Raw genomic sequence first — 144,179 nt, 5'->3', positions numbered from 1 at the left:
GAGCTGGGCCTCTGTGCCCGTCCCACGCGGCTCAGGGGTTGAAAACTGGCTGTCTCGGGGCTGTTTCTAGCTGCGCGTGCCCAGAGAGGAACCCAGGCCCTTGGGGGCGGGCTGTACCTGTTGGAATTGGAGCCGTTCAGCTTTGTTGCCCAGAGCTGGGCCTCTGTGCCCGTCCCACGCGGCTCAGGGGTTGAAAACCGGCTGTCTCGGGGCTGTTTCTAGCTGCGCGTAGAACTACTCTTAACAATTAACATAATGAGGTGCAGGGGGTTGGGGACACATATGGCTATGAGTAGGCATTGCTCGTCTTCTGTATTTAGAGATTACTCCTGGTCCTTGGGGGACCATATATGTTTCTGAGGATTGAAATGGATTAGCTGTACACAAGGCTGGTGTCTTACTACTTGGATCTAACCTGAAAATTGCATGCGTGTGTATAGTATATACATATCCATATGTATGCATACATATATATACATTTGTATACATATATTTGGAATAATTTTGCATATTTATTTTCTAAGAATAAGCTTAATTTTTTATCTTCCAACAGGCTAGCCTTTAAGTTATTTGTCTCTCATACATATCATCTAAATAACTATCTATCCATTATATTTCTATTTAAACACACTTGAAACTGAAAAAATGCCTCCTTCATTTCTGTGTCTTACCCTCTCATTCGGAGATATTAGCCCTTTTCTAGCTACTGGAATGAATTATTTTCTATCTTGTTCTGCTTCATTATCTCCAGCTATAGGCTATTTTTTCCCTATAAAGCCTTATATTATGCTTAGTCTCACACTTCATAATATGCTCCAAAGTGAAAGTGTGGTTTTACTGAGATATAATTTGGAAATTCTGAGGAGAATGATCTAATTAATTGTCCAACTCCTACTAGAGTTCTTGTCATGAACAGACAATAAAACACAGTAGATATGTTGAGTAAATAAAATAATAGTGTTTAATTTAAAATGCTGGAGTGATAGCACAGTGGTAGGGTGTTTGCCTTGCATGCAGCCAGCCAGCCAGGCTGGCTAAGCCGGGTTCAATTCCTCTGCCCCTCTTGGAGAGCCCGGCAAGCCCCTGAGAGTATCTTGCCCTCACGGCAAAGCCTGGCAAGCTACCCGTGACGTATTCAAAATGCCAAATACAGTAACAACAAGTCTCAAAATGGAGATGTTATTGGGCCTGCTCAAGCAAATCAATAAACAACAGGAGGACAGTGGTTTTTTTTTTTTAATTAAAAATGCATGCTTACCGATGCTGACACGGATGTGGTGAGGAAGGGACACTCCTTCACTGTTGGTGGGAATGCCCACTGGTTCAGCCCTTTTGGAAAACAGTATGGACGTTTCTCAAAAAATTAGAAATTGAGCTCCCATTTGACCCAGCAATACCACTCCTGGGAATATATCCCAGAGAGGCAAAAATGTGTAGTCAAAGTGACATCTGCACTTGTTTGTTCATTGCAGCACTCTTTACAATAGCCAGAAACTGGAAGAAACCTGAGTGCCCAAGAACAGATGACTGGTTAAAGAAACTTTGTTACATCTACACAATGGAGTACTATGTAGCTCTTAGAAAAGATGAAGTCATGAAATTTACATACAAGTGGTACAATATGGAAAGTATCATGCTAAGCGAAATGAGTCAGAAAGAGAGGGATAGACATAGAAAGATTGCATTCATCCGGGGGATATAAAGTAACAAAATAGGAGATTAATACCCAAGAATAGCTGAGATCAACACCAGGAGGATTACTCCATAGCTTAGAGGCCAGCCGGGTATTCTAGGGGAAAGGGCAGTTCAGATAGAGAAGGGAGCACCAAATAAAGGGTGTTAGGAGGATCCTCCCAGGAGGGGAGATGCATGTTGAAAGTAGACTATGGACTGAACATGATTGCCACTCAATGCCTCTTTTTCAGACCACAACACCCAAAAGGAGAGAGAGAACAAAAGGGAATGCCCTGCCACAGAGGCAGGGTGGGAGGGGGGGTTGGGGGGATATTATCCATGGTGGTGGAAAATGGGCACAGGTGGAGGGATGGGTATTTGATCATTGTATGACCGAAACCCAAGCACAAAGATTTGTAAATCTACAACTGTACCTCATGGTGCTTCACTAATAAAAAAAATGCATGCTTATATATTTCATCATTCTATCAAAGTACAATTTACATTCAATAAAAGCTAAATGATAAATTCTTCTGATTTTTTAATATATGTGCTCTTAGCAACTCAAAAATTTTTTTGTGTTTTATGCTTTGTTCTTTTCTCAACCCTGGTTCCAGGAAACTGCTAATTATCTATCACAATAGATTAATCTTCTCAACATTTTCATATAGATTTATATTTTTGTTATTTAAATCAGTATGTCCAATATGTTTTTTAAATATTTCTTGCTTATTACACCTTAATCTATTCATTAACTTTTGATGATTCTTTGGGTTCTTTTGGATTCTTTGAGGTTTGCCACTATGATGTGAAAATTACAATAAATATTTATATACGCATCTTTGTGCATATAAGTTGTTTTTGTGGGAGACTTCCAAGCATTTCTTGGGACATATGGTGGTACCACAACAACAGCAAAAACCAAGACAGGTGTTCAGTAACAGGGCCTGAGGATGTGGTGCTGCTCTTGCTCTGTGTTCCTGTGGAGAACCTGGGTTACCCTTGTAGTATTTGAGGGCCTTCAGTGATTTACTGGAAGTAATCTGGGAACTATGCGTAACTAGTCTTCAATCCCAGGGCACATTCATACACACAGACTGCTGTTTCCTACTCCCAATCAGAATCTTTTGCTTAAGAATATTTAACAACAGGCCATCTCAAGTGCATCAACGGCCTTGATCATCAGCAGTGAATCCTGGAAGACAGCAGCTCGCTGGAGATCTCTCCAGACCCCAGACCGAGTCAATTCCACTGGAACACCTCAGATGGAGCGGATTTACTCTCTCTGTTCACTCCAGATGAAATCCCGGTGGTCACATCCTTTGAAAAAATCCAGGTACACAGATTCAGGGATTAAGACTCCAGACCACATGACAGCAACAGAGACAGGCTGTCCCTTCCTGCCCCCACTCCACCCTTTTCCCCTCTCCCCTACCAGCACCACCTTATTCCCCTCTCTCCCCCAACCACCACCCACCTGGGGTCCTGGTTTACAGGCCCATGATCTGACTCTAAGATCCATCTCAGATCATCAACAGCCTTGATCCAGAGACTTCCAAATAATTTCAAAATGGATTAGGTCCCTAAAGAGATATTTCTGGACCCCAATCATTTATAATTTAAGAATTCTAGAAGTGCATAGCCACTTTTACGGCCATGTGACCTCTGATGATATTTATAATAAGCAGTAGAAAATAAATAATCTAGCATCTGCTCCTGCCAGGCAGGCTTGAATTGTGGTGGGAAAAATCGAAGTAATGGTGGTGGGAAGGTATAATGATGGTGGAACTGGTGTTGAAATATTTAACGTAATTAATTAATGTGAAGAACCTCATGAAAATAAAATTTTAAAAAATAATAAAAGGAGTTTGTAATTTAAAAAAAAAGAATCGTTAACAAAATTGTAATTCACTGCACAGTTGTAGGTGCTCTTTTGCTCAATGGCTATCAGTGGCTGAGTTCTCTCTCTTCTAAATGAATTTTTTGACCATTCACTAGTTCTTCCCCATTTCATCTTTTTCTCAGTCCTTGCAACCCACTACTTGTGAGTCTGTAAATTTGGCTATTTTTGATTTCTCATGTAAGTGGTATTATGTAATTCGTATGTGTTCTTTGTCTTCAGGTTTATTTCATACTATAGTATGTGTTATTTTGTTAGATATTCAAAATTGCAATGCTGCTTTGGTTATATTTCTGGATTTTGTTGTTGTTGACTTGGTATTCTAAAAGGTAGAAAACATTGTTGTGGCTATTGTTTTGTTCTTGTTGGGTTTGAATGACAAATGCATACCCAATATTGCTGAGTTGGGGGGTCTATGCATGACATGATGCCTGCAGTCCTACTCCTTTTGTTTCTGGGACACCAGGCAATGTTGTGGATCAGACCCAGTGTTCTCATTTGCAAAGCATATGTTCTACTCCTTTAAACCATGTACAGGGCCTCAGCAATCTTTTATTCATCAAAACTTTAGTTTTTGAGGGGGTATGGTGCCACCAGCAGGTCAATCTGTACCTGTGAGGTGAGTGCATCAGCAGCCTGATGGCAACGTCAGACTTTCAGATACCCCAAAATTGCTTCTCTGCCTTTGGCCAGACCCCAAACACTTGAAGCAAAGTTTACCAAGAAGGTAAACGGTCAAAAGTTAGGTATGTGGGAGATACACCCACAAACCACCTCCGGCTCAGCTATTTAATTGGAGGCATGGCCTCTCTGGTTCCTGATCGAACTGCTTAACGGCCATGATCCCAGTCTCAGGAACGAATCTCGGAACCCAAAGGCTTTTGGCAGAAATGCATCCTGTTCCTGCAGTAGGTTTCTGGTGCTGGGCCGCTCCAGGTGGGAATAGGTTTTGTGCCTTGGCCTGTTCCCCCTGGTGGCCCGGTGACCACCAGCCTCCAGAGGCCACTGGACAGTCAGGTTTGGACCTGCAGTGACGAGACACACAGGGCCTCATCACATGGGGGTGGAGCCAACTCTCTCCCCATCCCAACGAGACCCCAAGTCGCCGCCTACAAACAGCCTCTCTGGCTCCTGATCAAGCTGATTAATATCCATGATACCGCAGACTCAGAAACAAATCTTGAAACTCAGTGGCTTTTAGCAGAAATGCATCTGGACTACATACAAAGTGGCCGCTGCCTCAGAGCTTATTGGAAAGCCAGGTATGAGCCAGTGGTGATGTGGCAACTGTGGTCTCATGGGAAGGGGCGTGGTACCAGCTCATCCTTCACGCCCTACGGAGGTCATGAGTTGCCCCCCACAAGTGGCTCTCTGGCATGGCCATGGCTCCAGAGGCAAAAGGACTTAATCCAGAGCCCGGAAGCTTGCGTCAGAAAAGTGAATGGACCATGCGTTAAACTACAGCGCCATGCCTCCCCAGAAGGGAAAGGGTGTTGTTCCCTTCCGCCTTTTTCTCCCCCTGGCAGCCAGGTGGCCGCCACCTCAGGGTGTATTGTAAAACCAGGTATGAGCCAGTGGTGATGGGGCAACTCCAGTCTCATGGGAAAGGGGGTGGTACCAGCACATTCTTCACGCCCTACAGAGGTCACGAGTTACCCCCCACAAGCGGCTCTCTGGCATGGCCATGGCTCCAGAAGCAAAAGGACTTAATCCAGAATCCGGCAGCTTGTGGCAGAAAAGTGAATGGACCATGCATTAAACTGTGGCACCATGCCTCTCTGGGAGGGAAAGGGTGTTGCTCCCTTCTGTCTTTTTCCCCCCTGGCTGCAAGGTAGCCACCACCTCAGAGCTTATTGGAAAGCCAGGTGTGAGTTGGCAGTGACGGGGCAACTGGGTTCTCATGGGAAGGAGGGCGGTAAAGGCTCGTTCTTCATGCCCTACTGACGTCATGAGTTGCCTCCCACAAGCGGCTCTCTGGCACGGCCATGGCTTCAGAGGCAAAAGGACTTAATCCAGAGCTCAGCAGCTTGCAGAAGAAAAGTGAATGGACCATGTGTTAAACTACGGCACCATGCCTCCCCAGGAGGAAAAGGGTGTTGCTCCCTTCCACCTTTTACCCCCCCGGCAGTAGGGTGACTGCCGCCTCAGAGCTTATAGGAAAGCCAGGTATGAGCCGGCAGTGACAGGGCAACTGCAGTCTCATGAGAAAGGGGGCGGTACCGGCATGTCCTCCATGCCCTATCAAGGCCACAAGTTACCCCCCACGAGCGGCTCTCCGGCACAGCCATAACACCAGACACACAGAAACCAATCTCATAATTTTCTGGCTCTTTGCAGAAATCCAAAATCGTGGCTGCATGACATTATATGATTCTCATAACCAGCTATAGAAAACAAAGTATTTCACAATGCCTTTTCAGCAATTCTGATTGTTTGGGGGGAAATTCTAAACAATAATGGTGCATCTTTTGTCGAAATAACGAATGTAATCAATGTAGAGAAGAGTTAAATAGAAATCATCTGCCTCACAGGCATTAGGAGGGGTGGGAGGGGGGTATCCTGGGGTTCTTGGTGGTGAAAAATGAGTACTGGTGAAGGGAAAGGTGTTTGATCATTGTATGACTGAGACTTAAACCTGAAAGCTTAGTAACTTTTCCCACAGTAATTCAATAAATAAATATAAAAATAAAAAATAAGTAAAAAATATTAAGGTGGAGCTCATGCCCAATTCAATCAGCTAATCAGTGGCTGAATAAATAGCAGTACTCCTACAAAAAAACATTTAGTTTTTGATAATTTTAGTGTTTTGAAGATCTTTACATCAGCCTTGATATTTAGGTTCTACCATAACTTTCATTAGCAGGCCTGAAGCTATAGTGCAACAGGTAGGGCATTTGCCTTGCACATGGTCGACCCAGGTTTGATTCCTCTGTCCCTCTCGGAGAGCCCAGCAAGCTACTGAGAGTATCCCGCCCACATGGCAGAGCCTAGAAAGCTCCTCGTGGTGTATTCAATATGTGAAAAATAGTAACACCAAGTCTCACAATGGAGACATTACAGGTGCCAGTCAAGCAAATTGATGAACAACTGGAGGAGAGTGCTACAGTGCTACAATGCATAACTTTCATTATATGTATAATTTTCTTTGCTCCTAAACCAAACTTTCTGCAGGGTCTGTTTCCAGTATTTCTTCCTATTTACAGATGAGAACTATTGACTCTGGTTGATGTAGGTCAGATGTATCTTCCCTCCTTATTCTAAGAATCACTGAACCTATAATTGCCAACTACCAGATTTCCCTTTTATAACCTGTATCTGTAATTTTACTCCTTGCATGTACCTAATCAGCAGGCATTTGTGGATTACCTAAGATGGTGTTGTCCTCCATTCCTTAACTGCTCCATCATTTCCAGGTATCCTTGTTTTGGGTGATAATCTCTGTTTGATTCAGTTAAACCATTGTGTTTTGTAGTTCCCTTGAATTTGGAGTTCACAGATGTAAAGAAAATGAAATATAGGACTAACAAAAATTTGTTTACCCTCTCTCAGTGTTCTCATGCCATTGCTTACCTGTAAGATGTCTTAAAGTTGTTATGAGTTTTTTTGTTACTTCATTATAACTTGCAGAGTCTCCTACCCCCATGCCTGGCTGTCCTCACCGGGGCCCCTTGGAGGAGGGTGGGTTGAGTTTCCCTCCCCGCCCCGAGCAGAGCCCCGGCAGCCAAAGACCTCCAGAATCAGCCACAGCCATGCTGAGACCACTCTCCACATGTCCGGACAAGCCTCATGCATGAAGAAACTGGCAGAGGAACCCAGGCATGCGGGTCCCAGGGCTGAAATCTCCAAGCCTGCTCGGATTGGAACTGGGCCTCCTCCACCCAGTTCCCCCATCTTCCAGAAGGTAGGCGTTACAACCACCAGCTGTTGCCAGCACCAGGTGGTCCCATCAATGCCCAAGACCCAGAGACTATATAACCCAGCTCCCAGAAGCGTGCAGCTGCAAATGTGGCCATGCGACATCTTATTATCTCGTTTTTACTTTAGAGAACCCAGCAGGCTACCGAAAGTATCCTGCCCGCACAGCAGAGTCTGGGAAACTTCCCGTGTCATACTCAATATGCCAAATATCAGTAACAATGATAGGTCTCATTCTCCTACCCTTGAAAGAGCATTGAATATGGCTCTTTTAAAATCTCAGGGCTAGGAAGAAGGAGACATTACTGGTGCCTGCTCGAGGCAATCGACAAACAACAGGATGATTGTGATCGTGATCATGATTATTATAGCTTAAATAGAATGCCAGGTATCATCATTTTTCTAAGCATTTGTACATTTGACTACAGCTCGTATTCTCCAAATGTATTTGCTCGAGCGGGCCCAGTAACGTCTCCATTGGAGACTTTGTTGTTACTGTGTCTGGCATATCGAATACTCTCGGTAGCTTGCCGGGCTCTCCGAGAGGGGCAGAGGAATCGAACTCGGGTCGGCCATGTTGGCCGCGTGTAAGGCGTACGCCCTACCCGCTGTGCTATCGCTCCAGGCCCCTCCAAATGTATGTTTATTGAAATTCAATTTGGGTTTTTTTTGCCCAATTTTTGCATTTGCATTTACTTTCATTGATGGCATACATACTATTTTGTTCCAAATTGGTTATGCATAGGATTACTTTTGTTTTTATTTGCTTTATATATTTCTAATACTTTTGATTTTTTTTGTATGCACATTTTTAAAAATCTTTATTTAGTGATGTTAAAGCTCTTTCATTTGGCCAACATGGTTGGGTCCCCAGCACCCCATATGGTGCCCTGAGCACCATGAGTGATCCCTGATGCAGAATAAGGAGTGAGTCCTTGTATGGAACCCCCCAAAATGTTTACCTGTATTCATCTTTTTTATGTTTTAATCTTTGAAATAAAACAAATTTTATTTTTAAAAATTCTTTTTTTTAGTATTAATGTGGATTAATAAAAATAATATTTATTCTAGTAAGTGAGTTTCAAAATAAGTGATTTACATGCCATTGATTTTGATGCACAGTATTTTTTGGGACAGATGGGACCAGTTCCATCAACAACCCTTGTTTCTAATCCTCTTTTCCCAACCAAGAATTCTATTCTGTGGCCATGGTATGCATCTTGGTTGAATTATATTATCACTCCTTGCCAACAGGATATGAATCAAAATTCTTTCTATCACATAAAAGGCATAGTATCTATCATGTGATTTGCCTTTGCACTATTTGTTTGATGGAATAGAACACTTCAAAGTCCTTGTACGAGGCAGTGGTTAATAAGACTAGAGCAAGGAAAAATACTGTTCTCTGATGAGGAAAAATTAAATGGACTATTACGTAGGCCATTATACTTTTATTATGTGTTTATTATAGCAGTTGGTAAAACTTATACGATTAATTTAACTAGGGTTATTATTTTATTTTTCCGAGCAGTTAATCACTTGTTTCAATACCATTTATTGATCCATCCATCCAGTTAAGTAATAAGGAGGTTATCATTTTTCCAAACAATTAGTTACTTGTCACATTACAGTTATTAAATGATCCATCTATCACTGCTTTTGAAATAGTGTGTGGAAGGAAAGTTCCAGGCACAATGTCAAGGCCTAGTGCATTATAACACCCTGTGCCATTTGTTCGTGATGAGTGAATATTTGGGGGCTTCTAGGTGTGCTTGTGAGGATGGAATCAATGAGCAGGTCTGATGATTGTCTGAGAAGTTTTCAACGTGAAGACCACAACTTCCAGTGCAATTACCCTGCTGGGGTCCAGCAGTTAAGCAGCAGGGCAGGAAATCAGGGCAGGAGGTTTTCAAACCAACTAAGCCTCAGCTCCTTCATTCTTCTGTAGGCATCTCTTGCCCTAACCTTCTAAGGATGAGGTGAGTCCCACACTTTTTATGCTCTCTGTGATAACATGAAGTGTTGATTCTATTATTATCAAACAAGCAGGATACAAGAAGTGTTGGTGAAGGAATGAAATTGTGTACCTTTGGAATCTAGGAGAAGTTTCAGGACATGGGAAGAACAGATAAGACCAATTAAACTTTGTTAAAATGATTAATTCAGACAGACTGAGGAGAATTGCTGAGTATGTGGTTAATGGGAACTTTACTTCCCAGAAAATAGGCATTGTAGGGAAAAAACCACCTTGATGGAGGTTCTTTTTACCTCTGCTACCACTCCTAGAGTAGACTCCACTGAGATAAATTCACATTCTAGACTCCTGCCCTAGCAGTCACCCCTTGATGTGTAAAATATTAGCCTGGTTAGGTTACCATAGATAAGCAAATATCTATAAATACTTGCCCCATACTTCTGATGATAGTTGGTCTAGAATAATAAATAAGGAATATGGTGGAGGGACAGGGCTCTTGTTTAATAAACCCATGCACCCCTGTTTCAGATGCCTTCACCTAAAGCTGGTCACTGTCATAAATATAAAGAGAGATAATTGTGAATATTTAGATAAAATTTGGATAATTTGAATTTGGATAAAATTTGCCTAGAATTACAGAGAATTCAAGGATAGAAAAAGATACTGATTATGTGGAATAATAAAAGAATATAAACTATAACGAAATACTAAATTAAAGGAAAGCTTTTCCCCACAAATTACTGTTAGTAAATAGAATCATGATTCTGATGAAGATTATTTTGGTAGGAGTGATAGTACAGGAGCTAGGATGCTTGCTTTGCATACAGCCAATTTAGGTTTGGCTATTACCCTATTACTCTATATGATACCTCTAATTTTGTCAGGAGTTATCTCTGAGTACAGAGTCCAGAGTAATCTCTGAGCACCATTAGGTGAAGCCCAACCTCCCCTCCACACGCACACACCCAAGAATATTTTGTTTTCCTTCTTACTAAAGAATTAGTTTTATCAATCTTATTTCTATTTAGGGTAAATAAGACCAAATTTTGGTATGGACTGTAATGATGTATGTCTTGTGAAGTAGTAGAAAGCATTCATTTCAGGATTTTTGTGCCTCCATATAATGAGACAAATATAGATTTTTTTACTAAAATAATCCAGTTATCATGATGTACTAAGTATTGCTTCACAAATAACTTAACGTGTTATCATGTATATCTCTTACAGTATCATGTGTTGCAAACCATAATGCCCAAATAGAGAGAGAGAGACAGACAGAGAGAGAGAGAGAGAGAGAGAGAGAGAGAGAGAGAGAGAGAGAAATGCCTTCCATAGAGGCAGGCTGGTGTTAGGGGCTGGAAGAAATGAAACTGGGAACATTAGTAGTGGGATATGTACATTGATGGCTGAAACCCAATAACAGACAAGTTTATAACCATTTGTCTCACAGAGATTTGTTTCAAAAATTAAAAATAAGTTGTAATCTATATTTCTTTTCTTAAATAAAATTGTACATTAGCTTTCTCAAATCAACTCTAGGTTTAAAGTATCTATCAAAAATTACCACCTGGGAATTGTCTTAAAATTCTTTCTCTCCTTCCATACTCACTGAGGACCGACTCTTTTTTTAATTTTTTTTTTTTGCTTTTTGGGTCACACCCGGGGATGCTCAGGGGTTACTGTTGGCTCTGCACTCAGGAATTACTCCTGGAGGTGCTCAGGGGACCATATGGGATGCTGGGATTTGAATCCCGGTCGGCCGCATGCAAGGCAAATGCCTACCTGCTGTGCTATCACTCCAGTCCCGAGGACCAACTCTTATTGTTGTACATTTCTGTCCCTGTGTAAATTGTCTCTATTTCTACTCACATGGTTACTATTTTAATGATGGTATTTCTGTTTACACAGAGTACATAACACATGCTAATTATGTACTAGTTTCATAATAAATATCCTTCTAGCCAATATTTACATATTTTATAATTAAGTTTCAATACTACATCTATTCTTTCTAAAGTTAGTAAATCTGATTTAATCATCACGTTACTAAAGTGCTTTAAAGTACCCTCTGTACTTTGAGTAAATTTCAAACTCCTTGGCCTAGTATCAAGGCTCTTTGTGGTATTACATATATGTTCTTCCAGACATATCTCATTTAATAACCACAGACACTTGAATAAATATCTCTACCTATGTGATTGTCATGTTCCCCAAGTTTATCCAGCTCAGCTGATCATCAGTTGGTTCATTTAATCCCATTTCTGCAGCAAATCGGAGACAGTCAGTGTAGAAAGTATCCAATGACACTTGCAGTATTAAAAGGAAGACAGCATTCCCCTTAGTGATCAAAAGCCCATTTCATGACTATTTCATCAATATCAGCATCTGATATCAGTCATAAGTTGATTTAAAGTAGTTCTGATTGATTCTATTTTGGTCACCCCCATCGCCCTGCCATCCCTATAATTTTGTTGTTTGGGGGCCACACCTGGAAGTGCTCAAAGGTTACTCCTGGTTCTGTACTCAGGAGTCACTCCTGGAATGTTTATGGGACCATATGGGTTGTCATGGATTGAACCCAAGTTGGATGCTTGCAAAGCAGGTTCTCTCCCAACTGTATTATCTCTTCTACTCCTTAAATTTTCTATTCAATAGTTTCTTTTTTTTCTATTCAATAGTTTCTTGACATAACTTCCCAATACTAGAAACCTAATGTAAGCTCCAATTACTTGAATTATTCTCCAAGATTCCATAAATTAGAACTAGCTAAAATACCAAATTCATTATGGACTTTTGGTCAATATTTATTTAGTAAATCATTCAACTAATTTCCTGGTTCTGAATCAACCTTAAATTTTCATCATATGCTTTTCTTTCGATCAGGGATTATACCTTTAATCCTGATTATACTAAATGTTCTAAATTATTGCCTGGAATTTTTAGATTAAAGTCTTCAATGAGTCTCTTCTGTTTTTTTTCCTTTCTCAAAATTATTCACCATTACTTAAATTATGGTTACAAAGGTCATTCTAATTTCCTTCTTCAAACTACAAAGACTATGAAGTTGGAGAAAGGAAAGAACTAATAAGTTTCCACAGATTTTTTTAGTTTCAAAATACTGTACAAATGGAGAAAGGAACAGTTTCAAGAGTTTAGGTGCACCTTATACAGAATTCTTTAGTAGATCAAGGGGCACTTGATCTTTGGAGCAGGGATCAAGTAGATCTATCAGAGTGATATTACTCAGGGAGCCATGAATTTCTGTCTAGATGCCTTTTAAACTCTACTGACTCTAACACATACTCTTGACACCCAGTCAAGAGTAGGCTGTGTAACTGGATGAACAGATTACAAGACATGAATCTATACATTTCATAAAACAATGCAAAGAAAGGAGAGTTCAAGGTAGTTGGGGTAGTGATTTGGATATAAACAGCGTGTTATTCCTTGTTGGCTGAGACATTTCATCTTTATCTTGACAGACGCTAATACCAAATTTTCAGTTATCCCTGGATATTAGCGCAGAACTACTAGAGTCTAATCACAGGCTCTATCCTTTCTACACCCTGGGAATTTGGCTCTATTCTTCCACATGTGCTAGTACAATTTTCCACTGTTCTCTGGATTTGACATAGTATATGTCCCAACAGTTCTTATATTGTTATGATTTTTTTTGCTGGGTATCATTTTTGGTTTTAACTTTTGACATTTATTTATCTCAGTGTTGGGCTAGTTATAGGCACTTCACTTTATACATAACCTTTTTACACATGTTTTATTTGCCCTGGGATTTATTTCCTTCCACCTCCAAATGTACCCCCTTAATATATTTTTTTTCCTTTGGCACTTCTACTAGGTACAGAGTCAATACCAATTATTGAGAGGATTAATAATGTCTACAAGCTATTATATTCAGCTCTTCTGGCTAATTTACTTCCCTGAATAGTAATTTTGAACAAATGGACTTTACTGTCTGAGACAGCTATAGAAAGAGAGGGCTTGCTAAAACATATCTTCTGTACCAATTACAGACAAATTTTGCTAGAAAGGTCTAATAAAAATAATATCAAGAAAAAATAGTATTGGCACTTATTGCAGTATCTTTAGTCAAATAAGTACCGCTGTAGCACTGTCCTCCTGTTGTTCTCGATTTGCTCGAGTGGGTACCAGTAATGTCTCCATTGTGAGACTTGTTGATCCTGTTTTTGGCATATCGAATACACGATGGGTAGCTTGCCAGGCTCTGCCCTGCAGGTGGGATACTCTTGCTAGCTTGCCGGGCTCTCTGAGAGGAGCGGAGAAATCGAACTTGGGTCAGCCATGTTGGCTGCATGCAAGGCAAACACCCTACCGCTGTGCTATCACTCCAGCCCCATAAATATATAATATATAAATATTTATAAGTACCTTCAGAAATGTTGTGGGATTTAAGTAATTGTTCTACTCGGATTGGGGCCGAGCATCCTCCACCCAGATCCTCCAAATTCCAGTAGGCAGGGGTCACACCCACCAACTGGCCCCCTGGCGCTATGTAATCCCATCAATGGCCAAGACTCAGAGACTATAAAAACCAGCTCCCGGAACGCGCAGCATCTTATTATGACATCTTATTATCTCATTCCTACTTTGGACAAACTGGCAGGCTACCGAATGTAGCCTGCCCACACGGCAGAGTCTGGCAAACTCCCCGTGGCATACCCAATATGCCAAATACCAGTAACAATGATGGGTCTCATTCTCCTAAAGAGCCTTGAATATAATCTCAGGGCTAGGATGAAGGAGACGTTACTGGGGCCTGCTCGAGGCAATCGATGAATAACAGGATGGTCAGTGATTCAGTCAGTCAGTGAAGTAATTGTTCAGGTGAAAACCAGTTTTTTCACAACAACGACATGGCAATAGTTAAAATTTTGTGTATCTTATGACACCTGTTATTCTATTCTATTCAACTTTTAACTTACTAAAGCATTGCAACAATCCTATAAAGTGTTATTTTATTAATCTAATTTACAGAGGAAAAAACTGAGTCACAAGAGCTTCCTTAAAATTACCAAAATTTCTTAATTATAAATAAGTAGAATGAAGAACTATATAAGGTCATCTGGATTTCTGGTCAGTGCAATTGACCTTGAGATAATGTAAACTTCCCCCACTACCTCTGCAGGCCTAAGCAGATCCTAATGGAAAATATGGATTAATTTGAATATTGTTTGTCCAAGTTGGATTGCAAATTACTCTTATTAAATGCCAAAGTGTACAGAATACACTCTATAATCTTAATTTCATCAGTCAATATCTTAATTGGTAAATTCAACTTTGGCATCTTATTGAATTTAAAAAACTGATCAAACATCTTATTTAATAGTATGAAACTTAAAGCTCTTCCTCTGTATTAGGAATAATGTAAGGACACTTTCTTGTAGCACTGTTATTGAATATAGTTTTATATTTCCTAGCCAGAGCAATTACATGAGAGAAGGAAATCAACAAAATCCAAATTGGGAAGAAAAAAGAAAAACTACCCCCTATTTAGAATTTACTTGATATTATATTTTGAAATATTTAAGATTTTAGTATAAACTTGTTAAAATAACTAAAAATAGAATTAAGTGGAATGCTACAAATAAATATATATGCTATGTGTTATATTTCTATGTAAAATAATTGAATTAGCAGTCAGATAAGAGGGCCATGAGAAAAAGTAAATCAGGTAAGGTACTTGCTTTACATGAAGCCATCCCTATTTCTCACCCCAGCATCCAATCTAACCTTCATGCACAAACATCTCAGGAGGGAACCTTGAGCACAAGGCCAGGAGTAATCCCTGAGCACATTTGGACATGGTTCAAAAAATAAGGGCCAGCAGGTCAGTCTGTACCTATGAGGCGAGTGCATCAGCAGCCTGATGGTGCCTTCAGACTTTCAGATACCCCCAAATTGCTGCTGTGCCTTTGGCCCGACCCCAAAAACTTGGGGCAAAGTTTACCAAGAAAGTAAATGGCCAAAAGTTAGGTACGTGGGAGACACACCCACAAACCACCTCTGGCTTAGCTATATAATTGGAGGCATGGGCCCTCTGGTTCCTGATTGAATTGCTTAACGGCCATGATACCAGAGACTCAGAAACAAATCTCAAAACCCAGCGGCTTTTGGCAGAAATGCATCCGGTCCCTGTAGTAGGTTACCGGTGCTGGACCAACCCAGGTGGGAATAGGTTTTGTGCCTTGGCTTGCCCCTGGTGGCTCAGTGGCTGCCACACTCCAGAGGCCACTGGAGAGTCAGGTTTGGGCCCACAGTGATGAGACACGCAGGGCCTCACGGGATGTGGGGGAGATGGAGCCGGTCCTCCCCCACCAACGAGACCCCAAGTCATCGCCCACAAACGGCCTCTCTGGCTCCTGATCAAGGTGCTTAACAGCCATGACCCCAGAGACTCAGAAACAAATCTCAAAACCCAGCGGCTTTTGGCAGAAATACATCCGGACCCCGCAATAGGTTACTATCGCTGGGCCACCCCAGGTGGGAAAGGGTGTTGTCCCTCTGACTTCTTTCCCCTGGCTGCTTGTTGGTCGTCATCCTCCAGAGGCCATTGGACAGTCAGGTTTGGGCCCACAGTGACAAGACATTTTGGGCCTCATGGGATGGGGGTGGAGCCGGGCCTGTCCTCCCCACCCCAACAAGACCCCAAGTCATCACCCACGAATGGCCTCTCTGGCTCCTGATCAAGATGCTTAACGGCCATGATCCCAGAGACTCAGAAACAAATCTCGAAACCCAGTGGCTTTTGACAGAAATGTGTTCGGATCCCTAAGTAGGTTACTGTCACTGGGCTACCTCAGGGGGGAAAGGGTACTGTCCCTTTGCCTGCTCCCCCTTGGTGGCTTAGTGGCCGCCATGCTCCAGAGGTCACTGGACAGTCAGGTTTGGGCGCACAGTGACGAGATATTTTGGGCCTCACGGGATGGGGGTGGAGCCAGTCCTGTCCTCCCCACCCCAAAGAGACCACAAGTCATCGCCCACGAACATCCTTTCTGGCTCCTGATCAAGCTGCTTAATGGCCATAATTCCAGAGACTCAGGAGCAAATCTTTGAACCCAGCACGTTTTGGCAGAAATTCCTCCAGATTTAAGTGTTAAAATTTTAGAATTTCAAAATCACATGGCCACTACTGCAGCCACGCAAAATCATATGTTGTTCATAACCAGCAATAGAAAACAAATTGTCTACTGTTGCCTTTTCAGCAGATCTGAGTGTTGGGGTAAAATCTCAAATAATAATGGTGGGTCTGGTGTCAAAATATTGAATGTGATCAAAGTAGAGAGAGAGTAATGTGGAAATCATCTGCCCCACAAGTAGGGGGAGGGTGTGGGATGGGGGCTATACTGGGGTTATTGGGTGTGGAGAATGGGCACTGGTGAAGGTACAGGTGTTTCATTGTATGACCGAGACTTAGACCCGAAAGCTTTGTAACTGTTCTCACGGTGATTCAATAAATAAAATTACAAAAATTGAAAAGAAAATAAGGGCAAGAGAAAAGAATCCCATTTGCAACCACATCAATAAAAATAAAGTAATTAAGAATAAATTTTATTAAGCAAATGAACATCATCATCTATACTAAGTACTTAAGAATATTAATAAAAGAAATAGAAATCTCTGAGGAGTGAGATAGTTTTTCTGGTTTAAGAGATTGAACATACTAAACGACATATATCCTAATGTAATACATAGATCATGCAATCTCTATCATTATTATAATATAATAATACACTATATAATATTATTACATGTAATATTTATATAATGTACATAACAAATTTCATTTATTTATATAAATATAATTATTTATATAAATAGAACAAAAATTATAATATTATGTAGAAATACAAAAATACAAATAACTAAAACAATGTTTAAAATATGAGCAAATTGCAGATAAGTACCATCATACGTGAAGACATTGGTGGTGGAAATTTTGCACTGGTGGAGGGATGGGTGTTTGATCATTGTATGACTGAAACTCAAACGTTCAAGCTTTGTAACTGTATCTCACAGTGATTCAATTTTTTAAAATGCTGTAAAATCATAAGAATATTATCAAAAGAACATGGTATTGTGAGAAGCACACACAGATCAATAAGACAGAATTGAGCACCTAGAAGTATAAAGATATACAGACTACTAATTCATAGCAAAGTAGATGAAAAAATGCAGTGACATATACAGTGATCATACTGGGGAAGAGATAGAAATTACGATTCATGTAGAGTTGCTTGCAAAATTCTGTCTTTATCAGAATGCAGAATATAAATATTCAATTTATAATAAAGTGTGCAAGCTGGTTTTCCGTATCTTATATTTTTAATTTTTTAATGTAACTAAAACGTAAACTAAAGTAATACATTAATCACTGCTATTAGTAAAAGCAGGGTAAAATTTTGATTGCACTATGAATTGTGGGAGCTTATCATAAAATTTTTTGTAAATGAGTCCAGCATATAAGAAAGTAGCAAGAATAAAGATAATAATACCTAGATTATGGGTGAATGATTAAAGCAAACATGAAGACTAATCAATTGCATGTGGTTGTTAGAAAATTGTTGTTGTTGATCTCTGGATTTTTGGAAATCTCCGGTTCTCAGGAATTTGAAGACAAATTATTTCCTTCTATAACAGAAAGAAGTGTGTTTTGTATTGTTTATTTGTGCTCAATTTTAGATAGCATAAATGAGGCTTTTAAATTCTGTGATGCTTATTGCTTATTAATACGTGAAATGAGAATAATTACTGAAGCAGACAAAATATCAATTAAAATAGGACATGCAAAAAATTAAGCATTAGAGTAGTTACATATGTACAGATAAGAAAAGTGGACAAATGAGGTAATCAGATCAATGGAACTAGAGAATATGATGGATAAAAAAACTAGGCAACTGTGATGTTGAACTATGGAAGCAAATGACTTGGTGTTTTAAGGAAAAGAATCAATCAATGCAGTAAATGCTGATGATACATTAAATAAGATGAGAACTAACAGATTACCACTTACTATGAAGAGAGGAAAAATTTTGCTAGGTTTTATAATATTAATGGCATGTTTATTAAGTCAATAAAATTTAAGAGAATGGACAATCAGTAATGTAGAGAAAAAAAAAACACCAAAACTGCTCTTGAGTAGTATACAAGAAATGATTTTATAAAAAAAATCCATGAGAGAGACTTTTCTATAGTCCCTCATTTATTTCAGTAGTAAAAATGAGAGAGAAAAAGTATGTAAATATAGATTCAAATTAGTATGATAAATCCATGCGGTGGATAGAATTCCTTAGTAAAACAGAAAACAAGATCACCAGCAGAGAAGGTTTTGGAATGCTTTTGAGATAATGATTACTTCAGAAGAAACAGTATTAAGTATTTATTTCAGAGAAAAGAATAGTGAGTGTATTAGTGACATAATACTGCCATCAACAAGAGGTATGTTTCAGAAGTTGAAAGTTGTGTGTGTGTGTGTGTGTGTGTGAGTGTGAATGCAATTTCTCCCAGTCATTTTCAGCTATGGGGGTAGCTGAAAATGTACAACTAATGTACAGCTAAGTGAGAGTACTGAAGTTTATAAAGATAGCCATTAATTGACTAAGGGAGAAAGACAAGCACATTTGTTAAAGGGAGATAGAAGGTATTATTTATAATGGTTGAATATGAATTTTGGTCAGGGAAAGGAGAAAAATAAAGATTAAAATATAGCCATGGGAATTATTGACAAAAGACTAACTTAATAGGCCTTTGCCTGCATGTTATTTGTGTTTTATTTAAAATTTTGTTATTTTGAATTAATTTCCAAGCCAATTAATAGCTTCATGACAAATGTGTCTAAATATATGATTTTTTCATATGAATTGTATTTGCTCGAGCGGGCCCAGTAACGTCTCCATTGGAGACTTTGTTGTTACTGTGTCTGGCATGTATAGTTTATACTTAATTGACAAATTGCATTTACTTAGAATGACTAAGCATGTGACATAAAATTAACAGAAATGGAAATAAATATAGAATATAGAACCTTTAAAAATAATATCTGGTTAGATATTTAGAATCATTTAGAATATATGGCATTTTTACAGAAAATTATAAATATCATCAGAATCAGAAATATTGCCAAGTAGACAGACGTTTTTGATACTTTTAACAAGTTCTTCTGCCTGGAATTCTTCCCAGACTCATCCTGCTCTATGCTTGGGATTCACTATGAAGGAATGGAGTCCTACACTTCAGTTACATGATAGCAACTGGATTTGAATTCAAGCTCACGGCTTTCAGGAAAAATTTGAAAATGTGTGGATTAAAGAAAGGTTTACCTATCAGTAGCATTCATTATTTCATCACCATCATTTATTACACACAAGAATAAAGAGAGAATATTACTGAAACACCAGGATTGTTCTAGGGCAATGAACAACTAAGTTGTCAGAAGTTTCCATGACCTCATTCTGGAAGTTGCTGAGATAAAAATAATCTTCATAGATATTTTTTGATGTTGTCTTTTGGTACCACAACCAGCTAAGCTCAGGGGTTACTCCTGGCTCTGCAGTCAGGAATTAATGTTGGTGGTACTCAGGGGACACTATGGGATGCTAGAAATTGAATCCAATACAGATCTGTTGCATGTTAGGCAAGTGCCCTACCCATATTCTACCCGCTCTACTGTTGCTCTGACCCCTTCTTCCAATTTTATTTTACTAAGTGCATGCAAAATCTATATGGATGTGATTGTTAAAAAATGTAGTTGTAGATGTAGGGAAAACTTAAGATAGTCACAAGTACATACTTTGTGATTTTATTTAAAATTCAATTACATTAAATTTATTTGTTATGTTACAGTTACCAGCATCACATTGCAATGACTAAGCATACAAAATTCATGTTCCAATTTTATATTGGAAGATTTGTTTTATCACTTACTGAGTGCATTTAATTCTATTACTGTGGTAACAAATTCTTGAATATTGTCTTTTACGGGAACATAAATGTAATATCTTATAGTCCAGTGTTTTGATACCTCCTTGGACTAAGTCTATATTGTGTTTATGGTCTTGCTACTTCTTGAAGGCTGTAAATAATCCGCTTTTTCCCTGTCTTTCTGTTTCTCAAGTCTCCCTTCATTCTTTGATTTGTGACCTCTTGCACTTCAAAGCCTGGCATGGTGAGTCAAGTCTTTATCACACTGAATTCTGGCTAACTTTCTCTTCTATTTGTAAGACATTCCTGTAATTTTGTTGGAGCCATGAAGACAACCTAGGATACTATTCTTATTATAATGCCATCTAATTAGCAATTTTAGTTCCTTCTCCAACCTTGATTTTTCTTTAACATTTACATTAAAATATTCAAGATTCCCAAGGATTAGGATAGTGATAGTTTTAATGAACAGGTTCAGCAGTGGACTCACAATTCTGCCAATGATACTAGTTGATCTTTGAAGTCACAAGCATAAAGCATTTGATTTGATAATATAACTTCATACATTGTCTTTTTGGTTTTTTTGGGTCTCACCCAGTGATGCTCAGGGGTTACTCCTGGCTTTTCACACAGGATTTACACCGGGCAGTGCTTAGGGGACCATATGGGATGCTGAGAATTGAATCTGGGCCGACTGAGTGCAAGGCAAATTCCCTACCCACTGTACTATCTAGCACCAGCTCCCATGCATTGCCTTTACTTTCACGTCCTCTATAAATATTCACTAGCCCTCTTCATTTGACATAGAAACCTCACATTATAAAAATCTCATTGCCTTTTCATGGTACCTTCAGCAGAGATTTAAGGAGTACCGAGAAGCTTCCCCAATTATGTAAAATATGCATTCTCACAATCATAAGATTTATAAATTGAGATTTATGTGAATTCATAAAGCACAGCTCTTATTATCTTTATGATATATTTCCTACTATATATGCCAATATAAAATATTAACTTGTTTTGTCAGTTTGTTTGTCTCAGCCCCCTTGACCATCTCCAAACTGAGTTCTAGGGTGATCTTGTTGAACTTGTATATGTACACAAAGACGCACATGGAGATATTTGTAAGATACATCTCCTCATCTAGTTTTATATAAATTTTATATGTTTTAATAGGATTTATGGATGTCATCATTACATGTTTCATGTTTAAAAGTAAAATATAAAATAAACACGGGTATGTAGCTCAGTGGTAGGACCTTTGTCTTACACCTGTGAAACTGGCTTTAATTTCCAAGACACACACACTCCCTCTCCCTCTCCCTCACTCCCTCCCTCCCTCCCTCCCTCTCTCTCTCTCACACACATCACATAAATTATATACAACTTTATTCAACTTCTGTAAATGAGAACTTCAAAATTGTTAAATTTTTTCATGTAGATATTTTGGAATGCAATTTATTAAAATTCCATGAATGCATCAAAGAATACACCTTAAACACCTTTTATTCCTTTTCTTAATTACAATGCAACTTCGACAAAGGCTTCTCCCCTTCTATGTTACGACTTTAGGGGGAAATAGGTGGACATTTCATAAGCTCATTCATTACAAAGTGCTCTAATACAAGAAACAACTTCTAAGGCTTCAGGAAAGAGAAATGTTTACCACTAAGTCACACATCTCCTGAGTCAGCCTGTTGGGGGAGATTTGCTGCCACTTTTATTGAATTCCTGAGGGTTTTATTCCTCAAGCTATTACTCTCAAAGTATGAACAAGAAAAGGCCAAAACCCTGCAATGCTTTAATATGTCTTTTCATGTAAATGTTTACTGAAACTAAGAACATTGCAGTAAGTCAAAGCAGCCAGTCTGGGGACTTTGTCTTTTCTTTTTTTTCACCTCAATATTGTCTGGAGACTTTTAGAATATTGTCTGGAGACTTTTAGAATTCATATCTTGCTTTCATGCAATTTTGATGTACTATAAGTAGATTTATATTTATGTTTTATTTTTGGACCTCACCCCATGGTGCTGAAGGTTTCTTTTTTCTGTGCAAAGTGATCACTCTTGGAGGGTTTGAGGGATCCTATCTGGTGCCAATATTGAACTCAAATAAGCCACATACAATACAAGTACCTCACTGCTATATGATCTATCTGGCCTAGTAGCTTTAGATTTCTAAAGATATTTTCTATTGCGAATGTGGGAGAATAACACTGATATGATTCTGTTGGCATGGGTAATGAAAATTACTCATCCAAATAATTGTTTAGAGTTCCTTACCATGTAAGTTTTCTTCAAGTTCTTCATCATTTCTTCAAAATGTTTTTTCCTCTCCAATTATATTTCTATTACATTTGATAGTTTGAGTACAGATTTACAGATTTATCTAAATCTTATTATATGGTATCACTCAAAAATTGGATTGTATATGCAGTATTTGACATTATTTCCCAGCATAATTTTAAAATTAAACAAATACTGCTTCAGAATGATCAATAGCAAAGATAGGAATTGATTCCAGCAGCGTTGTCCCTACTTCTTTTCAGTCTATTGACAAAAGCTTTGTCTTAGTCACACTAAAAATTCTTTGCATCAAAGCACTAGTACAGTGCTAATCTATCAACACAGATAATAAAACTTGATTTGAACTAATTTTATTCTACCATTGATATATTAAAGAATTCATTAGAGACAAGCAAATAAGTTAAACTAGCTCTTCCACACACACACAGTTCTGCAAACTATTACAGAGCTAAGAAGGCCAGAGACCATTTGATGCATATGCATGATCATTTATCATTTGTACCAGTAGGGTGGGGGAAAACATGGTTCAGGTACTAGATTTTCAATTACCAAATCGACTTCAGACCTAAGCCAAGAGAGCAGCATGCTTACATTGACGTATTGTGACATGAGATCACTAATAATGAGCTGGTCAGGACCTCATTTTTATGTCTCTGTAAAATAGCTCACTGGATAGCATTCTACTCACACAATTATGATAAGCAATAATCACAGGTTATTAAAGCATGGATAATAACAGGAATACTTGTCCTGCATTGGAAAGGGATACATAGGTGATAAGATCTATGAACAATGCTTTGTTTTATTTCTAATTTCATTGCTCACTTGCCAATGATGGAAGGTTGAAGTCTAATTTTTTTAGCTTTCCATGCCCACAGGTTAATAAAAGACATGATATTTTATAATTATCTCTCTTACCGTCAAGCCTGATACTGTTGCACAGAAAACAGGGAATGAAATCATATGACAGCTTTCATATTTATCTTAATTCTCCACACTATTGTTTTTAACAGAATGATGATTGCCAGTGTCATTTAATGTAGTTCGTCACTATCTTAAAATTTATGCCTCTCTCTCAAAAAGAAGAATTAGCTAGGTGGAATATATTTCTGGCATAGTATACAGAATGATTATTTTCCTTTTATTAATATGTCTTATTGTAGGGCCAGAGAGATAGTACAGGCATTATGGTACTTGTCTTGCACACAGTGTTTCTCAGATCTACTGCATCTCATAGTGGCTGCACAGCCTTGCTAGGAGCAATCCCTGAATGCAAAGCCAGGAGTGATTCCTGAGCACTACTTGGTATGACCCCCAAACCGAATTATAATAATAATAAAAATAAAATGTATTTCTTGTCACCCACTTAAAATTAATGTAATAATACCCGTAAAGTGATAATTTGGAAAGACAGAAATACTGTAATGGTTACTGCTTCAGTAGTTATTTTAAGAAATAACTGTTGCCATCAAGCACAGCAAACTAAATTAACCAAAATTCTGTCCTTTAACCAATAAACCTTAACAACAAATATTAATTTGTGAGATAAGGACAAACTATTTAACCAATCAAAGTTTACATTTTTCTTGTATGGTAAAATATTCAGTGCATGCAAAGAACAGGGGTATTACAACCAGAAATATTCCTTTTTCTTCGGTCTCACTGTATTTCAACAATTTCATTAGTTTTTGATAACAATGTTTCAGTACAAAAAAGACACTCAGATAACCATAATAAAACTCTCACTTCTAAGTCCTTGAACACTGATTTTAATGTGTCATCCTTGGGTCCTCCACATTCCAAATCTGTTGAAACCAAAAGATAATAATCAACGTTCATTTAAGTTTGCCTAATTAGGTAGAATGGAAAGATATGTAGTATATAAATTTCCATTTCTTGATGCTTGTATCTTGTATTTTGGAGTGAGGAGTGTTTCCATGAAGATGTGCTATTTTTCTAAGGCATGCTGAGTCTCTTTCCAGTGATATTCAATCTAGGGAATATAACCTTCAATATGGGAAGCAATTAACTCTTTATCAGACCTTTAAACCTCCCCATCAGGCTCTTCGCTCTAGGAAAGTGGGGTTTCAGTAGATTCAAATGTATGAGTCCTTTGTCTCATTGTTTCATAGTATGCTAGGAAAATGTGTGGCTTAACATTCCAATAGCAAAACCATTATCTCTGTATCCAATGATGAGGCTAACAGATACCCAGGGGTAGTAAAGGCAAATTCATGATTAAAAATATTATGCGCCTTTGGAGCATAAAGCACAGTTTTTTCTATTAAGATATCCATATTGTCAATCTGATAGGTGGTAGTAATGCAATATTTATAGTATTAAATAAGTTTCCTATCATGGAAGGGCTGGAGCGATAGCACAGCGGGTAGGGCGTTCGCCTTACAAGCGGCCAACATGGCCGCCCCGAGTTCGATTCCTCCGCCCCTCTCGGAGAGCCCGGCAAGCTACCGAGAGTATTCGATATGCCAGACACAGTAACAACAAAGTCTCCAATGGAGACGTTACTGGGCCCGCTCGAGCAAATCGACGATCAACGGGAGGGCCTTTTATTTATTTTATCATGGAAGAGGTATACTTTTTCTTTTGCTGATTTCCATCATATAAATATACACACTATTGTCAGTTACATATTATCTATATGATAGTGTTAAAAAAAGGTTGAAAAGACATGTACATAATGAACTCTTTTATGGTGGCCTCCCAGTGCTCAGGGCATCCACAGGCCACCCCAGAAGAATCTCATACAATGATCCTATGGTTGGTTGTAAGTAAATGCAAATACTACAGGGCTACTTTGGATGATCAGGGATGCTGTGCTTTCCTGGAATGAACTCAGATCTGAAGCGTGCAAGGCATGCATACTAATCTCTGTAGTATCTGCTTCTGCTGGGCCCTGCTCTTGACTTTTGGATGATCAATAAGGGCTGATATTTTGCTGTTTATTTTATTGTTTCATATGGTATAATCATAGCAAACCATAAGGAAAATACATTTGTTTTACATTTATGATCTATGTTCCTTATACACATAAACAACCATGGCTGGAATCAATGTTGATGGTGACTTTCCTCAGAGCAATGAAGAATAGAGATATAAATGATGACCTAGAAGGTACTTAGGAAATATCAGGCACAGAGAAAAAGCTTAAATGTGTCTCACAGTGAATAATTAAGGATCAAGATCTGAACAATGGGATTCTAAAGTCCATCATATAAATAATACTTCATTTATTTTAATCAAGAGTCTATTAACTAATCAGTAAGCCCATAATCCTAAAATGTATATGGATTATTAATGTATATAAATACCTATAACATAAAAGTGATAATACTTATTTGGATGTACTTATATACATGTCATAAATTTTTATGTAATTACATTTTACTTCAGACTTGGACTCAGTAACATCAGTGCATCTCTAGTTGCAAAATATTTCTGTTAGTGGGTGTGTGTGTGTATGCATGTGTGTGTATGTATGTGTGTGTATGTGTGCATTGGGGATGAAATTGAGATGGCACGCTCTTATTTGTGGCAATACTGATTTGATAGGACCTATTTACAAATATGAAACTCGAAAAGACTACAGATGAGTAGGTAATTTATAGTTGGATGAGAGAGATTAGGAAATGACAACAATATGAACATTTCTGGGCAAGAACATTGGTGATACCCAGCAGTCTATTTCCTTTCTCTGTATTTTTTTTTCTTTGCTCCACACACAGTAGTGTTCAGGAGGACAGTGCAATGCTCTGTATTCTGAGGTGATTCCTGGAGATGCTCAAGCAGTGAGTATCAGGCTAGAGAGAAAACTCAGTGTGCTGGAGCACATGTTTTATCTGCAGAAGTCCAAGGTTCGATCTCTGGTACCACAGCAGTTTAATCTATGTTAGTGACTATAGCCTGTTTGAAATATTTTGTGTCAGTAAAAATGAATCATTGCAGTGCCGGTTCATAGGACAGAGGATTGGGCACTTGACTTGCAAGCCTCTCACCTGGGATTGATTTCTGGCACCTTACAGAGTTCCATTAGCCTCACCAGGAGTGATCCTTAAGCATAGGGCCAGGAGTACGCCCCGGCAAATGCTGGATATAGACCCCAAAACAAAAGCACTCAGACTCTACCAGCAGGTTTTAATTTTGACTACCTCAGTAGATATTAACAATATAGTTTGTTTTAGGTTCTTGAACAAATACTTAGAATGTGCCTTCACTTTAGTCATCCTAGCGTTAATAAGTTAGTAAGTTCTTCACTGGGCTGGAGGGATGGCACAGCGGGTAGGGAGTTTACTTTGCACACAGCCAACTCGGCTGACCTGGGTTCAATTCCTCTGCCCCTCTCGGAGAGCGGCAAGCTACTGAGAGTATCTCGCCCACGCAGCAAATCCTGGCAAGCTACCCATGATGTATCCCATGTGCCAAAAACAGTAACAAGTCTCACAATGGAGACGTTAATGTTATTAGTTAAAGTCATTAGTCTATTTCTGGGTTCTTTTGATACTATTTAAGTGAAAAAAATATGATAGAACAAATTCCAGTTTGAAATCTAAAAAGTTCATCTTTAGGTTGGGCTTCTAAGCATGGTTCCTGAGCATAAACCCTCTTAAGATCACACCACCATGCTGTTTTGGAAACTCTATTTAACATGTTTTCTGAGATTGAAGTGAACTAACTAGAACAATGCTTTGTTTGGCTATTATTTGTATTTTGAAACCATTTATAACCAACATTTTCAAGAAGAGCTTGTATATTAAAATTTTCCTCGGTTTCAAAGCATTTTGATCCTCTCTTACTGTAATTAATCAGAGTAAGATGACAAAGACTGTTTTATCTATTTGACTTTGTACAAATGTATAACTTATCTGAATAATCATTGTACATCTCCATCAATGTTGTTCTTTGTATATAAATTAAAGAGTTCAGTCAGGTAAAAATAAGTAAATAAATAAAATAAATTTGCTGGACCTGCTCCAGCAAATCTATGAACAAAAGGAGGACAGTGCTACAGTGCTACAGTGCCTTCAGCAGTACACATTAAAGTACCGTACATCTAAATCCATAAAGGTAGTAAGAAATAATGGAGTTCTAAAACTTCAAACTCAATCTAATAGGCTAGCTAGTTTTATTTGACAACAAAATCAGCACTCAATAAGTGAGAAAGTTGCCTTCCACTGGACCTTTCTCTCTCTACTGGGAATCTCTGCTTTGCTTCATTTTGGTTTTTTGGACCCCACTCAGTAGTGCTCAGGGCTTACTGTTGGCATTATGTGTGGGGATCACTCCTGGTGCTGCTCAGGGGACCATGCAGGGGTGCGCAGGGATTGATCCTCGTTGACAACACCAGCTGCAAGGCAATCACGTTATTGGCTGTACTATATCTCTCTGGCCCTTGCCTGGAAATTTCAGTTGTGGGCCTGTCTGTCTTCAAATGTCTGCTCTGGCATGAGCTCACTCATTATGAACAAAACAGGAATGCTGGTAGCCAGTATTCGAACCTCAGCAGGCATCTGAGACAATGAAGGAATAATCTGATTTACTAATTACACCCCTGAGGCCAGAGAGCAGAACATGGAGTTGATGGCAAAAGCTTTTCCCAAATTTCCAGAACTTAATCCCAGTAAAGAAGATCTTGCCAAGGCATATAGTAATAGTTTACACCTTTAAAGATTTTACAGACATCTCTGAATTACATAGCCTAGGAAAACCCAGCCTAGGAGTTACCCTAAATAACATCAGTATGTTCGCATATATTGCTAATACTTTTTGGTTTAAGTTTTATAGTTGTGGAATTAGTACTGAAGGTCCTCAAAGAAGGTGAATAATGTAATTATTGACAAGTCTGCATGCTAGAGAGAAATGCTGACAATATGCTGAGGTACTGCTTATGTGACTAGAGAGCTGTGTACAAGATTACACATCCTGTAACCAGGAAAATAAACTAAGAAATATTGATTTCTTTATACTCTGTGATTACTTGATTAGTCTTCATGTAAGTTTATGTCACTAGATTGTGTGTGGTAATTGCAAATGTCACTTTTACAACAGGAATAATACCAACTTTATTAGCATTATTTTACTGAAAATAATGGAAATGGAGAATCAAGCAGAGCAGTGATGGAAATGAAAACAATATAATTTCAGAATCATTAGAAATTACGTTTGTAAAATAAGAAAACCACAATTTTGCACTGAATTTTTTTTAAGCAGCAGGGATCAATTATATATTTCATTTGATGAATGTTTTCAAGAAGAAAGGTTTTTCACAATAATATTTTGCATATAATTGAAATTGGGGCATATGTACATATGTAAAATGCATTTAATGAATGCATGTAATATACACAATATAATAAATGTGTGTCAAAGTATGATGTAAAAGTATACTGTGCATGTATGTATTTGCATATATTTACTTACTGCTATTATGATTTCAGTATAAACTCATAGCAAAAATGTTTGCCTAGGCAGAGTACAAATATTGCAATTTGATTGCCAAAAGAAAATAATTTGTTATGTATATATATATATATGATTCTTGTTTTAGAACTATAAGCTGTTAGGAAATGAGCACCAAATGAAACAAACCATTACTACAGTTGATTTTCATGTTAGCTGTGCTAATAAATTATTCTTTCATTCTTATTATATATTCTAATTTCTTTTTATTTCTGTGCCATCTTCATTCATGAGCATTCCTGTCCATTAATAGAGGTATGTCACTGAAAAGTTCCACAAATATTTATTGTAATTGCTTCTAATAATCTCACATCTTTTCTATATTCTCATGCAATTCTTACGTTCAAAGGTTTGTTGAATACAAGTCCCAGAAAATCTTTTTTCCCCAATGTTTAAGGCTCAGCCTTCTATTTGGTTTTATTTGGGGGCCACCTCATCAGTGCTCAGAGCTTACTTCTGGCTCCGACTTAGGGATCATTGACTCAGATTTAAGTAAAGTAAACAAATCCCTATCTAATTTTTTTTTGGTGATAGACATTAAATTTAGTATTGTACTCATTCATCCTGGGTGATTTTTGAAGCCAAAGAACTGAGACATAAAACTGGTTATGATATGAGTACTTTAGATACCATGATTCAGGATTGAAGGAATAATATGGAGGTTAAGGCACATGCCCTGCAGGCAGCAGACCTTGGTTCTAGGAGTGAACCATGAGTACTGAGAGCTGTAGCTTCCACAACACCCCTGTGGTGGGAAAATTAAAAAAAAAAAAAGACAGTCAAGACCAAGATCAAGCTATTACTTATGTGTGCTCTATACTTAGAATTATTTAACTAACTTGGGAGCTGGAGCAATAGCACAGAGGGTATGGCATTTGCCTTGCACGTGGCTGACACAGGTTCGATTCCTCCGCCCCTTTCAGAGAACCCAGCAAGCTACTGAGAGTACCCCGCCCCAGGGCAAAGCCTGGCAAGCTCCCTGTGGAATATTCAATATGCAAAAAACAGTAACAAGTCTCACAGTTGAGACGTTACTGGGTTACTGGTGCCTGCTCAAGCAAACTGATGAACAATAGGAGGACAGTGCTAACTAATTTGATGTTTGATAGGAGATAGTTTTTTTTTGTTTGTTTATTTGTCTTTTATTAGTGAAACACAATGAGGCACAATTGTTGACCTTACAAGTTTTTGTGCTTGGATTTCAGTTATACAATGATCGAGTAATCATCTTTCTACCAGTGCCCGTTCTCCACCCACAATGATCCCAGTAACCCTCCCACCCCTCCAATCCCCCTCATCCCATCCCATCTGTGGCAGGGCATTCGCATTTGTTCTTTCTCTCCTTTTGGTTGCTGAAGTTTGCAAAAGAGGCACTGAGTGGCTATCATGTTCAGCCTATAGTCTACTTTCAGCATGCATCTTCCATCCTGGGAGGATCCTCCCAAAACACTTTACTTAGTATTCCCTTCTCTGTCTGAGCTTCCCTTTCGCATAGCACGTTCGGCTCGCCTTCCAGTCATGGAGTGAACATCCTGGTACTTATCTTGACACTTCTTGGATGTTAGTCTCCTATTTTGTTACTTTATATATCCAAGATGAATGCAATCTTTCTATGTCTGTCCCTCTCCTTCTGACTCATTTCACTTAGCATGATACTTTCCATGTAGTACCACTTGAATGTAAATTTCATGACTTCGTGTTTTCTAACAGTTGCATAGTACTCCATTGTATAGATGTACCAAAGTTTCTTTAACCAGTCATCTGTTCTCGGAAGTCAGGAGTTTTCCATATTTTGGCTATTTTGCACAGTGCAGCAATAAACATAGAAGTAGAGATGTCATTTCGGCTATACTTTTTCCCACTCCAGGATATATTCCCTGGAGTGGTATTGCTGGATCAAATGAAGCTTAATTTCTAATTTTTTGAGAATCTTCTATACTGTTTTCCAAAAGGGCTGGACCAGTCGGCATTCCCACCAGCAGTGAATGAGAGTCTCTTTCTCACTACATCCACGTACCAGTTGCTTTTGTTCTTTTGGATGTGGGCCAGACTCTGTGGTGTGAGGCGATATCTCATTGTTGTTTTGATCTGCATCTCTGTGATGATTAGTGATGTAGAGCATTTTCTCATGTGCCTTTTATCCATTCAGATTTCTTCTTTGAGAAATTTTCTGTTCATTTCATTATCCTAGTTTTTGATGGGGTTGGATGTTTCTTCTTGTGGAGTTCAACCAGTGCTTTGTATATCCTTGATATCAACCCCTTATCAGATGCATATTGGGTGAATGCCCTTTCCCATTCTGTCGACTATCTTTGTATTCTGGTCACTATATCTTTTGAGGTGTGGAAGCTTCTTAATTTAAGATAGTCCCATTTTGTCGAAAGTAGACTATGGACTGAACATGTTTGCCACTCAATGCCTCTTTTGCTTGCAGACCACAACACCCAAAAGGAGAGAGATAACACAGGGGATTGCCCTGCCACAGAGACAGGGGGGATGGGGGGATGGGGGTGGGAGGGATATTATCCATGGTGGTGGAAAATGGGCACTGGTGGAGGGATGGGTATCTGATCATTGTATAATTGAAACCAAAGCACAAAAAATTGTAAATCTACAACTGTAAAAAAAAAAAATAAAATAAAGGGGAAAAATTAAAAAAAAAAAAGAATAGCCAAGATAAATACCAGGTGGTCCACTCCATGGCTTGGAGGCCAGCCGCACATGCTAGGGGAAAAGTCAGCTCAGATAGAGAAGGGAGCACCAAATAAAGGGTGCTGGGAGTATCCTCCCAGGATTGGAGATGCATGCTGAAAGTAGACTATAGACCGAATATGATTGCCACTCAATTCCTCTTTTAAAAACCACCCAAAAGGAGAGAGAGAACAGAGGCAGGGGGGATGACGGGCTGGGGGCTTGGAGGGATACTGGGATCAGTGGTGGTGGAAAATGGGCACGGGTGGAGGGATGGGTGTTCGATCATTGTATAACTGAAACCCAAGCACAAAAATTTGTATGTCTACAACTGTACCTTATGGTGTTTCACTAATAAATTTTTTTTTAAAAAGTTCAAAAAAAAATAAAAAAGATAGTCCCATTTGTTTATCTGTTTCCACTTGGATAGTTAGTGGAGTCTTGTCTTTGAAGATACTGTTAGCCTCAATATCGTGGTGGGTTTTGCTGACCTTGTCTTTGATGTGTCTTACGGATTTTGGTCTGATATTGAGATCTTTAATCAATTTTGATCTGACTTTTGTTCATGGTTATTAGGTAGAGGTCTAAGCTCATTTTTTTTGCACGTGGTTTTCCAGTTATGGCAGTACCATTTGTTGAAGAGGCTTTCCTTGTTCCACTTCACATTTCTTGCTGCTTTATCAAAGATTAGATGTTCTAACATTTGGGGTTGTGTGTATGGATATTACACCATGTTAAATTAGTTTGCAGACCTTCCTTTGTTCCAGTACAATGCTGTTTTAATTATTACTGCTTTGTAGTAAAGTTTGAGGTTGGGGAGGCTAATGCCTCACTACGTCTTTTCCCCAAGAATTTCTTTAGCTATTAGTGGGTGTTTGTTGTTCCATATGAATTTCAGGAATGCTTGATCTATTTCTTTGAAGAATTTCATGGGTATCCTTAAGGATGTGTGATCCCATCACATTGAATCTGTATAATTCTTTGGGGAGTATTGCCATTTTGACAATGTTAATTCTTCCTATCCATGAGCAGGTGATAATATCCTCGTGTCCTCTTTTATTTCATGGAGTAGCGTTTTGTAGTTCTCATTGTAAAGGTCCTTTACCTCCTTAGATAGGCTGATTCCAAGGTATTTAATTTTCTGGGGCATGATTGTGAACAGAATTGTTTTTTACTGTCACTTTCTTCTGTCTCATTATTTTTGTATAGGAAGGCCTTGGATATTTGGGCATTAATTTTATAGCCTGCAACTTTACTGTACAAGTCTATGGTTTCTAGGAATTTCTTGGTAGAGGATTTAGGATTCTCGAGATATAGTATCATATCATGTGCGAATAGTGAGGGCTCGATTTCTTCCTTTCCTATCTGGATGCCTTTAATGACTTTTTATTGCCTAATCGCTATTGCAAGTACTTCCAGTACTATATTGAACAGAAGTAGTGATAGTGGGCATCCTTGTCTTGTCCCTGACCTTAGAGGGAAGGTCTTTAGTTTTTCCCCATTGAGGGTAACTCTTGTCATGGGTTTGTCGCAGATGGTTTTGACTATCTTGAGGAAAGTTCCTTCAAAACCAATTTTGTTGATAGTTTTCATCTTAAACAGGTGCTGGATCTTGTCAAAAGCTTTCTCTGCATCTATTGATATGATCATATGTTTTTATCTTTATTCTTGTTGATATAATGGATTATGTTGATTGATTTCTGAATGTTAAACCATCCTTGCATCCCCAGGATGAATCCCACTTGGTCGTGGTGTATGATCTTTTTAATGTTTTGTTGGATTCTATTTGCTAATATTTTGTTGAGGATCTCTGCATCCGTGTTCATAGGGATATTGGCCTATAATTTTCTTTTTGGTGGTGTCTTTGTTTGCTTTTGGTATTAGAGAGATATGTGCCTCATAGAAGCTATTTGGGAGAGTTCCTGTTTTTTCAGTTTCCTGGAAAAGCTTGAGGAGAACTGGCAAAAGGTCTTCTTTAAATGTTTGGAAGAATTCACTAGTGAGTCCCTTTGGTCCTGGGCTTTTGTTTTTGTGAAGACTTTTGATTACCACTTCAATTTCCTTGCTATGATGGGTCTATTCAGGTTTCCTAAGTCTTCTTGTTTCAATCTTGGGAGATTATAGGAATTTATCCATTTCTTCTAGGTTCTTTTGTTTCATGGCATAGACTTTCAAAGTAGTCTCTGATGATCTTTTGAATTTCATTGGTTTCTGTTGTGATGTCCCCTTTTTCATTTCTGATTCGGTTTATTAGGGTTCTCTCTCTCTCTTTCTTTGTGAGACTTGCTAGTGTTTTATCAATCTTATTTATTTTCTCAAAGAACCAGCTCTTGGTTTCATTGACCTTTCAGATTGGTTTTTGGGTTTCCATGTCATTAATTTCTGCTTTGTTTTATTATTTCTTTCCTTCAGCCAATTTGGGTTCCTTTTGTTGGTCTTTTTCTAAATCTTGAGCTGCATGGTTAGGTTATCTATGTAGTCCCTTTCTTTTTTCCTTAGGAGTGCTTGCAATGCTATAAATTTTCCTGTTAATGTGGGTTTAACTGCATTCCATAGGTTCTGGTAGCTCGTGTTTTCATTCTCATTTGTTTCCATCTTTTGATTTTGTCTTTGACTTCCTTCCTCATCCACTCATTGTTCAACACTAAGTTGTTTAATTTCCAGGTGTTTGATTTGTTTCTCGATGTCTTTGTGTGATTTGCTTCTATCTTCAGCGCATCATAGTCTGAAAAGATTGTTGATACTACTTCTATCTTCCTAATCCTATTGAGGTATATTTTGTGACCTAGCACATGGTCTATTTTGTAAAATGTTTTGAAAAAATTTTGAAAAATCTTCTCCAGTGCATACGGAACATTTACACCCCAAAAAGGGTGTAAAACCCTTTATAGGTTTATTAGCCATCTCCATTTCTTCCTTCAAAGCCAATGTTTCCTTGTTGAGTTTCATTCTTGTTGATCTATCCAGAGGTTATAAGGCGATGTTGAACTCTCCAACTACTATTGTGTTGCTAGCAATGTCCTCCTTAAAATCTGTTAGTAGTTGTTTTAAGTATTTAGCTGTTCCTCATTAGGTGCATATACATTTAAGAGTGTAATTTCTTCCTGTTGTACATATCCCTTGATAAATAGAAAATATCCTTCGCTGTTCCTTCTAATCTTTTTCAACCTGAAATTTATGCTGTCAGATACTAGTATAGCCATCCCAGCTTTTTTCGAGGGAGCTATTTGCTTGCAGGATTGTTTTCCATCCTTTAACTTTGAGTCTATGTTTGCTCTGATTGTTCAGATGAGTTTCTTGTAGATAGCAGAATGTTGGTTTCAGTTTCTGGATCCATTTGCCACTCTGTGACTCTTGATTGGTGTATTTAGACCATTAACATTGAGAGAGATTATTTTCATGGGGTTTTGTGCCATCTTTCTGTAGGGGTTGGTTGTGTTTATAAGTATTTTCCTTCTTTTCTTACAGGAGTCCCTTTAATCCTTCTTTTAGATTTGGTTTTGAGTCTATAAAGTTCCTGAACTCTTGTTTATCTACAAAATGGTGTATAGTTCCATCTAGTTTCAGTGAGAGTTTAGCTAGATAAAGTATTCTTGGTGAGGCGTTCAGTTCATTGAGTTTTTTCACTATATCCCACCATTTTCTTTGGGCTTGGTGGATTTCCTCTAATAGTACTGCTGTAAATCTAACGGATGCTGACAGGAGATAGTTTTATTAAAATATACTGAGGGTCACTGAGTAGATAGCACGTGAGGGTCTTGCCTTGCATTCAGTTAACCTGTGATTTTTCTGGAGCACCACATGTGCTCCCCTGAACCCTGACAGAAATGATCTCTGAACAAAGAGCCAGGAGAAGGTCCTGAGCACGGACAAAAAGCCAAAAAAATTAGAGCAAAACCCCCACTAATTGCAAATATTTAAGTTATAAGTAGTAAACTTAATACCATGGAAACAATAATTATTTGACTGCAAAGGGAAAAAAAATAATCTTGTGACTGAAGTTTCTATGTGTACAGAGCAGCATAATGAGTAAGTTGTGTCACTATATTACTAAATTATTTATATTGAAGAATATGTGTAAATTTACAATCTGATGTCAAGCGCCACATTATGTGTCTTGTGTTTGAAATCAACAACCACATTTATGAACACCATGATTTGAGGCTAAACATTTTCTTTTATTTTTCTTTTCTATAAGCATTGAAATCAAATATACTTGGCTAGTAGACGTTATGCAAAGTCTTGTATCCAATATTTTAGAATCAGTGTGCATTGTTTTCTTAGAACAGAATTATAATTATTGAAGAGCACTGTTTGATTACAGTTGGGAGGCCCATAACTTTGTACTCATATCTGTTTAATTATATTTTGTTTTAAACATTTGCCTATTTGACGTGACAAGAACTTTGAGAAGTGAATTGTAGGTCTAATAAAAAATGACAAAATTGAATGTGTACCGTGCATATCACCAAAGAAAAGAGCATCCTTCTCTAATTGTAGAACCTTTCTTCCAAAAATCCTGCAAACTTATCCTGATCCCATGAGCCCTTTCAAAATTAAAGCTGCACTTTCCTGCAGTCATTGCAACTCCATGATCTAAGTGAAAATTTTATGCAGTATTTTGGTTCTTTTTCTGGCAGATATGAATTCTGATGAGAAGGCATTTGATCTTGTATAGCATGTGTTCCATTTTTCAAAGGAAAACTAGTATTAGGGCCCAGAATGATAGTACTGTGGGTAGGGCATTTGCCTTGCATGCGGCAGATTCAGATTTCATCCCCAATATCCTATATGTTCCTGTTTACTGCCAAGAGTAATTCCTGAGTGCAGAGCTAGAAGTAATCTTTGAGCATCGACAGATATGACCCCCAAAACAAACAAATGGAAAGGAAAACCAGACTTGTTAACTTGATAGAAATTTCTCCTGGAGTAAACTGTTAAATCAGGATATGAACACAAAAAGCCATTATTCATAATTATTAGAACTCCGAGTTTCATCAGATTGCAATTGCAATAATCAATCAAAATCAGTATTATTTTTAATTAGAACATTAACCTGTGAACTCTTTAAATGAATATTACCAATTATATAGCATACATTGTATCCCCAAATTGAATATTAGGAATAATTTCAACAAACATATCACCTAAACTTATTTATTTCATTTTAAAGATATAATTATCATTAAATAATCTTTAATTCTTATTTCTCTACCCTATAACTATATTTATTTATTTATTTATTTATATTTGGGGATCATACACAGTTGTGCTAAAGGCTTGCTTCTGACTCTGACTTCAAAGTTTATATCTGTCAGGACTCAGGGAAACTATATGTGGTGCTAGGAATCAAACCCAGATCAACTGTGTGAAAAGCAAACATCGTACAGCTGTATTATTACTCATGCCCTACAACTACATTTACAGTAGATAGTTTTGATTTTATCTTTTACTATTTCCAGACGAAATTTTGGTAACTGTCTCAAATTCAATAGGGACAAAACTGTAATTGTCACATTTATCCCAAAACAATTTTCAATATTTATTCTCTTAAATGGTAGTATCATTATTCATTCAGCTATTACAATAGAAACTTTTAAGTCTACAGATTTGTTTTTACTACATGCATACATTATTTTATCTCTGAAATTACCTATGATCTCTGCCATTTCTTTTTAGATCATAGATTGTTCTCAGTACAATTCTCTTGTATGAAATGTTTCTCAAGTTTATTATTTTAGTTTTTTATTTATCTTCTGAATTTAAACCATTCATTTAAAACTGTCATTCAGGATAATAGAATTTCTCCTTTATAATTATGCACTCATTTATCCTCAATTTTGGGGGTGGAAAATATATCTTTTCAAATAAAGTGCATCAAATGCAAATGTTGTTTATTAGAATTGATGGAAAGGTTTTCGAATTTACATAAAAGAGTCTGTAAAGTCTTTTCTACTTTTAAGAGGTGTTTTTTTGTATCTCTAATCTCTCCTACCACGTCTCTTTTTGGCTGACTTTTCTCCAAGGAGAGGGATGGGTTAGTTTAGATTGAAAAACACAGCATTGTATTCCAGTCCTTTCCTCCTATCTGAATAGAGAAAACATGTTACTATATTTCACTTCCATGCAATAAGATGTAGACTGTGCACAGGCTCATCTAGAGGAAGATTATGTATGTAGAGCTTTGTGGTATATATTGAAATAAGATGTTTGTTAGTATTTGCTTCCCTGGGGAATAGTCCTGAGGAAGGGAAGGGGTAAAATATTAGTATAAGAAATATGCTAATTATAGTTGACATTAGTATAAGAGGAATTAAAATGTGGAGAGATAATCCAGTAGGTGAGGCTCTTCCCTTGCATGTAGCTGACCCTCACTTAATCCCTAGCACCTTATATGGTATCCTGAGTATCACCAAAAGTGATCTCAGAGCGAAGAGCCAGGAGTAATCACCAGATGTGTTTCTTGATGCCTTCCTCCACCCCAAAGAACATTGAGAAAAAATGGTTAGGACATATCATTTATTTATACTCAAACATAAATATATTAATAACCATAATTTTACTTACAGTCATTAAAATAAATTTAGTAATTGCCATGGTGGACTCAAGTTACTTGTGAAAGATTTAGGTGGACATACTCAAGGTAATATTTTATGTTAGCATAAATGTCAAATCCTCATTCAGGTAGATTTGCTAAACAGGTATAGGTATATTACAGTAGAAATTTTTCTAATGTCAGTGTTTTCTAATATTAGGAAACATTTTTACAGGGGTTGTTTTCAGGGTGTGTATATAGTGTTAGGTAAAAAATTGATTCTTAGAGATTACATTTATAGGATTCTAGTCACAACAGCTATGTGGAATAAATTTAGAAAGATCTGGTTACAAGGGATTTTACCACTAACCTTGGGTAACAGGAGATTTAAATTGTAATGTGATGTGTATTAAACTTAAATTTCCAAAGCACTATACTTATAATTACTTTGGAATAAAGAATGCCTGAAGAGAAAAAAGATGTTTGCTCAGTTTTATATGAATGTGTTGTTTCCTGCTTTCAGATTTTTAGACTACCGCTATAGTATGGAATACCAATGTACGATGAGCTGTTAGTGACAGTTGACAGGCACTGAATGAGTTTTCTTCATATTTGGTCTTGGTTTGTTATTTGAACTACATTATGAGCCAAGTAAGGGAATTTTTTGACATATATGATTATGTACAAAATCTTAGTGTCATTACCCATTGACTCTGGTCTGACAAGAACCTGAGACTATTTCACTGCAAATTAAAGCTCCACGATAGCACAGCGGTAGGGCGTTTGCCTTGCACGCAGCCAACATGGCTGACCCGAGTTTGATTCCTCCGCCCCTCTCGGAGAGCCCGGCAAGCTACTGAGAGTATTCGATATGCCAGACACAGTAACAACAAAGTCTCCAATGGAGACGTTATTGGGCCCGCTCGAGTAAATCGATGGTCAACGGGAGGGCCTTTACTTTACTTACTTTATCATTAAATGATGGTGATAGTCAAAACTGACAATTATTTCTTATTTTAAAGGTATCACATAATATAAAAACAAGTATCTGAGACATTTGGCATTAAAACTTGAAGAACAGTTTGCATTTCATTTTAGAAAATGCACAAAGTTATTCAATAGACTAACCACACATTTCTTGAGATCAATTTGCAGAATCATAGGAAATCTCTATATTTAGATTATATGATGATAAAGAAGATAAAACCAGGTGAATAAATCAAATAAAGCCAATAAGCACTGCAGCCTTCCATGGTTAGGAAAAGACTTAATAAAAATACTTGGCAAAGAAGTAGTTCTTGCTAGGCTCTCTGAACTCATAATTCAAAACCCATCCTTATCCTTAATAGAGAAATCAGCTGAAATCAGTTTTGTAGGCAAACAGAATTGAAACTTGTTTGGAGTCACATATCACAGGCCAAGTTAACCTCCATATATGCAGTCTATGAAACATGGAATAGGCAATGTTCAGTAAAGCACTATAATTCTGGCAAGAGGAACCACATATGGTTGTCATGAGGAGATTTTGATTTAGAAGAGACGAAAGGAATACCTTCTTTCGTAAGGAATTATTGGACTCTTTTCTATCTGGGATTTCATTATTTTGAAAGAACTTTGGATATTTTAAGTATCTTCCACTGTAACAGAACATCCACACAGCACATTATTTCAAATTTTGTTACCAGAGAAACAAAGAAATGTTTGTCTCCACTGTTACATCATCACATAGGCTGAGTTATCTTTGAATAATTCCATTAAAAGAATAATTCCATTAAAAGACAGCAATATGTTCTGTCCAAAATCAGTGGCAAGGGAAGTGGGGGGAGGGTGGGATTCCACAACTGTTGAACTCCCGGTCCTGGTAATATCCAGTACCACAAAAATGTTCAGTAAACCAAACTGTTTTGCACTTTTTGCATTTCACCCCATCTATCATTCTATATACATTTACATTTTTTGACCTATCATTGATGTTTATAGCCTACTTCTTTTGGGAAGGGGTGAATTTACTCTGTGTATGCCGGTCTTACCTCTAGTTCTTTGCTTAAATCCATTTTAGAAGGTTCTTAGAAGGCACTATGCGGTGTATTCAAGGTAAATGCTTTATCCCTGTACAATCTCTCTGATCCTGCTTTGTGTTTGTTTGGGGGCCAGTCAAGTACTCAGGGCCTATTCCTGGATCTGAGCTCAAGTGTGCAAAGCGGTGCTCAGGGCACAATAGGTGGTGTCAGACATTCTGACAAGGAGCAGTGGAGTGCAAGGCAAGAAGCTCAACAACTCTGCTATCTCTTGGGGACCATATACTTCAATTTTTAGAAGCTGATGACTTCATGAATTATTCCCAGTTAACTTTATTTTTTGTTGTTTATCTGCCAGGGATTATTAAACCCAGGGCTTTACGCGTTCAATGCAAGTGTTTCTCCCTGTTTTAATACTCCTTTCAAATATATTTGTTTCTAAGTTATGTTAAGTTTGGACCCAATATAATTTAAACTATTAATAGGTAATTCAATAAAAAAGCACATCTCAGTTATTTGCAGTTTAGACTAAACTATTACACTATGCATGTAATTTAAATTTTTATATTTGAATTATTCCACGTATGCACAAAAACTTTAGTAATGTAAAACCATTACTCATTTTTCAACAAAGAATTCTCTTACAGATCACCAGAAATGTTAACACTAGTTTTCTACTTCTATTCAAAATGAATCTTTACTTATTTAGTAGATGTTTTTAGCCTGACTTAAGCAGTCTTAAAAGTTTAAATTCCAATTTATAATAGATATTTCTAGCAGGATATTAAAGAATCAAATAATTCCCTTGGAATTTAATGATTTGTATTTGAAAACCAGTGAAGATATGTTTCTCTATGAAACCTAATTAAATCAAGAAATTTTATGTGGAAAACGGAGTTCCAGCTGGGAAAATAGCCCTTCTAAACGCAAAGGGAATGACTGCCTGTGGTGACAAAAATATTTCTCTAATAATGATAGTTTGTCAAATAAGACTACTCCTTCTGTTGCCAAATGCATGATTGCATTGCCACTATACGTGTGCTCTAGGCTGAGTTGCATGTCAGAACTAAATCTATTACAAATTAATATAGTCACTTGAATTTTAGGTGTTCTTTTGTCTAGGGTTCGCCAAAGCAGTAATGAGGAACATTGGCCATCAATTCTCTGGTCCATAATTTAGAGGCCTCTACACATACCCATTTCTGGTTGTTATCACCAAGGACCTCTAAGGATATACTTGGTGATTTTCAAGGGACTATGTAATGCCAGGAATTGAATTGGGGCCAGTCACATGCAAGACATTTGCCTTAACCCTTGTAGTATTTTTCAGTCTCTATCAAATAATAAGTGATAATATTATATTGTAAAGATAAGATAGCTTGAAATTTCTGCCAAGTATTAATAGCTTTCCTGTGATAGCTGAGTGATTAACATCTAGACTCCTTTAGCAGTGTCTCTAGGAAAAGTATTAATTACTATAATTATTAATATTATTTTGGGTTTGAAGTAACTCCCAGATGTCTACAGATTTTTTTCATGACTCTATGCTTAGGAATCACTCCTTTGGGGCTTTGGGGAACATATCTCATGCTGGGGTTTGAACCTGAGTGATCCACATGCAAGACAAACCCCCTGTCATTATAGCGTCTCTCTCTCTCTCTCTTCACAGAAGAAGTATTAGGAAGAAATTAATATTCTGACCTATAGTTTTATCTACTTGACACACCATGTGACATTTAATTTGTATTTTATTCCCCATCTTTTAAAATAGTTTGAATATTACCTATGCTGAAATATTGCTTACTTGACCCTTAAGTAGTTTTGAATCATATTAAAATTTTTCTAACTTGAATTTAGAGTAGACAAATATATTCAAATTTTAGTTGTGAATATTGTTAAATATAAATCCACATAACTATTCTGTATATATTAAATTTTGAGTCTGAAAATATCTGGATATTTTAAACTATAATAGTAGTAAAATAGTTTTGTTGAGATAGGATTCTTCCAGAGCTACTATGCATCTCGTTCACTTGTACTTGTCTATGATTGTTGATATAAAATTTAATAGTTATGTCTGAGTGAATGGTGGGGAATTTTTAATTATAACACGTTTAATTTTTATATTTCCTTTGAAGGTTTTTTCAATTTAATGCATGCCTAAATAATGGTGCAATAACTGTACCTACAGGTAAAGTTTAACATAAATACTGATTAATAAATTTCATTCTTATATTTTGGAGCTATCAGTCCATAAATTTTATAACTATATATTCATAAATTTCTTCTTGGTACTCAAAGATTCTGCTAAACACAATATAAAATTACTATATCATAAAATTAATATAAAATTATTTCATTCTTATTAGCTGAGTAGTGTGTAATTTTGTACAAAAAATAGCAAAACTTCATATAATTTACATTCAAACATTCTTTTCTAATATGCTTTAGACTGTGGATCATTCACAGATACTGAAGTTTTCTTAGACATACTCATATATTGGGTAAATGGACTTGCATGCAGATATTTCTCTATAGAAAAATGCATTGTGGAAAGAGTGAGAAATGTACTTTACCATCTTTAATGAGTCTGCTCAAGAAAGGTGTAATAATTTTGTGGGCAGCTGAAGAAATGGGTGAAACAAAGCAATACTAGAAAGCTGTAAGTATAATTAATAACTGAACTTGGCTACAATAACATGGTGATATGTGGCTTGTGATCACTGAGAGCCTGTGGCCATACATTGACTTAACATAATAACCTAGAACTCTAGTCTGATTAATGGAATGGTGTTAAAAATAAGTAGAGTGTATTTCACATAAGCTTCCTTCTTTCATGTATGAGGGAAACTCTTGCTTAACTATTCCTCCAGGCTGTATACAGAATAAAAGATTTAGGGATACATTAATTTTTAGTTGGCTGACAGTATTGAAGCCAGGGAGCTATATATCAAGTTGATAAATATCAAAGAATTGGACAACATGTTGTTTTGTTTTGTTCTGCAAAGAAAATACTGTTTTTTACAATTGGAATTCATGACAAAAGATATTCATATACCTAAAAAAAATAATATACCAAAGCATGATTATTCAACACACAGTGATAAACAGTTGCAAAGGGGACAAAATAAAATCTTCAATTAGCAACCTTTGATGTTAAGAAAACTCTTCAGATTTAGTGTAGACATGTATATCTATATGCTTTTCCTACAACAGAAATGAACAATGTCACAGAGATTGTATCAGTTTTGTGACTTTGACAAAAGTCCTAGACCTTCACTATTCTGAGCACAGTAGCAATAAAATATTTTTTAAAAAATGGAAAATAAAATCATTGCAAATAATTTCTCAATGAAATTTCCACTGTCATTTTAGATAGTAATGATTGTTTTTTTGGCAATGAGTGTTTTACTTTGATGTTTTCTAAAGATAGTACTGATGAGTCATTCTACTGGACATTTGCCTAACAAATTTTAAACGGCATATCCACGCAGAAGCCTTCAATTGTTTTTAGTAGTTTTATTCATAATTACCCAAACATGGAAGAGAGTAACCGAGTCACAGTTAGATAGGTAAATGAAGATTCTGTTGTGTATTTATGCTAGTTCATAAGTTATCAAGTTCCTATGAAAAAGAACAAACTATCAAGCCACATGAAGATATAAATGGAAGGATGAAAAAGCATTCCCAACTTCTCTAACTTTGGAGATGAAGAGGAAAAAATAATAAGATGGCAAAAGCAACTACATATAAATATTGTGCCTTATTTGGTAAATTTCTTTTGCAGGGATTACTATTAAATAGTTGATGTATGATTATTTCAGTTAATCTTTTATTGTTATATAAAACTGTGGCAAATATATAAAAATATATCATATTGAATATTTATTATATAAATATAACTATGAAAGAGTTAAGTAAAGACTGTCTTATGGGTGCTAGTTTCTGTTGGGGCAGTTGAAGGATAAAGGTAAAGGAGAAAGTTTCTGTTCATTACTTCTCCCCATTTTCTGATGAGATTGGATGTCTTATTCTTGTAGAGTTCAATGATATCCTTGTATATACTTTATGTTAACCACTTATCAGAAGGGTACTGAGTGAATAACATTTTTCATTCTGTAGACTGTCTTTCTGCTCTGTAGACTTTCCTTGCTACACTTTATATTTCTTGCTTTCTTATCAAAGATTAGATGATCATATATTTGAGAATGTGTGTAAGGATATTCACCCTGTTCCATTGGTCTGCAGATCTGTTTTTGTTCAAATACCATGCTGTCTTAATTATTACCGCTTTGTAGTACAGTTTGAGATTGGGGAAGGTGATGCCTCCCATCTTCCCACCTCCAGCAAGAATTGCTTTAGCTATTCGTGGGGGCTTGTTGCTTTGTATGAACTTCAGGAGTGTTTTATTAATTTCTTTGAAGAACTTTCTCAAAGAAGAAATCCAAAGACACATAAAAAATGCTATTCATCACTAATCATCAAGGAGATGCAGATCAAAACAACAATGAGATATCATCTCACACCACAGAGACTGGCACACATCCAAAAGAACAGAAGCAACCAGTGTTGGCATGGATGTGGTGAGAAGGGATCTCTCCTTACTGCTGATGGGAATGCCAACTGGCCGGACCTTTTTGTAAAAAAACATGGACATTTCTCAAAAAAATAAAAACTGAACTCTGATTTTTCCCAGCAATTCCACTTCTGGGAATATACTCCAGAGATGCAAATATATACAATAGAAATGATATTTGCACTTGTATGTTTATTGCTCCACTATTTACAATAGCCAGAATCTGGAAAGAAAGCTGAGTGATCGAGAACGGATGTCTGATTAAAGAAACTTTGGTACACCTACACAATGGAATACTATGCAGCTGTTAGAAAAAATGAAATTGTGAAATTTGCATAAAAGTGAACTTACATGGAGAGCATCATTCTAAGTAAAATGAGTCAGAGAGAGAGGGACAGACTGCATTCACTTGTGGAATATAAAGTAACAGAATGGGAGACTAGCACACAAACATAGTAGAGATCAGGGCCAGGAGGATCTCTCCACGGCTCGGAGGCCAGCCTCACATGCTGGGACAAAAGGCAGCTGAGACAGAGAAAATCATTAAGTAAATCATGGTTGAAGGGTTCGCTCAGGATGGGAGATTTGTGCTGAAAATAGACTATTGACTATTTAGTCAATAGTGAATGATGATGGCCACTTACTGTCTGTATTGCAAAGCATAATACCCAAAAAGAGAAAGAAAGAGTGTAAGAGGAAATGTGCCTGCCACAGAGGCATGGGAGGATGGGATGGGGCTGGCGGGAGGGACACTAGGAACACTGGTGCCAGACAATGATGACTGGTGGAGGGATCGGTACTCTATCATTGTATGACTGAAACATAAGCATGAAAGTATGTAAGTCTGTTTTGTATCTCATGATAATTCATTTAAAAATTTAAAAATAAAAAACAAATTGAAAAAGATAAAGTAGACCTATAGAATGAACCCTGTGATATTAAAATCAATCAGAGACATGCTTTCATTAATACAGGTACATATATTTAAATGGGCATTGAAACATAATGAGCATATGCATATGTAAATAGACTAACTAAGGGGAAGTAGAATAGTGTTATAGTAATAGTTATAAATATGACTTATTATTATATATGTTTGTTAATAGCCATCATCAATAAAAGGTGCCATATGCCACATTGGGAGGAGAATATATACAGGATGAACTTGGAACATATTGTAGAGCCAGATAGTGAAGAAGTGTTCAAGAATTTACAGTGACTGTGTAGATCAAAGGGAGACAGTCTGAAACACATAAAGTCATCTACAGATGATGGAGTTCTGAAAACTACCACATCACTACTCCTTGAAATGACTAAGTTCTCAAAAACTAGGCAGTCTAAAGGAATTGTTCCACATACCAGAAGAGTCAAAGGAGCAATAACATTTATGCTGGAATTGTCTAGAAGTCCTGATTCAGAAAGTAAAAAGATACTATATGTGGATGAATGTAAGAACTTAAGATATTGTCAGCACAAATTGCCTGCTTAACCAAAGTGAAAAAGATAAGGGATTTTAAATAGGCATGTGATTATGTGTAACTTTTTGATCTGAATTTTTGTAATTTCTAAGAAGTTGATATATAGCTTTCTTTTTCTAAGTAATGCTGAAATGTCTTGTTACTCTTAAAGGTTATTATGCAGAGAAATTACAAGAATGAAATAATAGTTTGGAGATTTTAAGTGTTATACAAAGATAACTTTTGATCTATTGTCTTTTTTCAAAACGGTTGTATGTTGTTTAAATGGAAGCAGTCACTTCCCTCCTCCTGATAGCTTCCATATTTTTTTCAAGTCATGTGATTCTGAGCAAGTTTGTGGCTCCTCTTAAGATAATAGATATATTTCAAGCACCTCTAAAACTGATGACGGAGTATCCCTCAAAGGAAGCCTCATCTTTAACTGCCTTAATTACATTTTTATGAATACAATGAAGTTCCAGGTAAGGTAAATTATATTTCTTATTAACAATTTTACTTTGAAGACTTTTTTTAAGGAATTTTAGTCAATTTTTGTGACTTTTTAATAACAAAAGGTGCATTATGATCGTAACATACCAATTAGTCTGCCTAATATAATGATGCAATTATATTATTTATATCATAAATACATTCTGGACTCTTGAGAGGAGCAGAAATGAAAGAGATATTTAAGAAGTGGTTATCACTTTTTTTGTTGTTTTATTTTGGTTTGGGCCACATAGAGCACTGCTCAGGAGTTACTCCTGCCAACGTGTGCAGGAATTTCTTCTTGTGGGGATCCAGAAACATACGGGTTGATGGGAATTGAACCCAGGCCAGACATGTTTAAAGGAAGCATCTTAAAACCAGTGTTATCAATTCAGCACCAGCATATTGCAATTTTTCACTTAATTTAGCACTGTTTTTATATATTTCCAAAAAAATTTTGAATCATTTACTGAGAAATGAGTATTTAAACACCTAGATGTTCAATTTTTGTCTGTGAAGTTTCTAAGTTTTTGCCACATTTATGTTGGAACTCTGTAGTTAGGCATATGTATATGATGACTAATCATATTTGTTGATGTAGTAATGCATCTAAATAATGAAATATCTACCTTATTTAAATGTTATTTCAAGATTTCTATTGCTTTATAATATAATTCCACGTTAGAAAAAAAGTATCCTATCATTTTTCTTAGTACCGCTTTGGTTACTGCAGGGAATAAAGGGTCAGGAATTCTTACTCCAATAAGTTCAAAAGCATATAGTCTATGTAATTAAAGAATATCATGGGTGTTTTTATAGGATGGCATTTAATCCATATAGTGCTTTGGGTTTATTGTCAATTTTTTTCCTTTGTTTCTTTAATAAATCACCACAATATACAGTTACAGACTTATAAACTTTAGTGGTGATATTTCAGTCATACAGTGATATAGTACCTATCCCTCCACCAGTCCCCATTGTCTAGCACCAATGTTCCCACGTCCCTCCCGCTAACCCCAACCCATCCTCCCATGCCTCTGTGGCAGGCACATTTCCTCCTACTCTCTCTCTCTTTCCCTTTTTGGGTGTTATGGTTTTCAATACAGGTACTAAGAGGCCATCATGTTTGGTCTATAGTCTATTTTCAGCACACATCTCCCAACCATCATTTACTTAGTGTTCTCTTCTCTATCCCAGCTGTCTTCTCTCCCAGCATATAAGGCTGGCCTCCAAGGTGTGGAATGACCCTCCTGGCCCTTATTTCTATTATGCTTTAGTGTTAGTCTCCCATTCTGTTACTTTATATTTCACAAAAGAGTGCAGTCGTTCTATGTCTATCTCTCTCTCTGACTCATTTCACTTAGCATGATGTTCTCCATGTCAATCCACTTATATGCAAATTTCACGATTTCATCTTTTCTAACAGCTGCATAGTATTCCATTGTGTAGGTGTACCAAAGTTTCTTTAACCAGTCCTCCGTTCTCGAGCACTCAGCTTTTTTCCAGATTCTGGCTATTGTAAATAGTGGAGCAATCAACATACAAGTGCAAATATCATTTCTATTGTATACATTTGCATCTCTGGAGTATATTCCCAGAAGTGGAATTGCTGGGAAAAATCAGAGTTCAATTTTTAGTTTTTTTGAGAAATGTCCATATTGTTTTACAAAAAGGTTGGACCTATCGGCATTCCCATTAGCAGTGAAGGAGAGTTCCCTTCTCACCACATCCATGCCAACACTGGTTACTTTTGTTTTTTGGGATGTGTGCCAGTCTCTGTGGTGTGAGATTATATCTCACTGTTGTTTTGACTGCATCTCCCTGATGATAAGTGATGAAGAGCATCTTTTTATGTGTCTTTTGGTCATTTGGATTTTCTCTTAGAGAAAGTTTCTGTTCATTTTTTCTTCCCATTTTCTGTGGTGGATGTTTTCTTCATGTAGAGTTCAACCAGTGTCTTGTATATCCTTGATATTAACCCATTATTATAAGGGTATTTGGTGAATATACTTTCCCATTCTGTAAACTGTCTTTGTATTCTGTTTACTGTTTATTTTGCGGTGCGGAAACTTCTTAGTTTAAGATAGTCCCATTTTTTTTTATCCCTGTGTCCAGTTGCTTGGTCAGTGATGTTTCATATTTGAAGATAACTTTAGCTTCAATGTCATTAAGGATTTTACTAACCTTTTCTTCAATGTACCTTATGTATTCTGGTCTGATGATGAGGTCTTAATACATTTTTGTATTAATACATTTTGATATAACTTTTGTGCCTGGTGTTAGGTAGAGGTATGGGTCCATTTTTTGTGCCTGGTGTTAGGTAGAGGTATGGGCCCATTTTTTTTTTTTGCACTTAACTGTCCAGTTTTGCCAACACCATTTGTTAAAAATTCTTCCTTTGCTCCACTTTATATTTCTTTCTTCCCTTATAAAAGATTAGATGATCATATATTTAAGGGTGTTTAAAGGTGTGTGTAAGGATATTCAACCCTGTTCCATTCACCTGCAAATCTTTTTTTTCTGAATATCATGCTATTTTAATTATTGATGCTTTGTAGCACAGTTTAAGATTGGGGTAGGTGATGCCTCCAATATTTTTCCCCCCAAGAATTGCTTTAGCTATTCGTGGAGACTTGTAGTTCCATATGAATTTCAGGAGTGCTTGATCAATTTCTTTGAAGAATTCCATGGGCATCCTTACACTGAATCTATATAATGCTTTGGGGAGTATTGCCATTTTGACAATGTTAATACATGAGCAGAGGATGTGTTTCCTTTTCCTAGTGTCTTCTTTCCATTCTTGAAGTAGCATTTTCTAGTTTTCTTTGTGCAGGTCCTCTATCACCTTAGTTAAGTTGATTCAGTACTTGATTTTCTAAGGCATGTTATGAAGTTTTTTTCCTATCAATAACTTTTGTGTATTGATAAGTTTAATCTTCTAGGAACTTTGGTAAAGCCTTTAGGGTTCTCAAAGTACAGTATCATGTCATCTTCAAAAGTGAAAGCTTGATTTCTTCCTTTAGTATCTGGATGCCCTTAATTATATTTTTCTTGCCTAAATGCTATGGCACATATGTCCAGTCACTATCACTGTCACTATCCTCCCATTGTTCATCAATTTACTCAAGCGGGCCCAGTAACATTGTGAGAATTGTTACTGTGTTTGGCATATCGAATACATCACGGGTAGCTTGCCAGGCTTTGCCATGCAGCGCGATACTCTCAGTAGCTTGCCAGGCTCTCCGAGAGGGGTAGAGGAATCGAACTCGGGTCGGCTGTGTTGGCCGTATGCAAGGCAAAAGCCCTACCCGCTGTGCTATCGCTCCAGCCTGTATGTCCAGTATTATATTGAATAGAATTGACAAGAGTGGTCATACTTTTCTTGTCCCTGATCATAGAGGGAAGGCTCTTAGTTTTTCCCCATTGAAGATAACGCTTGCTGTGGGCTTGTGGTAGATAGCTTTGACTATATTGAGGAAATTTCCTTCATTCCAATTTTGCTGAGAGTTTTCATCATAAGTTGGTGCTGGATCTTGTCAAATGCTTTCTCTGTGTTTATTGATATGATCATATAAATTCTATATTTTCTTTGATTGATATAATGGATTATGTTGCTTGACTTGCAAGTGTTAAACCATCCTTACATCCCTAGATAAATCCCACTTGATCATGGTATATGATCTTTTTGATGAGTCATTGGATATTGGATTCTATTTGCTAATATTTTGTTGAGAATCTTTACATCTGTGTTTAATAGTAATATCAGCCTGCAATTTTCCTTTTTTTCGTAGTGTCTTTGTTTACTTTTGGTATTAGGGTGATATGTGCCTCATAGAAACGGTTAGGGAGTGTTTCTGTTTCTTCAACTTTCTGAAAATGCCTTAAAGGAATGGGCAATAGGTTCTCTTTAAATGTTTGGAAGAGTTTGCTCGTGAATCCATCAGGTCCCGAGCTTTTGATTTTGGAAAACTTTTGATTACTGTTTCAATTTTCTTGATAGTGATGGGTCTTTTCAGGTATGCCAAACCTTCGTGGCTCAGCCTTGTGAGGTTATAGGAATCCAGGAATTTATGCATTTCTTCTAGGTTCTCTTGTTTCTTGGCATAAAGGTTTTCACAGTAATCTTTGATGATTTTTGAATTTCTTTATTTTCTGTTGTGATGCCCCTCCTCTTTCTTTCTAATTCAGTTTATCAGGGTTCTCCCTCTCTTTCTTTGTGAGTCTTGCTAGTGATTTATCAACCTTGTTTATTTTCTCAAAGAACCAGCTTTTGATTTCATTGATCTTTCAGATTGGTTTTAGGGTTTCCATGTTGGTTAATTTCTGCTCTAAGTTTTATTATTTCTTTCCTTTTGCTTGGTTTGGGCTCCTTTTGTTGGTCATTTTCTAAGATCTTAAACTGTGATGTCAAGTTATTTATGTAGGCCCTTTCTTCCTTTCTGAAATATTCTTTCAGTGCTATAAATTTTCTCCTTAACATTGCTTTAGCTGTGTCCCACAAGTTTCGGTAGCTCATGTCTTCATTCTCATTTGTTTCCAGGAAACTTTTGATCTCTTTCTTGATTTCCTCTCTGACCCACTCGTTGTTCTTCATCTACTCCTCTGTGTTTGGCATATAGAATACATCACAGGTAGCTTGCCAGGCTTTGCTGTGCTGCGCGATACTCTCAGTAGCTTGCCAGGCTCTGTGAGAGGGGCAGAGGAATCGAATCCTCGTGGTGAGGATGTGTGCTGTTTCTTCAAGTTTCTGTGGTAGTATGGAGGTGGGTCCCTTCAGTTTACTACCAGTGACTCCTCTCTAGCTGCAAGGGAGGATTCTATCTCTGGAGCTGGAGCAATAGCACAGCGGGTAGGATGTTTGCCTTGCATGCAGTCGACCCGGGTTCAATTCCTAGCATCCCATATGGTCCCCTGAGCACCACTAGGATTAGTTCCTGAGTGCATGAACCAGGAGTAACCCCTGTGCTTTGCCGTGTGACCCAAAAAGAAAAAAAATACTATCTCTTTGGTGCTCCTCTGTTCCTTATGTGAGACCTCTACTGCAGCTTCAGGGGATGTGTTCTTTTACATTCGGCTTGTTCAGATTCTTGTTTTCACAGTTAATTTGGTGAGTTTGGGGAGTATTTTGATTGGCATAGGCTAGTGGATTATTGGCCTAATGTGTTAGGTATAGCCAGGCTGTCCTCTTCAGAATTAGGTAACAGAGGCTGTGAGTCCAAAGCGCTGGGAAAGGGAAAAATAACTGCTATCACCAACCCAGATGCCCAGCCCATGCCCACCACTGCTGCTTCGGTTCCTATGCAGGGCTCGGAGTTCAGTTCACTTCTGGCGCACTCCTAAGATTTGTGGGGTCCTGTTTGGCCTAGGTGCTCAGAGGTCCCCTAGGCCAAGAAATGGAGTCCTCAGGTTCCCTGGCTCTGGTCTTTGGGCATGCTGCCCTGGATGTCACACCCGGTTTATTGTTAATTTAATATCAATTTTCCAATCCAAACAAAAACACTGTCCTTGAGCGGGCCCAGTAATGTCTCCATTATGAGACTTGTTGTTACTGTGTTTGGCATATTGAGTACGTCACGGGTAGCTTGCCAAGTTTGGCGCGTGGCAAGATACTCTCAGTAGCTTGCTGGGCTCTCTGAGAGGGGCAGAGGAATTGAACCCAGCTCGGCCGGGCTGGCAGCATGCAAGGCAAATGCCCTATTATGAATAGAAAATATGTTTCTATATCATTTTGTTTAATTTTGTTTTTTCAGTAGTCACATAATTTTCTTTATAAGTCTTCGAATTTTTTCTTTATAAGTCTTAGAATGATTGCTAGAAATTTAATTTGGGGGAACTGCAATTGTGAAAAATATATATTTTTAAATGTCTTTCTCTTCTGATTGCTTGCATAAAGGAATGCCATAGGTTTTTGATGTGTTGTTTTTAATCTTTCCACACTACTATACAGATTTTTTTTTGTTTCTAGGAGTTTGTTTTTTATAGTCTTTAGGGTTTTCTTATATAGAAGCTCTGAGCAGTGGGACAGAATTGAGATCCCAGACACAAATCTGAAGATGAATAAGGGCTGCAAGTCTTTGATAAAAGAACTAAGAGTATGAAATAGAGCTAAGAAAGCTTCTTCAATAAGTGTTAGGAAAACTGGTTGGCTGCAGTTTAAAAAATAAACTGAGACGCTTTTTATATGCCATGTGCAGAAGTCAATGCAACATGAATTAAAGACCTCTTTATCAGACCTGAATCCATAATTCTATTGAGGAAAACATAGGCAGAACCATTCACATCACAAAAGGAATTATACCAAGTATAAAAGCTTCTGAACTACTGGGTTTTCTATGATGGGGAGACAGGGTTGAAGGGGAAGGATGGGATGCTTAGACAATGATAGAGGAAATGGACACTGTGGTGGTGTTGATTTATTGTGTGCACAAACCCTTCCACTGATGGTACTGTGAATCATAGTGAGTAAAACAAAGTTTAAAAATTAACGAAATTAAAGTTAAACATTATTTCTAGGACCTGAGAAATAATTCAGGGGTGAAGGTGCTTGCTTTGCATGTAGCCAACTCTGGTTCAATCCTTGGCTCAGTATATGGTCCTTTTAGTATTGACAGCATTGATCCCTGAGCACAGATCCAGGCGTAGCCCTTGAGCACCATTAAGTATTCCTCTGAACTTCCAAATTTGTAAATGGAAATAAAATGTCATTTCTTTCAATATTGTTTTGTTATCATAAAAATTATTTCTTATCACACTATGAGAACTACATTAAAATTGAAGTGTATAGTTATTTATTTCTTGCCTTGTAATGTAATTAATGTTTTATGTCATCCCCAACTAGTTGCCTTAAATATTTATCAGTATATCTCATAATAACCCACTTCTGCTGCATGATAATATATCTTATAATAACCCAATTCAAGCATCTATGTTCCATAACTGTTGCTCTATACACATATTTAGGATATCTAGTACTACATTGACACTTGCTTATTTATTGGATTTCTGTTTATTTTTTGTTTATCTATTTTTTGCTGCCTCAGTTATCAGTTAACTGAACTTTTCAAACTGTGGAATAATACTACTTTCTCTAAATTCCATAGTTATTGCTTGTGACTAATTATTATGTAAGTAAACTTAAATTGGACTCTGTTCTGCCATTTTTTATTTTAATCACTCACTAGATATGTGTTGTTTAAAAGGCAAAACTATTTAAGAAGAAAAATGCCCTGATATTTTCCCTGACTTTGTCATTATATAGTTAGGGTTATGATGTAACAATACATATAAAAATCAGTTTCCTGTGTAAAAATTAAGTGTGAGAAAGGAAAGATAACTCCACAATGCCTTCTGGGTTCTTCTTGCTTATGAACACTGTTGCATGAGACCTACACTATACATTAAACATAGACAAGCAAATCAGATCAAGAGGAATATTTATTTACACTAAATCATATTAATTAATGTCAAACTATCATGAGCATTTGGAATTATTTTTTACCCATTAGTAGTAAGTAAAAACATACGCATAGGTAGAAAATGCTTGAAATAACTAAATTCATGAGAATTCAAGAAAATCATTTTGGAAATCATTGTGTTAAAATATTTTAAAAATGTATATCACTGTATCACTGTCACCACTATCATCCATTGTTTGTAGATTTACTTGAGCGGGCAACAGTTATGTCTCTATTCCTCCCAGCCCTGAGATTTTAGCAGCCTCTCTTTACTCATCTTTCCCAATGATTGGAGTCTCTTTCAGGGTCAGGGGAATGAGACCCGTTATCATTACTGTTTTTGGCATATCAAATACGCCATGGGGAGCATGCCAGACTCTACCCGTTGGCGGGATACTGTTAGTAGCTTTTTTTTCTCAAAAATGTATATATATATATAAATATATATATATATGTATATACACTTCAGCAGTAAGTGCATTGAAAAACAGATCAGTTTTATCTTTGTAAAAACCTTGCTGTATATTTTTGAAGAGATTTGTTTTTCTTTTGATTCTGAAATTCAACATATAAAGAGATTTTGAGTTTTTAAAGGTTTTTAGAAGATTGTGTAATTTTAAAGTAACAGTCATTAGTACTAGAGATTTAAAAACCCCTTTAAAGTGGCCAGCAGACTCTCTGGAAAGAAAGATGGCAGCCGCACGGGAGCCTTGTGGACAGCAGGTTTGAGCCAGGGGTGGGGGCGGCAGGGACCTCATGGGAAGGGGGGCGTTCTGGGCCGTCCTTCACGCCCGACCGAGGTCACCAGCTGCCCCCCACGAGCGGCTCTCCGGCACGGCCACAGTCCCGGAAGCACAAGGACTTAGCACAGAAAACCACCCGCATGGAGCAGAAAAGCAAATGGACTATGTGTTAAACCGCATCAGCATGCCTGCCCGGAGGGGAAAGGGTGTTGCTCCATTCGCCCAATCCTCTCTGGAAAGAAAGATGGCAGCCGCATGGGAGCCTTGTGGACAGCAGGTTTGAGCCGGGGGTGGGGACGGCAGGGACCTCATGGGAAGGGGGGCGTTCTGGGCCATCCTTCACGCCCGACCGAGGTCACCAGCTGCCCCCCACGAGCGGCTCTCCGGCACGGCCACAGTCCCGGAAGCACAAGGACTTAGCACAGAAAGCCACCCGCATGGAGCAGAAAAGCAAATGGACTATGTGTTAAACCGCATCAGCATGCCTGCCCGGAGGGGAAAGGGTGTTGCTCCATTCGCCCAATCCTCTCTGGAAAGAAAGATGGCAGCCGCATGGGAGCCTTGTGGACAGCAGGTTTGAGCCGGGGGTGGGGACGGCAGGGACCTCATGGGAAGGGGGGGCGTTCTGGGCCGTCCTTCACGCCCGACCGAGGTCGCCAGCTGTCCCCCACGAGCGGCTCTCCGGCATGGCCATGACTCCAGAGCACAGAAACCAATCTCTTAACTATCTAACTTTTAATAGAAATTCTTCCAGGGTTAATAAGTAAAATAGCAGAAATCCAAAACCGCGTGGCCGCTATTGCGGCCGCGCGACATCATTTTATTCTTAAACCCAGCTGTAGAAAGCAAATCATTTCACAACGCTGTTTCAGCATGTCTGATTGGGGGGGGGGGGGTGGTCGTAAACTCTAAACAATAATTGTGCATCTTCTATCGAAACAATGTATCTAGTCAAAGTAGATAGAATATTAACTAGAACTCATCTGCCTCACAGGAATTGGGAGGGGTGGGAGGTGGGGTTCTATTGGGGTTCGCGGTTAAAAATAAGTATTGGTAAGGGGAAATGTGTTTGATATTTACATGACTGAGACCTAAACCCGAAAGCTCTGTAACTTTTCCCACAGTGATTGAATAAAGAAATAAATTATAAAAAAAAAAAAGTGGCCAGCAGATAGAACAGTGATTCAGTTCCCAGTGCTACATGGTTCCCTGAGCATAGTGAAGTGCACCCTATAGATACTCGAATGCTTCCTTGGAGTGATTCTGATGTCCCCAGGTACCACCACGGTGTCACAGTTATCCCTGGCACTGCAGGACCCTGAGCACCAAAATGCCCCTTAAAGTCATTCAGTTTAATTTTCTTATTCAAATATTCCATTCATGCATTTTTATTTGTCCTTTTAAACTAATTACTAATTTATTTTCACTTAAAAACAAATTAGACCTATTTCCTGTTCAACTTTATGACTTTCCTGTGGTATTCAAATATTTTTGAAGCTGAATGTCAAAATATAGCATTCATACTAGTAGTGAAAGTTTTCCTAATATTTCTCTTAATATTTCTGAATTCAGAAGTACTTTGAGTTTGAAAAGTGAGTAGCGTTGAGTTGGAATATATATATATGTATATATATATATGTATAAACCTTCTAGTAGTAACAAATGAACACTTAATAATCAATGTGAAAATTGAGAGCGGTATGGTGCAATCTAGCATGTAATTTAAGCTAATACGAGAAATTTGAACTAAACAATTTATATAATGAGAGAAGCCATTAATTCAGACAGACTACAAGTATGAATTTGTGTGTTTGAGGTCTGTTTTAGAAACGCATATTCCTACTATATCTTGGCTAGTCCCTCTTTTAGACATTAAAAGTTGTGAGGCTGTTTGGGAACAGAGAGGAAGTAGGTTTTGCTTCCCAGTTTTTTCCCCAGAGAAGAAAGAAAGCTTTTTCATTCAGTTCAAGTAAGTTTGACTTGAGGGCATCAACCCATTTGAAGTCAATATGCATTTTTATAAATCGTATTGCTGTTGATTTCCTTACCTTAAATTAAAAACATTGTTGCCTTTAAGGGAAGGTCATTTCTCCAGTTCCATTTTGCAGTTACAGCTACATAGCCCAAGATAAGTGGATTTTGTAAAGTTAACCACACTCTTCAACATATTTAAACCTCCCCATCTTCAGGGAGGTTTAAATAGCTAGTTTTGACAAAGGCTGCATATGTAACTTTGGTTGACTGAATTATTCTTTGTAAATGAAGTCACTAAAAATGTGTTTTTATATGTGCTATATAACATATATCATTAAAATATGAACAGTAGTTTGTTTGGTAGAATTTATGTTGCCATGTTTTTAAAAATAATAAGGAAGTTTAATTCAGTAATGTGAGTCTTAATCATTCTCCTGAGATATATTTCTTGGAAGTTCAATAAATGATACATTCAGCTATTGTTCACAAAGAGTAGCTATTCCAAAGTGATTGGTATCTCAATTGGTTGCAGAAATCCATGTGCATTTTTGCTTACATAAAAAGCTTTTCTTGATGATAAACTGCATATATAAAATCCATTTATATTTCTCTTTATTAACTCTTGTCCTTATGGAAAAAAGGATGACATTATATTTTGAATATAATTTTAGTTAGTATCAAATGTCTTGTCAATAATACTCCCTTCATTAAATCACTAAGAACAATGTTGATAATGAAAATACAGTATGAGCTACCCCATTTGGATATTTATACTTGTTATTATTATTTAATGCTTATAATATGACTGAATATAACTTAGAACAGAATGCTTAGTTTATTAGAATTTTACAATTTTGGATAATCCCCCAGGAATCTATAGGCTATTTGTAATCAGCCTCTTTAAGTTATTCAACAAGGCCTTTCTGAGAAATATCATTGTGGTATATGGGTTATTTCAGATGAAACAATGGCAATGCTTTAAGTTTAGAAGAAATTTTAAAGCTCTCTTTTCACTTAGAAGAATAAAATTGGGGATATTATTCAGAATGAGTTTTTTTAAATCAGCAATATCATATTATTTCTATATCTTTTTAATATACATAATTTTATTACAATACTTTTAAAAAACACAAAATACAACATTCTAAAAAACCCAATATTTACTATCATACTAATTCCTACAAATTTGCTGTGTTACTATTCAGACACAAGTCAAAACATTAAAGAAACCATTAAATATTTAGAAACATTCAACATCAGCAGCTTTAAAACCTAACTAAATTCTAGCCCTCAAAAAGCTACAACCTGCATTTTTTTTTAAAAAGTACTTTTTCTACAAAGAACTTTATCAGTGATACAAAAATCTGTACAGTTTTTTATACTGAAGCTAATATTGAGCTGCCCTTGAATTCATTCTTAACAAAACAACTGCCTGAGCACACACGCACCCTCCATACGGGGTAGCCATTTATTCTTCCTCTTCCTCTTCTCCTTCCTCTTCCTGTTCTTCCTCCTCATCCTCTTCCTCATCTTCCGGCTCATTCTTCTTCTTTGAGCCTGTTGGTCTGCCGGGACCCTTCTTTCCCACTGCACTTTTGCCCGTGGCGCGGTAGGCGGCAATAGCCTTCTCGTACTTGTCCTTGAGCTTCGCGGCTTTCTGTTGGTGCGGCTGCTTCTCCTTGGCGGGCTCTTCCGACCACGTGTCCCCCAGCTTCTTGGCCGTGTCAACAGGCCCGGGTGCTCGCTCTTTAATCGGGGCGATACTCGGAGCAAAAGAGGAGGAACGCAGACGGGGGCCTTTCCGGCGCCTTGGGGTCTTTCTTCTTGCCCTTCTTGTCCACTTTGCACGGCACGTAATTCTTCATCGCCCTGTCAGAGCGGGCCTTGACCCCCTTGGCCGTGTCTTCAAACTTGGCCTTCTCCTTGGCTGACGTGGCCTTCTGTCTCTCCGAGCACTTTTTGGAGAACTCGGCGAAGTTGACCGTCCAGTCGGGGTGCTTCTTCTTGTGCTCCTCCCCGCACGTCTGCACGAAGACGGCATACGAGGACGTCTTGGCCCTCGGCTTGTTGGGGTCGCCCTTGCCATGACGACGTGACGGCGTCTCCCTGCTTGCTGGCCTTTCCTCAGAGTGCACCGCCGAGGCTGCCTCAGCCACCGCCTTGCACAGGCTCCGGCGCCAACTGGTTTCTCCAATTTCTATATCTTTGATAGATATAATGTGATATCTGTGTTGTCAGGCAAATATCACATTACAAAGCATTTGTTCACTGGCATTAAATGCATTTCTCCTCATGATGACAGAACACTTTGAAGTTTCAGGCTCCTATGTGATTTCTTAACTCAGGAAACTTTACTCCGTTAGCTTTAGAAAACATATCCATATAGATTCCTTATATGATTACTAAATTTTATTTTTTTCCTTATCATTTATTTAAAGTTTTTGGGTCATACCCAGTGAGACTTAAGGGTTACTACTGGCTCTGGACTAAGAAATTTCTCCTGGTGCTTGGGAGACCAACAAGAAGCCAGACATCAAAGTCATATTGGGCACATGCAAAGCACACATCTTATCTGCTGTACTGATTTCCCACCCTTCTCCTATTAATCTTACATTAATTCAGTTGTTCCACCAATTTGAGAGAAATCCCATATTTCTCTTTCTTTATACAATCATTTTTGAGTCAGTCCATTCTTATGCCTAAAAGGAGATATCTTAAATGAATGCTGAGTTATTATCAAGAAAAACCTACCAAAATATTAACAATGAAATACATAAACAACAAACAAGCAAACACTGTCCTCCTGCTGTTCATCGATTTGCTCAAGTGGGCCCAGTAACGTCTCCATTTTTTTTGAGACTTGTTAACTGTGTTTGGCATATTGAATACGTCACAGGTAGCTTGCCAGGCTTTGCCGCATGGATGAGATACTCTCGGTAGCTTGCTGGGCTCTCTGAGAGGTGTGAAGGAATTGACCCCAGCTCGGCCAGGCTGGCTGCGTGCAAGGCAAACGCCCGACCGCTCTGCTATAATGAAAAAATGTCACTGTCACTGTCCTCCCATTGTTCATCGATTTGCTCCAGCAGGCCCCGTAACATCTCCATTGGAGACTTTTGTTGTTACTGTGTTTGGCATATCGAATACATCACAGGTAGCTTGCCAGGCTCTGTCGTGTGGGCGAGATACTCTAGGTAGCTTGCCGGCTCTCCGAGAGGGGCGAAGGAATCGAACTCGGGTTGGCCATGTTAGCTGCGTTCAAGGCAAACGCCCTACCACTGTGCTATCGCTCCAGCCCCAATGAAAAAATGTAATAGGAAAAAATTATAGCATATAATTTTTAATATGTTTATTAAAGTGAGTGAGAATAGGCTTCTATTATATGTTTTATTGTAGATCATATTTTCTGGACATAACATAAGCATAATATCATTAAATTGTATGTTATAATAAATAGCCACATATCACCTACAACAATTGAATACATGATAAAATAAAATGCCATCTGCATCATTTTAACAAATACATTTGTTTGTTAATACATGTATCTTCTTTACTCTTTCCCATTGTACATTTCATGATATTGGATTGATAGTCATTTCAAGTAAAATAAAAACCACTTACAGAAAAGCAAAAAATATCTATTTTTGGCAGGTACTCAACTTACCAATGTCAGTGTTTGAATATGTCAGTGTCTGATGTTGATTTGAGTCTAAAAGTAAAGTAAAGTAAAGGCCCTCCCCTTGATCATCGATTTGCTCGAGCGGGCCCAGTAACATCTCCATTGGAGACTTTGTTGTTACTGTGTCTGGTATATCGAATACTCTCGGTGGCTTGCCGGGCTCTCCGAGAGGGGCAGAGGAATCGAACTCGGGTCGGCCATGTTGGCTGCGTGCAAGGCAGATGCCCTACCCGCTGTGCTATCGCTCCAGCCCAGATTTGAGTCTACTACTTTTAATTTTCTAAAGACAAACCTTAGGAACATACCACTGCTTCCCAAATGATGACCACATGACAGATCCTCAACACGTGTTCATTTATCTTTGTTTGATCGTGTTTAACTTTATGATTTTTCATTGTAAAATTCTGTGATGAGATGAAAGATGGTTTATAGAAAAAGAGAATGATAGAGAACTGAAAAAAGCAGCCATAATCCTACAGGATCTTATAGGAAGTGCTCTGAAACATCTACTGGGTCAGAAATATGACAGGACTGCTTGGCCAATATGGATATCCCATTATTACACTCTGATATGCTAGTGTATTACTCACAAATACCTAGAAATACATTTTTATTTTATCATTCTTTAATTAGTAATACATTAGTCTTTCTGTATTTACTATTTTTGGCATATCGAATACACCCTGGATAACTTGCCAGGCTCTGTGGCAGTCGGATACTCTCAGTAGCATGCCAGACTCTCAGAGAGGGATAGAGACTTTTAGGGTGTCCTCTGATCATCCTTGCAGGTGTTCCCATGGTTCAAACCATATTTGAACCCCATCAAATATGGTACAATAATAATGAAAAATGGGTATTATGGCTGCGCGGTCTGGAAAGCAGCCTGGAGCATGGAGGCAGCTGAGTAGTGGAGGTAGTGGAGGTCAGCTGATGAGGTATTTATCTGGCTCCGGAAGGGTGAGTATTCTGGTTGTGATCTCTAGGTTGTTGGAGATTGGTGGAAGCAGACAGAGGATCTTTGTTTCTGGATCCCGCTGAGTCTGAAGGCCAAAGTCACAAAGTTCCCCTTTACGTGGTTCTGTGGGGCTTCACTTATGCGTGAGACTTGGACTGAGTGGTCCAGAAAGCGACCTGGAGCATGCCGAGGGCTGGAATTGAACTTCTGTCCATTGGGGAAGATGCCCACGTGGTGGTAGCCCTGACTCTGAAAGAGCCCCCAGTACGGCAGCATTAAGAAGGATGAGCAAGGAGAGGCTGATAAAATCTCAGGGCCGAACTAGGCTGCCAAAATGAAGAAGGATTACAATGACTCTCTGTATTTTCAATACATGTATGGGGCATTGGAAGTATCCATCCAGGACCTGATGGTGCAAGTGCAGAAGATAAGTACAACATCACTGGTCTGACCAAAATGAGAACGTATATATCACATCACGCCATTTTCAACACTGGAGAAGAACTGTACCTCGGAACATGAGACAAAAGAGGTGTCGGTGGTGTTGGTGTCCTTGTCAACACGAACTTGGCCATAAACATTGATACATTCGAATGCTTAACAACCTGAATCAGATGATTACACTTGAATAGATGTGACTCACTGCTGGCAGTTTTTATCTTCATTGTCTATGCACAATATCAAATTACAATGAAGAAGAAATTGAGAAGTTCTACATGAAGTTGGAAAAGAAGCCAACACCTTCTACAAGATCATTGTGCATGATATTAATGACAAGATATGACTGAGGAGATCGGTCTAAGAACTATACACTGGGACCTGTGGTCTATAATGGAACAGAAAGGTGAGAGACTGTCTGAGCTAATCATGTCGACCAAGACCATCCATGGTAACTCACAGTTCCAGAAGGCCAAATCTAAACATTGGACATGGGAGTCTCCTGGTGGACAGTTCCACAATGAAATTGACCACATCATATTCAATCAACAGTTTTGCCTGACTGATATTGCTGTTGTCCCTACTTCATGCAAAATTCTACTTCATGGAGAAGGGAGAAAGGGCTGCAAATATCAAGAAGAGAACTTCCAAAATGAGCACCAACTGGGAGATCTTTGACACTATTGCATCAACATGGGAAGATACCATCGTTGACGAAGAATACAATCGACTGGTTCAACACTTCCATGATTGTGCGAGGAATGCCGTGAGAGAAAGCCACAAAAAGATGCCTGTCTTCAAAACCTCTTGAGCTCATTCACGAACATGGCTGTGTGTGAGCCTCAGGCAATCACAAGCTAATGTCCAAGCTTTCAAAGCATTGCAGAGAAGCAATAAAGGAAAACCTTAAAGAGAGAAGAGCAGCAGTGCTGGCCGATGAGGCAAAAGCCAGGAAAAGCTTTCACAACGCCCACCTTTCCTTTGCCAAATACAAGACCAGGATGACTGCCCTCCAACATCCTGATGGATCTATCACATCTTCCAGAAGGGCAATGGAGAAGATTATCCATGACCTCTATAGTCATGGATCTCTTCAATAGCCATGTCCACCTGCCCACATACCAAATTCTGCAGGATGAATATGTCATTACCAACATTCTCCCTTCCAAAATCTAACACTCAGTTTTGTCAGTAAAGAAGTGAAAAGAACCTGGCCCAGACAAGGTCAGATCTGAATAACGGAAGAATCAGCCATCAGTACTGATCAATACACTGGTCTTTTTCTTCACATTCTACCTGTCGGAATGCAAGGTTCCATCCCAATGGAAAACCAGCAGGACCATTCTACTGTATAAGAAGGGAGACATCCATGACATTGGCAACTATCACCCCAACTGTCTTTTGTCTGTTGTCTACAAGCTATTCACTTGAGTCATCCTGAATAGGATTGACAGAACACTAGATGAATGACAACCATGTGAGCAAGCTGGGTTCTGAAATGGATTCAGCACGATTGACCATATCCACAAGGTAACCAGGATTATTCAGGTTTCTAGGGAGTTCAAGATGCAGCTCTGTCTAACTATCATTGATTTAAAGAAGGCCTTTGATTCTATTGAGACTGAAGCAGTCATAGAAGCCCTAGTCAAACAGGGCATTCAAATTCAATACATCAGGAAACCTCTGTGAGCTGTATCACGGATTCACCACCAGGATCTCACCATTCTATAAGAAAATGATCATTGGCATAGAAAGGGGTTTGGCAGATAGCTACCATTTCACCGAAACTCTTCAGTGCCACCATCGAGGTCATGCAAGGACTGGAATATGAAGGAATGAGGGTGAAGATTCCAACTACACCAACTACACCACCTCCGCTTCGCTGATGACATCATTCTAATAACACCAAACATTAGCCAAGCAACACAAATGCTGGCCGACTTCGACTATGATTGTGGAAAGGTCGGACTGCAGGTGAATCTCAGGAAGACAATGTTCATAAGAAAAGGACTTGTTCCTGATGTTCCATTCCCTCTCAACGGAATGAACATCTCCAAATGCAGCAGTTCTGTATACCTAGGTCGAGAATTCAACATGACAAAAGACCTGGAACCTGAAATTAATTTTTTTTCTAATATGCTAAATCCCCCTTTCCTCAAATCTCAACTAAGCATTTGCTTGGGACAGAACTGGTCTTTATTCTGTAGTCAAAAAGCACATCCTCCTTGATTCAAGTAAATGAGTTCTTAGAAAACATTAGTCTCCTCTGTATGCCACGCTTTACTGTAATATACTTTTATAATCATAGATTTCACTTGATTTACAAAAAATAATATGTAGACTAAAATGTTTGTCTAGTATTTTTGTTCCAATGAATCAACTTGAGATAATGATTAGGAGAGTTTTACATCCAATAAATATATGTTAGGGCTTGAGAGATAACACAGTGGGTAGGGCGTTTGCCTTGCACATAGCTGACTTGGGTGACCCGGGTTCGAATCCTCTCCCCTTCTCAGAGAGCTCAGCAAGCTACCGAGAGTATCTTGCCCGCACAGCAAAGCCTGAGAGGCTACTCGTGATTTATTTGATAGCCAAACACAGTCACAACAAGTCTCAGAATAGAGAAGTTACTGGGCCTGCTCGAGTAAACTGATGATCAACAGGAAAACAGTGCTACCGTGCAAATATAGATTGCAATTTCTTATTCTGACTATTTTATTTTTCATTGCATCTAATTTTTAAGAAGACAACTTTAGTCACTAAGTACTACATTATATGTGATCATTATTTATTCATGTGCTTTTTAAATTATAGTCAAACATATGTAACATGAGATAGAATGCTATTTTAAATAAATAACTGACATCCAGAATAAAATGCAAATATTGACTTTAATTTATCAGCATATTTTAACTCATTCTTGAATGTGTTTTCAGAATAGACAGTACTTTATTGTTTATAATTCCTATGGCAGGATTGTTTTTAATTTTTCTGAGTTCATTTGAGTTTATTCTCACAGGATGAACTGGAACTTCTTCCATTCCTTATAATGTAAAGGATTTTGATTTTGTAAAAGTAGTACTCCAGTCATCCAATTTTTAATGGTATGTTAGGAATATGAGTGGTGGAATGATCCATATTGAATCTGTAGCTATGTGCTACACTGCAATCCTAAACTGAAAAAGAACAGATATTTAACCTCTCAGTGTGTTAGATATCAAGGAGATTTTTGAGGTGAGAGTCAGGAAGAGCAAGTTCAATACTGGAAGAGTATTTTCATGTCATTAACTGGGTTTGTGTATCCTTTGTGAGTTAACAAAGTTCTGTGGACACAAACAGAAAATTCCACAATGATTAACAGAAAAAACCCAATACAAGAGAATGGTTAAAGATAAATTTTATCATAACATTTTATATTTAATTATATTTCTCTTTGTGTAATAGATTTTCCTAAAAAATAGAACTTATTAGTTTGCTTGCAATCTTTCATCATTTTGTAGAACTTGTTACATCATAATTCTTATCCAACAAAATTGTCATTGATGGTTAATTGAAGTTTATCTTTCATTATTTTATTAGCTCACCCTAAATATTGATGCAGTTGCTGCTGAATGTGGCTTTCTTTGTTTGCGGGTTCTATTTCAAGTATGTTAATAATATTTTATATATAAATACATAGTACTATAGCACTGTCCTCCCATTGTTCATCGATTTGCTCAAGCGGGCCCAGTAACATCTCCATTGTGAGACTTGATGTTACTGTGTTTGGCATATCGAATATGTCACGGGGAGCTTGCCAGGCTTTACCATGTGGGCGAGATAGTCTCGGTAGCTTGCCGGGCTCTCTGAGAGGGGCAGAACCTGGGTCGGTTAGGCCAGCTGCGTGCAAAGGCAAACGCCCTACGCTTTGTGCTATTGCCCATAAATGCATAGTGTAATAGAAATATATACATTTAAATCTGATATCATTTCAAAAATATTGGACCAAAATTTGCATCCAAGTGTTTCAAATTTAGATGCATTTTTATGTAAACTAAAAACAACCTTTTTGATATTCACCGAGCAGATCTTTCCTTTTTAAAATTTTCATGAAGCTGCAATTGGATATAAGTAGGTAGCATTACTTACGGAGACATTCCAAGATATAGGTGATCTGTTAGATATAATGGAAAATAGAGAATACTGTATTAGAGAGATCTTTGATAGTGCCACCTTTGGGTTTGAATCAAGGGTACTTTGAAAAGCTATTTAATAACAATGATTTGTCAGCTATAAAGAAGAGAGAGCATACTAAACAGGATAATAACGTTCTTTGGTACATATTATCATGACTAATAATTTTGTAAAAATAGAGCTGTGCATAAATAGTGATCATTCATGAGTTTTTTGGAACAAGCCTCACCTGATTTAGTATATTATTGCCTTAAAACAAAAAATTATTTTGCCTTATAGTTATTACTTTGTTTTATCTTGAACAGGATGTCTATATCATATAGTGAATGTATTATGGGGTTGAATGATATCTGTGCTATCTATAACAATTTATTTCATTTTTACAAATCTTATTTTATTAAAGAAAATAGGTTTAGGAGCTGTGTATACCAGAATTTGAAATAAGACTGTGGCCCTTACTTGTTCAGTAGTTTAAGGCAAGTCCTATAAAATTTCAGGACACAGTTTCCCGTGTCTTAGAGTAAATGAGACTTAAAAACGCACCTAGTTTTCAAATATATAAATTACAGATATTTATGTATTTTCGTTAATGCTACACATTCTTGCTCCTAGATCCTTGAAAACAGATTAGTTTCTAATTTCCCTGAACAAATGAGTCATGGAATAAAGATGTTTTATGTGTTCCATATTCCATGTCACACCAAAAATGGTTTTGTTCCTGAGTGCATGGATCCTTGAGCATTGTAAAAACTATTTGCATACAAAAGTCAAGATGCTAAAGAAGTTATAGTTACTTATTTAAATAGCATTAAGAAGAGAGTTTGGGAACTACTAGTGTTCAATGTCCTGGTCGTGATTTTTCATTGGTTCCTCACTTGTCTGCTACTGTTCATTTGTACATATCCTTCATCTGTATTGGTATCTTGCTCATTTTAACCCTCAATGTTTATCATGGTCTCTTACTGGTTTTGTCATCTGATGTTCACCAGGGTCCTCCTGCTCTGTCATGATGCTCTTTTGTTTATCACTGGGACTTAATATCCTGCTTCTCAAAACCCAGCAGCACCCCATTCCCTTGAATTGTGTTGGTCATGGCTATATTGAGTGTATGAGTATGCTGGCATTCTTGCCTTTTGTCCAGCTGTGAGCATGGAATCAAAGAGGAAGTTACCTGACTGAAATAGGTAGGAACATTTATCTCACACTATTTCCTAACCTCAGACATTCCATGTTCTAGGGATTCCATGACCAAGATTGACTGTTTTAAAAAAATGGGATTTAAAAGGACCAACTAAACTAACTAAAAAATCTCTTGTCTTTCTTTTCCTTCCACTTCACTTTCAAATTCAAATATATCCTAAGTGGCATTTTGTTTGCATATGGTTGTCTAGGTAGTTTTTATTTTTTAAATTTTTGCCATATTCTTTTTACCCCTTTATTTATTATTTTATTTATTTATATATATTTTTATTTTTTGGGTCACAGCCAGCAATGTTCAGGGGTTACTCCTGGCTCTGCACTCAGGAATTACTCCTGGTAGTACTTGGGGGACCATATGGGATGCTAGGGATCGAACCAAGGTCAGCTGCGTTCAAGGCAAACGCCCTAACTCTGGCCCTTGCTTTTATCTTCATTGAATAATGTGGCAACATTACCAAGTTTTTCATGGTTAGGTTTCAGTCGTACAATGTTCCAACATCATTCTTCCACCAGCGTACATTTCCCACCACCAATGACCCCAGTTTTCCTCCTACTACACATTCATTATCAACCTGCCTCTATGGCAGGCACTTTCCTTCTTTCTTTCTCTCTCTGTCTCGTTTTGGGCACTATGGTTTGCAATACAGATGCTGATAGGTTATCGTGTTTGTTCCTTTATCTACATTCAACATGCAGTTCTTATCCAGAGTGTTCATTTCCAACTCTGTCATGGTGATCCCTTCTCTATTTCAACTGCCTTCTCCCTCAGCAATTGAGTCAGGTTTCCAACCATGGACCAGTTTTCCTCGTTCCTGGTCCTTGTTTCTACTGTTTTTCAGTATAAGTCTCATATTTTATGTATATATATATACATATATATATATCTACATATACCAAAAATAAGTGCAATCATTCTATATCTGTCTCTCCTTCTGGAGGCTCCTTCTCCAGTACATTTCAGAACACAGTACTTTTACTGAATCATCCAAACCACAGGAATCACTATGTCCTCTACTCTAGAATCACAACATCTCAGTCCAGTCGGTGGACATTTGAGAAAAAAGGTCAGTTTTTTAAATGCGTCCTCTAATTTGGGGACAGTTCCCATTCTTTACAGGTGGTACACTTTAGTTGCTTTTGTGTCACTGGTATCACTGTCCTCCTGTTGTTCATCGATTTGCACAAGCGGGCCCAGTAACTTCTCCATCATGAGACTAGTTGTTACTGTGTTTGACATATGGAATACATCACGGGTAGCTTGCAAAGCTTTGCCATGTGGGCGAGATACTCTCGGTAGCTTGCTGGGCTCTCTGAGAGGGGCGGAGGTATCGAATCCAGGTTGACCATGTTGGCTGCATGCAAGGCAAGCACCCTACCCGCTGTGCTATCATTCCAGCTAGCTTTTGTATAACAGAATTATTATTTTAATGTTAGGAAGATGTATCAGATTCAGTTTCTGTGGAAATTACTAAGTGTACAGAGATGTATTTAACAAATTAAAACCATCATTGCAGATGTCTAGGAAAATCAAATGTTTAAATTTGCATTAATCCACATAATTTGGAGGACAAATAAATATAATTTTTAAAATATTGGAGTTGTATTTCAGTGATGACTGACTGGATTCTTCAAGGTCACTGACTCTAAGAAAGAAAAGAAAAAAAAAGAAAACAAAAAAAATGAAAAGAAAAGAAAAAAGAAAAGCAGAAAATCAAGATCTTCTCTGATGAGAGGAGCAGAACAACATTCATAGCCAGGGAGTATCTGTGAAGGTGTGTGATTGTGGGTTGGTCTCTGTTATGTTCCTGACACAGAGCTCCCTCTCTTATTATGACAATTGGGAGCATCTTTTGCTATGATATTTGTCTCTTTTGCTCAATTCCCAAAACTGCTTCAGAAAGTGAAAGTAAAATGAATGTCCCAAAGTTCAGGACCAGGTGATTTTCATCACACTTGAGTTGATGTTAATGAGGTAGTTTTGGGAAGTACCCCTGAAGATGGGGTAGGGGGCTTGTTGCCTGGACTTTTCATGTCACTTGAAACCAGGAACTTTCACACCAGACTTTCTGGAGGAACAAGATTGGATTTAGTCAGCAGGGAATATGAGCTTGTCTGCTGTGTCACCTTCTATACCCAGTAGGACAGGGTTCCAGGGCTTCCAGAAAATGAACATGTGATAATGGGGGAGGGGCTATGCTGGGAACAGGCTTAGAATCATTGTGCCTATTCTCTTGCCTTTTGTATCTCTTCCTTTTTCTTATTCCTTTTATAATAAAGTTGCAACCAGTAAAATAATGAAAATTAAATAAATAAATGGTCATTGACATTTTAAGATAGTTTAGAATATGTCCTGTTATTCTGGGTTTCCTAACAGGCATGTAACATTCTGCTATGCCAACTGATTTTTAGCAACTTTGTAAGGAGCACTCCAAGAACTTAAACTTAGGAAGAGTTAAACAAAGTAGAATATATATATAAAATGTGAACTGAATTTCTCTTTATATTCTGGAGGGTGGGAAGGGCTAAAAGTTATCTCTGGTATTGAAAGTATGCCAATGTATTAAAAGTAAATTCTAAGAACTAATGCCCAAGAACAAATTGTATTCCACATAGAAAGTAAGGATGTAAGATATGCCGACAGAGAAGCTGAGAAGCACATTATTCAAGTGTGCAAAATGACTTCTTCATGAGAATTTTGTAAGAGATGAATACTAAATTGGCCAGACTACAACAGGAAAATCATATGTTAGATTAGAAGTAGACACATTAGTTTCATGAGTCATTGGCTTGGAAAAGTGTCTTAAAGATATTAAAGAAGGGGTGGAAAAGAAGAAAAAAAACACAATAAAAATAGAATATCTATCACAAACTTTGTCAGTACAGGAGAAAAAATAGCATGATGCATAGAAACATAGAAACAGAGTCCAATTTATCAGGAAAAACTTCTCCCACCTGGCACTTTTTTGACACCAAATATTGCAATAACAACATTTTTTCCCCTTCTAAGTTAAGATCCTGGTATCTCTGAAAGATAAAACAGTGATCAAACATTAGAGAGAAGAGAGTGTTATGTTATTAAGCAAAAATATAAAAGTTATGTTATAAATTTCTCAGTCAAACTTATTTACCAATTGTGTGAGCATTTTATTTTTAAACCACAGCATATTGAAGTGAAGATTTTAACTATCAACAGTTTTATCTAGGATGGTCATATTTGTTCATTAAGATATCTATCCTATAATTTTCTGAGTGTTTTAAGTGTTCAAATTATTTCATACATATAAACACTGAGAATATGTAAATCTCTTAAGGATTATGAAAAATTTTTATATACATTGTAAATACATATAATAAAATATAGAATCAGGCTTATTTTTTATTAAATTTTATATCACAAAAAAACATAAAATTTTTAAAGCCAGGCCACAGAAGGTTCAATTTAATATCATAATGATTTCTGATCAAATCAAGCATGTTCCATTGAATTTTTGTGATGGAATGAATATAATTATGCTACAAAAATTAAAGATTCTATCAGTACAATATTTGTCAATTTGTGAAATATATAATTATAAAAGGAAAATTGTATTTTCAACAAATAAAGGTGATCAAAATAATTATACTTCTAAAATTTTAGTATTTATTCACATATAAAATTGTAGATTAGTTAACTTGTAAATGCTCCATTTTCAATAATGTTATATACTCCTTCTGGTCAGAAAAAATCTCAACTCAATAATCTGAGTTTATCTAGCAATTTCTGCATGCAACTTGGGAACTAAATAAAATCAACTTTCTAAGTTGTGGAAGTTACTCTTCATATCTTATTTGGTGCAAATTAAGATTATAGACAGCATTCAAAACTTTGAAAATTAAATTAGATGGATTATTATATCATTTATTAATAGAAGATTGTCATATAAGAATAAACTCAGCAAAAATTTTATACAGATTTTTGGAAGTAAAAATTACACAGTTAAAGGCAGAATATAAGTGTGGTGTTTAGCATTCTATCAAAACACATGAGTCTATGAAAATGAGAAAGGAGACATTTAAAACATTTTTGAAGAAAGAAAAAAAAACATGATTAATCACTGTGCTTGGAAGTGTAGTGGTACTGGCAATAATATGTAGTAAATTCATAATTAAATTTCAGTGCGATATGTGTGATAGATGTAGAAGAGACCTATAGAAGATATATTTTGTTACCATTTGGATAGCAGAAAAAATATTTTAGGAGAATATCAATGTTTGAACAATTTCTTCATTGTGACAAGTAGCAGGATGAGAAAATTGTTGGGGTCAAAAGAGTTATTGGTAGAGTAAAGGGCATGCAAAGATAGATAAAGCTATCAAATTCTTCGGGGAAACTGCAAATGACTCAATGGGTGAGAGATTGAGGGATAAATTTAAGATAGGCCAGTGGAAAGAAAGAATATGAAAATACATTTTCAGAGGCTATTTGTGACACCATTATACACTAAGCTAAAGAGATTAAGCATACTGCTCAAAAGATTCAGAAGCTCTTAAACTATTTAAGGAGATAAAATTCAGATGATGGCATTTATATTTTTAGAATACTTGGATAGAATTTAGTTTCTGCAGTGAATTATGTGAGAACATATACTGAATAGAAGAAATAAGTTATTGTTTACTTATACAAAAATAAGGAAAATGATACGTGTTTATTGCAATGTGTTGCCCATTATGATTCTCCCATGTGACTTATGTTGATTAGTTTTTTGCAATTTTTTTTTCCTTAAAAAGAGGTACTCTGGGGGCTGGAGCAATAGCACAGCGGGTAGGGCATTAGCCTTGCATGCAGCCAACCCGGGTTCGATTCCCAGCATCCCATATGGTCCCCTGAGCACCGCCAGGGATAATTCCTGAGTGCAGAGCCAGAAGTATCTCCTGAGCACCGCCGGTATGACCCAAAAAGCGAAAAAAAAAAAGAGGGAGTTGGAGAGACAAGGGAGCTGGAGAGAGAGAGAGAGGAGGGCTGCAAGGTGGATCACAGAGACTAGCAAGGGGAACATGTGCTTGAGAGAACTTAGGCCCTCCATAACATGAATTTCTTCTATGGGATAAACTTCCTTGTAATAAACTGCTACTAAGATCAACCAGCCTGGCCCTCGTCTCTTCCTTCGTCTGCCCTCGGCCAACAGCCGGACAACAGTTGTCGTGATCCAGGCCACATACAGCGGCTCAAGAGTACCAAACATGGGTGGTGAGACAGAGCCGTCCAGAGAGCCTGCGAACACACAACATTCCGCGTGTTTAGTTTTTTACAAGGAAGGAGTGAACATAGTGTACTTTGGGTAATTATAATGCATCAGTGTAGGTTTATTAAATGTAATTGCCCCACTCATGGTGAGTTTGATATCATAGAAATCTGTGCATATGTGGACGCTGTGGGTAATTGCTGAACCAGCACTCAATTCAGATATAAATCTAAAACTGCTCTGATTTTTTTTTGGGGGGGTGGGGGAGGGCTGAAAGCACTTTAACATTTGCCTAGTGCTCACAGTAGGAGTGGAGATTCACTGTAAGTCCAGGGAATGTTTGGAGGAAAGAGGAAAATATCTGAAAAGTGTATTGGGAGGTTGTTTGCACAACTCTGTAAATTTACCAAAAATAAATGAATTATACATAAAGCATGGGTAAATTTACAGTGTGGATATTATACTATGGGAAAGGAGTTCTAGGAAATAAAATAATAAATCTAAAAAAGATAGATAATCATAAAAATAGTTTATTGTTTAGAAGCATACTAATTTTATCTTTGAAGGTTAAAAACTTCAACCTGAAAGTTTCAACTTGAAAGTATGTTTAAAGTTTTCAGAGGCCAGGGATAATTTCTTTCAAATTTAGACTGTCTAAAATGTGCTAGCCATGACTATTGCTGGCAAGTAGACTCAATATCACAGTGATTTGCAAGATTTTTTTAAACAAGAAACACACCCACGTTGCTTCTGGAAGATAAAATGTCATTTTGATGTCAGTGGGCCCCACGGTGACTCATGTGAAGTGGGGAGGAGAAAGACGGGTCACTTTCTCCCCAACCACCTCTGCCACCCGGGACCCAGGGTTACTGGGTTCTTATCTCACCTCACAGAAAGGAATTTCAGGAGTAGACAGCAGTGAAACACACAGATTTTATTTGGAGGATTTTTAAGGTGTGGAGGGGGAGGGAGAGAGAGAGAAGAGAGAGAGAGAGTAAAGTACTCAAGAGAGAACACAGGCTTCTCCAAGGACGGAGAGAGAGCCCCTACACACATCCTAGCATTAGACACGAAAGCATGAAAGTACACATCTCAAGAGGGGAGATGCGGGGACACGTGCTCAGCCCACATGTGCTCGGCCTCGTGGGCAAAAGCAGCACATGAACTCAGGCAGCATATGAGCGCCCTTCCTTTGTTCAAGGTGGACTTTATTGAGTTTCTCCAGCCTGCCCCCATGTGAAGCTTCTTCCCAGGTAAAAATCCATTGCTAAGGAGATTACCAGGGAGGTTGGGAGCAGTGATGGTCTTCTTTGGGCTGAATCACTAAAGTTAATTGGATTAAAAGGGAGGTCCAAAAAGAGGAACTTCATGGAGAGGAGGCCTATATCCTCAGGGTCTGTGGATGGTCTTATCAGGTCTTTGTTTTCTGTATCCACAAGGTGGGTAGTCCTAGAATTCTTCCATGAAACTTTGTTTCATTGCAAAGGGCCTTTCCCTATCTACTTGCCTACATCAATTTTAAAATAATGGATATTGTAAGAACAACTGCGATTTCATTGAAGTGTGTTGTAACTAAGTGATAAATTAGTAAATCATTGCTCTGGGTCTTAAAAACAAAATAATGAATTTTAATAATGGAGATGTCTGCCTAAAATGTTGTGATGTAAAGAGGACCATTTCTATTGGGAGCGTCTGGAAATGTCTCAATGTTCCATGATAGGGGTGGGCCTCCTGGCTCCTGGGTCTCACAGCATTGCCACCTCATAATAGATTTGCACTTGTTAAGTCTTCAAGGAATGAATGAAGGGAATAAACATCAACAGAGTTACACATAAGAGCCAGAGACAAGATCACGGCTGATGAATCAGAGAGTAAAATTGTATGAGAGTATATGAGAGCTGAATTTAGAGGGTAAAATCACATCACTAGCTAAGGGATGAATGAGTACAAATATAGCATGAAGAAGTATGATGGGAAACAAGAATGTCTGGAAAATAAAACTACCTGAAAGTAGTAGCACTATAGCACTGTCCCTCCATTGTTCATCAATTTGCTTGAGTGGGCACCAGTAATGTCTCACAACAAATTGTGAGACTTGTTACTGTTTTTGGCACATCAAATACATAACAGGGAGCTTGCCAGGCTCTGCCGTGTGGGCGGAATACTCTCTGTAGGTAGCCGTGCTCTCTAAGAGGGAAAGAGTATTTGAACATGGGTCGGCCTCCTGCAAGGCAAATGCCCTACCCACTGTGCTATTTCTCCAGTCCATGGAATATTAAGAAAAAATAATTTTAGGGGCTGTCATGATAGTTTAAAAAAGGATTCTTTTATGATTGATGCAGGTTCTACCCCAGCATGCCATATAATTCCTACAGCATCACCAGGAATGAGTGCCAAGCCAGGACTAAGCCCTGAGCATTCTCAAATGTGCCTTAAAAATATTTTAGTAAGGACTTAATTACAATTTAAAAACTGCAGGAATCAATAACTGGAAATTGTTAGTATAAATTCCATACCACTCTACAAATAATAGATGCAAACTTTAAATTTTCTAAAGTATTACAGAAATAAGAACAGGATTGCATCCCTTAGAGTATTTAGAAATATCAGAATCAAAAACCAAATGACTAAGTCAATCAGAATACCTCTTTAATGACATTATAGCTGTTAATAATACAGCATGATAATTTTGGATTCCTGCCAGGAAGAAAGAGCAGTTGTATGATTACTTGAGTATTCTTTGATGTTTATTATTAGTAGTACTCACTTAAATTAATTAAATTTTGATTCAGCAATCATTCCATTATATGTACAGAACATTGTTATTTCTGAGCATGTAATTCATTGGTATGGAAACATAAAATTAGTTTTCCACGTAAAAATAATTGGAGAACAGACCATTTTTATTTCTTTATGTTCAATTGGCAAAAATATGGCATATTGATAATTATATAGATTACTATTATATATCATTAAGAAATTAAAAAATCATAAAATATCTCTTCATTGTAGCTGAAAGATTTTTTAAAAAGTTATATTTTATTAAGGTGGCAATTATTTAAAGATTATAAATAATTATATACTTTGGGGACTCCAATTGATGACATGTAAGACTTAACATCTAAGACCATGTTTACAATGCTGTTATGTTTATTAAAATAATTATCCAGAGCATCCAGAAACATTCATGGGCTCAGGGGTATATCCTGGATATACCTAGCCAATAAGGCTGAGTGCTTTAATCCTAAAATCTGGCCATGTGATCCTGCTCAGGCCCACCGTTATGAAACTCCCAGAACCATACCAGCAATGATCAGGGGTCCATGTAACATTTGGAATTGAACTTTATTCATTGTCTATACTTTCCATGTGTTCCTAACCACTGGCGTGCTTCCCTCACTGTTAATTTCATTTATATGTGAGAAGCAAAGCAAGGAAAGAGGCAATGTCCAAACCCTTAAACTATGTCCACAGGATTGAGTTAGAAAGTTAGCCTCACTGAAGTGAGCTGAGAGGGCCCACTGGACTGTTGTGGAGGGATATTAAAACTTTTATGGTAAATTTGGTATAATGCTTTACCTCTTGAAAAACGAGTGTTTTCTCAAATAAAGACTTAAGAAGGTTAACTAAGACCTCTTACCAGATAGAAAAAAAAAGATACAGTCCTGAAATTGTGTTGTTTTAAACGTCAGTTACTTCTGTTAGAAATTTTTATTTAGAATAATAAATATTTTTGTACATGCCAAAAGCTATGTATTTACTGAGTGTGTCAATTACACTTAACATGAATGTTAATTACTTTTATCCTTTAAATGTTCATTTAAGTTTATTTTTATGCAAATATATAATTTAATTAAATTCTCATACAAAATCTACCATGTGGCTATTTCTACTATCACTTGACAGAAAAAGGGAAGAAAACATAAAGTAAGATTACACTAAATTTCAATTATACACTCAACCGTGCACCTCTCCTCAAACTGCGCTTTTTGAAAAGACATTGCTGGGTCTGGAGCCACAGTACAGTGGGTGGGGCATTTGCCTTGCACGTGGCTGACCTGGGTTCGATTCCCAGCATCCCATATGGTCCACTGAGCACCACCAGGAGTAATTTCTGAATGCAAAGCCAAGAGTAAACCCTGAAAATTGCTGGGTGTGACCCAAAAAGAAAAAAAAAGATTAAGAAAAGACACTGCTGTGTCTGGGCATTTTGAGTTCTAATATCCAATCATTTGAAAAATTGAATACTTCGCTTTCCACCGATATGTGGATCATTTGGAAAAATAACATGCGGATTCTTAAAATATATTAATAGCCTAAGAAATTGTATTCAATGGGGATAATTTATAACATAATAATAAACTTAGATGCATTATATACTGCTTACACAAGTTCCTTTGTGATATGTAGCTTTAATCATTTTGTACATTCTCCCTCATTGTTTAAAAATCAGAGAAACATGCTATAAGTCTGCAATGGTCAATTTGTCACATTTCCATTTATTTTATATTCAATTGCAGAAAAATAGTTCTAAACCATCTGGCTGCTCAAAGAAAGTGAAAACTTGCATTCTATTTTGTGTTCTCTCATGAAGATTTGCTTCTGGTTTTATGAAGCATATTGCAGAATTTCAAGCAATGGATAATTATGAATTACCAGTAGCAGGTGCACACACTATTTATTTGCCAGTTTTATAACATAAAGCACATTAAGAAAATGGTTAATATGTTATCACTCAGTTATTTTCTCATGCAAGTATATTATCAAAATTTTTATGAACAATAAAGTCTTTATATTTAACTTGTCATTTATTTGAAATTTAAAGCATTTTATGACGAATTATCAAGAATAAAAATGAAGACATACGTAGTTTCTGTCATGAAGTGGATGAGTGAAATCTGCCATGATTGTGTCTTTTACTTAAATTTTTAAAAACAATATTGGATAATAAAAAGTAAATGCATATACTCTACTGTACTTTAAATTTTCTTTTGGAGACTTGTCATTTTCCTGCCAACAATCCAAGTGCTTTGAGAAAGAATTCTTGTATCTTTTAACATACATGAATATGAGTTGAGAAAAGAACAAAAATCAAAACAAAAGAGGTAATTTCTTATAATAGTAAGCACTAGAATAAAATATATTCACAATATTTTCCACAATGATCACAGGGAAATCCAGTAATAAAATTAACATCTTTTAAACTAAACTCATATACCCCATATTCTTTACAATATTTATCTAATATGATGTTAGCTTATTGCTTTTTTAACTTCTTATACATTTCAAACCATTATTTGCATATGATTTTAAAAAGCATCTATCCTATTCCACAATAAACATTGCTGTGTTTTATTTTTTTATTTATCATATGTTTATTAATGCTTTGTTCAGTTCCACCAAAACTTTTCAAACATTGGTAAACTGACATTGTGTTTACAGATCAATTGTTATTAATGACACCAGCTGCCATCCACTGTCATTATAGCTATTTTGACAACTTTGCCACTAATAAGTTTGTTTTTGTGATAATTCTGCATCTCCTTTGGCTTCTCATTTTGATTCAAGGTAAAATTTGTAAAATTATTTATGATGATTGCTAGACTGTTTAATGAGAATTAATTTATGACTTTATTTTTATCTTTTCTATCACATTGTTCACTCTGTTCCAGTTTTATTTGAGTTGCTTATAGATGTCAGATGTAAGACAATTTTTCCATTGACATTTCTTCTTTCTGTATTTTTTGTAGATAATAATACTGAGGTTTTGACTAACAGTTTTGTGTAAAATCTGATTCATCTATAGTGCTAATTATTCTTCCTATGGCATAGTTTAAATTCTCACATGATAAACTGCTAATAGACTATTGCCTTTGATTAGTTACAATAATCATCAAATAATTAAATTAATAGTTTTTATTTAGAATTTAAAATATTCATAAGCTTTCATTGAACAGCTTTCCAATAATTAAAGATATTAGTAAAAATATAAAACACCCAGAAATTATGGTTGAATTTGAGTTCAGTATCCTGTGACATTTTAAGAACATGAAGCATTAATAAAGGGTGTTGGGAGGTTCCTCTCAGGATGGGAAATGCGTGATGAGAGTAGACTATAGTCCGAACAAGATTGCCACTCAATGTCTCTTTTGCAAACCACAGCACTCAAAAGGAGAGAGATAACAAAAGGGAATGCCCTGCCACAGTGGTAGGGTGGGGTGGGGGCAAGGAGGGTGGGAGGGATACTGGGACTGGTGGTGGTAGAGAATGGGCACTGGTGGAGGGATGGGTAATCGATCATTGTATAACTGAAACCCAAGCACAAAAATTTGTAAGTCTACAACTGTACCTCAGGGTGTTTCACTAATAAAAATTTAAGGAAAAATAAAAGAAAAGAAAGTAGATAAAGAACCAAACATGATAACCTCTCAGCATCTATATTGCAAACCATAATGCCCAAAAGTAGAGAGTATGGAGAATATTGTCTGCCATAAATGCAGTGGGAGGGTAGAAAAGGGGGGTATACCTGGGATATTGGTGGTGGGGAATGTGCACTGGTGGAGGGATGGTGTTTGATCATTGTATGATTGTAACTAAAACATGAAAGCTTGTAACTATATCTCATGATGATTCAATAAAAAATAAATAACATTTATATAAAAAAAGAATTTTAGTAAGAAATTGATGTGTCATAAAATTTTTAAAAATATATTTCATATTATTTATTTTTCCTAAACCCATACAGTTGTCTTTTATTTTTATTTTGTCTTGTTTAATTTTTCCTCTAAATCATCATAATCTCTTTTTCTTTCCCTCAGTAGTATAGAAAGTATTTTGGTTTGTTTGTCTTTACATTGTAATAAATGTTCAAGGTGCTTGCTTATTCTTATATTTTATATTTTATATCATTCTTCCCCCCTTGAATTCTCCCTCCACCATGAACACATTTCAATTGTGTATTTTTATACCATACTCTTCTTTCACTTGTTTTTTTTTTTTAAATGGGAAGCTAAATGAGTTATCAAAGTTATGGAAGTTGTTTAGTACTTGGAAATGCATATTAAAATTTTTGGTACTGCATACTTTAATAATTTATGGTTGAATATATACTGCTATCTAAAAATACTTGAAAATATATACTCAGGTGTTTAACTGATTTCATTTAATAAATAAATATTTAAGTGATCTTTTTTATGATTGTTTCAGATAAGTTAGTAAATTCATTCTTTGGAAAATAAATTCTTTTTTTATTTTATGTAGGAGTACTGCTATTTATTCAGCCACTGATTAGCTGATTGAATTGGGCATGAACTCCACCTTACTTTTTTTTCATAATTTTATTTATTTATTTATTTATTTATTTTTCTTCTTATATTTATTTATTGAATCACTGTGGGAAAAGTTACAAAGCTTTTAGGTTTAAGTATCAGTCATACAATGATCAAACACCTTTCCCTTCACCAGTACTCATTTTTCACCACCAAGAACCCCAATATACTCCTCTCCCACCCCTCCCAATTCCTGTGAGGCAGATGATTTCTACTTAACTTTTCTCTACATTGATTAAATTTATTATTTTGACAAAAGATGCAACATTATATTTTAGAATCCTCCCCCCAAACAATCAGAATTGCTGAAAAGGCATTGTGAAATACTTTGTTTTCTAGAGCTGGTTATGAGAATCATGTAATGATTTTGAATTTCTGCAAAGAGCCAGATAATTACGAGATTGGTTACTGTGTGTCTGGTGTTATGGCTGTGCCGGAGAGTCACTCGTGGGGGGCAACTCGTGACTTTGGTAGGGCGTGAATGATGAGCTGGTACCATCCCCCTTCCCATGAGACTGCAGTTGCCTGGTCACTGCTTGCTCGTACCTGGCTTTCCTATAAGCTCTGAGGTAGCGGCCACCTTACTGCCCGGGGAGAAAAAGGCAGAAGGGAGCAACACCCTTTCCCTCCTGAGGAGGCATGGCGCCGTAGTTTAACACATGACTATTCACTCTTCTGCTGCAAGCTGCCTGGCTCTGGACTAAGTCCTTTTGCCTCTGGAGCCATAGCCGTGCCAGAGAGCCACTCGTGGGGGGCAACTCGTGACTTTGGTAGGGCATGAAGGACGAGCCAGTACCGCCCCCCTTTCCATGAGATTCAGTTGCCCAGTCACCGCTGTCTCATACCTGGCTGTCCAATAAGCTCTGAGGCAGTGGCCACTTTGCTGCTGGGGGGAAAAAGGGTAAGGGAGCAACACCCTTTCCCTCCCAGGGAGGCATGGCACTGTAGTTTAACGCATGGTCCATTCACTTTTCTGCCGCAAGCTTCTGGGCTCTGGATTAATTAAGTCCTTTTGCCTCTGGAGCATTAGCTGTGCCAGAGAACCGCTCATGGGGGCAACTTGTGACCTTGGTAGGGCGTGAAGGATGAGCCGGTACTGCTCCCTTCCCATGAGACTGCAGTTGCCCTGTCATGACCTACTCATACCTGGCTTTCCAATAAGCTCCGAGGCAGCGGCAACCTTGTATATAGTCCAGATGCATTTCTGCCAAAAGCCACTGGGTTTTGAGATTTGTTTCTGAATCTCTGGGATCATGGCCATTAATCTGCTTGATCAGGAGCTAGAGAGGCCATTTGTAGGCAGCGACTCAGGGACTCATTGGGATGGGGAGGAAAGGGCTGGATCCACACTCATCTGGTGATGCCCCGCGTGTCTCGTCACTATAGGCCCAAACCTGACTGTCCTGTGGCCTCTGGAGGATGGCAGTCACCGGGCCTCCAGGGAGACCAGGCCAAGGCACGAAACCTATTGCCACCTGGAGTGGACCAGCACCAGTAACCTATTGCAAGAACAGGTCGCATTTCTGCCAAAAGCCTTTGGGTTCCGAGATTCGTTTCTGAGTCTCTGGGATCATGGCCATTAAGCAGTTCGATCAGGAACCTGAGAGGCCATGCCTCCAATTATATAGCTGAGCTGGAGGTAGTTTGTGGGTCTGTCTCCCACATATCTAACTTTTGGCCGTTTACTTTCTTGGTAAACTTTACCAAGTTTTTGGGGTCTGGCCAAAGGCACAGCAGCAATTTTGGGGTATCTGAAAGTCTGATGGTGCCATCAGGTTGCTGATGCACTCGCCTCACAGGTACAGATTGACCTACTGGCAGCACCATACCCCCTGAAAAATAAATTCTTGCTAAATTAATCAATGGCCAAGACCCAGAGATTATAAAACCAAGCTCCCAGGCGACTTCTTATTGTCTAGTTCTCACTCTCGGAGAACTCGGCAGGCTACGAGAGTATTCTGCCTGCACAGCAGAGTCTGGCAAGCTCCCCGTAGCATATTTGATATGCCACAACCCAGTAACAATAATGGTTCTCTTCCTCTTGACCCTGAAATAGCCTCCAATTCGGCACTTGCTAAAATCTCAGGGCTATGACGAGTGGAGATGTTAATGGTGCCTGCTTGAGGAAATCAATGAACAGGGATGACAGTGATACAGTAATACAGTGAAATTAATCTGTAGCACTGTAGCAATGTTGTTTCGTTGTTCATCGAGTTGCTCGAGCAGGCACCAGTAAAGTCTCCATTTGTCCCTGTCTCATGCTATTGTAGCCCAATGGCATCAGCTCACTCTAGGAACATGAAGTTAGACTTGTTGCTATTTTTGGCATATCGAATACTCTACAGGGAGCTTGCCAGGCTCTGCCATGTGGGCGAGATACTCTTGTTAGCTTGCAGGGCTCTCCAAAAGGGGCAGAGGAATGAAACCTGGGTCAGCCATGTGCAAGGCAAATAAACTTACCCGCTGTGCTCTCGTTCCAGCTAAATTAATCTATTGAGCATAAACATGGCATTCGGCATGAGTTTACTGAAAAGATTCAAGGAAAACATTCTTTCCATAGAAGCAAGTCAATGAGAATTTCATATTAATAAAGTCCACCAAAATAGGAGCTAAAATTAGTAAATTTATTAAACAGCATTGTACAATACTACAGTTTCTTTACTGGAAATTAGTAGACTACTCTTATTAAATCTAACAGATATCAATGGGATGATAGAGTTTGGACTCATTAGAATTCTCCTGTGAATTTTTGCATATGCTGCTTATTTTCCAAAGGGCTGATTTTTTTTAACAGCAAACTGGGAATGATATCTTGAGATTGAACTGCTGATAGTACTAAACTAAACATATGCTTGTGAAGTCCATGTCATCATTTTTAAAGCATAATTCAGTGATGTGTTATTATTATTGTAGCATTAAGCATTATTATTATCTTTATAAATGAATGCTTTTAGGATATAATTTGGCCCTAAAATGACAAGAATAACCAAACTATTCATTATTTCAGTAGATTGATAAAAATATAAATAAAAAACCATTATTCATAATTCCCTTCTTTATGAAAATTTCTGTGACCCATGCCTTCTCAAATCACAATCTTTAAATCAAAATAAAGAAAGCGTATTTGGAGAGATACTGAAGAGGTTCATTCTCTTTAAAATAGTTACCTCTAGGGACTGAGGCAGTATGATAGCAGGAAGGGCTTTTGATTTGCACATGAGTTCAATACCTGGTACCAAATTTGGTAACCAAATCCCCACCAGGAGTCATACTTAAGTTTAAAGCACAGAGAAGATCTGAGTACAGTCAGTTGTGACTATTAAAAACAAAAATAATTACCTCTATTGAGGAATAAGCCCTCAGCACTGCTGAGTGTGGCCTAAACAACAGTGGAAAAAATTAGTTACCCCACAAATAAATTGTTATGACTATCAATGCCCCAATGATCCAAAAATATTGACAGCAAAAAATGTTAAAATTTTAATAGTGAAAAGTTTTTGTTATGAAAAACTTTACTGAAGTGATATTTTCAGTTGATATTGCTTGGTATACTAAATAACATGAGTAAAATCATGCAGAATTATAAATCTTGGGGTTGAAGTTTAAAGCAAAAAGAAATGTGAAAATTTAACTGATGCCTGAAAACCAAAGGATGAGTTGACATTTTTTCAAACTAGACCCATCCTTAATGCTGAAGCATCTTCATCTTTTGTAGCACATTCATCCAGAATCTCATATAAAGGCATTCAATTTAATTTAAATTGGCTGAAACAATCAGAAAATCCTTTTCTCTTCTAAACGACTTGCTTTTGCAATGAATGTAAAAGCTATTAGCTTAAAAAAATAAAGTAGGTATGAGGTATGAGGATTTGTCCTTAGAGATACACACTCATTATTAATAAAGAGGTTGTGAAAATTGAACATGACTTTCAGCCAACAAACTGAACTCAGACTTTGTTAAGTGACAAACGACATTAAGAGCTCTTGAGAGTCACATCTCTGGATGAGGAAGGAGAGCCATGTCAGTGCAAAGGGAATCAAACACTATCATTAGAGAGAAGTTTAATTTCATTTCTTGTCCGGGATTATAGTAAACCAAAAAGAATTGTTCAGAAGAGTGTTATGACATCTGATTTTGTTAAGTTAATGTCTGACTTTTCAATGATATAGAGAATTTAGTTCACGATTTCCTTTTTTTTTTAATTCTTCTAAGCTTCTTATTGGATTTCTGTCTTATTGGGGGGACATAACACTTTCTAATTTGATGGCTTAAGCAATGATGCACTGGCTAGGGCCATTGCCTTGCATGTAGCCAAAATGTGTTCAGTCCACATATGGTCCCTGAATCCTGCCAGGAATGATCATTGAGCACAGAGTGTGGAGTTAGCCCTGAGCATTGCTGGGTATGACAAATACTCCACCCCTCCAAAATTATTGACTTCTATCTTATCTACTTTATAGTGCCACAAAATTATTAAAATACACCATATCTGGGTGCATATTGAGGTGTCATTTGTTGGTCTTGCCATTGTTCAGAACTCCTGCATCTCTCCTGTTTGTCAGGAGTTTCTGAACTTTTCTCATGTTTAAACATCTCTCTTTCTCTCCTCAAATATATCATGTTTCTTTCCTTCGCAGCAGTTTCAATGATGATATATGATATCCAGCTCAGTCTAAATAATACTGACAAAATTTTGGAATGCGCTTGGATTTCGTTTTATAGCCTAATGTAAATTCCCCTACATTATTGTTAATTTAAAAATATAAGCTCTTGGACCTCATGCCAGGCTGTTCACTTGGGCAACCTGGAGGGGGTTGGGTGAGTTTCCCTCCCTGCCCCAAGCAAGGACCCAGCCCTGACAGCCAAAAACCTCCACAACTCAACTGCCACCAGGCTCACGGCAATTCTCCACTAGTTCCGGCCAAGCCTCACTCAAGAGTGAATCTTCAGCAAACCCAGGTATTGAGATGACTTTTGACCGAAAACTCCAGGCTCAACAGAATTGGAATGAGTAATCTTTCCAATCCCCCCCTGTTTCCAGCAATTTGGCAGTCATACCCACAAGCCGCCTCTGGCTGGCACCATATAATCTCATCAATGGTCATGATTCAGAGACTCGTTGTCCTTCTCTCTTGGAAGAGAGCATAAAATGACGCTCTGTAGCCATGCACCAGGCTGTTTCACCCAGGACACCTTGGAGAGGGCAAGGGAGGCCTCTCTTTGCACCAAGGGACCCAGCCCTGGCAGCTTAAAACCTCCAGAACTCAACCACCACTATGCTCATGGCATCTCTCCATATGCTCAGGCATATGTGAACCTATGAGTGAAACTATTCATGGACTGAGCAGCCGTGAATCTCTTACCTCACACCACTAATATCCCAAGAGTGATGGGGTTTAAAGTAGAAGGCAACTAATCTTAGAAATATATATATATATATATATATATGCACATATATATGCACAAAGCTCAATTTTTTTTGGGTTCAAATCCTTGATTTATTCATAGATTTTTTTATTAGTGAAACACCATGAGGTACAGTTGTAGATTTACAATTTTTTGTGCTTCGGTTTCGATTATACAATGATCAGATATCCATCTCTTCAACAGTGCCCATTTACCACCACCATGGATAATATCCCCCCACCCCCATCCCCCCATCCCCCCCTGTCTCTGTGGCAGGGCAATCCCCTGTGTTCTCTTTCTCCTTTTGGGTGTTGTGGTCTGCAAAAGAGGCATTGAGTGGCAAACATGTTCAGTCCATAGTCTACTTTCGACATGCATCTCCCCTCCTGGGAGGATCCTCCAAGCATCCTTTATTTGGTGCTCCCTTCTCTATCTGAACTGCCCTTTCCTCTAGGATACCCGGCTGGCCTCTAAGTTATGGAGTAATCCTCCTGGTGCTGATCTTAGCTATTCTTGGGTATTAATCTCATACTTTGTTACTTTATATCCCCCAGATGAATGCAATCTTTCTATGTCTATCCCTCTCTTTCTGATTCATTTCGCTTAGCATGATACTTTCCATATTGTACCACTTGTATGTAAATTTCATGACTTCATCTTTTCTAACAGCTACATAGTACTCCATTGTGTAGATGTCCCAAAGTTTCTTTAACCAGTCATCTGTTCTTGGGCATTCAGGTTTCTTCCAGTTTCTGGCTATTGTAAAGAGTGCTGCAATGAACAAACAAGTGCAGATGTCACTTCGACTATACACTTTTGCCTCTCTGGGATATATTCCCAGGAGTGGTATTGCTGGGTCAAATGGGAGCTCAATTTCTAATTTTTTGAGAATCGTCCATACTGTTTTCCAGAAGGGCTGAACCAGTGGACATTCCCACCAACAGTGAAGGAGTGTCCCTTTCTCGCCACCCATGCCAGCATCAGTTGCTTTTGTTCTTTTGAATGTGGGCCAGTCTCTGAGGTGTAAGATGGTATCTCATTGTGGTTTTGATCTGCATCTCCCTGATGATTAATGATGTAGAGCATTTTCTCGTGTGCTTTTTTGCCATTTGGATTTCTTCTTTGAGAAAGTTTCTGTTCATTTCATTGCTCCATTTTTGGATGGGGTTGGATGGTTTCTTCTTGTGGAGTTCAACCAGTATTTTGTATATCTTTGATATCAACCCCTTCTCAGATGTGTATTCGGTGAATATCCTTTCCCATTCTGTAGACTGTCTTTGTATTTTGGTCACTGTTTCTTTGGAGGTGCAGAAGCTTCTTAGTTTAAGGTAGTCCCATTTATCTATCTCTGTTTTCACTTGCTCGGCCAGTGGCATGGCATCTTTGAAGATACCATTAGCTTCAATGTCATGGAGGGTTTTGCCAACTTTATCTTCAATGTACCTTATGGTTTCTGGTCTGATGTTGAGGTCTTTAATCCATTTTGATCTTACTTTTGTACATGCTGTTAGGCAGAGTTCTGAGCCTATTTTTTTGCATGTAGCCGTCCAGTGATGCCAACACAATTTATTAAAGAGGCTTTCCTTACTCCACTTCACATTACTTGCACCTTTATCAAAGATTAGATGAGCATATGATTGAGGGGAGATGTCAGTGTATTCAACCCTGTTCCATTGGTCTGTAGTTCTGCCTTTGTTCCAGTACCATGCTGTTTTAATTATTACTGACAAAGCTCAATCTTTAATCATGGTCACAATCCTCCTGTTCATCGATTTTCTCAAGTGGGCCCAGTAATGTCTCCATCATGAGACTTGTTGTTACTGTGTTTGGCATATGGAATACATCATGGGTAGCTTGCCAGGCTTTGCCGTGTGAGCAAGATACTCTCGATAGCTTGCCAGGCTCTCCGAGAGGGGTGGAGGAATCGAACTCAGGTTGGCCATGTTGGCTGCTTGCAAGGCAAACATCTTACTGCTGTGTAACATGTTTGTAATCTCATATAGAAGGGCTTAATGGCCCCTGGGTGAAATATAACTCTATTCACACACTTTCCTCTAAGGAAACATTTTTGGAGCATTTTCAGAGATTTATTCATAACAAACAATACAAAATAAATTATTTTGGTTCTACTTTGGGGCAGGGGTTGGGCTTCGTGATGGAAACATCTGAAATATGGTGCTGGGAATTTGTAATGATTGTGTTTGAATATTAAATGGTGTTTTATTGAGATTGGTGTTTGAATATTAAATGTAATCAAATATTGTGAATTACTTCATAAAATAAGAATAAATTAAAAAATATATATAATCCCTATGGACTGGAGGGATAGCACAGTGGATAGGGCATTTGCTTTGCACGCAGCCAATATGGCCGACCCGAGTTCGATTCCTCCACTCCTCTCGGAGAGCCTGGCAAGCTACTGAGAGTATCTCACTCGCAGGGCAGAGTCTGGCATGCTCCCCGTGACGTATTCTATATGCCAAACACAGTAACAAGTGTCACAATGAAGGCGTTACTGGGCCTGCTGGAGTAAATCGATGAACAACGGGAGGACCAAGACCGTGATATAATCCCTATACTACTGTCGGTTATTAAAAGATTTTTCATAATAAACTATGTAAATAATAAGGTATATGGAATAAAATGTAGGCAGAACCCTCTATGACATTGAAGGTGAGGGCATCTTTAAGGATGAAACACCACTGACTAACAAGTGGAAACAAACATAAAAAAATGGGACTACATTAAACTAAGAAGATTCTTCACACACACAAAAAAAAAACAGTGACCAAAATACAGAGAGTACACGAAATGGAAAAAATTATTTACTCAATATCCATCGGATAAAGGGTCTCAGATATTATCCAGCATATACAAACTTCAGTAAAATTGTACAATAAAAAATCCTCCAAGCCCATCAAAAACTGGGGAGAAGAAATGAACAGACACATACTAAAAAAGAAATACAAATGACAAAAATGCACATAAAAATGCTCTGTATTGCTAATTAGGGAGATGCAAATCAAAACAATGAAATATCATCTCACACCACAGAGACTGGCACAGATCCAAAAGAACAAGAACAACCAGTACTGGTGCATATGCGAGGAGAAAGAGACTCACGTTGGTGGGAATGCCAACTGGTCCAGTCTTGATGGAAAATAATATGAGCATTCCTCAAAAAACTAGAAAAGGAGCTTCCAATTAAGCTTCCATCAATACTATCTCGGGAAATCAACATGGGGGTGCAAAAAAGCACAGTAGAAATGACATCTGCACTTGTACATTCATGGTAGCACTGTTCACAATAGTTAAAATATAAAAACAGCCCCGGTGTCTGAAAACAGACGACTGATTAAAGAAAGTTTGGTGCATCCACACAATGGAATAGTATGCAGCTGTTAGGAAAGAAGAAGTCATGAAATTTGCTTTTAAGTGGATGGTCATGGGGAGTATTAAGTTAAATGAGTCAGAAAGAGAGGAACAGACATAGAATGATTGCACTCATTTGTAGAATATAAAATAACATAATATGAGACTAACACCCAAGGGCAGTAAAGACAAGGGCCAGTAAGGCACTCTAAAATATATAAATTTCATTTCCAAGTGAACTCCCTATGTGCTGGAGATACATAAAAATCTAGCTATCTAAATATACTGATACAGTAGTACAGTATTATTTGACCTGTTCAAAAATAAATAATATTGTATTCCCTTATATAACCGTTTCTTGTATAAGTAAGCTTATTTTTGGCTAAGCAACATCCTCAACTGGAGCCAGTGTATTTTTAATGCAACCAGTATATACATAAAAACCTATTAATAGTTCCATTTATTCATCAAAAACATTATTGTCTCATTAAACAACATTTATGAGACATCTGTAATCAGCCACAATTCTTTATGCTGTGACTAAAAGATGAATAATGAATATTTGTAAACTAAATTATTTAAAGTGTATAAAATCTTAGAAATAGTTATATTAAAAGCATCAGAGATTTAGTAATAAAGTCCCAGTCAAAAATGCTAATTCATGTAGAAAAAATGCAATGTATAAAATAGAAAATACAGAGAGAAGTAAATTTATAAATACATAATTATAGACATGTATTTGAATAATATCCATAACAGCCATTTTCAGAGAATTGGCTATGTGACATCTAAGAGATAGACTATTATTCAAATTAATCATTTTATCTTTTTTGTCATTTGTTTGCTTCATCGATTTTGAATATATTTATCATCATCCAGCACATAGTATGAATCTTTGTAGGTATCCCATTTCACTGATAAACTGTGTAATTAATCATTCTGGTTTCAGTTTCCTAAGAAACTTCTTTTCCGAACTAAAACATTTTTATAGTGGGTAGGGCTTTTGCCTTGCATGCAGATGGCGCATCTTTGATTCCTGACACCCCATGTGGTCCCCCAGACTCCCAAGAGAGATCCCTCATTGAAGAGCCAGGAGTAAGCCCTGAATATCACTGGGTGTGCCTCCACTAACAAACAGACAAAAGTAGAACTTGTCTTCTAAGGTCACAATTTATACCAGTGGTTGCATATTTGGCCCAATCATTTTAAAGCAACATGTGTTTGGATGATTATTTGGTCTTTTACTCTATTTTTTCTCTTACAGAATGAAAAAAGTACTAGACCTATGTAGTATAACATTTGTTTGACCTTTGTGCCTTGACACAGGGAGCTTCAGTATATTGGGCTGCTCCCACCACAGTGCTCCCACTTTTCTATATTTTTTGTAACCTCTTTGTACTCTGCTTCCTCACCTAGACAGTCACCTTTATCTCTTAGACTTTTTTATCTTTTAAATATTGCTTTTATCTTCTTAAGTCCTTTGCACAGTTAATTCAGAGCAATACCCTTTTTGATAGACACAGGAAGACTGTTAGTGCTATGCTTTTTGCAACTTGGAAGTTAATTGACTCCAAATAATATTCACTTCATTCTGGGGCTTCTGTTCTCTTGATTTAGGCCTCAGTTTACTTTCTAGCACTCCAAAAGCAGGGATGGTTGGACTGAGGGCAAGCTGTGATATACCCTGGCATCAAAATGGGCCAGGCCAAAGTGCATAATACTTAACTATAAGTAAAAAGTATGGTCCTGGACAAATTATGTCATGATCCAAAAAGCAACAACTAGATCAGGACCCTGCTAGGGTTAGGAAAGATAATTCAGGCCTATGATTTCTGTGAAAAATATCTGACCATTAAAATCACATCCTTAAAATAGTCATTGCGATAATGGAAAGGTATTATTATACTCTTTCCTTGTCATTCTTCCTGTTACTATGGGACAAAAAGATAACTCTGCGGGCTGTATACCTGCTTTGCCTGCAGAAGGTCCAGGATTTTTGTTTATGCTTTTTGAGCCACACCCAGCCATGCTCAAGTCTTACTCCAGGCTCTGTGTTCTGGAAGGGCTCAGGGAATTATGTAGGGTACTGTTTGTCCTCCCGTTGTTCATTGATTTGCTCGAGCGGGCCCAGTAACGTCTCCATTGTGAGACTTCTTGTTACTGTGTTTGGCATATTGAATACAGTCGGTAGCTTGCCAGGCTCTGCAAGAGGGGCAGAGGAATCGAACCTGGCTCAGCCAGGCTGGCTGTGCACAAGGCAAACGCCCTACCACTGGGCTATCACTCCAGCCCATATAGGGTACTAGGGGTTGAATTTAGGCCTGTTATGGGTAAGACAAGCCCTACCCATTGTAATATCTCTCTGGTCTCAAATTCTAGAGTTGATACTCAGCACTGCATGGCTCCCCAAGCACTCCTGATAGCAGAACCCCAAACAGAAAGCTCAGAAGTAACCTAGGAACACTGCTAGGTATGCCCAGAAAAGCCTAAAATAAATAAAAAATTAATAATTTTTACTGATCAAATTCAAACACAGTTGTATTTTACTTAATTTCGTAGTAGCTAACTAACCAATCTTTGTGCTGCTGGTATCTCTCTAGTCTACTATATTTACAGCCTCATAAGAATCCATGATTTAATCATACACATTTTTATAATTTTTATCATTTGCATCTGTAATGACTATAATTTCATCCTTTCAAGTTCATTCATTAAGGACAAAAGTCACAAGTGACTTGAAAATCCTAAGAAGTAGAAATTTCTTGCAGTAAGAACAAGTACAGCAGATAGGACCTTTGCCTAATATAAGGCTGAGTGGAAGTTGATCACTGGCATGCCCAATGGTTCCTCAAGAGAGATCCTTGAGTACAGAGCCTGGAATAAGCCCAGAGAACTACCACGTGTGGCTCAAAAACAAATACAAAAAAGAAAATAAAAATTCCAAGAAATTCACTAAAGAACTATCAGCCATCATCTGTGTCTCTTTCTATATACACAATCTAGAAATTCATATGTTGTATGTTAACTGTTGAGAATTTCTAAGTAAATAAATGAATGCATTTAGTAGATTTAAAATGAAGTATCAGAACACTTAGAAGTAATAACCTCACAGCAAAGTCAGTTGCTTAGTCAGTCTTCAACTGCTGTAGGATTATTTGTGACCAAACTGAGTGTTAACCAGTATTTTCAACACTCAAACAGCCTAAATATTCACCACTGTTTGTTTTCCTTCGCTAAAGACAAGAGAAGCAATAGAAGATAAACGAGAAACAACTTTAAGCTCATGATGCTTATGGCATTTAGATCAATAACTAGCACTCCTAGGGCAGAACAATCAACTCGACAAAGCAGTCTTTCTAACAAGATTGCATGCGGCACCTGAAAATAGTATTTTGGACACATTAGGGATATAATTAATAATAGTTGAAGGTTTAGTGGTTCAGAAAAGTCCAAAAGAGTAGTAATAAAAATTCTATAACTTGTGAGTTTCAAGGATGGCAGGTGAATTTGAGGAAGGTTATCAATCAATTATGATTTATTCTAGTACCTTTGGATAATATTGTCACGATTTTTATTAGGTAGACATTGTTGGCAGTACTTTAGTTCATATACCTGGATGACATTGGAAGTATTGATAACTTCAGTATTCACCATTATAGACCTAGGTGAATAACAAATACTGGTAATTGATAAAAAGTTTGGAATACATTTGATGAAATGTTTGGAATACATTTGCTTTCACAATTTAAGCCATCATAATTTTACGAATTTTCTTTCAATAGATAAGGAAAATCAATTCATCTCCCATGTGTGCCTAAAACAAAAGTCTTTTCCTATTGGTTATTTGGATAACAAATTTCAGCTAAGAATATTAGAGTATCAGTTTTATTAGAAATATTGACAAGGCAGTTGCAATTAAAGTAATTTCAGGAGCTCAAGAGTCAGTCAGGGGCTGGAGCACAGTGGGTACGGCGTTTGCCTTGCATGTGACTGACCCAAGTTCGATTCCCAGCATCCCATATGGTCCCCTGGCACCGCCAGGAGTAATTCAGTTCAGAGCCAGGAGTAACCCCTGAGCATCACTGGGTATGACCCAAAAAGAAAAAAAAAAGAGTTCAGTAAATCTTGCTTGTAACTGACCAGATTTAACTCTGGGTACAAATATGGTCCAAGGAACCTTTCCTGAGGTCATCTCTGAGCATAATCCCTGGACACTGCTGGGTGTGGGCATCAACATACTACTATTACTACTACTACTACTACTACTAATAATAATAATAATAATAATAATAATTTCAGTTTTTGTTTATTTCTATGCTTTTTATTTAGGAAGCTACTCTAGAAGTGCTTTGGAGGTTCATTCCCCATAGGCCATTCTTGACTATCTGGGCTGAGGATTCTTTGCAGTTCAAACCATTCAGTGCAGGTAACCTGGGCCACCCCTGGTAGCCTCTAGAGCTGCAACCAGCTCTGCTCAGGGGACCACATGCTGTTGGGAATTGTACCCAAATCAAATGTATGACTGTGATGTGCCTTAACCAAAGTCCTATATTGCAGCCCCCATAGCTTCTCTTTTCATTCATTTCTCAATCCATTGCTATATAGCAACTTCTATATCAATATCCTCCTTATATGATCAGTATGAAGTTACTTTTCTATTCTTTTTTCTCCTGTGCCTTCTTTTGTCTTCAGAATCTCCACATTATAAATACAGGTGATGAAACTACAAACTTCAGAATCTTAATTAATAACTTCATCAGCATTAATTTCCTATTTAATTGATTTCTTAGGAAATTTTATATTAAAATGCCTGTTTCTCCTCCTCTATTTCATACCTATGCTGTGAAAATTCTGGTCTACACCAGTTGTCGACTTCTCTGTAAACACACAAAAAATAAAAGGGCCGGCGGTCAGGCCGTTTCCCCACTCCACGGAGGTCGATGGCAATGGTCAGGCGAAGGAAGGAAACAAGGCCAAGCTGGTTGGTCTTAGCAGCAGTTTATTACATGGAAGAGATGTATGTCATGGAGGCCCCAGGATCTCTCAAGCACTTGCACCTTTGTTCTCTCAGCTTCTGTCCTCAGCCCCATCTTCCCAGGTTCTCTGAGGCACGTGTCCCCCCAGAGAGCCCTGAAATCTCCCTTATATAGATCATAGTACCCCTAAAGGGCGCAATATAGTGATGTCATCAAAAGGAGTTACAGAAAGAACATTGAGGCAGCAAACCTTACATTGTTTCTTTACATCCACATTGTTTCTTTACATCTGCAGGCCAGGAATCCTGGCCTCACCTTTACAAGCTACAAGCACTTGGATTTGCATCCCAAAGGCCAGCCTGGCCAGAGCTGGAAATCTATACCCCAAAGATCAGTCCTGGCTAGCACCTGAGATCTGCATATCCAAGACCAGCTAGGTTTCTGTGAGAAAAGGGAAACCGCTTCATTATACAGAAATCATTTACTGAAGGCAGTTTGAAGGGGAGAAAGTTCAGTCTCATCCAAGCTAGTCAGGACACATAGGAGAACTGCTTCTAGGATGTGTTTCTCCTCTCCTTGTCCAACCAACATATAAGCATACATAATATTAATCATTTTGTATGGACACAGTAAGAAATACTTTGAGCTTATAGAATTGCTCTCCTAGGGCCATCTCAGACTGCAGTGCTCAGGCCAGATACCTTTCCTGTTCCTAGCAGCGGGGTCCTAGTCTCGTCGTTACTTTTAGATCATGACAACATTTGCCTATGATCAAATTCTTCTTAACTTATAGTTAAGAATTGTGGCACGTTGGCCTGGCCCATCTCGATGCCAGGGTAGCACATAACTTACCGGCTTGCCCTGGTTCCATCCAGTCCCACGTTGGGATCCTGCCCTTGGGGTGCTAGGAAGTGAGGGCAACTGAGGCTTAAGTTGAGAAAGCAGATGCCCAGGAGTGAATAATATTCAAAGCCAATCAATTCCTAAGTTACAAAGCATATTAATTAATTAATTGTCTTCCTGTGTCTATACAAAAGGACATTGCATTAAAGTAAACTGCTCAAAAGACGTAAGGAGAGGAGAAAGGCAATATTAACTTACAGTACAGCTTCAGTGTCTAAGAAGGATGAGACCTTACAAATTGGTTGGGGAAGAAAGCATAGAAGTGGTTACAGACAGACAAAGTAATGGGAGTGACTCGGGAGCACTGTGATGGGTGCAACCTGATAAAACTAAGCTCCATGTACTCCAACATACTTGCAACAATGTTATAGAAATTAACTAACTTCATATCTCTTTTTTTTTTGGACTGGAGCTATAGCACAGCTGTAGGGCGTTTGCCTTGCACGCAGCCAATATGGCCGACCCAAGTTCGATTCCTCCGCCCCTCTCGAAGAGCCCGGCAAGCTACTGAGAGTATCTCGCCCGCAAGGCAGAGCCTGGCAAGCTACCCATGATGTATTCGATATGCCTAACATAGTAACAACAAAGTCTCCAATGGAGACGTTACTGGGCCTGCTCGAGCAAATCCATGAACAACGGGAGGACCATGAAACCATGAATATAATCTCTCTTTTTACTAATTTGTCTGTCACAGAAAAAGTCAGTTTAAATGATCATATTCCCCCTTATCTTTTATTTTGTATGCATAATTTTCTGGTAAATCAGTTGTTTTTTTAGATGCCTGTTTTTCCCCACTTGTTATATATCATAATTATGATGATTCTTATATATTGGTCCCCAGTCATTTTATATATGTGAGGGTATAAATGATGGTTACTCCATAATTGGTTGGAAATTTTCATGATTGATTGATTTTTTTCTATGAGCAGGCATGATAACACTGAAAATTGTAGAGGGAGATAATAGACTCACCCATTCCGAGGTGTGAGAACAAAGTTTGAAAATCCATGTTATTATAAACCAATGATACCCCAAAAGGCACGGCAAAGCCTGGCAAGTTACCCGTGGTGTATTAGATATGCCAAAAACAGTTACAGTAACGGGTCTCATTCCCCTCACCATGAAAGAGCCTCCAATAAGGCAGTTCCATTGGGAAAGACAGATGAGGAGAGGCTGTTAAAATCTCACGGCTGGGATGAATAGAGATGTTAACAGCGCCCACTCGAATAAATCAATGAACAAGGGATGGCAGTGACAGTGATACAGTGATACTCCCCAAAGAGGAAAAACTTATCTTATAAATTTTAATTATTTACTTACCTATTTTTATTTTTTAATCATTCTTTTCCAATAGATAAAGATTTTCATAACAAAAAATGTGTTTATAAAATTTATGTATACTAGCTCAGAGGTTTTTGGAGGAATAGGTTTATTTCTCATGATATGACACACAACATATAAACTACATTACATGCATATGTCTATAGACATAAGGCATATATTATTGTAAATAGGTAGTCTGTTACTTATACATATATTGTATGTGAAGATAATCCAGAAACAACCTTAAAAATAGTACGCAGAACATGGAAGTAAAATAAAAATGTGTGTCCTTATTACATTTACTACCTGAAGCAAGTAGAAGGAAATAAAGCTAAATATAATTGCAACCTGTGAATGGGATAATAATATATGTAAAGAGTTCAATGCAAATTGCAGTCAAACCCTATGGAAGAAATGGCCTCATCAATGTGATTACATCAAAGTCAGGATTTTGTTCCTGAGGAACATAACAAACAAAATTTCTAGGCAGAGACCATATTAAAATATCTCAAATTTTTAATAATATAATAATAGAAAATTAATAAGAATTATTTTAGTTTAATCCATTGTGAGAAAAATATAAAGCTAAAAAACAAATGTTGATAGAACTCTGCAAAAACTGGTAAGTATAGTTGTTATTATGCTTTAAAATTTAGCTATATGTGAGGGTAAATAGTAGCTCTGCTTAAATGATATGGACTGGAGTGATAGCACAGTGGGTAGGGCACTTACCTTGCATGCGGCCAACTGGGTTCGATTCCTCCGTCACTCTCGGAGAGCCCAGGCAAGCTACCGAGAGTATCCGCCTGCACGGCAGAGCCTGGCAAGCTACCATGATGTATTTGATATTCCAAAAACAGTAACAACAAGTCTCACAATGGAGATGTTACTGGTGCCCACTTGAGCAAGTCGATGAACAATGGGAAGATAGTGCTACAGGACACTACTACAGTTTAACTGATATAAGGGCTAGAGAAAAAGAATAGTGGTCCATTCCTGGTACTACATTATTCCCCTAAGCACTCCCAGCTGTGACCCCTAAACAGAGGCCCTGAGCACAGCATAGCCCCCAAACCAAAATAATAATAATAAAGATATTAGCAATATATGTACATATGGGAATCTTAGCATCCAGAATAATTACATATGAATGAAATCTTTTAGTATTTTTTAGTATATTTTAGTATACTAAATGAAATCTTTTAGTATATTTTAGTATACTAAATGAAATATTTAGTATACTAAATGAAATCTTTAGTATACTAATGAAATCTTTTAGTATATTTTCATTCATTTCATAGGTTTATATATCCAGAACATTTACTTTACTCTTCTTTTGTTGCTTTGGGCAAAGATATTCATTGTATACTCATTAGTGATAGTAAGTAATTGTCAGCAGTCTTAATGTCCATAATTGCAGAAGTCTTTGAATAAAATGAAGATGTATAGTATGGATACAGTGTAGAAAAAAGAATTGAATGAATCAACAGACATCGGTTAATGCAAATGATCTATGCATTAGTGAATCTCTAAACAAAATGGCATAGCTCTGCACAACGGAGTGTTACACAGAAATATAACAGAATGAGTGTCAGTTAAGTTAATAAAAGTCTTCTTGTTAAGGTAAAATTCAGATATAAGGCCTATTTGATGATCCAACTAGCTAGCTATACTTCGATGATATTAACTTATTGATAGGAGACTGATGGGGTAATTTCAACATGATTGAGAAGGCTGGCAGTAGAGATGCACCATGGTTTTATGTCTGGTGAGGTAAGAAGAAAGGAATTCAATTGAAATTCATTTCTAATTTTAAATTTTATGGCAAAATTTGGCAGTTTCTACATTTCAGATCAAATATTATTGTACCACTCGTGCACACATAATTATCGGCAGTGTTAAAGCATAATGAATCCTTTTGGTACTGAGAAATGAAATCTAATTTATCTCAAGCTAGTACATCTTGGCTGCTTTCCACTCCTTTCTAGAAGATAAGATGTGTATAGTGAATATGTTCCTGGTATCAATAATTGTTATAAATGTGTTAGAGAATGTGACATTCCTTCTTTCTGCCTCTTCTTAGTTCTGATCTATAAAAAATAGGAGTGAGTCATAGAAAAAACTCACCTTATGTGATACATAGTTTTTGCATGAAATTATTTATTATGAATCTGTTGGTTCTTTCATCACCTGATAGCAGAGCACAATTTTACTATAATAATGCAAATTGGTGAGGAAACATTTCCTATATATTCACATGCATATATGTTCAGCTTCTGACCTTGATATATTATGACATGTTTTATGGTTGTTTTTCAACGGTCACCCTGGGGTACACAGAATTCTAATATTTTAGCAAAAAACCTAGAGGGATTACTGCCAGAAGTCCCTGGGTTCCAAGATTAGTATGTGTGCCTCTGGGTTCATGGTCGGTCAGAAGCCAGAGGAGGCATTTGAGGGTCTTTCCCATTTTTAAATATTATTGTTTTGCTCTTGAATTACCATTTTTCATATATTCTATACCGTACCCATTAGTTATGTGTTGTATAAATACCATATCTTATTTATTAAATTGTCTTTTAATTTCTGTGTTCCCTTTGCACTGCAGAAGCTTTGTAATTTGATGCAAAAATAAAATGTATTTTATTTTTTTCCTCTTACTGCTGGTAATATTTTTTCCTGTCCGAGAAATTGCCAAAGCCAATGGCGGAAAATTTTCTTTCAATGTTATTTTCCAAAGACTGGAGCGATAGCACAGCGGGTAGAGCATTTGCCCTGCATGCAGCCAACCCAGGTTTGATTCCTCCGCCTCTCTCAGAGAAACCAGCAAGCTACTGAGAGTATCCCGCCCGTACAGCAGAGCCTGGCAAACTACCTGTGGCATATTTGATATGCCAAAAACAGTAACAACAAGTCTCACAATGGAGACATTACTGGTGCCCATTTGAGCAAACCAATGAACAACGGGAGGACAATGCTACAGTGCTGTTATTTTCCGAGAGGTTCATGATTTCAGATTACTTTTAAGTCTGTAATATGTTAGGACTATTATTCTTAATGGCGTTCGTTTCCCTATTCCTGGCAGTAATTGAAGCACTGCCAACTCTGAGGAAAGGTCATTCTTCCTCTGGTATAACATCCCGTAACAGATTGTACAACTTCAGCCCCCAGGCATTTTTAAATTAAGTGATATTCAAGGTGAACATTTTGGTACAGTGTTAATATTAGTTATTCCCATTTGGAACACAATTTTACTAGCTAAAATTAAGATGTACTCTTTTTGGTAAAATCTTAAGAAAACTAGTAAACTCTACATCAATAAGTAATTCATCTATTCCTATTATTTTTGAGTACTCGCAGATTTATTAATGTTAAATTTCTTGTAGCAATAAAAGTGTTTGCAAACAAATCTTAATTTTAGTAGAAATAATAATAATCCTAAATGAGAGGATTCTAACCTTGACCAGCACACAGTATCAGAAGCTTGAAATTGAGTTCAACTTAAGTGACAACCTTAATGACAAGATAGAGCTGCAAAAATTAGAAAAATTAATGTTTGAGCTCATTTATTCAATACTTAAAATATACATGTTTATGCACTAGAGTTGAACTGGTATTTATAGAAACTTTCAACTGGATGTTGCAGATTTTATATATATTTTTCAAAAATTTTTAAGGATTTTTGGATATAAAGACTTAATTCATACTTATATATACTAGGAATATTGATATTTTTCATCAGTGAACTGATTGCATTTCTATATACTATTATGGAAATCTCTTGGTAATGAAAAAACAGAATATTATAAATCAGAAACATGCATGTTTATTTTATTTCTCTATCTCAATGATACTGAGGTTCAAGGGAGTGGGTTTATTGAAAGATAAAGGAGACAATAACCATTTAGGACGCAGCTGTGAGCTCTTTCTTCTAATTCATGTGAGAGATCGCAATACAAGGCTTATAGAATATAAAAATAACAGAAAGCAATATAAAAATGACTTATGTTTAGTTCTGTGCACATTCCAAAATATTGAAGAACATTGCAGCTCTCATCATCTTTGAAGAATTAATTGATGTCTTTCTACATGTGTGAACTTAAAAGTAAATACTTTTTGCTAGCAATGAACAGGTGTATCACATATAAAGAAATTTTCATGGACCTATGCTTCTTAAAATGAAAGTAAAAATTTTACAACTCAGAATGCTTTCAAAAGTATCTGCTAAGTATTATCATTTTTCATACTTGCCTGTATAATAGTACACATTGGAAAAAAACATAAAAGCATTGACTCAGACAGGAAATGACAGGATAAATGAAAACAAATTGTAGTGTAAAAATTGTGTGAGGGTGAGAAAAATTAGATGAGATCAATTAATAACATAAAAATCAAGCAAACATTTGTAATAAATCAATCTATCTGATTATACATAGAAATTAAAAGTATAGAAGTAATAAACTTCTATTTTTTAATAAAACTTTATGTTTTGTTTAAATAGTATATTTTCTACATACCACATATATGCAAAATTAACATTGGAAAACAGCACTCAAAATATATAGTTTTGAGTGTATATTTCAAATATACACTCAAAATATATAGTGATTATTTTGATTTTATTTTAGATGATATCACATCTATCTTTAGAAAAATTATTCCAGTGGAAAAAGGTTTGTGTGTTCTGTTACATATTTATACATTATATGTCCACTAACTATATATAGTATGACTGTGTATGTACATATATGGTCAAGGTATTACTATATGAAGTACTAAAATAACACCTATTATTAGAAATGTGAGGTTTTTTTAGATAGGTACCATTTTTTGTGGTAGCTCACAGCGGGTAGGGCGTTCGCCTTACAAGCGGCCAACATGGCCGACCCGAGTTCGATTCCTCCGCCCCTCTCGGAGAGCCCGGCAAGCTACCGAGAGTATTCGATATGCCAGACACAGTAACAACAAAGTCTCCAATGGAGACGTTACTGGGCCCGCTCGAGCAAATCGACGATCAACGGGAGGGCCTTTACCTTTACCTTTACCTTTACCTGTCTGAATGCAAGGTTCCGTCCCAATGGAAAACCAGCAGGACCGTACTACTGTTCAAGACATGACATTGGTAACTATCGCCCAATCTGCCTATTGTCTGTCATCTACAAGTTGTTCACTCAAGTCATCCTAAATAGGATTGGCAGAACACTAGATGAAGGACAACCATGCGAGCAAGCTGGGTTCCGCAAAGGATTCAGCACCATCGACCATATCCACACGATAACCAAGCTCATTGAGGTTTCTCGGGAGTTCAAGATGCCGCTCTGTTTAACATTCATTGATTTAAAGAAGGCCTTTGATTCTGTTGAGATGGAAGCGGTCATTGAAGCCCTAGCCAATCAGGGCAGTCAAGCACAATACATCAAGATCCTCCATGAGCTGTATTGCGGATTCACTACCAGGATCTCACCATTCTACAAAGAAGTAATCATTGATGTCAAGAGAGGGGTTCGGCAGGGTGATACCATTTCACCGAAACTCTTCAGTGCCACCCTCGAGAACATCATGTGACGACTGGAACGGGAAGGAATGGGAGTGAAGATAGATGGTCGGCAACTACACCACCTCCACTTTGCTGATGACATTGTTTTAATAACACCAAACATCAGCCAAGCGGCACAAATGCTGGCCGACTTTGACTGTGAGTGTGGAAAGGTAGGACTACAGCTGAATCTTACAAAGACAATGTTTATGAGAAACAGCCTCGTTCCTGATACCCCATTAGCTTTCAACAGAACGACCATCTCCGAATGCAACAGCTATGTGTACCTAGGTTGAGAAGTCAACATGACAAATGACCTGGCACCCGAGCTGCGCAGGAGGAAGAGAGCGGCTTGGAATGCCTTCAAGAGCGTCGAAGATATAGCTAAGAGGACGAAGAACCTCCGGCTCCGGGCACATCTTTTTGATTCCACTGTTCTTATTGCATTAACATATGCCTCAGAGACCTGGGTCCTATGTAAACAGGATGAGAATGCTATTCGTGTCTCCCAAAGAGGAATTGAAAGAGCTATGCTTGGAATATCACGTTTCACTCAAATGAGAGAAAGAATCCGGAGTTCTGAAATCCGTCGATGATCAAGAATCAGGGACGCTGTCTCGTTTGCCAAGGTGTCAAAAATCAGATGGGCTGGTCACGTAATGAGATTTAAAGATGACCGCTGGACTAGAGCTGTTACCGACTAGATTCCAGGGGATGTCAAAAGACCGCGTGGCCACCCACCTACCAGATAGTCAGACTTCTTCATCAAGATCATGAACGATCAGTTTGAGGCTCTTCATGTTCCCAGAGCAAACAGATGCCATTGGGCTACACTAGCACGCGACAGGGACAAATGGAGACATTACTGGCGCCCACTCGAGCAAATCGATGACTAAAGGGAAGTTAAGTGATTAAGTGATTAAGTGATCTTTTTGTACCATCTTTTTTGTAAATCTGTGGCACGTTTTCAGAAATCATTTTACTCCCAAATATATATATTTGTAGTCAATGCATAATTTTTATCAGCACATAGATAAATCGCACAGATATGCTAAGTTGCAAAATATGTGTTTCAAGAATAGTTTAGCAGCTTTATTGATACCAATTGCAAAATGAGCATCACTGAAAAAAGGAAAATTTTTATGAATATTATCTATTTTATGAAGTGATTGAAGACATACATAAAACTAAAAGAATATTAGGCAAATGCAGAAAAAATAAAAAGAAAGGAATATATACAAATGTATTAATAAGGACAAAAATCTTGTCCTTTGCATCACACCCAGCAGCATACAAGACTTATTCCTGGCCCTGTTCTGAGGGTTCTCTTCTGGCTAGGCTCAGGTGACAATACAGGGTGCTGGGATGGAACCAAGGTTAGCTACATGCAAGGCAAAGGCCCTACCTGCTGTACTACCATCTCTTCAATGCACCAGAGTTTTTTAATTGTATATTCTATATTCATTTAAAGAGAAAGACTAGGGCTGGATTGATCACACAGCAGGTAGGGCATTTGCCTTGCACGCGGCCAACCCCGGTTTGATTCCCAGCATCCCACGTGGTCCCCTGAGCACCGCCAGGGGTAATTCCTAAGTGCAGAGCCAGGAGTAACCCCTGTGCATCACCTGGTATGACCCCAAAAAAGCAAAAAAAAAGAATAATAATAAAATTAAAAAATAAAGAGAAAGACTATGAAATATTTTCATTTAACTTTTTCTTTAATCTTCTATCAGTTGGATCTTAACTTTGATCCATCTTTTACCTTTTCTTTATCTATTTATTTTCTGAGAAATTTATTTCCTTTGCCTTAATCACTATTTTTTTCAGGATATAAAAGTGGTCATATCTTTTTGGCTATTTATATGCATTCTGGTTGACTTAAAATAGTTCAGGCAATTATATTTTGCGTAGAATGTCAGTAATAAGAGTCGATCTCATTCCAAGTGTTCATTATGTGTCTCTCAAAGGTTTTAGGAAGGCAAATTTGTTTTGAGCAGTCTCGGTCTATTAATAGTGAGGGTAGAAATGGCTACAGACATTCACTATACGCCATGGCAAGCTCAACAGCGACTCTTCTCTTTTTTATAACTAATGATGTGCCTGGGCCAAGCTCTGTGGTTTTACTATGATTGCCAGACACCCTCAGCAATAACCATCAAGAGAGTTGGAGAGACAAGGTTTATTGCTTCCTAGCCCAGGAGGTTAGCGTACGTGTCAGGGGCCCACGGAGAGCGATTGCAGACCTGGGGTTCTATTTTTATTGGTGTCAAGGGTAGAGACCTTGGGTATCACAGATTTCATTCTTCAGTGGTGAATTTAAAGCACAGATGTGGGTGTTTGAGATGTGAGAGAAGAGAAAACCAAGTGACCAGCTGATGATGAGTTCTCTAACATAACACTGATTTATGGAAAAAATAAAATTATTTTAAAAAGAAAGGAAAAACACTTGGACCTTTATAGAGCAGGGAAAGCTGTTTTTGTTTGTTTGTTTGTTTTACCTAGTCTTATGAGGAATAATGTGTTTGTGTGTGAGATAACAATTTTTTGAAGTTGTCTTAGTAATCACAAGCATGAGGAAGGCACCTGCCTTAAAATCTACAAAAATAAGAAAAGAGAGACCTCATAGCAAACTTACTGCACAGGGTTGCCACAGTATTTTCTTGCTTCAATCTAGAAATACTTACCAAAAGACAGAGTGGAGCACATTCTGTGCATGGAGCACTGCTAGGAACGGAGATGATCAGCACCGCATTGCCAGCCCCAGGAATTGTACCACCAGGTCCAATAGGCCTCATTCACCAGGACTTCATCCCCCTCCCCCTGCCCTGCCCCCCTCCAACACCACCACCAAGTACTGGATTAATGCTCATTAATGCTCATTAAGGCTCTGGGTATTCCTTTGAAGCAAGCAGCACTCTTTAAAAATAAACCTTAGATTCCAACGTCAACAAAAGACAATAGTTTCATTTTTTTAAATAAAAGTGTAAAAGACAACAGGTGTTGTGGAGAAAATGCCTCAGAGGGATGAGAGGCACAGGATGGAAACATATGCTTTGGCTTCACATCAGCAAACTCTGATTCAATCCCCAGAACAGCAAGGTCCACAGAGCAATCTGGAGGCTCCCCAGGGTTGGCCACATAATCCCCTGAAGCACAGGGTCCAAGTAGCACTGCTTTCTTGAAACATGTATTGAACCATTCACCAGTTTGGCAGAGAATGGACAGGATAGAACCCTGGACCCCCTGAGCACCACTCAGGAGAACCTGTGTCCCTCAATCCCCAGACAAATGGTGTCAAAAATTTAGATAGATTATGTTAAGGGGATACATTTTCTTTCTTTCTTTCTTTATTTTTTATTTTTATTGTGGTTGAAGTAGCACAGTTACAGTAATGTTTATGCCATGTGCGTTGTGTAGGAAGTTACTGCCCCTCCACCACCAGCAGAGGACACTCTGCCATTGCCTGATGTCACTTCCAGCTGTCCCCATCCTCCAAGTAATCTCAGATTTGCAATCAAAAGCTGAGGATTCTTTTCCTTCGATGCTGTCTGTCAGTATAGGTTTGTATTCCCTCTATGTTTATTCATATACTGCAAGTGAGTGAATTCATTCAGCTTTGTTCTTTTTCCTCCAACTACAATGGAGATGTTACTGGGCCCACTCAAGCAAATCGATGAATAATGGGAGGACAGTGACCATGACAGATTATTTTTTCACTTGTCTTGATATACCCTCCAATGCCATCCAGTTTGCAGCAGAATGCAAGATATGATCTTTTTTTACAGATACCCAGTATTAATCTTTTATGTAGACCAATATTTCCTTCCTCACTACTCTCTCACTGAGCATTTGGCTTTCTGAGTCTTGGATATTGTCAATAGTGTTTTGATGAACATGAATGGGCAGATACTAATTTCCGTTGAGGTTGAATATGTTTCCATTTATGCACATAGTGAATGATGAGGCTTTCTTTTTTACTGCATCCCTGTCAACACAGTCTCCTTTATATACACACTATTCTCACCGGTGTGAGGTAGTATTTCATTGTTCTTGATGTGAATTTCTTTAAAAATTAGTGATGATAAATTCTTTTTGAAATTCTTTCTGGCCACTTGTTCTCCAAAACAAGATCTATCCATTTTTCCCCACTTGATGTACTTTTTAAAATGTGGTTAGCACCTTCCCCAACTTTAAACTATACTATAAATTGTTAATAGTTAAAATGGAATGGTATTGGAACAAAAACAGAACCACAGACCAGCGGGATAGGGTTGAATATCCTTACACATACCCTCAAATATATGAGCATATAATCTTTGAAAAGGGAGCAAGAGATGTGAAGTGGAGAAAGGAAAGCCTCTTTAACAAATGATGCTGGCAAAACCAGACAGCTACATGCAAAAAAAAAAAAAAATGAGTTCAGAGCTCTACCAAACACCATGCACAAAAAATCAGATCAAAATGGATTAAATGGACCTCAATATCAAACCAGAATCCATAAGATACATTGAAGAAAAGATCAGCAAAACCGTACACGATATTGAAGCTAAAGGTATTTTCAAATGCAAAATGACATTTACCAAACAAGTGGAAACAGAGATAAACAAATGGAACTATCTTAAGAAGTTTCTGTACCTCAAAAGAAACAGTGACCAGAATACAAAGACAATCTACAGAATGGGAAAGTATATTCACCCAATACTCCTCCTATAAGGGCACTGATTGAACTCTACAAGAAGAAAACATCCAATCCCATCAGAAAATAGGGCAATGAACAGAAACTTTCTCAAAGAAGAAATCCCAATGGCGGAAAGACACATCATAAAATGCTCTTCATCATTATTCATCAGGGAGATGAAAAAAAAGCAACTGTGAGATATCATCTCACACCACAGGGACTGGTATACATCCAAAACAACAAAAACAATCAGTGTTGGCATTAATGTGGGGAGAAGGAAACTCTCCTTCACTGCTGGCGGAATGCTGACTGCTCCAGCCTTTTAGGAAACAATATGGAATTTTCTTAAAAAACTAGAAATCGAGTTCCCATTTGACCTAGCAATACCACTTATAGGAATATATTCTGGAGATGCAAAAAAGTACAGTAGAAATGACATATGCACATGCATGTTTATTACAGCACTATTTACAATAGCCAGAATCTGGAAAAAATCCAAGTGCCTGAAAACAGCCTACTGGTTGAAGAAAATTTAGAATATCTACAGAATGGAATACTATGCAGCTGTTAGGAAAAATGAAGTCATGAAATCTGCATATAAGTGGATCAACATGGAGAGTATCATGCTAAGTGAAATGAGTCAAAAAGAGAGGGACAGACATAAAAGGACTACACTCATTTGTGAAATATAAAGTAACATAATAGGAGACTAACACCTAAGGACAGTTAAAATAAGGGTCAGGAGGACTGCCCCAAGGCTTGATAACCAATTTCATGTGCTGGGGGGGAAAGGTAGCTGGGATGGACAGAGGAGTACTAAATAAATGATGGTTGGAGGGATTGCTCAGGATAATAAATGCATGATGAAAGTAGACTATGGATCAAAAGTGATGACTTCTTATTACCTGTATTGCAAACCATAACATCCAAAAGGACAGAGAGAGAGTAAGAGGGATTGTGCCTGCCACAGAAGCAGCAGGTGAGAAAGAGAGGGGTGTGGGGAGAGATACTGGGAACATTGGGGGTGGAGAATGGGCATTGGTGAAGGGATGGGTACTTAAATATTGTTTGAGTGAAATGCAATCATGAAAGTCCCTAAGTGTGTAAATGTATCTCACGAAGATTCACTAAAATAAAATTTTTAAAAATTAAAAATAAAAAATTAAAAAGTGGTTAGGCCAAGTCACTTGCAGGAGATAAACCTGAAGCAAAGACTAAATGAAACAAAAGAAGCATTTGGTATGTGTATAGGAGATTGGGAAAGGAAAGCCCGGTCGAAGAGTCTCTGACGAAAGAAATTGCTCTTAGCATGCTTCAAATATCACTTAATTGACAATTAGATTAGAATAAGTAATACAAGTTGAACTTGAGAAATGAACATCTAGAATATAATTGTACTTCTCAAAATTGGTGGAAAAGGCATCAATGGTAAATCTAGAAATTCAATCATGGTATAAAAGTAGTAATCACCATAATTTTTTCTTCTTTCCTGATGAAATTTCATCTTGTAAGTAAAGACCAAAAAGGCTTTTGCCTGACCAATAAGAAAAAACTTGTTTCACATAGCATATTAATTGGAACAACCACCCAGGTTAAACTAAATAAATGATGGTGCTTTATATTATAATCATTTTATTGCTTACTTGTATCTCCCAAGAAATGATTAGCTGCATCTTAATTTCTATACATGTTTACCCACCTTTTCCCCAGTCATAAAAATATTGTTCTTATTTTAATGATATTTTATTTCTAAGGAAGTACATTGTCTCTAGTTCTATTTGTTGCATTTTTCCCAAGTAGACAGAGGCTACTGAAAGTTACATATATTTACCAAAATATATGTAGAAACTAGACAGTTTTTCCACATATTTTCTGCTAAAATGGGCAGTGTCATTTGAATATATTACTTAGCGAATCAGAGTCATCAACAGAAACTGCTCACACTTAGTCAATACTGAAAGACAAATTAAATCCCCTTACTAGTATTAATTGATTGAATCTCTGCTTCCAGAAGCCAGTACGTGCATCAGATTTATGACTGCTTCTTACAAGGACCAAATCAAATAGCATCTCTTTCGTAAAGTGGCATCCCATTGAAAATGCAATTGTGTTTCACTCAGTTTCAGAGACCCATTTTTGGTTTAATATCAGATTTTCCCTTTCCCTTTCCTGAATTTGTGTCATTTATCTCACACCGTACTTCTAGTTTTAGACAGAAACTGTTCTGCTTACCATTATGTTTTGCTTGGGTAATACCAAAAGACACTTCTGGGAAAATCAAATAAGTATTTTGACCATGTAAACATCTGACAAATATTATTTTAAAATTAGATAGAATATGGTTTTTGAATATGCAAAACCCATTAACTACTAAATACATAAAATACACATTTAATGTCAATAAATTATTTTCTGTACATGTCTCTTTATTCCCTATGGACTTTAATTCCCCCGAGATTTTAAATATGAGCCCCCAACCCCAATCAGTTCACTTATGTAGAGAAATTTTGCTCACAGAAAATATTAATGTGAACAGAATACAATCTCTCATTTTTCCCAATATATACAATTTAGCCAAGCTATCTATGTTTTCATAATACCAAAGTCTGTTTTTCTGTAGAAAATGTAAGAGAAGTCATTACAATACTCAGAGGAAGCATTATACTACATTATATCATGTAAGGAGGTTTTAAAATTGTCTAATGCACAGAAGCTTTGAGGTCTTAAAATGTTTCAGCTCTCAGAGAGAGAAGAGAAATTAATGGCCAAACCAACTGCAATGGTCCAATTTCTAAAAGATTGTGTGAAAGTCGAAAAGCATTAGATACCTGCTGTTTGGCTTTGATGTTCAATGTGTAACTCACAGAGACATGAGAGTAATTTCCTCTCTAATTCTACCTTCTCTTTAGTCCGTGACCAAACACATGTACTTGGCTGCAAAAGAAATTATGTCTATTTTGCAGGGAAGAAAAAATTATTTCCTTTCCAGATTCTTTGGCTGGTATATATAATTAAATTGACAGGCAATTATCAAGGAGAAATGGAAATTTTAGTTTTCTGGGCACGAAGAGTTATCAAAGTGGGTAAGGAACTAGCTTTCCAAATGGCCAACCTAGTGTCAGTCCCCCAGAACTGCATATGGTCCCCCAAGTCACAGCAGGTTGGATTCCTGAGCATAGTATTCAAAGCAAGAAAATAATACTGATTTTCTAGCTACAGATAGCTAAGATATAAGATAATTAGTAATTGTGTTTATATGCCTTGTAGCGCATTTTTAAGAGGCAGCTCCAGCATTCAGCCTTTCAAAGAGGAAGATGATCCTTCACAGGAACTGCAAAGAGCCAATATTTGGTAGACAGATTTTTGACCTACTGTGTGGGCCTGTCTTACTGAAGTCAGAAGGTAATAGTGTTTTTATTAGTACATGTTCCCTGCCAAAAAGCTTTAGGGAGACTTCACAACAAAGAAGCGAACATAAGTCTTTCCCAAGTCTTCCAGGTACTTGGTGCCAATTCATCTGTTTCAGCTGACCTATTTGCCAAGCCAAGTTGGCATCTTTGGTGACCGCAAACTCCACTGCCAATTTTATGCCTAAAAAAAAAAACAGCTCCTTTCCCTGTTGCTATACAAAATAGCATTTTAAACAGACCCTAGACACAAATGATTTTTAAAATCCATAAACAGATTTAAAAGGCATCATCTAGCTGCAAGTAATGCGTGGTGTCAATTATGAATAAATTTTAATAAATTTTATTTAGAGTTAGGGAATTTGACCATAGTATAGAGTACTAAGGACTCACTCCTGTCTCTGGCTGTGCTCAGGGGACCATTTGCGGTTCTCTGTGCATCAAACTAGGGTCAGTTGCATGCAAGACAAGTGTTTTAGTCTCTGTACTACCTTTTCAACCTCTAAGCAATATCACTGATTTAAAAAAAATGTCCTATGGTATTTTGATCCTACTTTGTGATAGATACATTATATATTATATAGATATAGTAGGATTTATATTTTGTATGCTATGTAAATAATTTTATGTGAAGAACTAAAATAAAATTTTATATGAGTTTCAGAAGTATCGTGCTCAATATTATTCTGCCTATAGGTCTTTAATGAAGAATTATATCAAGATATGTTTATTTGTGAAGACATTTATCACCTGTGTGCATAAACTTACCTATAAATATCTACATGATATTTAATTCATTAACAAAGATATAAAAATGTGTGTCAACCTTGATCTTCTTAGTAGAAAAAATTAACACTGTAGCACTGTCTTTCCTTTGTTCATCAATTTGCTTGAGCAGCCACCGGTAACGTCTCCATTGTGAAACTTGTTATTGCTGTTTTTGGCATATCAAATACACCACGGGGAACTTGCCAGGCTCTGCCTTGCAGGCGGGATACTCTCGTAGCTTGCCAGGCTCTCTGAGAGGGACAGAGGAATCAAATCTGGGTCGGCTGTGTGCAAGGCAAATGCCCTTCCCACTGTGCTATCACTCCAGCCCGGAAAAAAAGTGAGTCTTAAAAAATTACAGCAGGGAAAAACTCACCCAAAAAACTTTTTATTTTTTGCTGTATCATTGAATATTTTAGTCTCCCTCTTATCTGCCTTTGTTTGTTCCTAACCATCCAGATAGATTTTCAGTTTTAGAAATAAATTGATATAGAGTTTGACATAATTTAATATATTGGTTTAGTATACATGTTTATTGAGAAATAATTCCCAATATAATTTTGGCCTACATATATTTTTTCTCATACAGATTTAAAAATAGAAAACAAAAGGAAAAATAATCTCTTTGTGATGAGAAATCTTAGGACTTACTTTTTACAAATTTCACTTTACTGTGTCATCAACCGTATCTGTTATACTCATCATAGTGTCCACCCATTCCAATGCACTTACTTATTGAGAATACTACAATATTGGATAGCATATAATGCTTTTTTTGCTTTGTATGAGTATATGTAAAAATTAGCATCTCCATCTTATTGTAAATTATTATTTTTTGTATTTAACTAATTGTAAGCATGACAGAATGAAATGAAGTATGTTGTAATTTATCATAAAGAGAATAGAAACAATTTGAAGATATTGTGAAATATGGTGAGTGCATACGAAATGAAGAGCACCTTTTAATTTTAAATTAAGCATTAAAAATGTCAGTGAACAGGAAAGAAGATAATATAGCTTATGTATATTGGTAATCTCAAACTGTTAAGTAGAACATTAAAGATTAAAATAAGAATTATGAAGTTAGTCATGTATAACATTGCAACTTTTACACTATTTACAGTATTTTTTTGCAGTTTTAATATATAAAAATGCAGAAGAAAGATAGCCAGGTAAGTTGCGCAAATTTTATGCTGTGACTTTATGTGAGTGTTTTAGGGTCTAAATATTTTCTTTGGCCTCTAAATTGCAGGGATTTCATCATGGTAAACCCTTATGACCCTCTGTGTTAAGCATGCATGTAGATTGCCTGAATTAGAAAGGTTGATTGCTTCCTGGGGATATTTCTCACTAGGAGGTGAGTTCTTTGAAAATATTTTATCATAAAAATTTTATTGTATCACATAAAATTCAAGTTCATTTTAAGAGTAAACTTAAAAAAGTTATTTGAAGTAAAGAAAATGTGTTGAAATTGTTGTAATCTCCAAGGCATTTTTTTCTTTTTACTGTGATTAAAAGCATAGCAATTTAATAGGAAATTCTTTCAAAAAATGGAGGGGAAAGAGAACTTAAGGTTTATGAAATGAGTTTTTGGTAGACAGCATTTGTAATGAATTTCAAATGTTTACAACACTCTGGGCTGCCTAAATATTTCTTCTTAGCAAGGTTGTTACTGTCATGAATCATTTTAATTCCTTTGTGCTTTCAATATTCATCTACTTGTTTGTAAATACTTATTACCTATGTAATGAAAATGTAAATTATCTAAGACATAATAGATTGAATTCAGCACTCAAATTTTCCCATTTTCACAACAGTTACTATTGTCAGATTTAGCTTCAGGATTTGTAATCTGTGTTACTTGTATCTATACATTTCTGTTCGATGAGTTTTATAAAATAAGATTCTTAGTAGAAAATATTAAGAATTTAATGATTGTGCCTAAACAAAATTGGTTGTGTCTCTCTTAATTATAATTTGAATATTGTTTACTTTACATTGATATTAAAATTAATTAGGTGACACCTCAATCCAAATATTCTAATTAATATCCTATCGTAACAGGTTTAAAATTTTGGATTTTTTTGAAATATTCTGTCTAGAGAGGAATAAGTCAAGTCTAATACAAATATTATCAGAAAATGTTATAAAAACAACATCAGAAAATGTTGCACATATGAATATGTATACAACCACCACCAACAACAGCAACAAAAAGAAACATAAAATATACTATACACAGAGACAAAGAACTGTGTGGTAAAAATAAAATATATCGGGGGAGATAGCTCTAGTATTATTTTTTGTCCTGGTTAGGAAGCTACACAATTTTTACAAACAAGAAGCCTAGGGCTTTATACTTATTTTCATAGCTGCACCTTCTGGGATGTCTATTTAATTTTTCATTCTCATTTACATACTTATTACTATATCTGCAGCATTTATATTTTCTTTTTTCTAAACCAAAGATGATAACTTTCAGATCACTGGAGATAAAGTAAAGGGGAACTCTGTGAATGACTAGAGAGATAGAAGAAGGAGAAGAAAAAGGAAAAGAGAACTCAATTGTTTATTTACTCCATTGTACATTTCATTTTTTATACAGCTGAAAATTTTCTGCTATAATTCCTGTTTTTCTGTATACTGATATAAAGTGAGTTTTCCACTAAAGAAGTAGGGCCAAAGAGACAAAACTAAACTTATTGATGGTGGGATTTGTGGTGGACATCCTATGCCACCACATAAATTCTATAATGAGTAAATTTCTAAATCATGGGGCTTTAATTTAAAAAAATAAATGAATTTGATTACTAGATACAGATAATATAAAAACATTTGTGAATATAGAGAAAGCCAGGAAACAATTTAGGAGTCTAGCAAAGCCAGAATATCATCTTGAATATATTAACAAAATTTGTTAATTTTGTTAATTAAAAAATAAAACTCAAAATAAAAAAAATTGAGTGTTTTCCCTCAAACATGTACATGTAAGTCATTAGGGGTATTCAAAATTCCTCATACCCAAAATATTATCCACTATTATATGCTATTTCACCACTACCTTTCTTTATATCTAGCATGTGAGAGAGATTATTCTGTCTTTCTCTCTCTCTCTCTCTCTCTCTCTCTCTCTCTGATTAGCTTAACTCAGCATGATTCTCTCTAAAGTCAACAAATTTTACAACTTTTTTTTCTTATTGTCCTTTAATATTCCACTGAATATATGTACCATAGTTTATAAAACCAGTAATCTATTTTTGGACATATGGACAGTTTTTAGATGTTGGTTACTGTAGATAGTGATTCAAGGAACATAGATGGAATCAACGAATAAATTAAAAGACTCCTAGAAACAAACAAGAATGAGGACAAAAAGTTCCAGAACTTGTGGTACACAGCAAAAGTGGTGCGAAAGGAAAGTTCATAGCCATACAAGCATTCTTTAGAAAGGAAGAAAGGGCCCACATAAAAAAATGACTGTAAAACTTAAGAAACTGGAAAATGACCAATAAAACATCCAGAATAAAGGAAATGATAAAACTTAGGGCAGAAATTAATGAATTAGAAATACCAAAAATAATACAAAGATCAAGGAAATCAAGAGATGTTTCTTTGAAATGATAAACAATATAGGTAAACAACTAGCAAGACTCACAAAAATAAAAATGAAAACCCTAATAAACCAAATCAGAAATGAAAGAGGATGACACAATGATCGAAGCAAATTTACATGGAAGTAAGTCAATGTAATACACTATCACTGTATCACTCTCATCCTGTTGTTCATCGATTTCCTCATCGAGCAGGCACCAGTAATGTCTCCCTCGTCCTAGCCCTGAGATTTTAGAAAGTGCCACATTAGAGGCTCTTTCAGGGTCAGGAGAATGAGATCCATCATTGTTACTGGTTTTTAACATATTGAATACACCATGGGGATTTTGCCAGACTCTGCTGTGCGGGCAGGATACTTTCAGTAGCCTGCCAGGTTCTCCAGAGTAAGAACTAGAAAATAAGCTTCCAGGAGCTGGGTTTTATAGTCTCTGGGTCTTGGTTGTTGATGGGATTACACAGGGCCAAGGGTAATGCCTACATACTGGAAGATGGGGGATCTGGGTGGAGGAGACCCAGTCCTGATCTGAGCAGGTTTGGAGATCTAAGCCCCGGGTCCCGCACACCTGATTTCCTCTGCTGAGTCCTTCATGCGTGAGGCTTGTCCGAACGTGTGGAGAGTGGTTTTAAGCATGGCTGTGGCTGGAACCGGAGGTCTTTGGCTGCCGGGGCTCTGCTCAGGGCGGGGAGGGAAACTCAACCCGCCCTCCTCCAAGGGCCCCTGGTGAGGACAGTCAGGTATGGAGGCAGGAGACTCTGTTCTCTTCCGGGAGCTGGGTTTTATAGTCTCTGGGTCTTGGCCGTTGACGGGATTACAGGGTGCTGTGGGCACAGTTGGTGGGTGTAATACCTACATACTATGTATGTAATACACCATATCACATTTTATACAGTAAAAGAAAAATGAGAATCATAAAATCATGTCAATAGACACAGAGAAAACATTTGAGAAGATCCTTCACTCATCCATCATAAAAACTCTCAACAAAATGAGGATCAGAGGATGTTTTTTCAACATAGACAAAGCCATTTACTATAAGCCCAGAGCAAACATTATACTCAATGGAGAAAAACTAGAATCCTTCCTTCTAAGATCAAGCATAAGACAAGGTTGCCCACTCTCAGCACTTACATTCAATATAGTACTGGAATTACTTGTGATAGCAATTAGGCAAGAAAAATATCTCAAGGGGATCCAGATAGGTAAGGAATAAGTCAAGTTTTCACTATTTGCACATGACTTGATACTATATTTAGAAAATCCTAAAAACTCTACAAAAAGCACCTAAAAGAAATAGTCTTATATAGTAAGTCAAATGAAAGAGAAGGGAGAAATAGTAAGGGGACAATCCCAATCACAATTGTGCCTCAGAAAATTAAGTACCTCAGAATCAGTTTAATTAAAAACATGAAAAACCTATTCAAAGAAAGAAACCATAAAACACTTCCTTAAGATGTAAAAGAGAACAGTAGAAAATGGAACAACATCCCCTGCTTATGGATTGGCAGGATTAATATAATGAAAATGGCAACATTTCTTAAAACATTATACAGATTCAATGCAATATTTATAAGAATAACTAAGAGAGTTCTTAAAAGAAATAGATCATACACTATATATATATATATATATATATATATATATATATATATAACAGTAACACCTGCCCCATTGCTAAAGCAGTCTTTGGGAAAATGAAGATGAGAAGCACCACTTTCCGTAACTTCACACTGTACTATAAAGTGGTGTAAATTAAAAAGCATGGTGCTAGAATAAAGATAGAAACTTACATCAGGAGAATAAAGTTGAATAGCAAGACAGATACTCAGGAATATGATGAGTTAATCTTAATAAAAGAATAAAAAATATGAACTGAAGTAAGGAGACCTTTTATTACAAGAGTGTTGGAAAAACTGGTCAACCTCACACAAAACACAGACCTCTTTCTAATGCTATGCACAAATGTCAAATCAAAAATGGTTTAAAGACCTTCAAGTATGACCTGCATACATAACGTACATTGACAGAAAACACAGGGAGAACTCTTGGTGACAATGAAGCTAAAGGCCTCTTCAAGGATGAAATACCCTGACTAAGCACCTAGAAACAAAGATAAACAATGGGATTTTTTTTTGAAATAAACAAATTAGGAAGCTTCTGCATCTCAAAGTAATTGATGACCAAGACAATGAAGAGAGCCCATGGAATGGGAGAAATTATTTGCTCAACAATCATTGATAAGGGATTAATAACAAATGGCAGAACTTTACAGGAAAGTACATCCAACCACATCAGAAAACAGGGAGAGGGGATTAACTAAAACTTCTTCAAGGAGAGATACAAATGGTTAAACGGTACATAAAAAATGTTCTGCATAACTAATCATCAGGGAGATGCAAATCAAAATGAGATGAGTTATCTCACAACAGAGAGACTGACACACATAAAACAAGCAAACAAACAAACAAACAAAAAAAAACCAAGAACATCCAGTACTGGTATGAATGCAAGGAGAAAAAGGCTCTCATTCACTGTTGGTGGGAATGTTGATTGGTTCTGTTTTTCTCGAAAACTGAACATATGGACATCCTAAAAAACCTAGGAATTGAGCTTCTATTTGACCCAGCAGCAACACTTCTTGGAATATAATTTTCAACAGCATAAAAAATAGTGGAGAAAATCTGATTTTTAAAAGTTAAAATTGGAAGAGGTGGAAGAGCGAGAAGAGAAAGATAGTAAGCGAGAAGAGAAAGATAGTAATCTGATTTTTAAAAGTTAAAATTGGAAGAGGTGGAAGAGCGAGAAGAGAAAGATAGTAAGCTGATAAAGGAAACAAAATTTATTAGGACTAAAGAGGCTAAAAAGCCATATTAATTTATATTTTATAGAAAATTCCTGTAAATGTTTATAGATAATCTAGATATGATTTTAAAGAGTGCTGAAACATTCTTTAAAATAAATAATTAAATAAATAGGCAGATGAATCTATCCACAAACAAATTATAATTTTTTAGGTTTCCTCTATGTTGCCATCACGATCATGATCACTATCATCCTGTTGTTTGTCAATTGCCTGGAGCAGGCACCAGTAACATTTCCTTCATCCTAGCCCTGAGATTCTAAAAAGTGTCACATTCAAGGTTCTTTCAGGTTTAGGAGAATGAGAACCATCATTGTTACTGGTATTTGGCATATTGGGTACACCATGGGGAATTTGCCAGACTCTGCTGTGTGGGCAGGTTACATTCAGTAGCCTGCCAGGCTGTCCAAAGAAAGAATGAGGTAGTAAGATCTTGCGGGAGCTGGGTTTTATAGTCTCTGGGTCTTGGCCGTTGATGGGATTACACGGTGCCAGGGAGGGTGGGGGTAGTTGGTGGGTGTGATCTCCACCTACTGGAAGATGGAGGATCTGGGTGGAGGATGCTCAGCCCCGATCCGAACATGCTTGGAGATCTCAGCCCCGCAACCCGCATGCCTTTGTTCCTCTGCAGGTACCTTCATGCGTGTGGAGAGTGGCCTCAGCATGGTTGCCATAAAAAAAGAAAAGGAAATGTAGACAATACAGATAAAGAAAGACAAAAGAGAAGGTGAAGGAGAAAGAACAATATTTTTTGTTTGGCTGGTTTTGTTTGTTTTCAGGACAGCAATGCTCAGGGCTTTCTCCTGTCTCTGTGCTCAGAGATCATTTCAATTTGGATCATGGAGGCATAGGTGGTGCTGGGATCAAACTGGGATTATTCACATGCATGGGAAGATATTTGCATGCTGTACTACCTCTCCAGCTTTAGGAGATGTTTTTTTAAGGATAGATGTGCACAGCATTTTAGTACCCCATCAGTTAAGCTTAAAAATGAGCAAAATGGTTCTAGAAATTAAAAAACTATATATTCTACAGTAAGGAAAAATGAAAAACATGCGTACCTGTAATTCAGTGAAAGAAGTAATGAAGTTAACTGCTATGGTCTCTGGAACACTACTATGGGCTACTCCTGAGAACCAGGAATATCCTGAGTATTGTAGAGTACGGTCCCAAAATGAAAATGAATAATTAAATCACTAATATAAAAAATTATATTAATTCATTAATCCAAAAATAAGAAAAATGTCCAGTGTGTGTAATTACCTAGTTATATAAATCTAAAGGTTTAAAACAGATATTTAAGCAATTTAAATAAAATTGTACAGGCACACTAATGGTTGTGGTATTGGAATTATGTGCATTAAAATAAGTTGAAGATATCATTTGTGGGACATGCAAAAAACAAAGAATAAGACTAATACCCAAGAACAGTAGAAACATGAGACAAGAAGATTGGTCCATGGTCAAAAGTCAGCCTCAGGTGTTAGGGAGAAGGCAGTTGGGATAGAGAAGGGACCACTATGGCAAATGGCAATGATGTTGGAAATAATCACTATGCTGGTAAGAACTGCAGACTAAAAACAGGTAAAGGAACAAACATGATAACCTTTCAGTATCTGTATTGCAAACAATAATTCCCAAAAGGAGAGAGGGGGGAGAGAGAGAGAGAGAGAGAGAGAGAGAGAGAGAGAGAGAGAGAGAGAGAGAGAGAGAGAGAGAAACTGTAATGAATGCAGGCTGGGTTTGGGACATAACAGGAGGGAAACCGGGAACATTGGTAGTGGGAAATGTACACTGATACACTGATAGAGGAATGGGTATAGGGACATTGTATGACTGAAACACCAGCATGAACAGCTTTGTAGCTATATCTCACAATGAATCAAATAAAAATAAAATATTTTAGTTAATAAATTTTTAAAATATACATGTGATTTTATTTTCAGAAAGATCCCACAGTTGATGATCATAGACTTTATTATAACTTAATTATGTGTTTCGGGGTTGTTGGCGACATAAAATTAGTGTTCAGGGTTTCTGGGATGGATGCTACTTTCAGCAATGTTTGGACAACTAAATTGGAAGCTTCTTGGTGCTTCTTAGGTCCCACAGTGCAGAGACTTACAGGACCCCCCAGTGTTACTTAGAACTATACCAAGTGATACTGAGGTGCCATGAAGTACCCAGAATGGAGGTGGGATCAGGCACAAGCTTTGCACCCAAATCCCTGTGCTGTCTCCCTGACCCTCAGAAGGTCTTAAAATATGCATTTATCAAGATTGATATGTTTTAACATAGTACTAAGGATGTTTTTTATATTTTCAAGATATATTAATGTTTATCAGTTATTCGAGATCATCTCTGAAAGATATTTTAGAATATTAATCCTATAAATGTTGTGTGATATTTGAGTTTATGTATACACTTAAATTGGAGTTGGTTATGCTCAAGGAAGAACAACAGATGTTTTGACATATGTCCAGATGAATACTCTGAACTAGAATTCAAATCTCCTTCTGGAAAACTTTTTGTGCTAACATATGGTAGACAATGAATTTTAAAAAAAGCATTGGCTGTGTATATGACAGGAAAATAGGATTAGTTAAGATTTATTTACAGAGATTAACCAAATTGCACATGGAAGTGGATGAAATTGACTATATTCTTTTGATTTTTAAGTTACTGGCACAAATTCTCTCAATCTTTCCCAAAAATCCCTAAAAATTATATACAATATACTATTTCTAAGTACATTAGCTATCTGTCTTTTCTAAATCATGTGGAGCATATTCACTTTCTACATCAATATAATTCTAAAAGGAATATAAAATTTTAGAGCCCAAATAGTGGGAAAGACATGCTATATTTTAAAAGAAATGTCATTCTTTGTTATCATTAAGAACACTGACTTTAAAGGTTAACAATAGCCACATATAAGTGGCATCAAATAAAATCATATTCTTTTCTACTGTTGATGATATTGTACCACTGTCATCCGGTTATTCATCAATTTATTCTAGCGGGCACCAGTAACATCTCTGTTCCTCCCAGCCCTGAGATTCTAGCAGCCTCTCCTTGCTCATCTTTCCCAATGATTGGAGGCTCTTTCAGGGTCAGGGGAACAGGGGAATGAGACCTGTTATCGTTATGATTTTTGGTACAACAATTATGCCACGGGGAGCTTGCCAGTCTCTGTCTGTGCGGGAAGGATATTCTCGGTAGCTTGCTGGGCTCATCTGTATGTGTATATATATATATATATATGTATATATATATATATACACACACACACATATATATGTGTATATATACATATATATTATGTATGTTTTATATATTTCTCTCTATGATGTGGTGCCTACTGTCTGAACCCCATTAAATATGGTGTGATAATTGTGGAAAATGGGTAGGAAGTGTCTTATATTGTGGAGGCTGCATGGTCCAGAAAGTGGCCTGGAGCGTGGTGGGGGTTGGGTGGTGAAAGTCGGCTGCCTGGGCTGGGTCCCTTTGGGTGGGGAGGGCTCTCACCTGCCCCTTTCTGGGGCACTATGGGTGAAAGTAGCCTGGCGCAGAGTCCAGTGGCATGTTTATGGGAGCCTCATTTTATGTTCCCTTCCAGGAGAAGCAGCCAATGAGTTCTGGAGGGTGGCGGATGAGGAGATTATCTTGCACCAGTAGGGAATGGCTTATGGGTGTGACCGTTGGGTCACTGGAAACTGGAGAAGCAGGAAGAAGATGTCTGCTCCCTGGTCCCATTGAGCCCAGAGGAACTTTGTGAACTTGGACTCTGGGCTCAATGGGACCCGGAAGCAGAGATCTTTTGCCTGCTTTCCCCAGTCTCCAGCTACCCAAGGGTCACACCCATAGGCCACTCTCTGAAGGCACCAGAGAATCTCATCACCCTCCATAACTCATTGGCTGTTTCTCCCAGAAGGGAGCATAAAATGAGTCTGCATAACCATGCCACTGCACTCCGAGCGAGGTTGATGATGTTATAGAAAGTAATATGTGTATTTATTTTCATCAATAATTAAAAATTTAAAATAAGAAATAAGGTAAATTTGTTAGTAATTATTTTATATAAGCTCAAACTTACAGGATACCCAATTAACAAGATATAATGTAGAGTTTTAACTTTTATCTTGGATATGTCACTCATACATAGCACATTCTAACATCACTTAATCACTTAATCCCCGTTATTCATTGATTTACTCTAGCGGGTGCCAGTAACGTCTCCATTCATCCCGGTTGCGTGCTAGCATAGCCCAATGGTATCTGTTCGTTCTAGGAACATGCAGAGCCTCAAACCGATCATTCAGGGTCTTCACGAAGAAGTCTGACCATCTTGCAGGTGGGCGTCCACGTGATCTTTTGATGTCCTGTGGAATCCAATCAGTAATGGCTCTAGTCCAGCGGTTGTCTGTAAACCTCATTACCGTGTCCAGCCCATCTGATTTTTGATGTCTTGGCAAATGAGACAGCGTCCCTGATTCTTGAGCGTTGACGAAGATCAGAACTCCGGATTCTATCTCTCATTTGAGTGAATATTCCAAGCATAGCTCTTTCGATTCCTCTTTGAGAGACCTGAATAGCGTTCTCATCCTGTTTTCGTAGAGTCCAGGTCTCTGAGGCAAATGTTAATGCAGGAAGAATAGTGGAATCAAAGAGATGTGCTCGTAGCTGGAGGTTCTTTGTCCTTTTAGTTATTTCTTCAATGTTCTTGAATGCATTCCAAGCCGCTCTCTTCCTCCTGCGCAACTCAGGTGCCAGGTCACTCATCATGTTGATTTCTCAACCTAGGTATATATAACTGTTGCATTTGGAGATGGAGGTTCCGTTGAGAGCGAATGGAGCATCAGGAACAAGGCTGTTTCTCATAAACATTGTCTTCGTAAGATTCAGCTGTAGTCCGACCTTTCCACATTCACGGTCAAAGTCCTTCAGCATTTGTGCCGCTTAGCTGATGCTTGGTGTTATTAGAACGATGTCATCAGCAAAGCAGAGGTGGTGTAGTTGCTGACCATCTATTTTCACTCCCATGCTTTCCCATTCCAGTCGTCGCATGATGTTCTCGAGGGTGGCACTGAAGAGTTTTGCTGAAATGGTATCACCTGCCGAACCCCTCTCTTGATATGGATGATTACTTCTTTGTAGAGTGGTGAGATCTTGGTAGTGAATCCGCAATAGAGCTCACGAAGGATCCTGATGTATTGAGTTTGTATGCCCTGATTGGCTAGGGCTTCCATGACCGCTTCCGTCTCAACAGAATCAAAGGCCTTCTTTAAATCAATGAACGTTAGACAGAGTGGCATCTTGAACTCCCGAGAAACCTCAATGAGCTTAGTAATCGTGTGGATATGGTCGATGGTACTGAATCCTTTTCGGAATCCGGCTTGTTCAGATGGTTGTCCTTCATCTAGTGTTCTGCTAATCCTATTCAGGATAACTCGAGTGAACAGTTCGTAGAGGACAGACAATAGACAGATTGGGCGATAGTTGCCAATGTCGTGGATGTCTCCCTTCTTGTATAGTAGTACAGTCCTGCTGGTTTTCCATTGGGATGGAACCTTGCATTCAGACAGGTAGCAAGTGAAGAGCCGAGCCAATGTATTGATGAGTACTGATGGTAAGTTCTTCAGGTGTTCAGGTCTGATCTTGTCTGGGTCAGGTGCTCTTTGTTTCTTTACCAACGAGATGGCATGTTGGATTTCGGAAGAGAGAACATTGGAAATGACATATCCATCATGTGGTTTGTGGTATGTGGGCAAGTGGACGTGGCTATTAAAGAGATCTGAGTAGAAGTCATGAATAATCTTCTCCATTGCCCTTCTGGAAGATGTGATAGATCCATCATGATGTCGGAGGGCAGTCATCTTGGTTTTGTAGTTGGTGAAGGACAGGCGGGCATTACGAATGCTTTTCCCAGCTTCTGCCGCATCTACCAGTACTGCTGCTCTCCTGTTTTTGAGGTCATCCTTGATGGCTTCTCTGCACTGTTTTGCCAGTTCGGATGTTCTCTTGTGGTTGCCTGAGGCATGTGCCAAGCCACGTTGGCGTATAAGTTCAAGAGTGTTCGAAGAAAGGCGGTTTTTTGTGGTTATCTCTCTCTTGGCATTCCTCGTACAATCATGGAGGTGCTGAATCATTCGATCGTATTCCTCATCAATGTTGTCAATGACGGCATCTTCCCATGTTGCCGCAACAGAGCTAAAGAGCTCCCAGTTGGTGGTCGTTCTGGGAGTCCTCTTCTTAAACCTTGCATCTTTTCTCCTCGTTCTGTGAGGTAGAATTTTGCACGAAGAAGATGGTGGTCTGATCCCGTATGATTTTGTGTGATTCTAACATACAAAAACATATTCACATACCATTTCTCATATATTATGACTAAGCATGTTTTGAAAAGTGTCATAAATGTATGCTTCAAATTTCACTTAAGTTTCAACAATTGGTGATAGGTTGCTCATATACTAAGGATTTGACAATTGGGGATAGAATGTGATAAATCAGAACTTCTTTATGTTAGATTCCCTCACACCTCTAAAAGTAAATTTAGCAAAGCGGTAGGGCGTTTGCCTTGCACGCAGCCAACATGGCCGACCCGAGTTCGATTCCTCCGCCCCTCTCGGAGTGCCCGGCAAGCTACCGAGAGTATCTCACCCTCACGGCAGAGCCTGGCAGGCCCCCCGTGACGTATTCGATATGCCAGACACAGTAACAACAAAGTCTCCAATGGAGACGTTACTGGGCCCGCTCGAGCAAAATCGACGAACAACGGGAGGGCCTTTACCTTTTACCTTTACTTCACTAAAAAAATAAATTCAAATTGGCAGAACTTTATGGAAATAAAGAATATTAATTCAATCAAAAAGTGTACTAAAAAGGTCACAACTATACAAAAATAATTTTTAGCAAGTACATGAAATTTTCAAGCTCAAGTCATTTCATATTGTAAAAATATTGGCATTTACTCAGGGCCATTTGTATTTAGCATTACCATTCTTTCTTAGTCCCATGTCAGAGAATATTTCTCCTGTCTGTGTCTGAATTTCAGAGGTGAGTAGAAGAATTGAGACACTTACCTACTATGTGTTACAAAGTAAGGTTATGGGAGAATTAAGTAAGGTTAAGAGAAGATTCCTGAACTGTTCAAGAGAAAGCATTAATGAAGCAACTTGTAAAGAATGACTTCTACAAATCCTTTGACATGTTATGTGATAACTGTATTCCATAGACAATTATATTGGAATTGCTACATCTACTCCCAGCAGAGCCTGACAAGCTACCCGGAGTATTCAATATGCCAAAAACAGTAGCAAGTCTCACAGTGGAGACATTACTGGTGGCTGCTCCAGCAAATTGGTAAATAATGGGATGACAGTGCTAAGTGTTACAGTGTTACATATACTCCTGTGGGAATAACTAATATTCAGGTTAGCATTAGTTTTGAAGAAAAAAAGAACTGTAATTATCAGTGTTCTATTTCTCAGTGGAAAAGAGTCTCCAATCCAGCAGCACTGAGAAAGACCAATAAGGAGAGGCTGTTAAAATTTAAGGATTGGGACGAATTGAGACATTACTGGTGCCCACTCGAGCAAATCAATGAACAACGGGATGATAAGTGATACAAGTGATGTGTTTATGAAATAAATATTTTATCCTATGTAAGAGCTATATAATATAAGCTATTTTATACAAATATGGACACTTACATATGTAACATCACATATGCACATTTGTTTACTGAGACCTCAAAACACTTTAATACAAACTAAAGCAAATATTTTCAATTTAATTTTAACAGGGTAGTCTTGTTTTTTTCTTTTTTAACTATAAAAACTGGATGGTGACTTTGGGGTCTGGAAGCATCTCTGGAACGTTTTGCTCTCTTCAGAAATTCATTTGTGAGTCTCTGGATTGTTGATGCTAATGTACTTATATGGTGCCTAGAGGTGGTTCATGGGTATGACTGGCAGGTAGCTGGAAGTACAGCATGCTGGGGGAGATGTGCTGCTCTCGGTGTATGCCACCACTGATCTACCAGAAGTAGCACACTGCATTTGATGGGGCGTAAAGTAGAAGGCGTCCGATCAGCACAAAAGGCTCTAACTGTTAACATGTTAGTGATCTCTTATACAGTGGTTTAATGGCTCCAAGGTAAGATAAAACAATTTTCATACATTTTGCTCTAAAGAAATCTTTATGGATCATTTTTTGTCAACTACTTATAACAAGCAATACAAAAATATTATTTAGCATCCACTTTGGGGCCAGGCTGGGAAGGTGGTGAGAAAATTTGAAATAATGGTGGTGGGAAGGTGTAATGGTGGTGGGATTGATGTTGAAATATTGAATGTAATAAATTATTCTGAAAAACTTTATAAAAACAAAATTTAAAAATTGATAATATAAGATATAATAGTAAACTATATTTTGCCATGAGTTTAGAAATTGGTATTAATAATATTTCATAGACAGGGTCAGCATTGCATTATATAAAGCAGTTATTTTGTTGGTATAGAATACTAAGTTTAAATGTTGGGGTAGTAAAAATAATGACCATAATGTAAACTAACTGATTTATTAGGCTGTTTCAATATATATTTTCATCTCTATTTTAAGTGGTCGTTCAAATGTGTTCTTATTTCAGGCTAGTTGTGGCACAGTAAAGCCTACATCAAGCCAAAAAGTGTTTCTCAAGGATCAAAGGTACTTGATATCTAAGAAGAGGAAAGTGCAGATGGGAACATTTTTTTGAAGAAAAGGTAAAAATATGACGAATACTTCTATGGTGTTGATGTTTCATGGATGTGTGAAAGCTTGAATCCATGTAGACCCAGGGTTCTCTTGTTTCATATAATTTAGAATTTTATTTCAGGGGTCACAACAATGGCACCAGGTTGGGAGTCAGCCTTTGTCATGATCCTGGTTAAGGATGTAAGATTAGCTTTTGAAGATTTTCCAAAGTTATCTATGAGAAAGAACTGAGTTGGCCCATATAATTAAGAAGTTGTTGATCTTTAACAATGACCTTGCCCAAAATAAAGATAATAGATAATTAAAATTCTCTGACTTTTCAGGAATCTTAAAATCCTTAGTTCCTTAAGAGAAAGTATAGGGGTTAAGGAAATGATGCTCTTATGAGTAACTTGACAAATAGTAGCCAAAAACCTGCAGATGGATTATGGCTTATTTATCACAAAACAAAAAAAATATGATTTTAAAGCTTGGCTAAGTATATTAAATATCTCAATATATAATACTTTAGAAAAATTTCATCATATCACCATGATGGCAGTTGCTATTATTGATTTGTCTCAATATACAATAACAGCAGTGAATTTTGGTGAAGACTAGTTGTTAGCTCTGAGTTTCACATGGTACTCTTGTGTCAAAGCAGACTAATGAATTGTAATGAATGTATCAGTATGATGGAAAAGTTGATGACAGGGGAGAAAGTTATGTGTAGGAGCATAGAGTGTTTAGGGAAACATCTGTTCTTTGCCCTCAATTTGGTTGTGAAACTAATTTTCTATTAAAAAGCTGTATACACAGGCCAGAGTGATAGATATTACAGCAGATAAGGTGCTTAGCTTACAAGTGGCCGGCCCAGTTTCCATACTGATACCCACTATGTTCCCCAAGCCCACCAGGAGTGGTCTCTGAGCTTAGAGTCAGGAGTCATCTCTAAGCACAGCCGTGTGTGGTCCAAAATCAAAACAACAACAAAAAAAGAGAAGTGTAAATCCTAGTACACACTTTGCATACATTCTTTAAAAGTTTATTTCATACACATATCTATTCTTTTTGATAGAGGTATCATGGCTACCAGTGGATCCGTAGGTTATTTAGTGGAAAATTATGAGGTTGGCATCAGCACTCTTTTGTCTTTGTACTCATACAGAACTTTGAGTCTTCAAAGAGAGTCAGGCCTGACAATATCAGTGAAGCATAGGAAGGATAATGTCAGGTGGTGTAAGCAAAACCAGACAGTTATCTTAACTGGATTTTTTAGTTTGTAAGACTGAAGTCTCATGACAATATCCATTACAATTGCTTGTGTAAAACAACAGCAAAGTACATGAAGGAGGTTTGGAAAAATATAAAGCTAATAAATTTATAGACCATTAAAGTTTGCAAATGGATGAAACCAGATTGTTTGAGATAAGTGCTTGTTAGAACCTCATTTTTTATAAAAGAAAGCAGCCTAACTAGAATTGAAGTGCATGGAAATAAAGCTCATGGCTTTCACATAGGGGACATGGGTGAATAGTTTTTGAAAACACAGCTTATTTATTTATTACACACAGAGACACACACACAAACACGCACACATATGTTTAAAGGTCTTTCAATTGGTTCTACCCCATATGAAATTCAGACTGTGAAAAAAATAAGCGAAATGGTACAATTTATGATGGAAAGGATTAATCCCTTACTAGCTACTTTTTTAAGGATAAATAATAACTCTTTAATGTATCATTTCCATTTCATGTTGTTCATGTTTTATATTTTTCTTCATTGCCTTCATCCAAAGAAGTTTATATATATATCATTCATATATAATTTATATTTGAAATTAATTTGAAAATACTTTATATTTAAAATTACTGACATTATTTATATATTATACACATTTAATGATACATAATGTGAGGAATGTAAATAAACCAATAGCAGAGATGAAGTGAGGGCAAAGAAAATTGGGAATTAGATATTCTGACATCAGTAGTCTTTTGTTTATTTGGAATCCCAATTTGTTTTATTTATTTTTTTAGTCACACTGAGATACAGAGTTAAAAAGCTGATCATGGTTGAGTTTCAGTCATACAGTGTTCCAACACCCCTCCCTCCACCAGTATACACTTCCCACCACAAATGTCTTCAGTTTCCCTCCTGCCGCCCTCCCCACTGCCTATCTCTTTGTCTCTATGTCCCTGAAGCCTCCATCCATTTATAGAAAAATTTCATAACTTCATTTTTCCTAATAACTGCATAATATTTCATTATGTAGATGTATCATAAATTCTTTAACCGTTCATAAGTTCTCTGGCACTCAGGTGGTTTCCAAGTTCTGACGACTGTGAATAGAGCTGTAATGATCTTAGAAGTGCAGATAGCATTTCTGCTGCGTGTTTTTGGTTCTCCAGGGTATATTCCCAAAATTGGTATTGCTGGGTTGTATGGAAGGAATGCCCTATGTATATTTTAAATGCTAGATCAACCTGCATTCCTTTCAACAATGAACAAGAGTCCCTTTCTCCCCCATCCACACCATCATTGGCAGCTCTTGTTCTATTATGTAAATTTCAGTCTCTGTGTTTGAGATCTTATCTCATTGTTGTTTTGATTTGCATCTCCCTGATGATTAGTGATGTAGAAATTTTTTACACTTCTTTTGGCCATTGTGGCGACGGCTGGGTAGTGGAAGTAGTGTCCTAGTGACACTACTTCCACTACCCAGCCGTCGCCACACTCCAGGACGCTTTCCGGACCCGTGCGGCAGCTCCGGCCGAGACCCACGCACAACTGAAGACCCACAGAACAAGGTAAGTGGAACTCTCTGAGACCTTGGACTCCAGGCTCGGCGGACCCAGGGACAGAGCTTCTCTGCTTGCTCCCACCACCACAGGTGACAAAGGGATTCTAATCAGGAGCCCCACCCTCCCCTGCCCTGTCTGCTTCCATCAACCACCCAGGGATCGAATTGTGCACAGGAGACCCACCCTACCCAGATAAATATCCCACTGGCAGACTTCCACTCTCGACACTACTTCCACTACCCAGCCGTCGCCACACTCCAGGACGCTTTCCGGACCCGCGCAGCCGCTTGCACATCATAAGACACTAAATACCCGTCTTCTGGAATTGTCGTACCATATTTGATAGGGTTCAAATATGGTAACACCTACAAGGGTGATTAGAGGTCACCCCAAAAGCCTCTATACCTCTCGGAAAGACTGGCAAGCTACCGAGAGTATTCCGCCCGCACGGAAGAGCCTGGCAAGCTATCCGCTGTGTATTCGATATGCCAAAACCAGTAACTACAACTGGTCTCCTTCACCTGACCCTGAAGGCTTCACCGACATGGCAGCACTGAGAAGGATGAGAAAGGAGAGGCCGACAAAATCTCAAGGCCGACCTAGGCTGCCACAACGAAGGAAGACAAAAATGATCGTCTGTACTTTCAATGCACGTACGCTAGCATCAGATGCATCCATCGAGGACCTGATGGTACAAGTGCGAATGATCAAGTACGACATCATTGGTCTGACCGAGACAAGAAGACACGAATCTCACCATGCCGTTTTCGACACTGGAGAAGAATTGTTCCTCGGAACATGCGATAAAAGAGGTGTTGGAGGCGTCGGTGTCCTTGTCAACACAAACTTGGCCAAGAGCATTGATTCATTCGAATGCCTAACAACCCGAATCGGACGTTTACATTTGAATAGATGTGGCTCACTGCCTGCAGTTTCTATCTTCGTTGTCTACGCACCAACATCTCATTATGATGAAAGAGAAATCGAGAAGTTCTACATGGAGCTAGAGAAGTTCTATAAAGAAGACCACACCTTTTACAAGATCATTGTGGGTGATTTTAATGCCAAGATAGGACCGAGAAGATCAGCTGAAGAACTTCACATCGGAACCCATGGCCTAGAATGGAACGAACAGGGTGAGAGACTGTCTGAGTTCATCATTTCGACCAAGACCATTCATGGTAACTCACAGTTCCAGAAGGCAGAATCTAAACGATGGACATGGGAGTCTCCCGGTGGACGATTCCACAACGAAATAGACCACATCATATTCAATCGACGGTTTTGCCTGACTGATGTCGCTGTTGTCCCAAAATTTCGAAAGGGATCGGACCACCGTCTCCTTTGTGCAAAATTCTACTTCACAGAGCGGGGAGAAAGGGCTGCAAAGTTCAAAAAGAGAACTCCCAGAACGACCACCAACTGGGAACTCTTTGGTACTATTGCGGCAACATGGGAAGATGCCATTGTTGACAACATTGACGAGGAATACGATCGACTGGTTCAGCACCTCCATGAATGTGCGAGGAACACCAAGAGAGAGATAGCCACAAAAAGTCGCCTATCTTCGAAAACTCTTGAGCTAATTCGCCAGCGTGGTTTGGCGCATGCCTCAGGCAACCGCAAGCTAACGTCCGAGCTTGCAAAGCAGTGCAGAGATGCGATCAAGGAAGACCTCAAAGAGAGAAGAGCAGAAGTACTGGTAGATGCAGCAGAAGCCGGGAAAAGTATTCGTAATGCCCGCCTGTCCTTCGCCAACTATAAGACCAAGATGACTGCCCTCCGACGTCCTGATGGATCCATCACATCCTCCAGAACGGCAATGGAGAAGATTATCCATGACTTCTACTCAAATCTCTTCGATAGCCATGTCCACTTGCTGACATACCAAATTCCACAGGATGGGTATGTCGTTCCCAACGTTCTCCCTTCCGAAATCCGACACGCCATTTCGTCAGTAAAGAAGCAAACAGCACCCGGCCCAGACAAGGTCAGACCTGAACACCTGAAGAACCTGCCGTCAGTACTCATCAATACACTGGCTCGGCTCTTCACTCGCTACCTGTCTGAATGCAAGGTTCCATCTCAATGGAAAACCAGCAGGACCGTACTACTGTTCAAGAAGGGAGACATCCATGACATTGGCAACTATCGCCCGATCTGCCTATTGTCTGTCATCTACAAGTTGTTCACTCGAGTCATCCTGAATAGGATTGGCAGAACACTAGATGAAGGACAACCATGTGAGCAAGCAGGGTTCCGCAAAGGATTCAGCACCATCGACCATATCCACACGATAACCAAACTCATTGAGGTTTCTCGGGAGTTCAAGATGCCGCTCTGCTTAACGTTCATTAATTTAAAGAAGGCCTTTGATTCTGTTGAGATGGAAGCGGTCATTGAAGCCCTAGCCAATCAGGGCATTCAAGCCCAACACATCAGGATCCTCCATGAGCTGTATTGCGGATTCACTAACAGGATCTCACCATTCTACAAAGAAGTGATCGTTGATGTCAAGAGAGGGGTGCGGCAGGGTGATACCATTTCACCAAAACTCTTCAGTGCCACCCTCGAGAACATCATGCGACGACTGGAATGGGAAGGAATGGGAGTGAAGATAGATGGTCGGCAACTACACCACCTCCGCTTTGCTGATGACATTGTTTTAATAACACCAAACATCAGCCAAGCGGCACAAATGCTGGCCGACTTTGACCGTGAGTGTGGAAAGGTAGGACTACAGCTGAATCTTACGAAGACAATGTTTATGAGAAACAGCCTTGTTCCTGACGCCCCATTCGCTCTCAATGGAACGACCATCTCCGAATGCAACAGCTATGTGTACCTAGGTCGAGAGGTCAACATGACAAATGACCTGGCACCCGAGCTGCGCAGGAGGAAGAGAGCGGCTTGGAATGCCTTCAAGAACGTCGAAGAAATAGCTAAGAGGACGAAGAACCTCCGGCTCCGGGCACATCTCTTTGATTCCACTGTTCTTCCTGCATTAACATATGCCTCAGAGACCTGGGCCCTACGCAAACAAGATGAGAACGCCATTCAGGTCTCCCAAAGAAGAATAGAAAGAGCTATGCTTGGAATATCACGTTTCACTGAAATGAGAGAACGAATCCGGAGTTCTGACATCCGTCAACGATCAAGGATCAGGGACGCTGTCTCATTTGCCAAGGTGTCGAAAATCAGATGGGCTGCTCACGTAATGAGATTTAAAGACGACCGTTGGACTAGAGCTGTTACTGATTGGATTCCACGGGATGTCAAGAGACCGCGTGGCCGCCCACCTACCAGATGGTCAGACTTCTTCCTGAAGATCATGAACGATCGGTTTGAGGCCCTCCATGTTCCCGGAGCGAAGAGATGCCATTGGGCTACACTAGCACGCGACAGGGACAAATGGAGACGTTGCTGGGGCCCGCTCGAGCAAATCGATGACTAACGGGAAGTTAAGTGATTAAGTGATTTTGGCCATTTATTTTTCTTCTTTAAGAAATTTTCTATTCATTTCTTCTCCCTATTTTTTGATGGGGTTGAATGTTTTTTACCTTGTAAAGTTCTACTAGTGCTTTATATATCTTAGATATTAAACCCTTATCCAATGAGTATTTGATCAATATTTTTTCCTAATCTGTGGGCTCTATATCTTTGTCACTGTTTCCTTGAGGTATAGAAGAATTTTACTTTCATGTAGTCCCATTTGTTTACCTTTGCTTATACTTGCTTGGTCAGTGGTGTTTAATCTTTGAAGATGCTTTTAGCTTCAATGTTGTGAAGGCTTATGCCCACATTTTCCTCCATGTATATTAAGAAATCATGTCTGATATCACTTTTGATCTGAAATTTATGCCTGGCTTTAGAAAGAGGTCTTAGTTCATTTTTTTTCCCCAAGTAACTGCCCAGTTTTCCAAGCACCACTTTTGAAGAGGTTTTCCTTGTTCCACTAGTTTCAGTCTTGCTAATCATATATCAGTCTTGTTTATTTTCTCAAAGGACCAGCTCTTTGTTTTGTTGAATTTAAAAAAAAATTATTAGTTAAACACCATGAGGTACAGTTGTAGACATACAAACTTTTGTGCTTGGGTTTCAGTTATCTATTGAGTACTCATCCCTCCACAAGTGCCCATTCTCTACCTCCAATGCTCCCAGTATCCCTCCCACCCCCCATCAGCTCCATCATGCTCCACCCCTGTGGCAGGGCATTCCCTTTTGTTTTCTCTCTCCTTTTGGGTGCTGTGGTTTGGAAAAGAGGCATTAAGTGGCAATTATCTTCAGTCTATAGTCTAATTTCAGCATGGATCTCTCATCCTGGGAGGATCCTCCAAACACCCTTTTCTTGGTGTTCCCTTCTCTGTCTGAGATGCCCTTACCCCTAGCATGTGCGGCTGGCCTCCAAGCCATGGAGTGAACCTCCTGGTACTTATCTTGGCTATTCTTGGATGTTAGTCTCCTATTTTGTTACTTTATGTTTCCCAGATGAATGCAATCTTTCTATATCTGTCCTCTCTTTCTGACTCGTTTCACTTAGCCTAATACTTTCCATGTAGTACCACTTGTATGTAAAGTTCATGACTTCATCTTTTCTAACAACTGCATAGTACTCCAGTGTGTAGATATACCAGTTTCTTCAACCAGTCATCTGTTCTCAGGTACTCAGGTTTTTTCCAGATTTTGGCTATTGTGAATAGTGCAGCAATGAACATAGAAGTGCAAATGTCATTTCAACTGTACTTTTTTTTGCCTCTCTAGGATATATTCCCAGGAGTGGTATTATTGGATCAAATGGGAGCTCAATTTCTAATTTTTGGAAATTGTCCATACTGTTTTCCAAAAGGGCTGAACCAGTTGTCATTCCCAACAGCAGTGAAGGAGGGTCCCTTTCTTGCCATGTGCACGCCAACACCTCCTGCTTTTGTTCTTTTGGATGTGGACCAGTCTCTGTGGTGTGAGATGATATCTCATTGTTGTTTTGATCTGCACCTCCCTGATTATTAGTGATGTAGAGCATTTTCTCATGTGCCTTTTAGCCATTCAGATTTCTTCTTTGGAAAAGTTTCTGTTCATTTCATCACCCCGTTTTTTTGATGGAGTTAGATGTTTTCTTCTTGTAGAGTTCAACCAGTGCTTTGTATATCCTTGATATCAACCCCTTATCAGATGGATATTGGGTAAATATCCATTCCCATTCTGTAGATTGTCTCTGTATTCTGGTCACTGTATCTTTTGAGGTGCAGAAGCTTTTTAATTTAACATAGTCCCATTTGTTTAACTCTGTTTCCACTTGGTTGGTCAGTGGAGTGTTGTCTTTGGAGACACCGTTAGCCTCAATATCGTGGAGGTTTTTGCCAATCTTGTCTTCAATGTACCTTATGAATTTTGGCCTGATGTTGAGATCTATTTTGATCTGACTTTTGTGCATGGTGACAAACACATGGCAAGCATTATCCTTAATGGGGAAAAACTAAGGGTGTTTACTCTAAGATCAGGGACAAGACAAGGATGCCCACTATTACCACTTCTATTTAACATAGTACTGGAGGTACTTACAATTGTGATTAGGCAAGAAAAAGACATTAAAGGCATCCAGATAGAAAAAAAAAACAAATCAAGCTCTCACTATGTGCAGATGATATGATACTATATATTGAGAATCCTAAATTGCAAGAAACTCCTAGAAACAATAGACTTGCACAGTAAAATTTCAGGCTATAAAATAGATGCCCAAAATTCCATGACCTTTCTATACACAAATAATGAGAGAGTGTAAAGTGACATGAAAAAAATCCCATTAACAATTGTGACTCGGAAAATTAAATACCTCGGAATCAGCCTAACTAAGGAGGTAAATGACCTCTACAATGAAAACTACAAAACACTACTCCATGAAATAAAAGAGGACACGAGGATATGGAAACATATCTCCTGCTCATGGATAGGAAGAATTAACATGGTCAAAGTGGCAATACTCCCAAAAGCATTATACAGTTTCAACGCGATCCCTATAAGGATACCCATGAAATTCTTCAAAGGAATAGATCAAGCACTCCTGAAATTCATATGGAACAACGAATGCCCACGAATAGCTAAAGCAATTCTTGGGAAAAATATGTGGGGAGGCTTCACCCTCCCCAACCTCAAACTCTACTACAAAGCGGTAATAATTAAAACAGCATGGTACTGGAACAGAAGCAAGGTGGCAGACCAATGGAACAGGGTGGAATATCTGTACACACAACCCCAAATGTATGAACATTTAATCCTTGATAAGGGAGCAAGAAATGTGAAGAGGATCAAGGAAAGCCTCTTTATCAAATGGTGCTGGCATAACTGGACAACCACATGTTTTGTTTATCTTTTGGACTGCTTTTTTTTGTTGTTGTTTGGGATTCCAGCTAATAATTTCTGCTTTAAGTTTTATTTTTTTCCTTACTCCTGCCTGGTTTGGTCTTCTTTTGTTGATCATTTTATAAGATCTTAAGCTATGTCTTTAAGTTATTGATGTGGGTCCTCTCTTCCATCTTAATGCTTTCAAAGCTATAAACTTTCTTCATAACACTGCTTTTGCTGTGTTCCACAAGTTCTGGTAGCTCATATTCTCATTCTCATTTGTTTCCTGAAATCTTTTTTATTTCCTCTTTGAGTTCCTCTCAAACCTACTGATTGTTCAGCACTGAGCTCTTTTGTTTTCCGATCACGATCACGATCACAACCATCCTATTATTCATCGATTGCCTCGAGCAGGCCCCAGTAACGTCTCCTTCATCCTAGCCATGGGATTTTCTAAAAAAAAAGTGCCGTATTCAAGGCTCTTTCAGAGTTAGGAGAATGAGACCCATCATTGTTACTGGTATTTGGCATATTGGGTACGCCACGGGGAGTTTGCCAGACTCTGCCATGTGGGCAGGTTGCATTCGGTAGCCTGCCAGTTTGTCCAAAGTAGGAATGAGATAAGATGTTGAGCGGCCACGAACGGGGCCGCGCGCTTCCGGGACCTGGGTTTTATAGTCTCTGAGTCTTGGCCGTTGATGGGATTACATGGCGCCAGGGTGCCAGTTGGTGGGTGTGACCCCTGCCTACTGGAATTTGGAGGATCTGGGTGGAGGATGCTCAGCTCCGATCTGAGTAGGCTTGGAGATCTCAGTCCCGGGACCCGCATGCCTTTGTTCCTCTGCTGGTACCTTCATGTGTGCGGAGAGTGGTCTCAGCATGGTGGTGGCTGGTTCTTGAGTTCTTCGGCTGCCGGAGCCCTGGTTGAGGCGGGGAGGGAAACTCAACCCACTCCCCTCCAAGGGGCCCCTGGCGAGGATAGTCAGGTGCGGGGACAGGAGAATCTCTTTGTTTTCCATGTGTTTTATTTTGTTCTCCATTTCTCTGAGTGATTCACTTCTATTTTCAGTGCATAATGGTCTGAGATGATAGTTGATACAATCTCTATCCTCTTAGTTTTATGTAGATATGTTTTGTGGTCCAGCATCTTAAAGTATGTCCCATATGCATTGGAGAAAAATGGTTATTCAGTTTTGGGGGGAAGAAAAGTCCTGTATATATCTACAAACTCCCTCTTCTATTTATTTTCTCAAATAAAGCATTTCCTTGCTGAGCTGTAGCCTAGACGATCTACGAAAGTTGACAAAGCAGTTTTGAAGTCTCCAACTACTATTGTGTTGCTATCAATGTCTTTCTTCAAATCTACTAGCAGTTGCTTCAAGTATTTTCCTGGTCTATCATTAGGTGTATGTATGTGAGTGTGTGTTCTTCCTCATGCACTGTTCCCTTGGTAATTAAGAAATGACATTCATTGTCTCTTATAACCTTCTTCAGCCTGAATTCTAATTGGTCTAATACTAGAATAGCAGTCCTGGCTTTTTTAGGGGGTTGTTTGCTTGGAGAATTGCTTTCCAGTATTTGGTTTTAAGCCTGTGTTTGCTATGACTATTCAGATGTCTTTCTTAGAGGCAGCCAAATGTTGGGTTCAATTTTCTAATCCATACTACTGCTCTCTGGAACTCTGTGCTCCTTGATTGGTGCATTTAGTCCATTGACACTGAAAGAGATTAATGTGGTGGGCATTTGTGCCATCTTTTTGTAGGAGTTTGGTATACTCGTGAGGTTTATCTTAAAGTAGCCCATTAATTTTTTCCTTTTTCACAATGATATTGTTTCTATGCAGTTCCTGAGTTGTTCTTTATCTGTGAAGTTGTGTATTGTTCCTTCAAATCTGAATGAGACTCTGGGTGGGTAATATATTCTTGATGAGGTATTCATTTCATTGAGTTTGTTCACTGTCTTCAGGCCTGGACGATTTCATCTGATAAATCTGCTTGAATCATAGGGATGCTCCAGAACAAAAATGTTACTTAGGTAAAGAGGAAATAAAAATTGCTTTTAGAAGGTTTTTAATTAGCAAAGATATATGATGAAATTGAAAGCATTAGTATTGTAAACATTTAACTGAACACGACAGAAAGAGTGAAGAAACTTGTAAAGAAATAAATTCCTTTACAAGTTTAAGAAAAATAACTGACAAGGGTGTTTCTATAATGTGAGAGAAATAATGGCTGCAACATTGATCTTCTGTCAAATTTGTGACCATGAAGTTTGTAGGTGATCTTTGGTGAGGTAATATCTGTAAAGTGATAGTTCTAAACTCAGGACTGTTTTCAAAGTAAAATAAGAACCAATAGGTCAACAATAACAGCTATTTTCAAAAGATTTTCTACAAAGAAAAGAGAAATTGTGAGATATTTGGGTCAAAAGAAGGGCTTCTTAAAATAGAAAATACCCTCAGAATGCTTGTATACTGAAAAGAATTAAGAATTATGCATTGGAAAAACGAAAATCAATGACACAAAGAAAATATGACGGAGGACCTTTTTTTTAATTGCATAGGAGTTTGATTGGTGGGTCATTGTACGGACAGTAAAAGGATAATATATTTTAGAGTGAAATCCTTCTTTAAGGTGGTAGGGCAGGAATGCTGACATGAAAATACAGAATGATTACAACTTAATATATAAATTATATCTACTTTGTCAATATGGTTTTTTCTACATCTTGCATGATTTTGATTCATGTGTTTTTGGTTTGTTTAGGGTAACCTAAGAAAATTTTAAATATGCCAGTGTACCAGTAAAATCCTTTAAGTATATTTCAAGATGATAGTCACCGTTTTTGATTTGGTTTTTGTTTTGTAATGTCAGTCATTCCTTAAAGAAAAGGAGAAAGAAAGAAAGAAAGAAAGAAAGAAAGAAAGAAAGAAAGAGGGAGGGAGGGAGGGAGGGAGGAAGGAAGGAAGGAAGGAAGGAAGGAAAGAGAGAGGAAGAAAGGAAGGAAGATAGAGAAAGAAAGAAAGAAAGAAAGAAAGAAAGAAAGAAAGAAAGACAAGAACAGAGAGACAGGAACAGAGAAAGGAAGAAAGACAGAAAGAAAGAGAGACAGAAAGAAAGAAAGAAAGAAAGAAAGAAAGAAAGAAAGAAAGAAAGAAAGGAGGGAGGGAGGGAGGGAGGGAGGGAGGGAGGAAGGAAGGAAGGAAGGAAGGAAGGAAGGAAGGAAAGAGAGGAAGAAAGGAAGGAAGATAGAGAAAGAAAGAAAGAAAGAAAGGAGGGAGGGAGGGAGGGAGGGAGGAAGGAAGGAAGGAAGGAAGGAATGAGAGAGGAAGAAAGGAAGGAAGATAGAGAAAGAAAGAAAGAAAGAAAGACAAGAACAGAGAGACAGGAACAGAGAAAGGAAGAAAGACAGAAAGAAAGAGAGAAAGAAAGAAAGAAAGAAAGAAAGAAAGAAAGAAAGGAGGGAGGGAGGGAGGGAGGGAGGAAGGAAGGAAGGAAGGAAGGAAGGAAGGAAGGAAGGAAGGAAGGAAGGAAAGAGAGAGGAAGAAAGGAAGGAAAATAGAGAGAGAAAGAAAGAAAGAAAGAAAGAAAGACAAGAACAGAGAGACAGGAACAGAGAAAGAAAGAGAGACAGAAAGAAAGAAAGAAAGAAAGAAAGAAAGAAAGAAAGAAAGAAAGAAAGAGAGAGAGAGAGAGAGAGGGAGGGAGGGAGGGAGGGAGGAAGAAAGGAAGGAGGGAAGGAAGGAAGGAAGGAAGGAAGGAAGGAAGGAAGGAAGGAAGGAAGGAAGGAAGGAAGGAAAACTTTCCTACTGCCAGGAAGATATTCCAGAGGTTACGGTGCCATGCCTTGCATACAACAGCCCAAGTTTGATCCTTGGCATTGTGTGTGGTTTTCTGAACACCATCAGTAGTGCCTGAACTCAGAGCCAGGATTAAATCCTGAACAGCACCAGGTATAATGCTAAAACCAAAAATTTAAAAAAAATAAGTAAAGGTAGCAATCAACTTCTTATCATTACCTACAAAAACATATCAATATATCTCTACCTATATAGTGTATATATGATTGTCTTAAAGCAGTCTTTACAATAAAACTTTATAATCAATACTGATAGGGTTTTGTGTTACTCTTTGATACTGATTCACTTATTTTTATTGATAATACTCATCTTTGATTTTTGTTTTGTGCCACAGAATTTTTCCATGGATTATTGCACATCCTAGAAAGAAGGCATTTGTTTATTCCTCTACGTCTGTCTTGAAAATTAGAAATATGGAGCTTTGACTACAATATAGTACAATTTTGCAATAAAGAACTCTCAACTATGGTACAGCAGGATGTCCATATGGTCATTAACCTTTTATAATTAATCAAAGAGTCCAATGGTGTTGTCGTAATTTCTAATATAAAATGGTTGTTAATATTTTTCCTAAGAGATGAACTTCCATTTGATTATAAGTATCTCAGATTCAAAATTTCATTATACATTTAAAAATAGTGACTTTTTAATGCTATCATTCTTCTGCAACTACTTAATGAAAATGCTATATGAAATGTTGAACTTCATCTGTGTTTTGATTTTTCCAAGATGTATTTTAGACAAGGAAATCAAAATCACTCTTAGTTCTTTCTCTTGATTTATTTTAGAGCAAAAAGTTGATTCCTTTGCAATTCAAAGGCTGACTAATGTTGCACATTTTGTTTTACAAACATTTGCATTGTTTATTAACCTATAAATTACTGAAAGACTTGTAGTTACATTGATAATGTTTAAACACATGCAGTCATTTTTTAAATTTTCAAATTGTCCTTTTGGGAGACATTTACGGCAGTTCAATTTAACTTCTTCATCATTGTGAGATGCCCTCATTTATATCACAGGGGCTCCTTGCATTTAAACAACACTGCATGGAGAATTTTTTCTTTTATTGAGTATGTTAGAACACGTTGCATATGTAGAGAAAAAATAATTCAAAATAAGCCTGAGAATTTTGTTTTTAGATATTTATAATTATTTCTTAGTTATTTATTGGAGAGAAGTAGGGTAAATTAACAAGGAAAATAATGAGTTTTTATTAGGAGTATCAATTTAAATTTAGCATTAAAATTCCACTTCATGTATTGGATTGCTTTAAATTTCTTTCCTTTTATGCTAAGATTAGTAGTTGCTAAGGACATTATCAAAATGCTTTATTTGCTTTATTTTATGATATAGATATGTTATTAAAAATTTAACCAAATATATATCACAACTGATGTTCAGATGACTAATAATGCACTTTAATACAATGTTTTAGTTCCCTTTTATTATGTAAAATGTACAAATGAGTTTTAAAAATAAAAGACTATATTCTATAATGAATAGTATGGAGTAAAACCCTGCTGACATGTATGCTGACTCAGACTTAAGAACAAATTGTTTCTATTTTTCATTAGGCTTAGTGGGTTATTTAATGTATCTCTGATACCTGTTTATTGTGCTCTGTTCTAGAACATGAGTGCAATTGCTACTTTTAGGGGGTTCCATATATTAGGTTCCTAAAATTATTTATCAACTTTATACAAATTACTTAAAGAAAAACAGTTAAAATGTATAATAACTTTAGAAGCTCATTCAAATGATTCTGGTTTTATAAATATTGGCAATTTTTCTACTCTCATTAACTGCTCTAAAATTTTAATGAGACACATTTATTTTCAAAATTTGTTTCAGTTTTTCCAAGGTGTATTTCAGATGAGGAAATCAGAACCACTATTTAGTTCTTTTTCTTGATTTATTTTAGAGCAACAAATTGATTCCTTTGCAATTCAAAGTTTGGCTAATGTTGCACTTTTTGTTTTATAAACATATGCATTGTTTATTGAAATGATTATTTTGAAACTCATTGAAAAGGCCTTATAGACTGGACTGTGAAGGCCTTGTCTTGAAGAGAGTTGACCCAGGTTCCATCCTCAGCACCCCATAAGACTGTGAAATCTGAGAGCACCACTAAGTGTCTCCCAAACAAACAAATAAGCAAAAAGAACTTATTGTATAATTTATTTATTTATTGACTCCTTAGCCAGATAATTTTATAATATATAAGAATTTTATAATATAATTTTACAATAAAGAAGATTCTTACATATATTATAAACACACAATGGCAGGCAGATAGTCAAATATTAGAGCACATAAATAGTATAACTAGTGAGATCCTGAGTTCAGTCTGTGCTACTAATAACTGCACAGCATGATCCAGTACCCAATAGCCACTCCTAGCATTCCCCACTGGATTTCTGGATCTTTTAGCGCTGCTAGGTATGAGTCTTTATGTCATCTCAGAACAGGAGCCAGGGAGCCAGGCTGGAATATGTGTGAGCCTGTCCCAGAATGTTTCCACATATGTGACACTGTGTAGCACTGGTGGCCTGAGAGTACTTGGTATGTATTGGGTTGGGTATGTGGCTCTGGGGTGAGCACTGAAGGAGCAGTCCAGTTTTCTGAGATTCGCTAACAGTGACTCCTGGAGCTTCTAGGCACTGTTTGAGTGTACCCCTACAAATCCGAAAGTATAATAATTGTAATCCCATATTATGTTTAACCTAAATGATGTTGTATATAAATACATAAGGAGTTTGCTATATAACTGAAATGCCCCAAAGCTGTGTTCAAAAATATTCAATTCAAATTATATCTAATTGCAACTTATGAAAATTTGCCAGTCAGTTCATGGTACTGAAAACAGTTTTAAAAACTGAAAGGATCAAAATATAATAAAACAGGTAACTGTGGATTAAGAGTTGAATTCCCTAGAAACACCATTTATGGAATCACAGTGCACAGATAGAGAGACAGTGACATTGCTGTTAGTTGCAGTGTTTTGCTGAAATTCAGATCAGGTATTTTTCTTTTTCTTCAGTTTTTACTGAGGTACCATGATTTAGAAAGTTATCCACAGTTGAGTTTCAGGCTATTTGTCAATACCAATTCCATCACCTGAGCCAATTTCCACTCACCAATTTCCTTAATTCCCCTCCTATGCCTCACCCTGCCTCCTTGGTAGCCACATTTTTAAGTTTTGTCGTTGTAATTTGGATGTTGTGGTTTCAGTTTGGTTCATGTACTTAGCTATACCACAGCTCTACACGGCCTCTGTGTCCCGGGCCCTGCCCCCATCTACAGCCCATCACCTATTTCCCCTTCCCTTTGTTTCCTTCCCTGACCTCCTTTTAGAATCTAGGAACCATGGTAATCTCGGTGTTCCTCCTTCATGCCTCACATTGTCCTGTTATTCTGTATACCACAGACAAGTGAAAATGGCTGGTATTTATCTGTTTTCTCGTAACTTTGCTTAACAGGATATCCTTCATTTCCTTCCAAGAAAGTTTTATAATTCACGGTGAGTGCCCCTCTCGGAGAGCCCGGCAAGCTACCGAGAGGATTTCGCCCGCACGGCAGAGCCTGGCAAGCTCCCCGTGACGTATTCGATATGCCAGACACAGTAACAACAAAGTCTCCAATGGAGACGTTACTGGGCCCTCTCGAGCAAATCGATGATCAACGGGAGGGCCTTTACTATAAAGTAACCTGACACTATAAGGAATTTAATAAATAAAAGTTTAAAGAAAATCCCACAGATTTTTCAATTCAACTTTCTGTACACTTAAAACAATAAAGGAATAATTCCATTATATTAAAATCTCTAAGAAATTATGTAATTTATAATCATCAAAATATATTGTAGATTATTATATTATATGATAATATTATACATTATACTAGAGTATACTATATTATATTTAGCATAAATATATTATAAATATAATTTATATTATAAGTATAGCACTGTAGCACTGTCCTCCCATTGTTCATCAATTTGCTCTAGTGGGCACCAGTAATGTCCCACAACAAATTGTGAGACTTGTTGTTATTGTTTTTGGCATATTGAATATGTCCCGGGTAGCTTGCCAGGCTTTGCCGTGCAGGTGAGATACTCTCGGTAACTTGCCAGGCTCTCTGAGAGGAGCGGAGGAATCGAACTTGGGTTGGTCTGGGTTGACTGCATGCAAGGCCAATGCCCTACCTGCTGTGCTATCACTTCAACCCATTATAGGTATACTATATTACATATTGTATATATGATATATGTTGTTAATATAGTATAATACTGATGTAATAATGATTACACACAGTATATTATAATATATATTGTAAATAAGTTTATAATATAATTTTATATAAAATATATGTGGGCTGAAACTAAAGCACAGCGGGTAGGGCATTGGCCTTGCAACACAGCCAACCCAGGCCGACACAGATTCGATTCCTTCATCCTTCTCGGAGATCCCAGCAAGCTACCGAGAGTATCCCACCCGCACAGTAGAGCCTGGCAAGCTCCCCATGGCATATTTTATAGGTAAAAAACAGTAACAACAAGTCTCATAATGGAGATGTTACTGGTGCCTGCTCAAGCAAATCAATGAACAATAGGAGAACAGTGCTACAGTGCTATATAACATATGTAGTATATGTTGGTGATTATACATTGGAGATTGCATCCATTTTAGATCATGGATAGCATTAAGCACTATTTTAGTTCAAGTATTTAAATTGCAAGATTATTTACAGTACCATGCATAAAACCTCACAATACTTCCTTGTCATGTCTTGATCCAACAAGTATACTATGTGCCCTGCCCTTGTGTTTGTGTTTTGAGTTTGTGAAGACTGCGTTTCACTTATGATAGATGTCACTTGACCAATAATATGACCTGCGTAACTCCTGCTTTTTTATTCATTAGCTTTCTTATTTCTTCTTCCTATGTAACACTTTGAAGTAGCATCCAGGATTAACATTATGATTTTTCAGATAAGACCATAGATTTTAGGTAAAGTCATCTGTACTAATTAATCTCACTAAAAAGTAATCATAGTGGGAGCAAAGGGATATTTTATATGTGAACATATAAATGCATAGGATTCTTGTGGAATGACTTCAGAAGGGTATGGATTGAGGAGCAATGTCATATTTTTTTCTAGAAAGGAATGAAAAAGTATTGCAATTAAAATAAATGTTATATTTTAGTGAAGCAAAAGGGCTTTATGGAATATTTTGAAGGATAGTTAAAATTTTGAAGAGGGATAAGATGTGGAAAGGCATTCAAGTTAAAACAAATGACTCAGCAAAATCAAAAGGAGACAGCCTTTGTAAAGCCTTTGAATAATTCACATGTGATGGAATGAGTAGTACAGAGCTCTATACATTATGCATATATAATTTTGTAAACCTATTTTTCAAAGATGTGAAAGGTCATTCCTGTGGACTAACCTTTCTTACACTCC

The 144,179-nt window shown here is 37.6% G+C and overlaps 1 protein-coding gene across 1 annotated transcript; it reads right to left on the bottom strand.

Moving 5' to 3' along the window:
* Positions 1–58,605: 58,605 nt before the first annotated feature.
* On the bottom strand, positions 58,606–135,240 carry LOC130019933 (high mobility group protein B2-like). The gene is given in 4 exon segments (XM_056110541.1): positions 58,606–58,865; positions 58,868–58,891; positions 58,894–59,363; positions 135,185–135,240. Coding segments are annotated over 4 exon segments (810 nt in total).
* Positions 135,241–144,179: the final 8,939 nt, after the last annotated feature.

The sequence above is a fragment of the Sorex fumeus genome, unplaced genomic scaffold (genome assembly GCF_029834395.1).
Source record: "Sorex fumeus unplaced genomic scaffold, SorFum_2.1 ptg000010l, whole genome shotgun sequence".
Classification (NCBI taxonomy): Eukaryota; Metazoa; Chordata; class Mammalia; order Eulipotyphla; family Soricidae; genus Sorex; species Sorex fumeus.
This window is presented reverse-complemented; position numbering and strand designations above follow the sequence as displayed.